At 38.9% G+C, this 132,330-nt stretch overlaps 7 protein-coding genes and 6 non-coding genes across 14 annotated transcripts; 10 read left to right on the top strand and 3 right to left on the bottom strand.

Moving 5' to 3' along the window:
• Positions 1 to 10,940: 10,940 nt before the first annotated feature.
• On the top strand, positions 10,941 to 18,954 carry LOC137187339 (complement factor H-related protein 3-like). The gene is made up of 8 exons (XM_067596165.1): positions 10,941 to 11,122; positions 12,118 to 12,312; positions 12,459 to 12,638; positions 13,057 to 13,239; positions 13,387 to 13,581; positions 13,719 to 13,898; positions 16,479 to 16,658; positions 18,646 to 18,954. Exons 1-8 carry the CDS (start codon positions 11,053 to 11,055, stop codon positions 18,828 to 18,830), a joined length of 1,368 nt encoding a protein of 455 aa, XP_067452266.1. The 5' UTR covers positions 10,941 to 11,052; the 3' UTR covers positions 18,831 to 18,954.
• A 1,772-nt stretch (positions 18,955 to 20,726) lies between these two features.
• Positions 20,727 to 23,618, top strand: LOC137187340 (complement factor H-related protein 2-like). Its single transcript, XM_067596166.1, has 3 exons — positions 20,727 to 20,942; positions 22,383 to 22,562; positions 23,397 to 23,618. Exons 1-3 carry the CDS (start codon positions 20,918 to 20,920, stop codon positions 23,585 to 23,587), a joined length of 396 nt encoding a protein of 131 aa, XP_067452267.1. The 5' UTR covers positions 20,727 to 20,917; the 3' UTR covers positions 23,588 to 23,618.
• Positions 23,619 to 24,527: 909 nt separating this feature from the next.
• aspm (assembly factor for spindle microtubules) lies at positions 24,528 to 49,457 on the bottom strand. The gene is made up of 26 exons (XM_067596164.1): positions 48,973 to 49,457; positions 48,519 to 48,662; positions 46,687 to 48,232; positions 45,876 to 45,971; positions 45,570 to 45,671; positions 45,323 to 45,469; positions 44,880 to 45,116; positions 44,708 to 44,775; positions 44,484 to 44,625; positions 44,079 to 44,209; positions 43,201 to 43,376; positions 41,598 to 41,743; positions 41,271 to 41,356; positions 40,959 to 41,171; positions 39,272 to 39,476; positions 38,470 to 38,618; positions 37,350 to 37,478; positions 36,437 to 36,631; positions 31,463 to 36,085; positions 31,054 to 31,203; positions 30,759 to 30,950; positions 30,048 to 30,240; positions 29,033 to 29,187; positions 25,214 to 25,390; positions 24,876 to 25,048; positions 24,528 to 24,767 (listed from the first exon to the last, which is right to left on the bottom strand). Exons 1-26 carry the CDS (start codon positions 49,246 to 49,248, stop codon positions 24,665 to 24,667), a joined length of 9,954 nt encoding a protein of 3,317 aa, XP_067452265.1. The 5' UTR covers positions 49,249 to 49,457; the 3' UTR covers positions 24,528 to 24,664.
• A 597-nt stretch (positions 49,458 to 50,054) lies between these two features.
• Positions 50,055 to 50,126, top strand: trnah-gug (transfer RNA histidin (anticodon GUG)). The gene has a single exon. It is a non-coding gene; the product is annotated as a tRNA-His (tRNA).
• A 3,311-nt stretch (positions 50,127 to 53,437) lies between these two features.
• trnah-gug (transfer RNA histidin (anticodon GUG)) lies at positions 53,438 to 53,509 on the top strand. Its single transcript has one exon. It is a non-coding gene; the product is annotated as a tRNA-His (tRNA).
• A 431-nt stretch (positions 53,510 to 53,940) lies between these two features.
• trnah-gug (transfer RNA histidin (anticodon GUG)) lies at positions 53,941 to 54,012 on the top strand. The gene has a single exon. It is a non-coding gene; the product is annotated as a tRNA-His (tRNA).
• Positions 54,013 to 55,321: 1,309 nt separating this feature from the next.
• trnah-gug (transfer RNA histidin (anticodon GUG)) lies at positions 55,322 to 55,393 on the top strand. The gene has a single exon. It is a non-coding gene; the product is annotated as a tRNA-His (tRNA).
• A 370-nt stretch (positions 55,394 to 55,763) lies between these two features.
• Positions 55,764 to 55,835, top strand: trnah-gug (transfer RNA histidin (anticodon GUG)). The gene has a single exon. It is a non-coding gene; the product is annotated as a tRNA-His (tRNA).
• Positions 55,836 to 56,811: 976 nt separating this feature from the next.
• On the top strand, positions 56,812 to 56,883 carry trnah-gug (transfer RNA histidin (anticodon GUG)). The gene has a single exon. It is a non-coding gene; the product is annotated as a tRNA-His (tRNA).
• Positions 56,884 to 58,685: 1,802 nt separating this feature from the next.
• depdc1a (DEP domain containing 1a) lies at positions 58,686 to 69,120 on the top strand. 2 transcript variants are annotated; one of them, XM_067596162.1, is made up of 12 exons: positions 58,686 to 58,907; positions 60,993 to 61,258; positions 61,366 to 61,510; positions 61,668 to 61,792; positions 62,342 to 62,472; positions 63,002 to 63,049; positions 63,350 to 63,487; positions 63,934 to 64,911; positions 66,108 to 66,280; positions 66,521 to 66,697; positions 66,852 to 67,058; positions 68,659 to 69,120. In XM_067596162.1, the coding sequence occupies exons 1-12, from the start codon at positions 58,860 to 58,862 to the stop codon at positions 68,797 to 68,799; spliced, it is 2,577 nt and encodes an 858-aa protein (XP_067452263.1). In that variant the 5' UTR covers positions 58,686 to 58,859; the 3' UTR covers positions 68,800 to 69,120. The 2 variants fall into 2 exon arrangements, with proteins under 2 accessions (XP_067452263.1, XP_067452264.1); XM_067596163.1 differs by lacking the exon at positions 63,934 to 64,911 and having other exon boundaries at positions 58,687 to 58,907.
• Positions 69,121 to 73,685: 4,565 nt separating this feature from the next.
• On the top strand, positions 73,686 to 86,546 carry LOC137187336 (retinal Mueller cells isomerohydrolase-like). The gene is made up of 14 exons (XM_067596160.1): positions 73,686 to 73,827; positions 75,402 to 75,484; positions 76,784 to 76,934; positions 77,387 to 77,494; positions 80,645 to 80,786; positions 80,914 to 81,061; positions 81,427 to 81,508; positions 82,297 to 82,429; positions 82,513 to 82,655; positions 82,724 to 82,853; positions 83,650 to 83,764; positions 84,497 to 84,591; positions 84,716 to 84,827; positions 85,623 to 86,546. The coding sequence occupies exons 1-14, from the start codon at positions 73,817 to 73,819 to the stop codon at positions 85,766 to 85,768; spliced, it is 1,599 nt and encodes a 532-aa protein (XP_067452261.1). The 5' UTR covers positions 73,686 to 73,816; the 3' UTR covers positions 85,769 to 86,546.
• A 4,004-nt stretch (positions 86,547 to 90,550) lies between these two features.
• On the bottom strand, positions 90,551 to 91,648 carry LOC137188502 (uncharacterized). Its single transcript, XM_067598156.1, has one exon. It carries the CDS (start codon positions 91,646 to 91,648, stop codon positions 90,770 to 90,772), a length of 879 nt encoding a protein of 292 aa, XP_067454257.1. The 3' UTR covers positions 90,551 to 90,769.
• Positions 91,649 to 102,574: 10,926 nt separating this feature from the next.
• Positions 102,575 to 112,574, bottom strand: LOC137187327 (phospholipase A2 inhibitor and Ly6/PLAUR domain-containing protein-like). Its single transcript, XM_067596144.1, has 6 exons — positions 112,477 to 112,574; positions 106,147 to 106,243; positions 105,071 to 105,172; positions 104,306 to 104,470; positions 104,044 to 104,163; positions 102,575 to 103,921 (listed from the first exon to the last, which is right to left on the bottom strand). Exons 2-6 carry the CDS (start codon positions 106,196 to 106,198, stop codon positions 103,674 to 103,676), a joined length of 687 nt encoding a protein of 228 aa, XP_067452245.1. The 5' UTR covers positions 106,199 to 106,243; positions 112,477 to 112,574; the 3' UTR covers positions 102,575 to 103,673.
• Positions 112,575 to 132,330: the final 19,756 nt, after the last annotated feature.

Genomic DNA, 132,330 nt, shown 5'->3' with positions numbered 1-132,330 from the left:
ATTACTTTAACATACAGATGAAGCAAGCAATCCATGTCTAAAAAGGGCTTTAGTGCTCAAGAATTAGTTTTAACTCAGAATCTCATCTCAGTGCTGTGTTGCAACCCTACTTTGTGATGTTGGCTGATGAGATGGGTGTATTAATACATCAAAATGTTGCCTTGTTCAGCTTTTTTATCCTTCAGTGGCCTGACTGACTGTTTGTGTTTAGTTTCAGCTCTGAGCTGTTACTCCCCATCTGCAGATCAAGGGATTACAGTACAAGGTTTGCCAGAAAATGATGATCCAATCCTTCCTGACTACGATCTTACATTCAGCTGTGATGGTCCTGGGGCAATTCTTGTTGGCAGTTCAGAGATGAAACGTGGCAAAGATGGCTGGTGGGATAATTCATTCCCTTCTTGCAGAGGTAAAAATCAATGTGACAGTAAAATTGTATTGTAATTATTGGGACCATGTACAGTGTTAAACATAAATGTTACCATTTGATGTACTGCACCAGAGTTATCTGATAGCTAATTTTCATCTGCAGTCCCTCAAGGAGGTTACAATTAAAACATATAACAGCACAATAACAAACAGTACAAAGCAAAAAACACACAGGACACATAATACACATCACATACACTCACAATATCAACTAGAAATTAAGAATGTAAGCTTGTCAAATTAAAAGCAAGATTATTTGCGTTCATGAGAAGCCCATGAGATGAACTTTAGAGTCAGTGGTTACAGAGCTGAGTAGTTTTTAACAGATTTTTTCATTTTGTTTTGAACGTACTGATGGAACTTCAGCTCTTCATGTCACCAGGTAGAGCATTCCACTGAGTTGTGGCTTTTACAGAAAATGCTCACTGCCCAAATGCAGTGCAATGATATGGTATGGTACAATCTCGTATAGACGACATTCTGAAGGATTTTATAGAGCTAACGGAATGAAAATGCACAAAGTCATGTTATGGAGGAACGGCCAAACTATTAAAAATTTTATAAACAAGTCACAAATTAGAATATCATCTAAAATTCTCAAAGCTCAATAAATTGTATTTCTTTAATATCCTGCAGTGATGGTAATGCATCAGCTTTTTGTCCAGAGTTTGCTTATATAATGACCCAAGAGGTCGTATGGCTATCTCACCAGCTTGCCCCCAACATGTAGTACAATAAGACATATGGGAAAGGATCATAGCATGTATTAATATTTTGGCTGTGTCCAGAGATAGACCGTTTCTGATGTGTCTAAAGTGTGCTAAGTTGTACTTTATGGTTTTTACCATTTTTTAAACATGTTTCTTAAGGTTAAAATTTGGATCCAGAGCGGCTATTACAATCCTTTCACCTTTGATGATAATGTCCAGGTTCAGATATAATACCATGTTTTTAGTGAAAAACCTACCTTTTGTCTTATTAATATTCAGACAGAGACATGATTGATCAAGCCACTGTGTGATCCTTTCCATAACAATTGTTAGCTTAGCAGCTGCTAACTCAGTTGTATTTGGTTGTATGTATACAACAGTGTCATCAGCATACATTCGCAGGTCTGTGTCATGACACTGTTGAGGGAGCTCATTAATATATATAGGCTAAATAATAGGGGGCTTAACATTGACCCTTGTGGAACACCCATTGTGCATTTCATGTTACTTGACAGTGCTTCACAAACTTTAACACTTTATATCCTATTACATAAATATGAAGACATCCATGCCAGTGCTCTAGATGAAAAGTTAAATTTAGAGAGTTTCAAAATTAAAACGTCATGATTGACTGTGTCAAATAATTTACACAGCTCTAAAAACACAGCACCAACTACGTCCATCAAGCCTAAATTTGATTTGCTCTATTAAATGCAAGGTAGCTTGCGCTGTGTGTGGAGCAGATGACCATATAAAGAAATTTGTCACGAGCCAATGTCAGCTCAGGCTGAAAGTAGAGAAAAACATTGGAAACTTAGCATTCAGATAAGTCTGAAGCTGTTGCTTCATGCTCACAGGGGTTACTTCTACATACGTTTACCTCATTATTTGACACGTCTGCCACTTTTAACATGAACGTCTCACATTGTGACATTATATATATGTCTGAAAATAAGGAAAAGCATAAGAAGGCCCCTTTAAGGAGCTGATGATGTTATTTACTTGTGTCTCAGTGGTCACTGCTAGCTCGAAAACCTGGCCTTTAGCCCTGCGCCTCATTGTTTTATTAATCCCGCTCCCACCCACTCCTGCTGGATTTCTGACTAAATCCTGGTACCCACAGTATATTTTTTGACCGCCCATTCCCACCCGCAGCAAAGTGAAAACTGCCCACTCACACAAGATTTGCGTTGGGTCCTGCAGGATCCCAATGCAGTCATCTAATCTATAGGCCAACCCAGTCTCATGGCAATTTATGAAATAGTCACAAAATTTAATCCATCTATTTGTCTACATGGACACCATTTTTCCATTTTTTTCATGACAGTCAGCACGACTTTAAAAGAAATGTATTTCAAATGAAGTAGGTTTTTTCTCTGTCAGTCAGGACTCAGCAAGCACAGAAGCTGCATTGTTTTTTCTCATTTGTTATTCAGTTTTAACTATAACTGCTACATCACTCAACATTTAATTGCAACATTTTATCCTTGTTTTGATTCCTTTAGTCTTATTTTACCAGTCCGGTGGGCGGACCAGAGAGGACACCCTGCATATGAGTAGTTTCCTCACTGTCAATTTTGATATCTTTAACATTTCTCAACACAAAACACAAAGGTGTCCTTATAGGAACAATGTGTCAAGTTGGAAATGTCCTAAAAACTTTGGCTCCCTCCTTGTGAGATTACCAATATTTTTCCTGATTAGTTTACTCTTTCCTTTTGCCTCATTAATTATGTTAAGATAAAAACAAGATTTAGCTGATCTCAACACTTGAATAACTTTGTTCCTCAAATCTCTATGAATCTGCATATCAGTGTCTCTTCCAGGTTTCATTGCTTTCCTCAGTGCTGCATCTCTTGACAAGTTTTCATTAAACCATGATTTGTTATTTTTATTTCTAAATTTTTTTATGGACCCTCACGGTAAATCTTTCCCTTACAGGAATAATTTTACGAGTAAATGTGTTACAGCCGTAATCCAGATCATCAAAAGAGAGTATATCATCCCATTTCAAACCAATAATTTCATTGTCAAATTCATCTTGCTTAGCTTTAGGTTTGCCGTGAAAGATGTTTGTCTTAGTGGTTGACAGTATTCCTAAATCTATTTTTGTCAGTTTCCTTGCAAATAGAGTTAGATTGTGATCGGATAAACCAGTAATCAACTTTTGATTATTCTTTCTGGCTTGCTAGTAAATATCAGATCTAATTGTGTACTAGAGAGTTTTGCAATCCCTGTTGAGCCTTTGACTAATTCTTTGCTGTGGTTGCACTCTTTAGACTGTAAAGATTATTTTTAACCCAACATATTCCAGAGTGTCAACCACTTTGAACAGAACATGTTCACATTTTATGCTATTTTTCACATATATAAGCATCATGTAGGGCTGTGTGCCTTACAGAACCTGCTTCTATGGTGAATGGGTTGAGATATAAAATGCCTCAGTAAGTTACATTTCCCTTCATATTTATTATTGATATGGCATAAAATTTTAGTAATGATTTAGGGCATCATTACATGAAGATGGTTGACAAAGCACACATGTCATAAAATTTTGCATACAGTAAAAGTTCATTAAATGGGCTGTTGTAACGTTAGCTACAGGTCTGGACTGGTATTGTCTTTGCCCCCAACTTTCAGCCAATATTAGTTTACATTTTGGCTAATTTACACTATTAAATGTATGCTGAATTATCTGTTAGCAGTTCCTGTTTGCATTGCACCCATGTTGTGTGTATGTATATATGTAGATGCTTCCTATGAGGACTTAATGTTACTGTGTTTCTTCCCAGCATGAATAATAGAAGTCATTTGACAGCTAGCTTATACTTTTGTGAATGCAGTTTAAGTTTTACTGTAGCTACTAATTCATTTTTAAAACAATTTGAGTCTGAGTGATTGTGGTATCTTTTTGCGATTTGTAATCACCATTATTGAACTTTTTCCACAGTTTCATATTTGCTTCCAGTAATTTATTTGGTGAGTGTGTTTAACTCAGAGTTCTGCATCTACATGCATAGTGATGGCAGAAAAAAGTCACACTGAATAATAACAATCAAGTGTTTAAGTCTGAAACATATATTGATATTCATGCTTTGGCTTTGTCCAGCTGAATATTCATGTCTATTACAGACTATCTCATTTCTTCATGGTTAAAATGGCGTCAGGAACCATGAGTTCACTTACAGAGAAGCACAGAGAATAATATATATTCCCCACCTCCTCCTGTGATCCTCTCTGAATGGAACATTAATCTTTTTTAAATCATAACATGATATTTGACATGAGCTTCTACTTTCTAACATTCACAGTATAAAGTCATTCAGTTGTACTTTATTTTTTTAATTTTTTTTATTTGTGTTTTCATCAGGTATTTGTGATCAATTGAGGTGTAATTTAGTAGTTTCCAATCAGCCTAACTTGCATGTCTTTGTGTTGTGGGAGAAAACCCACGCAGACACGAGGAGAACATGCAAACTCCACACAGAAACAAGCAGAAACAAGCAGGTGGAGGTGTTTCTGTGAGGCTGCAGTGCTGATCACTGAGCCCGCGTGCCGCCCTGAAAAGAAGGAAGGAAGGAGGTTAGGAAAGGTGGAGGGGGGAGTGGAGAGAGGGTGGAGGTGAGGAGAGAGGTCGGCGGAGAGGGAAGAAAGGTAGCGCGTGGAGAGGAGAGAGGTTGGGGGTAAAGGAAGACGAGGAAAGGAGGAAGGATGGGGGTGAGAAAGATGGAGGAGAGGAGGAAGGATGGAGAGAGGGAGGGAGGGTGGAGAGAAGGGGTTCTGCTTGTTGTTCGGCCTGCACTGAACAAGCAGCTTCCTCCACCTCTCTGTCGCTGGCGCTCTTCTTCTTGCGCATCCAGCTCCAAAATCCTGTTTTCTTCTCCTTGTTTTCTTTTTGTTTCTGTGCCATCTTCTCTTCTTTTTCTTTCTTCTTCTTTTCCATTTTCTCCTCTTTTTCTTTCTTCTTTTCCATCTTCTCTTCTTTAGTTCTCTGTTTCTTTAGCTCCTTCTCTTGTTTTTGTCTTTCTTTCTTTTGTTTCTTGTCCTCATTTTGTTGTTGTTTCTCTTCTTACTTCTCCTCGTTTTCTTGTGTCTTCTCTGGCTTCCCCTCATTTTCTTGTTGTTTCTCCTCTTGCATCCCCTCGTTCTCGTGTTCTGTCTTTTCCATCTTCTGGCTGTGCAGTGTGTCCTCTCTCAGCTGGGCAGAAGCTAACAGTATGACTTTTTCTGCCTCATATCTGGCTGTGACCTTGATACACTCCTCTTTCCAGAAGTGCTCAAAGATGTCGGCCTGTATGCTCTTGATTTGGACATTTTCTCTGAGGGAGGAGATGAGTGCATCTCTCTCAGAGATGTCATCTCTACTCTTCTGGAGCACCTCAGTGAGTTCCCTCTCCTTGGACTCCAAACGTTCCTCCAGCTCTCTTATGGTGGCGTTACTGGCGCTTAACCTCTGGTCATAAAGCAACCAGTTGCCCAGCATAGGCTCCACAGTTTGGGACCAGTCGTTCCATTCAGCAATCCGCCTGTGAGCACTGTTGAGGCGACTTTGTAGATATCCGCAGTCGCGGCAGGGAGGCCTTCCTGCCGGTGGTCTCTGCCGGTTCAGCTCATTATCAGCTGTTACAAGTACTGCAGTTTACTCCCACAGTGATAAGACACAGAAGGGAAGTGATAAAAGTAAATTATAAGAACCAAAAATGAGATTCAAAAGACCAATTCATGCAGATGAGATTAAGGAACTGTTGGAACAATAACATGGAAAAATGCTAACATTAACATATAGTATTGGCCTATTTGGGAACCAGTGTGGACAGAAAAAAATTAAACCATCAGGAGAGAAAGATCCCATAAAACAGTGATTCTCAACTGGTGGGTCACGACCCAAAAGTAAGTCAAGGACAGCTGATCAAAAATAAATAAACAATATTTAATGCACATCTGATATTGGTCTTGTCTTTTATTTTGAAAATAAAGTATTTTGACAGGCATGCATCAGAGACGTGCAGCAGTCTCGCGCCGTAACCATGGTAACCATCATTTGATTGACGTTCACTTTAAGTTTGTGTTGATGTTCGGAGGCAAGATGGCGAAGCGAAGATATGACTCGGAGTATTTAAAATGTTGATTTTAGTACATTGAGGATAAAAGGGGACAGTGTGTGATTTGTAGTGAAGTGCTTGCAACTGAGAGTATGAAACAGGGCTGTGCAATTAATAAAATTTTATTTTCGATTACAATTTTGGCCTCCAACGATTATGAAAACAAGATAATCAAGATAAAACGATTATTGTTTACTATTGTCATTTCGTAATGATGCTCTCGTTTTGTAAATCTAGCACACCCCTTTCCTTTACAGCGGTGTGCTTTCCTTCCTCCTTAAATGCCTCCGACAGGCAGCTGGCTAACCTGCCTTCAACGGGATAATTGACAGCTGAAATTTACTGAACTAAAATAGTGTGCATGTCAGCTCCACGGGAAGAAATCAACAGTGTTTGTACTTATTGATTCAATGGTTTTATTTCCTCGCCCACTGTAGCCAGTGAATCTGCCTGTAGTGAAACTGGGGCTAACCGGTGTTTCCTCCGCAGACTTTAACCGGAATAACAAACTGGGGCTCGGTGCTCCGGTTGGATCCACATGGAGAGCCGGGGCTAGCTGGGAGGCTAGCAGAGCATTAGCCGCAGCATGACTGGAAAGAAGTACAGCCAGTTAGCCTCCCAGCTCACGTTAGCTCCGGCTCTCCATTTGGATCCAACCGGAGCACTGAGCCCCGGTTTGTTATTCAGGTGAAAGTGGGAAGAAGCAGCGGGTCTGTCGGGCAACTGAGTGAAGTGAAGCCTGCGGAGGAAACACCGGGGCCGTCGGGGTGTGATGGTCCGTGGCATTATCTTTTACAGAACCCGTAATTGTGGGTGAAGATGTCCTGAACAAACATAGTATTGCATTCAAATTTACATATGTTGATAAGCTGAATATAGCTCATCATGATGAAATCGAGTTCAGGTGTACCAGAGGAAGAAGACACATCGACACATTGAGCATTCATCAGAGGTGTATTGATGGTGTGGTTCTCCTGCCTGCTCGCCATTAAAGGGCTCAGTTAACTAGAACTGACAGCCATGAGATGGCTGGATAAACATGTAAATGATTAACAAGAGTAAATAGTTAGACCAGTATGTACATCATCTTTCTGTTGTCACAGTGAGTAAAACAGATTTCAGACACATTTTGATTGCATAATAAAAAAATGCACTGCAAAAAAATATTAACAGCACCAAAACGAAAATTGACTAGCAACTCTTGGCTATTATGACAGTATTTTTGGTGAAACTATGACCTAAATCTGTGTATAAAAGAAGCTGAAAATCATTTCCAAAGCAGGTTCATTTGTATAATAATTTGATTTGAATTACAATTAGAAGCACTTAAATCAGAGGAACAATAATATGGGAACAAACAATCATTTAGAGGATCATTAGATAGAGAAGACGTACAAGCCCAAACAAATAAAAGGAAGGTGGAAAATTGAGCATATTCAGTATTGCAGGTACTTAATATATATAATCTGCCCATACTGGTAATATGTCTATGGTAACATTATCTCTTGTAGAACCCAGCACTGGCCACAGCCCATATTTAGCCCATAGGGGTCAGATTTACAAAAGGAGGTTCCATTGATCGATGGTGTGATGACCCTGCTCTGTTGCCAGTAAAGTTTACTGGAAGTGATGGACATGAGCTGGCTGGACAAACGTGAGTGATTAACCAAACTGAAGAGTTAAGACAAGTACATTTTAATGAAACATATATTGCATCACTCTATTGTCTATTGTCTTACGACTTTCAGACAGTGGACACCATATGACACATGTTCGACCCATTCATGAGACAGCTGCTTTCCAGGTCTATATTTATATTCTGGGGCTCTGCTGGTAATTCTTTGCATGTCGTACAGTTCAAAAAAAAAAAGAACTCTTAATTAACTCTTAATGCAGCCGCTCAGTTCAGCCTCTGTGTTACATCCCCTTGATGAAACTAGAGGAAACAGCTACTTACAATATTTACAAATACACAGGACAAAATGGTTGCCCCAAAGTAAGAGAAAAATCAATAAAACAAAACTAGGCCTTACTCTGAAAACAAAACACAAACAAAAAGACCTACAAAAATGACTTCACCAAAGCCATTACAGTGAGGTCATCAACCAGTATCCCTCGTGTGTCTAACAACGTGTAGTTAGTAGTAATGATAGTGAAAATGTAAAGGGGTACCCCAACTTACCTGTCGTCCTTAACCACCCACCACATACCTTTTTTTTTAATTTTCTTTAGTAAGTTTATCTGACAGCGTACCAACAGAGACATGAAATGCCCTCACTCTCGAGTTCTGCTCTATTGTAGAGGGCTCTGGATGATGATTGGCTGATTCAAAATCTGAAGGAACCAATGAGTTGTATGATTGAAAGGCGCAGCTGGGAAGCAATTAGCTGATGGCACCTGAAGAGAAAACACGGGAGGGGAGAGAGAGAGAGAAAAACAGGAGGGAAGAAAAAACATATAGGGTGCTTTCCATTCTTCTAATGTATGCTTCCTCCCGTCCTCACCCCCTCTGTCCTCTGGCTGTGACCCAGAAATTGTTTTCCCTCCACCATCATTGAGGATGTTCCAATGGAATGGATGGCTATTAATGAGCATGTGCGACGAGCTGATGTCAAGGTAGAAAAAAACATCCCAGACGAAGCGTTCAGAGCACGTTGAAGCCCTGGCTTTTGACTTGTAGGGAGCATTTCCACATGTTAACCTCAAATTTTGGAACTTAGACCATGTTTAACATAGATATCCAACAACATAACAGTGTATAAATAATAGAAAACCAGAAAAAGCATAATGTCTCCTTAAAGGTTAGGGAAAGATCATGGTATTGAAGCACATAACATGACATAAACATGTTAACATTTAACAGGAACCTCAATCTTTCACTAAACCTTAAACAAAGTGCTTTTGTTTCCTAAACCTAACCACACACGGGAATCAGGATGCAAACCTCGGTCTCAGGTATACGTCTGCTATCCACCCCGACCACCTCCCTACAACTTCACTGCAGTAGCACATAAATGTAGCGCTCCATTCATTTGAAAAAAAGTTGCCTGTGAACTTTATCCAGGCAACAATTACTTTTGCAATCTTAATCTCAATCGGTGCAATTTTAATTGGGAAAACAATTTGGTTGTATGTAGACGTCATTGATAGGGGACAGGGTTGCAATGGCACTCGGTGTGGACCAGCTGAACTTTTGTGTGGCTTGTAACTGTAAAAACAGTTGCAATGCTAGCAACACTGACACTATGTGGCATGGGAAGACAATCCAAGTGAAAAGTGGGGACTTTGTTGCTGTTGTTCCTCCAGTTGTTCACATTATCCACTTGCAAATTTCGGATTGGATTCTGGCTCAAAAATGTACAGATGTATTTGAGAAGTTTCCATTTCAATTGAAAAACGAGGAGAGAATGAAGTGAAATCCTGATACTGCTGTTTGTTTACGTTGCCTTCAGAACCGCTGGATGTCTGCTGAGAGGCAGCTGGCCAATCAGAACAGCCTGTTTCTGGTCATAAAGGACCAGTTTATGATAAATTTTTCTTTTAAAACTGTAAATCATGCAGATATAGCTCCAGATATATAGATAGAGCTCCAGAATATAAATAAAGACCCGTAAAAACAATTTGGTAGTATGTAGACGTCATTGATAGGGGACAGGGTTGCAATGGCACTTGGTGTGGACCAGCTGAACTTTTGTGTGGCTTGTAACTGTAAAAACAGTTGCAATGCTAGCAACACTGACACTATGTGGCATGGGAAGACAATCTAAGTGAAAAGTGGGGACTTTGTTGCTGTTGTTCCTCCGGTTGTTCACATTATCCCCTTGCAAATTTCTGGCTCAAAAATGTACAGATGTATTTGAGAAGTTTCCATTTCAATTGAAAAACGAGGAGAGAAAGAAGTGAGATCCTGATACTGCTGTTTGTTTACGTTGCCTTCAGAACCGCTGGATGTCTGCTGAGAGGCAGCTGGCCAATCAGAACAGCCTGTTTCAGAGGCTGAACCGAGGGGCTGGATAAAGAACCAGTTTATGATAAATTTGTTTTTTAAAACTGTAAATCATGCAGATATTCCAGTAGAGCTCCAGAATATAAATATAGACCCGTAAATGTGCATGACGTGTCCTGTTTAAATTCCATTTTTAATGGCGGTGTTATTCTCTTGCCTATAGCCATCACGTCTTTGAATCAGAGCAAAGACTTAGACGAGTTATGTAGTGCAGTTATGTTCTTACTCTTCTCCTGTTTTCTGTGGCAATTTTAATGAAACATACATGTTCTTTCTCGTCTGTTTGGTGCCTCTTCCTATGTACCGTATTATAAGAGTAAATGTCAACATATTTCCTTGTAAAGAATAAAGCTATATAGATCAGACTGTGTTATGTTGGTTTTCTGTTGTAGTTGTTTTTGTCCCTCATGACCTGCAGGAAAATCCATATTGCTGAAATGAATTAAATAGTTCAACCAATATTGCAAAATACTATGTTTATTTGGCTTTATCTCACTCACTTTGTTAAACTGTGACCTAAATACTGTATAGTTTTATATGAGTAGTCTGTCTTATGAAATGTGAGTTGTACCATTCCATTATTTCATAATGCAATTCAAACAACACACACTTGTGTGTGTATGTGGTGAGGGAGGGTTTTGGGAGAAGTGCCCATGTTACAGAGACTGTTTTCAATGTGTATTTGTGCATTTCACTGTCCGGAAAGACTTTGATCTGTATAAGTCTGAGGGGACAAACATTAACTCAGCCACAGATACTCTAGTCAGAGAATAATTCCTAAATACAGCAATTCCTGACCCTCACAATGAGATTCTTTCACCTTCTTTGGCTCTTTATCCTGTGGCTGAACATGGATAAATCTTTACAACAGAATGGTAAGAACGTAAGATTTCTGGTCCATTTTGTAGTTGTACTGCAGTTAAAAAAACAACATCCATGTGGCTGATCTTGTAACATATTCAACTTAATTTGTCATTTTATCAAATATTAGGACCTTAACTCCTTTTCTTAAAACCTCAAAGTGACAAAATCTGACAAAGATGAGAAAAAAATCAGATGTAAACTTTTTCAAGCCTTTTCTGTAATCAAATGTCATGTATCCACATTAACACTGGGGGAGTGATAGGTCTTATTCAGACACCTGCTTGTAGAAAATCCCAGCAACAATTTAAACTGCTGTGGAGCAAAAAGTTTAATTTTCTCTTGAATTTTGAAGGAATCTTCCAATGACCAGTATGAACAGGAAGACTGATTACAGCAAAACCTGTTTCAATGTTCATTTGGGCTCCTGAATATTGTTTTAAGACCGACTTGAAAACTTGTGAACCCTTCCTTTAAGAGTCATATGTTGGAGTGAAGTACTGGATTTCTAACCCGCAGGACACTTCAGCAGTCTCTGCTTCCCAAGACAACAGACAACCAATGGACCACCAGACCAATATGCCAAAGTTTAAAACTAGGTTAACTTTAGTTTCAGAGACAGATGAGTTTTAAAATAGGCCCATATTTTTACTCTCAAATCAGATTAATCAGTAGTTATAGCTCATCTGCCTTCTCATAAACGAATGTTGTTATATTTGTGTGTGTGTGTTTGTGTCTTCAATCTTCAACAGAGATCACATGTGATAAACCTGAGATTGAAAATGGTTATGTGCTTGGAGAAATCCAAAAGTACAAAGAACATGAAATCTTGGATTTTGCATGCAATCCTACATATAAACCCAGTGAAGAAATACTTTCAAAATGCACAAAACTAGGAAACACAGCAAACTGGAGCCCCACACCTGTGATGGATGGATGTCATGGTGTTGTAGTCTGTCTTGTTACAACAAACTAACAGGTAATACGCTTCATTTCTCAACAAATGCAGCAGTAAGATGTGAACTGACGCTGCCGGCACTCAAAGGAACCACGTATGACCCTGCTTCCAGAAGTTTTTTTCTACCTGGTACCACAGTAAGGGTCATATGTGGAGAGAAGTATGGGATTACTACCCGTCAGGACCTCTCAGCAGTGTCTACTTGCCAAGACAATGGACAGTGGGACATCAGACCGATATGCCACGGTAAAAAACTACATAAACTTTAGTGCCAGAGACAGATAATGATTCCTCTCTGTATTTATAAACCCATGATGATGATGATGATGATGATGATTATGGTTAATCTGACCCTGATCAATTGATACACACATTTTTTTCTCTTATTCTAGAGGTTACATGCCCCAATCAAAAACACCGATATGTGCATTACTGGAATGTCGTTTGGTGGCAGAGAATGACATTGGGTGACACTACAAGCTATATCTGTAGGTCAGGGTACAAGAAAACAGATGGCGCTGATAAGCTCACATGCACCAGAGATGGGTGGAATCCAGATCCACCTTGTCAAGGTATTGTGAATATTTATGCAAGTGGGGAAGGAGCTTTGAAACATCAGGAGGAGAAAATGGAGTAAATAGGAGTAATTTTCTAGTTTATCAACTAATTTTATACAATGTTTTTACCCCTAAGTCTAAAATTAGGACAAAATCTGCATCACTCTGAGAATTTTGGTCCAGTAAAGATTGATCTTTTTTACTCTAATGACCCTTTTCCACTAATTTGTCCTAGAAACCAAGAGCCGCTAAACTCAGGAACTAAATCAGGGATTAAAACTCCCTTTTTTTTACAACTTCACTGCAGTAGCATATGTGTGTGTGTGTGTGTGTGTGTGTGTGTGTGTGCGTGTGCGTGTGTGCGTGTGTGTGTGTGTGTGTGTGTGTGTGTGTGTGTGTGTGTGCGTGTATTTGTGTCTGCATTCTTCAACAGAGATTACATGTGATAAACCTGAGATTGAAAATGGTTATGTGCTTGGAGAAATCCAAATGTACAAAGAAGATGACATCTTGGATTTTGCATGCAATCCTAAATATAAACCCAGTGAAGAAATACTTTCAAAATGCATAAAAATAGGAAACACAACAAACTGGAGCCCCACACCTGTGTGTGAATGTAAGTATAAATCAAGTAATTCAGTTTATTGGTTTTATCACACTGACTAGTAAAAATTGGTGCTGGATGGATGGATGTCATGGTGTTGTAGTCTGTCTTGTTACAACAAACTAACAGGTAATATGCTTCATTTCTCAACAAATGCAGCAGTAAGATGTGAACTGACGCTGCCGGCACTCAAAGGAACCATGTATGACCCTGCTCACAGAAGTTTTTTTCCACCTGGTACCACAGTAAGGGTCATATGTGGAGAGAAGTATGGGATTACTACCCGTCGGGACCCCTCAGCGGTGTCTACTTGCCAAGACAACGGACAGTGGGACATCAGACCTATATGCCACGGTAAAAAACTACATAAACTTTAGTGCCAGAGACAGATAATGATTCCTCTCTGTATTTATAAACCCATGATGATGATGATGATGATGGTTAATCTGACCCTGATCAATTGATACACACATTTTTTTCTCTTATTCTAGAGGTTACATGCCCCAATCAAAAACACCGAGATGTGCATTACTGGAATGTCTATTGGATGCAGAGAATAACATTGGGTGACACTACAAGCTATATCTGTAGGTCAGGGTACAAGAAAACAGATGGCGCTGATAAGCTCACATGCACCAGAGATGGGTGGAGTCCAGATCCACCTTGTCAAGGTATTGTGAATATTTATGCAAGTGGGGAAGGAGCTTTGAAACATCAGGAGGAGAAAATGGAGTAAATAGGAGTAATTTTCTAGTATATCAACTAATTTTATACAATGTTTTTACCCCTAAGTCTAAAATTAGGACAAAATCTGCATCACTCTGAGAATTTTGGTCCAGTAAGGATTGATCTTTTTTACTCTAATGACCCTTTTCCACTAATTTGTCCTAGAAACCACTAATTTGTCGTTTAAATTCATTCTTACCCTTGTCAATCTACACTCATAATGACAAAGTGAAGACAGAATTTTAGAATTTTTTGCAAATTTATTAAAGGAAAAAAAGAAATATCACATTGACAGTATTCAGACAGTATTCAGACACTTTACTCAGCACTTAGCTGAAGCACCTTTGGCAGCGGTTACAGCCTTGAATCTTCTTGGGTATGACAAGACAAGCTTTGCACACCTGGATTTGGGGATTTTCTGCCATTCTACCCCGCAGATCCTCTCAAGCTCTGTCTGGTCGGATGGGGACTGTCAGTGGACAGCCATTTTCAGGTCTCTCCAGAGATGTTTGATTGGGTTCAAGTTAGGGCTCTGGCTGGGCCGCTCAAGGACATTCACAGAGTTGTCCCTAAGCCGGTCCTGCATTGTCTTGGCTGTGTGCTTAGGGTCGGTGTTCTGGACCAGGTTTTCATTAAGGATATCTCTGTACTTTGCTCTCAATCCTGTCTCTGAGCTCTGCAGGCAATTCCTTTGACCTCATGGCCTAAATCAGCTCTGTTTACAGAGGTTCACTAGCTTGTTGTGCCACATATCACAACCTCTTGACTTTGTACTGAAGTTCTCTGAGAAATTTACAAAAAACAGCTAGTCTCTTGAGCTGTATCGTGACCATAACCTTCATTGTGAAGGAACGTGTCACCCAGTGCAACATTCTGGATCAATGACATGTTTTAAATAGTTTTTGGACAAGAAAGGAGCACTATGGCACATAGGAATACAATATATCAGGCTTTGGATACCAACACAATACTTGGAAGTAGAATGAATTCAGTATTGGTTTGACTCTGCATATGAGATTTGTTCACAATAAGAAAAATATAGAAAATTGCCCGCCTATTAAAAGCATTAACTAATATAGTAATCAAACACAGGGAGCCAACAGTATGAATATCACAACTACAAGGAGGAATTTCTTGTTGTTGTTTTTTTTTGACAGTGAAACATAGTAGTGTAGCAGACCTTTCAACTACAACAAAAAAATCTGAAAAAACAGGAGAGCAAAGGAGTGAGTGAGCAAAAATAAACGATTTTTTTAGCAGTTTGTTTCAGTTGTTAAAAAGTTTATAAAATTCAAGTTTGCCAGTTTTGCATTCAATGGCTCAGCCCTTTCAAACCAGATGTGGATGGGTTCAACAGGCTAAATTTATAACTCTCATCCCAACCATGTTATATGCTGTGTAACAATAAGAATAGTAACTAGTAACAATAAGTAAGTAACTTACTGGTATTAAGAAATTTGTTATATTTCAGAATATGTTACAAAAAAGAGCAGTATTCATTCCCAGCTGAGCTTTCAAGACAGGATTAAGAGCATTTAGCCTGAATTAGATGTGTTTTCCTAATCATATTAAGTCACATACTAAGAATATTTTTGCTGTGAGATAAATAATACCATGATAAAAACTATTTAGCATCTAGATTGTGATTTAAGAACAAGTGGAAAGTTGTTTTTAAAGAATACATTTAAAAACTTTAATTCAACAAATGACATTTCCAACACTAAACTATCTAAGGATGACTGCATGATATTGTGTCTGTCTTGGCCCTAAAACTCTTGACAAGCTGGCTGAGTTTATTCAAACCTCTGGAAAAAGTTATGGAGTCATTTCTGATTCTGATATCAGCTTTGAAAAGCGAAGCAATTCACTAGTTTGGTCCAGTTTCCTCCAACTGCAGATTGTATCCAAAATCCATTGCTCCACAATCTGGAGAAAGTCATCCATGCCTTAATTTCTTGTCGATTAGACTACTGTAATTCCCTAAATGTTGGCATTAGTCAGTCTTCCTTGTCCCAGCTGCAATATGCTTAAAATGCTGCGTCTTGACTTCTCACTGGCACCAAAAAAGAGAGACCACATCAGTCTCATACTGGCCTCTGTCACTGTGTATAATTGAATTTGAAACCTCATCCGTCATACCCGCCTAAAAAGCCATTTCTTATTATTTGACATTTGAACTCGAATAACTCTTTATGTCCCTAATGTGCATTCATTATCTGTGCTCCTTGTCCTTGCACAGCTTATTCTTTAATTATTCAGCATTTTGGTTGTTGTTTCTGTGCTTTATAAATAAAGTTACTTGCCTAAACTTGTACCATCATTGCCCTACATTCTTTCAGAGCCTGTCACACTAAACTATCTAAGGATACATGTCACAGATTGTGACAACCTGGCCAGAATATTGTGTGATTAAAGTATTTTGCCCAATCATTATCCAGAAGATGTGCCAATTATGTGAATCATTCAGAACTGGGCCAGAGTCTAATACCTAAACATGTACGTTGTCTGTATCCATACATTTTTAGAGCTTTTGGGTTGTGGGACACCACCATTCCTTGCCAATGGAGACATCAAGTATACCATAAAAAGTCAGTACAGCCATAATGAAAGGGTTGAATACATGTGTCAGAGTCACTACACCATGGAGGGTGAACCTCACAAAACCTGCATCAATGGTGAATGGACCGGACAGATGAGATGCCTCAGTAAGTTACAATCATTTGATTATATATATTTTAAAATGGTTTCCAGTGGCACTAATGTGCTTTACCAAACGTGTTTTGGAGGAAATAATTGCTTCCTGGATTATGTTCATTGGTAATGTGTTTTTTTTTTCTAATCTAGAGGTGCAACAGCTATATACGATACAGACCTCAGGGGAGGGGAGGGTCATGGTGGATAATTGGTCGACAAACCACAGGACTAACTGTGTATCAGGGCTCATGCCTCTATGTCCCGCAAATTGAGAGATTTAAAGCTCAGTCACGCCAGCATATAGAATTTTGTGAAGAAATCAGTTCATTTAAATGAAATTGCCACAATTTATGTTTTTGCTCATAGGGGTGAAGTAAATCTACACAATTTTTTTACATCTGGTTTAACTTTGACCAGCAAATCATGCCATTTAGTATCAAGCCATCTTGACCGTGCTGATATTTGGGGGATCAGACTCAGAGTCTAAAATGGCAAAAGCAATCGCAGTTTATTAGATGTGTTGCACCATCCACTTTTATTTTAACTCCTCTGTTGGAGTCTAAAACAAGAATGGTTTGCAAACAGTTATGAGTTATGAGTCAATGGTACACACACGTCTTCTGAATAAACTGTGTGAACTTATTGTATTAGCAACCAAGCTAAGCTAACAAGGAAATGTAGAGTTTCATTTGACCGCTGTAACTCTTTATTGAATTTGATGTATAATACTGTAAACAAAATTCCAGGGGGGAAGTAAACAGCGGGGTACAGAGGAAATAGAAAGAGGTATGGAGAGCTATTGTAACTGAGTAGTGCCAGCCCAGCCAGCTAGCCCTGTCTGGGACTGTCTCATCCACTGTATGGAAGACAGTCCCTGGCTATCCCATAGAAAAGCTCCGGAAAGCAGCTGTGCGCTGCTCCTTAACAGAGATGGGGCAGTTAACCAGACACACATTTGCCTAACCAACAAATTAGTCCTCCACCAAGTGTATTTGCCCCAGTGACAACCTTTTTTTTGAGTGTGAAATTGGTTAGTTTTTTCCCCTTGTGGCAAAAAAGACCCTATGGACTGTTTTCGTGCTTGGTGGGTGGGTGGGGGGACACTGATACAGTGATGAGCCCACTCACGCTTGCCGCACCAGAATGAGGTGAAGAAGATGCCACACTCGAAAACTGGACAGGCGACACAAACGTGAAATTTATGCTTTATCCCAAGTGTTTTCAGACAGTACTTTTCAGTTTTACAAGAGAAAAGACTTTAAAGACGAGGACTAACTGGTTGGTCTGGCCAATGTACATTTGGTTAACTGCCCCATCTCTGTTAAAGAGCAGTGCATAGCCACTTTTCTATGGGGGAGCCCAGGACTGTCTCCCACTCAGTGGATGAGACATTCCCGCTACCAGCTGACTGGCGTATTAGCAGTTAGCTCACCAGTTACAGTAGTTCACCAACTAGTCCTGTGAGTAGTCAGTACGTCACCAAGCTTCTTGATCCAAATTTTTCACAAACGCGCAGATTGATGTCACCGTGACCAGGTCTTTAGGCTACAAAAACACTTGGGGTTAAGGGTCCAGTGTGTAAGATTTAGTGGCATCTAGTGGTGAGGTTGCAGATTGCAACCAAATGAATACACCTCCCCTCACCCTCCCCTTCCAAGCATGTAGGAGCACTACGGTGATTGCGAAAAACATGAAAAGCCCTCTCTAGAGCCACTGTTTGGTTTGTCTGTTCTGGGCTACTGTTAAGATATGGTGGTGCAACATAGCGGGGAATCCACTTCCTATGTAGATATAAAGGGCTCATTCTAAGGTAACAAAAACACAATTCTTATTTTCAGGTGATTATACACTAATTAAAATATACTTATTAATATTATATTCCATTTCTGCCACTAAATTCTTCACACTGCACCTTTAATGGTTGTTTTTTGCAGTGTGCTGTGCATTACAGTAATTCTTGCCATTAACAAAATGCTATTTGTCCATTGTCTCTTGCAGAACCCTGTATTTTGAATGAAGACGACACTAGACAACATAACATTACTCTCAAATCTAGTGACAATAAATATTTTCATCATGATGAAATAATTGAGTTCAGGTGTGCCAGAGGAGTACCTGTCGGTGAGGTGGCATTAAGTCAGAGGTGTAATGGTGGTGTGGTTCTGCTGCCTACTTGCCAGTAAGAGTTTTAGTTAAGTAGAAATAATGGACAAAGCAAAAAGTGACAGTTATGCACTGATCGTCTGTCTCATCTGTATCAGTGTTGTCAACTGTGAGAAATTTTAATAAAACATTTGTGTGTACTCAGATTGTTTTCTGCCTTTATGTACAACATTATGAGATTTAAAGTCTACAGATTTGAGGCACAAGCTAAATAGATCAGACTTTCTATTATTTTATTATTCTGCATGAGAGATAAATACATGTCTGAATGCTGGAATCATTTAAATTCCCAATTTAACCAAAATTGCAATATATTGTTTATTTGGTATTTATTTACATTTATAACCTCTCAATAGACATGTGTTGGTCTGTATGGCGGTTGGTCCACTACTTTGGTCCAGACTGAAATATCTCAGCATGTATTAGATGGATTGCAATGAAACTTTGGTCAGATATTCATGTCCATTTGTTTGTACAGAGTATAGAGCTGCTAGCCTGGTTGTAGACCATTCATTACAAGTACTGTACTTTGTCAGTAAGCAAGAAATCATCTCCCTTCTTTAAGATTAGTGCTTTCACAGATAGTACAGCAGGTTCCAGCTACATTATCTCATTACATATTACATAATAACACTGCACTAGGTAGGCAGAAGACCAGAATGAAAGTTGACACAATTATAGCTGTTATCTACATTGTTTTGTGAAACTATACCTAAATATATTTAGCTACACATACACATTCTTTACACATAAAGTATACACATACAGCTTCTATAAACATAGTAGCTGCTCTGGAGCTTTCGATCATATCACATGATCTTTAGCAGGTGGAGTTATGCAAATGTAGATGTTCAAATTTCCATGTTTTGTGAATTTTATCTTGTTTTCCTAAATAAAAAAAACAATATAACAGAACAAGGTAAATATACCAATCTAAAATTTAAAAAATGAATGAAATAATGAATATGTTTTTAAAATGAGAGGAACAGACAAAGAAACTCAAATTAACAAAAATTTGCAAGCATCAGACAGTTCCTAAATTTTAAAGTTAAAAGTTCCACATTTTGAGAATACACTTATTCACTTTCTTGCTGAGAAAAAGATGAGAAGATTGACACTATTCACATGTCTGTTTGTAGGAAGCTACCTGACAGCAGCCGGCTAAATTAGCTTAGCACAAACACTGTAAAAAATGGAAACAGTTAACCTGGCTCTGTCCAAAGCTAAATCCGCCTTTGTAAAGCTCACACTTTCATCTTGTTTGTTTAATCCACCTTAATGCCCCCCGTTTCCAGTCTTTGTGTTAAGCTGAGTTAGCCGGCTGCTGGTAATAGTTTCATATTTACTGTATGCAAGCAAATACACAGATTTCCCAAAATACTGAAATATTCCTTTAAGATTCTCAGTTATTAAGTGAAGGAGGATATCCATTGAGAACCATTTGCATTCATAAAGGTATACTACACACAACTGTATACATTAATAATTAATAATCTACTGACCAGCTGTGTAGATACTTATAAAAGATGCATATACTACACTTACAGTACATCCAGTATATCTGGAGTGAATTACTAGTCAAACAAAAGATCTAAACAAGGAAATAAATGCTGAATAGTCTGGATTTTACCAGCCTATAATATCTATTTCTCATCCATGTTTGCTTACCAGGTGAGTTTCAAAGTTCATCCTTGATTTGCAAACATCAGATGAGAGAACAATCTTACCACAAGCTTCGTTTAGTAGCAGTTTATTGTAAAGTGAAAATATAAAGATTGCTTGTAAAGACTGCCTTTGTGCATGAGACCACATTAAATGTTGGAATTTGTGAATGCATTTTAGAAAAATGCATTTGAGAGAGGACTTCTGCAAGTTTGGTGGAGGAGGTCTTTGGCAAATTTGCCCATGCTCCTTGGCAGTGCCAGTTTACTTATCAATTTGTGAATTTCCACCATGTAGAAACACTTACCTGTACAACTACAAGGGGACAAACATCGACTCAACCACTGATACTCTGTTAAGAGAGTTGTTCCTGACTACAGCACCTATATTTCCTGGACCGTCACTATGAGATTCTCTCTACTTCCTTTTTGCCCTGTGGCTGAACATGGACGTTTCGGCATCACAGAATGGTAAGAGTTTTGAATAATGTGTCAGTTTTAGTTGTACCAAAGTTGCACTAATGTTAATGTAGCTGAAAACGTACGTGGAAAAACATCCTTTTTATTGAGCGATTTAATCAAATATTAAAACCTGAACTTATTATTATTATCCTAACACCACAGGAGTGATCTGTCCACAGGAGTGGACCCTGTCCACCAAGATTGGAAAGCGTCATTGTGAAATAAACAAAAAATTAAACAAAAGAGCCCTTTTGACATATGGGGGCTAAAAAAAAACACAGTGAATAAATAACAGAATAGAACTTTATTGTCCACAAAGGTGGAAATATACACAAAAGCCAACCTGCAAAATGCTATTAAAATTCAGAAATTATACAGAAATAATATAAAACACATATATGAAATCAGTGCATAAAAGAGCTCTTGTGAATTAATAAAATTGTAAAAATGTAATATATAATGGCTACAACAATTAACCTAATGAAGATGGAACAGAGTTTACAGATGGTGTAAAGATATAGATTTATTATCTATTGAAAAATATAGCATTTGCAATATATAATTAATTGCTTATTTATTTAATTGTTGATATCTTCATTTCATTTATGGAAAGATATTTATTTTTCATTTGATATTCTTTTCTTACTAATATATTTATTCACCTGGAAAGAATCAAATCAGGGGAGTTGCAGTTTCAGTCTTCAATACAAATACATGACTGCATGATATTGTGTCTGTCTTGGCCCTAAAACTCTTGACAAGCTGGCTGAGTTTATTCAAACCTCTGGAAAAAGTTATGGAGTCATTTCTGATTCTGATATCAGCTTTGAAAAGCGAAGCAATTCACTAGTTTGGTCCAGTTTCCTCCAACTGCAGATTGTATCCAAAATCCATTGCTCCACAATCTGGAGAAAGTCATCCATGCCTTAATTTCTTGTCAATTAGACTACTGTAATTCCCTAAATGTTGACTTCTCACTGGCACCAAAAAAGAGAGACCACATCAGTCTCATACTGGCCTCTGTCACTGTGTATAATTGAATTTGAAACCTCATCCGTCATACCCGCCTAAAAAGCCATTTCTTATTATTTGACATTTGAACTCGAATAACTCTTTATGTCCCTAATGTGCATTCATTATCTGTGCTCCTTGTCCTTGCACAGCTTGTTCTTTAATTATTCAGCATTTTGGTTGTTGTTTCTGTGCTTTATAAATAAAGTTACTTGCCTAAACTTGTACCATCATTGCCCTACATTCTTTGAGAGCCTGTCATACTAAACTATCTAAGGATACATGTCACAGGTGGTGACAAATTGGCCACAATATTGTGTGATTAAAGTATTTTGCCCAATCATTATCCAGAAGATGTGCCAATTATCTGAATCATTCAGAACTGGGCCAGAGTCTAATACCTAAACATGTACATTGTCTGTATCCATACATTTTTAGAGCTTTTGGGTTGCGAGACACCACCATTTCTTGGCAACGGAGACATCAAGGACACTATGAAAACTCATTACAGCCATACTGAAAGGGTTGAATACGTGTGTCAGAAATACTACATCATGGAGGGTGAACCTAGCAGAACCTGCATCAACGGTGAATGGACCGGACAGATGAGATGCCTCAGTAAGTTATAATTGTCCTCATATTTATTATTCATATTGCAATGTGTGTTGTTTTGTATGGTCAAAATGTATATTGGCCATTATTTTTATAATAACAATGTATGAAATGAGTAGTATAAGAGGCGGTGATCACTAAACTCTGCAGCTCCCCTCAGCTTTTCAGTGATTTATAGCAAGTTTTAGCTCATTGTTAAGCTGTCTGGCTGCAACCTTACCATTTTGGTTCACTCTCAGCGCTCTCAATGCATCATTTTAAGCAGCTGTTTGCAGACAAAAAAGCTCTAAAATCCCACTGTACACTTCCTGCTCATCACCAAACTGCAAACAGACACAGTTTGCAACCAGCTGGTGAACACAGTGGAGCATTTAGCAGCTGAAGAACCAGATATTTCTCTCAGGAGTTGGTTACCCTGTCAAGTGACCAGAAACACAACTCTAAATGTGATGTGTAAATAGGCTTGTTGACACATTCACCATGACAACTTTATAAGGTGATAATATATCAGTGTCATGTTTATAGTTTGTTCTGCTGCCCCCCCCAATATATAAGTAATTGCAGGTTTAATTATAATTTCAATATGGTTTCCAGTGGTTGGAGGTGACAGTTTGAGTTAAATAAATTCAATAATAGATTGTGATCAGTGTGATTATTCCTTTGACATATCTTTATATCTCACTCTTGTGCTTATAATGTCAAACACCAGGCCTAAAATCATCAATGTTATCAGGTAAGTGTGGCAGAAAGTAGTCTGCCCAACACACTGCCCCGCTATACATGATACTTTAGTCACTTCTGACATCAACAAAATGTTTTTTTGTCCATTATCTCTTGCAGAACCCTGCACCGTGACAGCTGATGACATAAGGCATCAAAATATTGCATTCAAATATAGAGATGCCAACAAAATGTATTCAACTCATGACGATGTAATTGAGTTCAAGTGCACCAAAGGACAACCTGTCAACAACGTGGGACTGCGTCAGAAGTGTAATGATGGTGTGTTGCTCCTGCCCTCATGCCAATAAGAGTGTTTGTTGACTGGAAGCGGCGTGATGAGAACCATGAATAAAGAAAGATCATATGATGTGCTGCACTGTGGTGCCCCCCTACAGTTATTTCATGTACTGCTTGCTTTTTAGTCACAACCAATAAAGATTTTTTTTCTATGCTTGTTTCTAGTGGCAATCTTTTTTTTTTAAAGGCCTCAAGAAACTGTTTAAGGTGATGTCATGTTATTTCAATGCACCAAACAGAGTTAAGCAATGTTTTTGCTGACATTGCCACACCAGTGTCAATCTATTCTGATCAAAGCACAACCACATCATCCTGATGAGGCAGCTGACCTGAGTTTGACTGATTTTGTTCCTGAATTTTGTAATAACTAGTAATGCAAACAAAAAAAAGTTGAAGACACAGCACAACCTCCAGTTGAATGGACTAAAGGAAAATACATTTTTATTCTGAATCCTTTTTTTTTTTTTTTCCTTGCAGGGTCACAAGACAGCATCCCATCAGTCTATCAATGAGCTAACATGTAGACAAATAATTATTTACACACATACACACCTGCAGGCTATTTAGCCAGCGGACAGTTTGAAACATCAGCCACAAATATAAAAGACAAGGACAAATATAATAAAAGAAAAAAGGATTAGACCAACAAAGATTAACAACATTGACTCATTATATCATTTTATGGTCCAAGAGGACTGATATTATTGGATCTTGTACACTTATTACTACTTATCAGTGTTTCTTCAGTTACGTTTTATTCCGTAGACTCTTTTAAAGAGCTCATTTGACCTACATTTGACCTTTAATTTTTGACTCCTGTATATAATATTGGTTAAACTCACTTCTTTCTGCTTGTGTAATGATAATAGTGATAAACACGTGTTCGGCCTCATTTTGAGCCAAGGCAAAGTATGAAAACACTTGGAAAAGATACATGAAAACTGGCCCGCGTTTATGAAACAAATTTGTTTTAATATGTACATGTAAAACTTGGAAATGTTTTGATAGAAGAACAGTACATAAAACAATATTTTCAAATGTAAAAAAAAAAAAGATGAGATGGATCAAGATTTAAAAAGTTTGACTATTTACAAAGCAATGGACAGTGTCTCTGCCACCATTTGAATGGCCCTGAGAGGGTCCACGATGTCTTTGAGTTTGTCCTTCCTGAGAACCCAATCCGGTGCAAATCTGAAACACACACAAAAAAAAACGGGATGTTAATCACCACTGCGAACACACGCTGTATGTAAATCTCTCTCAGACACGGTATCTAACACATATTATACAAATACATACTTCGGCACGGGACGGGATTTACGAGGTGTCGCTTGAACGTAGAAACTCCCGTTGATCGACGCGTTCATCTTCTGTTTGATAACGGTTCTTTCCGCGTCCATCTTGTGTTTGCGAGCAGTGAGGCGGTAAATGCTGCGTATCCTATCCAAGACCTTGGGTAGCTTCATAACCTCCTAAAAAAATAAAAGGAAGGAAAAAAAAAAGTTTGCTTTACATTTTTAAAAACTAAAACTTTCCTGTAAAATATGGATTTGATATTGGCATTTTAATTATCTAAAATTATTGGAGAGATATATTTCTGTATAAGTAGAAGTCTGTATGTTGTGGTAGCTACGGACCACAGCTCGGTGTTTGTCTTGCAAGAGGAGAGCCAGGAGGAAGCAAGCCTTGGTGAAGATGCTGCCGCCCTTTTCTGCCACTTTATCCCCTGCCTTCTCCCGGTATCTCTGCAGCAGGTCCAGCAGTGTCTCCACGGAGTTTTCCACTGAATACACGGCCTCAATGGTCTTGTGGTACTAAGGGAGAGAAAACGAGTGAGTGGAGGAGAGAGAAAAGCAAAAACATGGGATTAAAAAAAAAAATTAGACAAAGCACAGGGAAAAACATTTGAGACATAATTAAAGTATGCAAAGGAGAAAGAAAGCTTGTGGAGATGCGGGAAGCATGACTTGTGATTTTCAGTCATGCTAGTGACATGGCTCTAGGGGTGGCGATGTCTGTCACTTGGTTGGTCCGCCACTTTGGTCCAGATTGAATTATCTCAACCACCATCTGATGTTTTTCCATGAAAAAGTCCTCAGAAGATGAATCCTAGAGACTATGGTGGTTCTTTCTCAAAATTTCAATGTTTTCAATACTATTGATTATGACCAAATATCTGCTGAACTAATTACATTTCCATCAGCCTCAGCTGTTATTTCTGTTTTGTGCTTTTATTTGCCATTTTTCCCATTCTTGACAAAACAATTTCTATCGTTTTTCATGAGAACAACCGACTGCAACGCTACAATTGTCTGAACAACTATAAACACATTAGATTTTCAACGTGGTCAGACAACACGTCATATGAACCAGTTCTGATTGACCATTAACTGACCCTTAGTCTTAGTCTCTGACACAGAATGTCGAGGTCATAAATCCTTTGATTGCTGGTTATTTTATTTTACTTTCAACAGCAAACAAAAGAAAAAAAACCCCTGGATGTAAAAGCTGAAGCTACAGCCAACATGCTCTTTCCACAGTGAACCTGATTATTTGATTATTTTGCAAGTCAAGTCGAGCAAAGTCCACAAAGCAATGTGAAAAATCAATAAAAAAACAAACAGTGATGAAATGACGGAATGCCCAAATCCATGCAACGGGACTAGGGAATTCCGACATTGGAGAAAACGAGAACAAAAAAGCAAAAAAAAACTACATCTCCCATCACTTCAGTTGTTATTAGAGAACCAGACTCATCTTACAGTCTGATCTCCTCTCATTCTGCTTCACTGCTCTCCAGTTTCACCTCTCATTGCGTGATTTCATTACAATACGCTTTGACAACTGCAAGGCTCTGTTTAAACCAATGTAATCTGCTGGGATTATGCTATTTATATAACATGCTAGTATTCCTTTTCTTATTTTCTCCTTTTTTCACCTCCAATTCCTATAAAATCTTTCCAATGAATTAAATTTCACAAAAAAGTCTGCAACAAAAAACTGTTTGAACTTTTATCAGGAAAAGCACCTGATGGTGGTGATGCAGTATCAGGTCCCTGAAGTTTTGTTTTAAATCAGCAAAGTGTGCTACAACTTTGCAATTTTAACCATAATGCTGGGCAAATGGATGGGAATCTTTTATATACTGAAACCAAGCAGAAATTATCAAGTTTAACACTCATTTACGCAAATAAGAATATAAACTAAACTTTCAACTTTTATAGACTTGGTATTGTCTAGAACACACAAGCCTGTAACACCCAAAAGTGTCTGATGATAAAGAACATTTACCTTCACATTTATTATATCCAAGGTACTGATTCGTTGTGAAATTAACTTTGCAGAAGATGCATGATAGATACTTTATAAATCCAGTTATCTTCCACTTTGTAATTTGATAATATAAATGATGTGCTACTAAGCATGCACAAACCTTAAACAATATACAGTGGGATGCCACTGTATTTGCAAATGAAGACATTTCAAAACGATTGAATAACTTTCAGAAATATTCAGTTTTTCCTCATTTAATTCTTAAAGTTTGCTTTCCTCATTTTTGTCTTCCTATGAATGAAAATGCAGACTCTGCAGAATGTTCCTGCATTGTCCACAGTGACGGACGCTAAACCGTGGGAAGAGGAACCACTAAACTAAAAACACAGACACAAGAGGATGTTGGCCTTAAGTCTGAAATTCGTTTTGCAGAAGAGAAACTGAGTCTGAATGTCAATAAGATGATATAAAAAGGAAATGAAAGTTTGAAGGGAAGTGAGATGAGCTGTTGATGAAACACTCTGAACTTCTGTGTTTCCTCGGCTAAATTAACTGTTGGTAACTTCTTACTCAGCAGAATTATCACTACTATTTCTGCAGTATGAGCTAACAAGCAGTAAACTTTGGTAATAGCACTTATATTTTGTTGGTTAATAATTTTCAAATATGTTTTTACATCAAACATAACGATTAATAGAACATCGATGCCATTCACAGTGCATTGAATATGAACCTACTGCCAGGAGGCGATTAGCTTAGCTTAGCTCAACTTAGCATGAAGACTGGAGGCAGGAGGAAACAGCTGGTCTGGCTCTGTCCAAAATACACCTACCAGCATCTCTAAAGCTCACTATTTAACATTATTTATATATATATATATATATATATATATATATATATCTCTTTTGTTTCCTACAACAACTCCAGTTAAAAACCACACATTAAAAAGGAAGTCATTGTGTCCAGCCAAGAAATAGCTTATCATTTTTACACTTAGTTTTCTGTACTGATGAAAGAAACACTAGCAGAGATGAAGTTTATTAATTGGTGAGCTTTATAGGTGCTGTTAGGTATATTTTGTTACCTTTGGACAAAGTCAGGCCAGCCAATCCTAGTTTCCGGTCTTTATGCTAAGCTAAGCTAAGCAGCTGCTGAGTGATATCAATCTGTTTAATCCACTCTCAGCCGGAAAGCCCTAAAAAGTCTTACAATTACATTAATGAATAAACCAAAAATATATGATAGTAAATAAATGATTGTACTGCCTGCATTCACTGTGTGCTCATTCACACTTTCTTTATTAAAGCTAGATGCCACATGAAGGAAGACTGTTAAAACAACTTAACCTGTAAGAAAAGGACAGATAACTTCCTGCCTTCAATTGAGAAGTGTAATGTTTCTGTTAAAGGAAAACCCTTTTATAGAGTCAACTAATCACTATATTTTACATTAATACTATGTTTTACACTGTGAGAATTAGTGGTGCAACGGATCGTGGTTGATCCGTGATCCGTATGGATCGCCCCCCACGGTTCGGCACGCATGTGAACTGCGGATTAGTTGCAAAATTCAAAGTAAACAAACTGCTGTAAGTACAAATCATGGACAGATAGCGTGTCACTAACAGGGATTTTGAAGCGTAACGACCAAACCAGCAGCTAACGGGTCGGTAGTGACATCTGCAGGTATGTTTACCTGCTGTTCAATGTGCTGTAGCTGAGCAGCTAATTAGCTACATAGCTGCTAACTGACGTTATCGGTGCACTTTTCCCTGCTGAATGTTCGTTTGGTGGCTCGTTCAACAAAGTAAGCTGCAGGACAAGACGTGTGTTCATGTTTATAAGTCATCATTAAGTTTTGATGATGTTGATGACACAGGCTGTTTCATTCACTACCATGTTTAAAAGGAGGGAGGTATCATGCTTCATATTGCAATTTCATTTAACAATTGAGCACTGAATATTTTATAAATTTTAAGATTTTATTTAACCATTGGACATCTTGAATGATGTTTTCATTCAAGACCATGGGCAAAAGTTCCATGCTTTTTTTGTTGATCCGAAAAATGATCCGATCTGTGACTTAAATCCGTGATACGATCCGACCCCTGGTGAGAATGAGTACCTGATTGCTTTGTATGGCAACGACACATAAAACAGACCAGTTGTAGGGTGTCCAGGTACCTTGGAGAGGTTGAGGAGGATCTGAATGGAGTAGGTGATGACATCCATGCAGGGGACGCTCCTGTTGCAGCAGCGGATGAGTGTGAAGATGACTTCGGTGGCTCCGCTCTCTACCAGCCGCTCACAGCACTCTGGGGACAACCTGGTGGCGGTCTCTGTTCATGTAGACACATAATAGCACACACACATATACAAACACAAAAAGAGGGTCTTTTGTTAGAATCGGGGACACGCTGCAGTACTAAAAAAAAAGCTGAGGATGTCACATCACAAACATAATTAGAATCAAGTATATTAAACCAAAAATACATTTTTGTCTATGAAGCACATACACTTAATTGGATTTGACATTGAACATTTGATTTTGGGAACACATGTTCATCATCTTGTTGTGGAAGGAAATCAGCAGACTTATTTTGTCGAGGTCAAACTATTACCACATAACCAAAAACAGAAGAGAAACTTCTTCTTCCCTCACTTCCTATATTTTATACTGAACTTTAAGGATGATGTCAGAATAACAGTGTGTAGAGTTGATGGTCTGCACAGACACTAATATGTAAAGCTACATTTCAGTCTGGTGTACCCAGACTGAAATTATAAAAATCAATGAAATGTTTTAAATAATTCCAACAGCATAACAGACCAAATCCCTAAACATCATACAGTACAAAATTATGCTAATTGTCCTAAATTAGCACAAACCAAGTTTCATTCTAATCTTTGATGTCCATATTCTGGCTTTAGTTAGCCTAGCAGATGTGCAGAAATGTAGTTAACATCTGTAAAACTCAACTGGTTGGACGGTTAATGAGCAATGCAAGTGAAAATACTGCTTAGTAGTCATATCACAACACTTGCTTACTGATGGCAAAACTGTGCGTGGGGGGAAGAGAACAAACACTCTTCTGTCCTTCATCAATAAGGTTGTGAATACAATCAAGGCCAAAGTTACACAGAGGCTAAAAGAAAACTGGTTGTAGTGGGAATTCATCACTGAACGGTGAGGCCTTACCCAGGTTTTTTAGGGCCTCTAGAATGTAGGAGAAGTGTTTGTATCGGAGGAGGTAGTCCAGGGCAGACGAAGTCTTGTTGCACAGTTTGTCCTCCTCTCGGGCGCCGGCGGAGACTTTACGCAAGTTGTGTCTCAACTTTACCATCTTGGGATTGTCAGTCAGCTGGCGGGAGCGGTGACCTCTCCACAAAGCCTGGAGGGAGAGAGAGAAAATGAGAGATAATTAATTAGTTCTAATTAGCTGATAATCAAAAGAGAATAGGATGTTGAAAATCTTTGCCAAGGGGGAGAACTGGTCTATCAATCTTGACCTTGGACTTTTAACTGACATCCATTCAAACCAAATATTTTGCTGCTATAAATTATGACAATAACAGTAATCAACATTAACAGCAGAATTAAAGTAGTTATACGCCAATATCATCATATGTTATGTGCTCTGGCTTCCCTAAAACAACTCGGCAAAGAGTCTTACTGCCCTCATGTGCTCATATGTCCTAGTTTGAAGGTTATAAAAACAGTTTATTGAATATTGAACTACAACTTTTGTTAAAACAATATACAACAGCAAACTACTGGATAAAATATTTTTGTGAGGCCAAATGAAGATCAAGAAGTCTCCTTCGATCAGCGCTCTACCTAATCAATATCAGAGATTAAGAAGTTCATCTGTGATGCTAAAAACCAAGTTCACACCACTGACTGTAATACCTGAGCTTTGACAATGCCCCGCTGAACCCTCTTTTGGCGCCTGAGGAGGAGGAATCTCCGGGCAGCCTGCTGGATGACGGACGCAGCCTTGTGGCGACGAGCTAACCAGCGCTTGACCGCTCTCTGGGCTATAAGCACCTTCTTCCTGTCCTCCAGGTAGCGTCTCCTCTGCAGCCTCACTCGCACCCAACGCTATCCGAAGGAGAAAAACACCATACTTTATACTTTATTCAAATTCATCAGACTACTTAACTTCACTGACAATTTTTGCATTCAGGGCTCTTTGCTACCGTACCTGTATGGTGATGACAGAATGGATCTGTCTTTTAGCAGACTCCAAGGCCCAGTGGGCTCTCAGAGCTCTTTGGATCTTTACGGCACTGAGATGGTGGAAGACTGCAGCAGTGAAACGAAGTCTCCTCGCTGTTTTGGCTGCCTCAAGCACCTGAAACATAATACAATAATCACTTTTTTTTGCATATTTCATCCCACTTAGTACAAGGTAGATTCAAATGAATGAACACTCCTAAACACAAATTTGACAAGAACAAATGTAATGATCATTGTAATGGATTACCTACATCTAGTAATATTCAACTTTCTGATATATTGAATGAAGTTTTTAAAATAAAGAATGCTTTTATTATCTTAATAAATGTACTGCATGCTCTAGTGAACTATGAACTTAACATAAAGCTCATTACCTGTCGTCTAGCAATCCAGTCTCTGCAGTGAGACTGAAGCGTGATGGCGGCCTGTTTTATTCGGGTGTAGTTGTTCCTCTCCGCCCTGCCAAGCTGTACAGCTCGGACCCTGCGCTGTAGCTTCACAGCTGCCTCTCTCTTCCTCTGGTAGATACGTCTTTGGACTGAGCATCTCCAGTATGACTGGATCGAAACAGCAGCTTGACATTGTCGACTAATGTCTCTCCTGACACACCAGCCTCTAAAAGCAGCCTGAAGGACAACTGTGGATCGTTTCATTTTCAGGAACCTGTTTCTTTCGTGTCTCTGAAGCATACAGGCCCGATAGTATCTTTGGATGATGATGGCAGACAGACGCATAGCCTGGAATTTAACTACCTCTCTGTGCTTTCTGAATACACACTGGATCACGGTGGCAGCCTGACACCGACGAGCCGTCTCCTTTCTGACCTGCCGGCCTCTGTATGCTGCCTGAAGGATGATGGCTGCACTGCGCATTTCCAAGTATTGTGTCTTTTGTGCTTTGGCTGCTACAGTTGCCCGGTACCTCCTCTGAATGGTGAGTACGGAGGATTTCAAGGTCAGATACTGCTTGCGCTCACAGTGGGCTCTGAAAGCTCTCTGGATAACACCGGCAGCCTGATGCTTTTGTTTGACTGACTGTCTGAATTTCATTCCACGGAAGGCAGCTTGTAGGTTAATGACAGCCTTTCGGACCTCTTGATAGTTTTTAATCTCAAGGTTTCTCTGTCTTTGAGCTCTGAACCTCTGCTGTAAGACACAGGCTGCCCAGCGTTGTCTCCTGAAGGCTAACTGCTGCTTATGCCTCTTGAAGTTTGCTTGAATGACAGTAGCTGCTCTTTGCATTTTGGCGATATTGCTTCGTACACTGTGACCTCTGAAAGCTGCCTGAAGAATGATGGCAGAATGTTTCACTTTAAGGAAGTGTTCTCTTTCCCGTCTCTGAAGCATACAGACCCGATAGTATCTCTGGATGATGATGGCAGACAAGCGCATGGCGTGGAGTTTGACTTCCTCTCTGTGCTTTCTGAATACAAACTGGATCACAGTGGCGGCCTGATGCCAACGAGCAATCTCCTTTCTGACCTGCCGGCCTCTGTATGCTGCCTGAAGGATGATGGCTGCGCTGCGCATTTTTTGGTATTGTTGCATTTGTTCATTTGCTGCCACAGTGGCCCGATACCGCCGCTGAATGGTGAGGACGGAGGATTTTATGGTAAGATACTGCTTGCGTTCGCAGAGCGTCCTGAAAGCTCTCTGGATAACACTGGCAGCATGGTGATATTGTTTGATTATTTGTCTGGATTTCATTCCACGATATGCAGCCTGTAACACCATGGCAGCTTTTCTGTGCTGTTGATAATGTTTTATTTCAAGGTTTCTCAGTCTCTGAGCTCTGAACCTCTGCTGTAAGACACAGGCTGCCCAGCGTTGTCTCCTGAAGGCTAACTGCTGCTTATGCCTCTTGAAGTTTGCTTGAATGACAGTAGCTGCTCTTTGCATCGTGACAATGTTGTTTCGCACGCAATGACCTCTGAAAGCTGCCTGAAGAACAATAACAGAGTGTCTGACTTTTAGGAAATGTTGCCTTTCCTGTCTCTGAAGCATACAGGCCCGATAGTATCTCTGGATGATGATGGCAGACAAGCGCATGGCGTGGAATTTGACTTCCTCTCTGTGCTTTCTGAATACAGACTGGATCACAGTGGCAGCCTGATGCCAACGAGCAATCTCCTTTCTGACCTGCCGGCCTCTGTATGCTGCCTGAAGGATGATGGCTGCGCTGCGCATTTTTTGGTATTGTTGCATTTGTTCCTTTGCTGCCACAGTGGCCCGATACCACCGCTGAATGGTGAGGATGGAGGATTTTATGTTAAGATACTGCTTGCGTTTACAGAGTGTCCTGAAAGCTCTCTGGATAACACTGGCGGCACGGTGACTTTGTTTGATGTTCTGCCTTGATTTCATTCCACGATATGCAGCCTGTAACACGATGGCAGCTTTTCTGCGCCGTTGATAATCTTTTATTTCAAGGTTTCTCTGTCTCTGAGCCCTGAACCTCTGCTGTAAGACACAGGCTGCCCAGCGTTGTCTCCTGAAGGCCGACTGCTGCTTATGCCTCTTGAAGTTTGCTTGAATGACAGTAGCTGCTCTTTGCATCTTAGCAAGGTTCCTTCGCACACGGTGACCTTTTAAAGCTGCCTGAAGAACAATAACAGAATGTCTGACTTTTAGGAAGTATTGCCTTTCCTGTCTCTGAAGTATACAGGCCCGATAGTATCTCTGGATGATGATGGCAGACAAGCGCATGGCCTGGAATTTGACTTCCTCTCTGTGCTTTCTGAATACAGACTGGATAACTGTTGCAGCCTGATGGTGACGAGCAACATCTTTCCTGACCTGCTGCCCTCTATATACAGCCTGCAGGATAACGGCTGCACGCCGCGTACGCAAGTATCGTTTTCTTTGCTCCTTTGCTGCTACAGTGGCCCGATACCACCGCTGAATGGTGAGGACGGAGGATTTTAAGGAAAGATAAAGCTTGCGCTCACGGTGGGCTCTGTAAGCTCTCTGTATAACACTGGCAGCCTGATGCCTTTGTTTGATGATATATCTGGATTTCATTCCACGGAAAGCAGCTTGTAAGACAACAGCAGCGTCTCTCTTGGCTGTCAGAGCTAGCATCTCCTCTCTCATTTTCTTGTTGGCTCTGTAACGTGCTTGCAATACATTGGCAGCCCAGTGGAGCTTCTTGTAGGAAGTTCTCTGCCGGTACTTCCGGAAGTGAGACTGAATTGTTACGGCGGCTTTGTGTTTGATGCGCATCTGCTTTCTGACTTCATATCCTCTGTAGGCTGCCTGCAGACAAACGACTGCCCTGCGCTTTGACAGATAGTCCAGACGGTCTTTTCTCAGCAGGGTCACTGTTCTGTACCGCTGCTGACAAACCAAAGCGGCCGCCTTGACGGCTAGGAATCGATTTCTATCTCGGATGGTGAGAAACCTTCTCTGAATCACCGTCGCAGCTCGGTGCATCTCTGCGACCTCCATCCTGGCCCTGTGGCCACGATACGCTGCCTGGATGACTACAGCCGCAGATTTCATAGCTCTGTACCTCTGCATCTGTTGATCCCTGAGCATCTTGGCCCTGTAGCGTTCTTGAATAATGATAGCAGCACACTTGGTGGCAAGGTAAGCCATACGCATTCTGTGCATCCTGAACTGAGCTTGGATCGTTCTGGCAGCGTTGTGCCTCTTTTTTAGGTCTTCCCTTACTCTAAATCCTCGGTAAATTGCTTGTATTTTTATAGCAGTCTCCTTTAGCTCTCTGTACTCATGTTGCTGTGCCCTGCAGAGCTGAAGAGCTCTGTACCGACTCTGGATGATAATCGCTGCACTTTGAAGTAAGAAATATCGTTTCCTGCTTAAAAACATCCTAACTGAAGACTGGATGACAGTCGCTGCTCGGTGCTTTTTCTTCAGCTCTGTTCTAACTCTCATGCCTCTAAATCCAGCTTGGAGAGTGACACAGGCTGCCCTCTTCTGCAGATATGATTTCCTCATCTCTTTTCCAGCCACATAAGCTCTGTAGTGACGCTGTACGAGTACAGCCGCTGCCTTCTTTGACGTGTACTCTGCTCGCGCCTTGTGTCGACGGTAGCAGGCCTGTATCAGCGTCGCACACCGGTGGTGTTTTTCTATCCTCTTCCTGTCAGCTCGCCCTCTCCAGTTAGCTTGTATAGTGAGTGCAGCATTCCTGAGAGCATCATACTCCTTCTTTGCCTTATGAGCCAAAAGTGTGGCTCTATACTTTTGCTGTATCGCAGTGGCAGCTTTTCTTAAGACGAGGTAGCGCCTATGGGCAGCGTACTTCCTAAAAGTAGCCTGGATCACTGTCGCTGCCTTGTGCTGTTTTTTCAGCAACTCTCGAGCCACTTTCCCACGATACGCTGCCTGTACGGTTACGGCGGCACATCTCATCCTCACAAACATTTGCCTTTCGATGTCTCTTTTAACAGAGGCCCTGAACCAGCGCTGGATTACGACTGAGGCACATTTCATCTTTGCCACCTGTTTCCTGACAGTATGTCCTCTGAAGGCACTCTGAATGACGATAGCGGAGTGGTGCTGTAGCTTCGACATCTGAAAGTAGCGCCTCTGGGCATAACCTCTGTATTGGGCTTGAATGAGCATGGTGCTTCTCTTGACCTTTCTGTATTGATGGAGACACCTCTGCATTCTGTACCAAGACTGAATCCTTACAGCAGCACCGGTTTTTTCTGCCTTTTTTTCTTCATACCATTTCCTAAACACCGTTTGTATCACTTTTGCGGCGCGGTTTTCTCTTTCGGTTCTCTGAGTTTTCCATCTTCTGAATCCTCTCTGTATTTTCACCGCCGCACTTCTGAGGGAGTGATAACGCTCCCGCTCTCTTCTCGCAAGAGCCCGTGCTCGTGAGTATTTCTGAATGACTGTCGCCGCCCGGTGGATTCTTCCGTAATCGGAGGCCGCTCTCCTCATTCGCCATTGTGCTTGGACAACAATAGCGTAGTATCTGAGGCGCTGGTAAGCCCTAATGGTTGAAAACATTCTCCACTGAGCCTGCATGGACAAGATAAGAACCAGCTATTGAAAAAAAAACAATTTCACAAGCCAGCTTTATTAAGCAGCAAGTATCCTTGCTGTAAAAACAAACAAAAAAAAAGGTAACACTGAGAAATGTTGTCAATGTGTTGTTGGCTCCTTTCTAACTGGGATCACTACAGTAAGACAAACTAATGAGATCAACAAGTAAAAACCATCAACACATGAGAATACTGAGAAGTGATCTTACCTTTTTACACCTACTATGACATCTGTTTTTATATTCAATCAATTCTAGATACCTAGTCAATAAATCACTTTCTTAACAGCCTTTTTGCATCCACACATAAGTAACACACATACACCTACCTGGATGACAGTTGCCGCTTCATCCTGCAGAGCCCGGATCTGAGCCTCTTTTACTAGCCTCAGTCTTTTGCGAGAGGCGTGACCCCTCCAGAGCGACTGGATGATAACGGCGGCTCGGTTCTGCTTCTTAGCTCTGCGCCTCTGGAGGAAACTCCGCACAACTAGCTGGATTTTCAAAGCAGCCGCGTTTCTCTCCTGTGTCCAAACAAAAAAAAAAAATATCAAGAAAAGTTATAAATGCAATAGGTACGTTAATTCCCTTCTATGCCAGGCTTTCAACAAATTATTAAGGTTACTAAGTTTTTTAGTAACCTTTTCTAAAATTCCATCATATTAAACCAATGTGAAAATTTGTGCAAAAACAATAATCAAATGAGAAGATTCCGCTTCTATTTTAATAAAAATGAGACAGATTCATTTTCAGGTTTATGCTCCTAATTGACCTTTTTAATGACTTAAATAAATTACAATGACTAACGACTGTATCACACAAATAAAACACAGCTCAGCTTACTAAAGTTCAGTTGTAATGAGGTCATTAAATACAAGAAAATGACAACACAAACCATGTAAAGCATTAATTTATGGGTTTAGGGTCTTTTTATTCAAATATTTTATTTAGTTCAATATAACAGCGCAGAGTGACAGAACTTATTTAAAATTACATGTCCACATGGAAACAAGAGTGCAACTATGACCTTTACTTTTTATTGTAACAGGAACATGGTCTGCAAACAACAAAACAAAAAAAAAACACAATTAAAAATAGAAAATAAAGCATGGATTTTAGAGTCGCTGTACACTGTAACACTGAATCTGCTGCTCAATGTCCACCGCACACAAAATAAATAAAATAGATCTATTAAATTAAACTAAAAATCACTTTGCAGTTGTACCGAAACATGGAACCAACCTTGTAGAGCTGCAGGTCTTTCTTCAGTCTGTATTTCCTCCAGGCTCCTTGTATGACCCGAGCTGCTCTGGTTTCGTTACGCAGGTCCAGAAGACGAGTGCACAGGAAGGACAGGTAAGACATCACAACCTGAGGAGGAAAAAAAAAAACATGGTTGAAGTATTTGATTCCATCTTGAAACCCTTTTTTTTTTTTTTTTTTTTTTTAGACATCTTTGGGGGAGGTTTGTACATATTTTTTGAGTCACTGTGGATGTTAATTTTTTTTTCTCCATTTATTAAGTGGAATTATTACATTGGGAGAGAAAGATTTTACATAAATTTGACTACACCTGGTCTAAAAATTGAATTTTTAATTAATACCAGTTGATGCTGCGCTGTGAAGACATGATTTGCTTTAAGATAAAATCTTAGAATTTGCCTGTATGTAAAGCCCGGTTCAGACCAAAGATTCACAGCCGGCTGATGGTGTCGCTTGCGACTCAGCTCGTCAAGTCACCGGCGGCTGGTTTTAGAACGTAAGGCACGTCACCTGTTTCAGCAGCCAATCAGCTTGTAGCGAAGTCAGCTGGTCAAGTCAGCAAACTGTCAGCCGATTGAAATGGCACTCTCTCATTTTTCGCCATGTTTTCACCGTTTCATCAATACTAGAAATATAGCAAGTTACTCACCTGCTACAGTATCACTACCCTCATTCATATATTAAAAAGGCGCTACAAATTATATCCAACTACAAAAGCCTGAAAAGCCGTCAGTTAGAACAGAAGTAAAGAGCGTTGCTGCTATGGAGACGATACACCGTCTCATCTAGTCGCATAGGTTTAAACTGGCAAGTAGTTGCAAGTTTCAACTTGGCTCATTGTGAATCTTTGAAAGAATTGCTGATCATACATTAGATAGGAAATTGCATTAGAAGACCATCTCTCAAAAAAATGATCCAGAGTGAGGAGACATGGGTCATTTAACTTCAAGGTTGCACCAATCTGTAACTTTAGACAGTTCGATCCATACTCGTTGCTCCACTGATAAATTATAGAACAACGATTTTGACTCAGAATATTCAGCATCTTTCTACAGATGCATGTTGCTGCAGAGGGTCAAGAACACCTGTCCGGTCTCACCTTCTCATTGGGGATGGTGTTGGACATGTCCTCGGGGTTGATCATGGCAGGAACCCCGCCCAGGAAAGCCACGGCAGTGTTCACCAGTCTGAAGTTGTTTTTCTCATTTTCCAGGAGCTCTTTAAATTCCACCGAGGGAGAAACCGGGCCTGTTCATAAAAAGAGCAAATATTAGAAGTCAGTCTCTCCGGTGTCTTTATAACTGGTGTCTTGTTAAAAAAACAGTCAATTCAAGATGTTTCTTGGCAAACATAAAAGTTTAACTGCATACATTTAACTTCTGAGCCATGACACACAGCCATTCACTTTTTTTCTTAACTTAAGTCACTATAATTAAGAATAATAATGGACTTTTTGCCTGGGAAAAGGGCAAAGTTATGCTGTGGTGCGATACATTTTGCATTTGAGTTGAACCTTTGGCTCTGAGGTGAAATTCTTTGACTTTTCTGTGACTTTCCAAAGCTATGGCAGTGTACTTCCATGACTCTCTTCCTTCCTCATTAATGTTTGTCTCCAATAAACAGTCTAAGTTGGTCAACAGGTGGGTTTTCTGTGTATAAAACCGTCAAAAAAACACACTAACTAATATAATGACTGTATAAAACATGGACAATGATGTTTATTTCTGTAGAGTGTCAGAATTTGTAGCTTTTTCCCTGAATACCTCAGAGGTCTTATCAAATTCCCAGTCTTCCCCACTCTAATACACCATAAAACCCATGAACTGTGTCAGCTCCGATGTATAAAAACCCACTTGTGCATCCAAACAGTCAAACGCACTGAAGACGCAGCTGAAACGTACCGTTCAGGCCCGTCGGCGAGGAATCGAAGGAGTTGTCGGAGTCGCTGGCCGAGCAGTCGAGCTCCAGGCGACCCCTTGACGAGCACTCGACGGTCTGAGTGGTGCTGTGACTGACGGCCTCCTCTGGCAGGAGACTGGGATGGTAGTGGTGGATTAAGTAGCAGAGGACGCGGCCATCCGAGAACGTCACGGTGAAGTTCTCCACCTGCACAGACAGACAGTGATTTAGGGTTATGCAAATTTATTGTGCCATTTATAAATAGAGGTCAAATGTTACAATTCATCTTGTTAAGATTTTACAGTGAATAGATCAGAGAAGAAATATCTCATATCTGCTCTTAGTGGTAACTGACCAATCACAGACTTATGAAAAGGGTGGTGTTTAATATGAGGGAGGAGGTAGTAGGAATTTAACGACTAAAAAAGGTTTCCAACTCAGAGATAATTCCTTCCGACTGCTCCGTCTGATAAGACATGAACGTGGGCTACTTTTAAAAAAGACACTGTCTGCAAAGCGAATCGAGAGGGAACAGGCAGACAGGTAGACAGACGGCAAGAAAAATGTCTTAATCTGCACTGACATTCAAAGTTATTTCAACCTTATAACCCCATATACAGTAGATACTACACCAGCGTCCGTACAGAGGCCCTGCTAACCTGCACAGCATCCTCTATGTCACATCCAAAACTTTACTGTTATTCTAACTATCAATATGATGTTAGACCCATGTTGTTTTTAAAGGTTTGAAATCTCCCAAGCTGTGAACAACCACATCCAGCTGCTGTAATTGTAATGTCGCTGCTTCTAGCCTGCGTTGTTCACTCGCATATTTCGGATCAGATCCCGGCTCAAACATGTACGGACGTATTTGAGAAGTTGGCGTTTTGAGTACACACCGAAGTGAAGAAGTGAAATCCTACTACAATAGTTTGTTTCAAGGTTTATTCACGTAGCATGCTGAGCAGCCGGAAGTCAGCTGTGTGCATCATGTAAAGCTGCTCTAGTGGAGTCCCACAATAAAAACATAGAGCTAGAAATGAGCATAATAGGTCCTCTTTAATGTAGAGTTGAGTTTTTGGCCACCTTGCGACTTTAAGTTCAACATTCTCTCTCTGTGGAGCATCGTTGTTGGTATCTGCCAACTCCTGAGGGAAACATCTGTCTCTTTAGCTGCTAAAGACGCCATTATGTTCATCAGCTATACGCTAACTAGCACAACCAGCAGCTGCTTCCTGTTGCTGAAAACAACACCGATGAGAGCAGTGAACCAAGAGAATTAACTGAAAGACACTAAAATGCAGCAGAGTTGGGTTATAATTATCACTATTATTATTGTAGTGGGTTTGTCCCTTTAATGTGATCCAATATTAATACAAAATATTGATTATATCTGATTTAAAGATGTTAAGGCAAGTTAACTGGGCCTCATACAGACTCTGGTGCAGTTTCTTTACAGGCTATTTAAAACCAGCCGCTTTGGTAGAAACTCGTAGGAATGTTTTCAGGAGAAGCAGAGAGGACTGTGAGGACAGAGAGCAGCAGCTACAACACAATAACTGTTCAATAATGCATCACATGACAAACTGAGGTTCAAAGCAACACTGCTTCCAGCCTTAGAAGAAGAAAAAAATGCAACTTCAACTTCAAACATGACAGGATGTTTTTTTTTTTTTTTGGCCAGCTCACCTTGAGATTATAGAAGTCACACACAGCACGGACCCAGTTCATGAGCAGGGTGATCTTAGTGCTGCTGTTCTCGTACGGCGCCCTGGTCTTTACAGGACTGGGCTGAAGCCCCCGATCGGCCCTCAGGAACGCCAGCCTGCGTTTGGTCCGCAGGGTTCTCTTCAGGAAGCCGATTTCCTCCCTCAGCTGATCCTCGTCCAAAATCACCTCCACCTTAACGGAGAATTTGATAAATGTGTATAAAGTTTTTTAAATATTTCAAACGGTTGGACTGTTGTGAACGACAAATGAAAACAAAAGTCAGATACACACGTGAAAAGCGAAAATGATTTTCCACAGGAGGCTCAATGTCTTCTCTCTGTGTCCGTCCACAATGTCTCTGGAATCGATGACGGAGCCTGAAAACGAGGATACAATGCTTAAATATCTTAAGAGTGTTTAAGTTATTTATCAATTTGCTACTTTTCTGTTTTATATAATACTGAAAATTGACTGAAAATGATGATGAATGCTGCAGGGAGTTAAACAAGAAATTACAGGAACTGACAAAACAAAAAAAATCCAATCTCATTTTGTGGAGAGCGGAACGTTCTTCTCCCCGTTTTTGCTTTTTTTGCTCGGCAGAGAAATCGTAACTACCGTGTTCATCCTTGAGGTCGACCCCTTTGCTTTTGAGCACTTTCAAAGCGATGTCGACGTTGTGGACTTTCTGCAGGCGGCTGATGGCCGGCAGACGGAGCTTCTCTGACAAACTCCACTCCTGGACGAGGAGCTCCATCACACGCCTATAAGACAAAAAAAAAACAATTATTTTACACTGATGATCTGTAAGAATCTTTGGACACTTTGGTGTGCCGTGTTTACTGCTTTATCACTCCACTCTGCAGGGATTAGCTGTTAATCAACATGGCAGCTTCCATGTTGGATCAATGGACTCTGGCGGCTTAAGATAATCATTATCTAGACTCATTACAGACAACTAGACAGGTCTTGATCAGGAGCTTTTACTCTTTGAAATCCTGTGAAATGTTTTTGATTTTATATTTAAGGAAACAAGTTTGTAAAAAAGAAAAATATATATTTTACCTTTTGATACAGAATAGTAGCATCATGTCAATATATTTATCTGAAAATATCCTATAATATTGAATTCCTCCATGTTTCTGGGTGGACAAACTCTGTTGGTGTCTCAGCTTTGATTGTAATGAAGCCGTTCCGTATCGATCATTAAACTTATTAGTTTTCTCTGTGCATGCAGATACTTCCCTGCCTCCCTCTGAAGTAGAGCTGCAACAATTAGTCAATCGATCGGCAACTATTTTGATCATTGAATAATTTATTTTGTAATTTTTAAGCAAAAATGCCAAAAATTCAGCATTTGCAGCTATTTGAATGAGTGTCATGCATGACGGTGACCTGAATATCTTTAGATTTTAGACTGTTGTTCAGACAAAATAAGAACATTTGAAGATGTTGCCTTGAGCTTTAAGAAATTACATGACAAAACGATTCATCAAGAGAATAATCTGAGGATTAATCAACAATGAAAACAATCGTTAGTTGCAACCCTAGTTTGAAACTATGTTTATGTCACAATGTAAATATATATAATCGTGATACAATAGATTTTCTGGTAATTCAGTTGAATTCAACTGAATGCAGATGAAATATCCAGATTGCTAGTCCAGTGAAATACCTAAATAAATAATAAATAATGATGCAAATATCCTGTACAACTAAATCTGCCATGAAGCACCTGTGCATGCAGACGACCAATTTAGTATAAACACTGATTTACAGTATGTCTGACCCTTAACTCTGCCCTTTTCCTGACGAGTTCACCGTGTCATCCTCGCTTTAATCGCTGCTCATCCTCCTACAGAGCTGTGGAAAGACCCATGAAGAAGAAGACTAGTCTAAAATAAATTCTAATCACAGGAGAAGATGTACTTTAATACATTTTTCAACCTGTAGTCCTGTGCATTAAAAGAAATACACACAAAAATCTACTGCATGAGGATGAACTTTGATCAGAGTGCAATAACACACAACAGCAGGGCAGTTGGACAGACCGTCAGTCAGTGAGAAGGAGGCCAAGAGAGGAAATCCCCCATCTGAAAGTGCCCCGAATCCCTCCCAGCTGCATGGATACAGCCGTGCAGATGAGCCTGACCTCTACGGAAAGCGAATATCCCCGACTCGGATCAGAGCATCACATTAAAATCTGTTACATCTCACTCACACTAGACGAATCCCGCATTTCAAGTCAACCGCCAAATTCTTCACGGCGAAGTTGAACTCGTCCAGGGGCTTCTGAACGTGAGAGACGGGTAACCCGAGGTAACCGAGGTGCCGGGGGAGGATCCCCTCCCCGCTCAGGAAGTCCCTGGAGAAGGCCAGGAGCAGGTCTTTACTCGTCTGTCAAAAAAAAAAAAATAGACAGCATGTCAGAGATTGATGCAACCTAAAAAGATCTAATGGGAGAAAACATTGTGGTGTGATATAGATTAAAATTCAGAAAACATGAGGACAGTCCACTTTCCTCTCAGATACAACATACATACTTGTGTTTTTCTCCTAGTTTAGGCTGTGTTACCACCTTTATTGCCAAAAAAAGGCAAAATTATTACAATCAAACACAAAAAAGGATATTAACCTGAAACAAGAAAGCCATGTGTAGCAGGTCACGGCCATATTGTACTAACAGAGGTACCGCACAGTCATCTATACAAGTTAAAAGTGTGCGACTCTCCTGATGCATCATTACACTCCGCCAGACTGAATGATCAGATTCGCCTTCTGTTCTGTTCTGCTTTCAGCTTCAGTTGACGCGGAGCAGACGAGCCCTGATGGAAAGCGCGTCTCTTTTATATCTTAATTGTTAAATGACAACCAGACCTCAGGCAGTGAAAAAAAATAAATAAATAAATTAACAGTGCACAGACGTTTCTACAGCAGTGTAGGTAAAGTGTGTCGTCCTTTTTCCAAGTTTAAGCTTTATCTGACATGGTTTGTACCTTTAGTCTTTAATGAGATGGTGATTAAATGTTTGTTTTTTTTTAATGGATTTAATGTCTGTTGTTGACAACAATGACGACGGCGACAGAGGACTCGGCCTACCTTGAACTCTGCGTCCATGCAGAACAGACAGGGGTCGTGCTCAATCAGTCGAGACTCTTTGGCCTTGTCTAAGAAACACACCAGCAGCAGCAGCTTCTTCAGAGTAAAGCGGGACAGCGCCTCCTCGTGGCCTAACCGGGAGAGACATGTTAACACAGGTTCCAACCCCCCAAGCTCTGCACATAAAACATCCATCAGTGCAGCATTTTCCATGACTGAAAATGCACACAGTGGCATATAACAGCATAACTTAAGAATACCTAAGAAAAGCACATATGTCTCCTTCTTTGTGTATCATCGTATAATGTTTATAAGTATTTATACGCTTTTTGATACCTAACTTGTCTCTTAAGTCTGACTCTGACAGTACAGACGACCCAATGACACTTGAACTGATAAAATTACCGTCTTTGTAAAGGTGAGGCACTTTGGAGTGTCTGAACTCAGCGGCGATGTCTGGGTTCCACAGCAGCCGCTGGAGGACGAACATAGCCAGACCGAAGGCGTCGCCGTTGCTCTCCAGCGAGATCAACTCCCCGTAGATCGTCTGAGAACGGAGCGTCGTCGGTTAAGACACTAGCAACATTATTTAGACAGATAAGCAAGAGGTAAAGCGTGTATAGGGATACCTCAAGCCCGATCCGTAGCCACAGCGGATTGTATGAAAGAAGCCAGTTGAGGACTTTTTGGCGTTCACCTGAAAGACGATAAAAAACACAAGGAAATGTTACTTGTAGCTTATTTATGGGATTGATAGAGATTTCAGAACATACAAAAACACAGAAATTTTAAAACTTTTACCTATGTCCTTCCAAAGATGGCGGTCTTTTCGGATGAGCAGCCTCTTGGCTTCCACTTCGATTTCCAGCCTCTGAATGGCCTTGACCATGGCCTCGGAGGTGAACAGCTGGCAGGCGGAACGACGGAGGCGGTTTAGCTTCCGTCGGGCCGTGTAGGTGCTGAAAGACATCTCCTCTTTGGTCGGCGCTTTGGGCACGTTGAACTTGTCACCTCCCATGGCGAGGGACACGGCATTCACTAAACAAACAAACAAAAAAAAAAGAAGGCACAAGTTTAGTTTTACAGGTTTATGAAGTCCCCTGTAAACACGAGGGTTTAGATAAATAAAGATTCCACTGGAATAATTACTGGGTTTAAGTTGTGAACTGTGAGAGCGTGATCATTTTTTACATTTTATTAAAACAAAGACTACAAAACTCTCTGAATGTCTGACCAGATGTTACCTTTCGTGACTTCAGTGTTGACTTTAAAGTCATCTGGAGTGAGGACGTAGTTGATCCACCATGTGAATCCTCTCTCCTGCTTCTCAATCCATCTCTCGTCATAGAACATGTTCTTGGCGGCAAACGGCATCGGGTGTCTTGGTATGGCTGGAAGAGAGAAAGGCAGTTGCAGGAAACAAAATGGTAAACAAAAAAAGAAGGCTTACGACACACTACGACAGCACTCTCCGTCGTGTTGATGAAATACCTGTGTGCGCAGGCTTAATGAAGCTCAGCTTTGACTGCGCTACAGCGACGACTTTTGCCATCTTCACAGATGGTATGCCGACTGACTTCAGAGACTGGGCGCCTATAAAAACAACAGAAAAATGTTGGTAACATAATTACTTGTTAGTTCCACTGTAAAAACGCCTGATGACCTGCCGTCTGGCTTTTGGTAAGAGCTGAATCACTGACTGCTGGCTGACACGCCTACACTTCAAGACTAGCAGCAGATTCTTAATTGAGAGATATTCTATGTTTAGATTTTTGATGAATTTACATGATCTTTTACCTCGTGAGGTGAGTTTGGAGCTTGGCTGCTTTGCCTGAGCAGCGACTGCAGACCTCGCAGTCTTTAAAGATGATGATGTCACTGAGCGCACTGAGCCTGGGGAAAAAAAAACAAACAAACAAAAAAACAATTTAGTTTAATACAGGTGGTCCAGAAACAAGGAAAAAAAAACATACATACAATATTGAAACTAAAAGTCAAGAATGTTATTAATGAGGAAACTGTGCAACAATTTCCATTATCCAATATCCAACAGGCCAATCTGAAAACTATCAGTTAAGACATACATATTAAGAAAACAAGTATTTACAGGTATCTAAATATAGTAATATTGGCACTAATCTGAACTTGACACAAGCCTAAACGGGCTAAAGACTAATTAATCAAATTTAAATTTAAATTAAATATTAAAATGCCATGAATATTCCTGTTTTCCATGGACTGAACTTTTAAAATGCTCTATACTCAAAAACTTTGTGTTGTGAAGCTGCAAAGCAGCACAATAATAGAGTAATAGAGAAAACTTAATGCCAATACTTTTTTGAAATTTCATAACAAAGTGCTACAGTTTTTTACTCAAACGTTATATCAAATCAGGTCATCTGATATTATAGATAGATCAGATTTAAAGAGAATGATAAAATGACCATTAGCATAGCTTATAGAGAGGCAAATGATTTGATTAGTGTGCTGTTTTTATCATCATTTAACTTGAATTAAGTACATAAACAGTTTGTATGTCTGTCCACTGCAGGAAGGTTGATGCTTAAACGCTTATTGTCACAAAAAAATCAACTTCCCATCTGCCCACCTGCTGCTCTCGGCTGCTGCCTCTGTGATGTACTCCTCCTCTCTTGCGCTGATCTGGTTTGCTCACTTTTAACAGCTACCACTCTGGTTCTTTTAACTCGCTCGGTTTTCCCACCGTCCTCGATCTTCCCGTCACTTTTCAAATACTCTTCGCTCTTTCTCTTCTTGCTCTTCGCCGCCACGTGAATGGGGAACGAGTCCTGAACAGACGGAGGTGCCGATATGAGCTGGGGCGGGATAGCTGTTGGGGAAGATAGGCTCGAGGGCGACGGAGAGGTCACTGTAAACGTGATGGGAGCGAGGACTGCAGGAGGAGGGGAAGCCACTGAGAAACTGAAGCGAGAAGGAGCCATTGATGGAGGGGAGGTGACAGGGAAGGTGATGGGAGCAGGCGAACAATCGACCCTCGCCTTCGGGCTGGAGGAGATAAACTCCCGGGCTTGAACCTTGTCGTCACACTGTGAGCTGTCTTCCTCAGAGTTTTGCCATCTGTTGGTTCCTGTGTCCGGGTCTATAACAGGAAGGCATGGAGTGCCTGGTCCAGACTCGTACTGACTGCTGCCGTCAGACACATCAAGTGTTTTCTCTAAGAGCCTTCGCCTTGACTTCTTTATTTTCCTTCCACTTGAGCTGTTTTCCTCTACTGGTGCTTTGCTCTTGGTCACTGTGGCAGAAGTAAAAGATGTCTTTTTGACTCTTTCCATAGCCTTATCAGACTCTGCCTCTGAAACAACCACCTCACTCACAACAACCTTTTTGCTGACAAAGAAAGTAAGTCTTGGCTCATTGGACTCAGACACCTCTGGGGTGTCAGGTAACACTTTGAGGACATTTATGTCTGGTTCGCAGCCGTGACTCCCACTTTTAGATTCCAGTGAATCTGAAAAGTCACAACTGGAATTAATGTCTCGAGGACTGGTGTTAATATGGCTCAGATCAGAGTCAATGAGGGCCAGTGCATCTTTCAAAGATAAAACTGGACTACTAGGTAACAGACTGTCCGTATCAGCATCAGACTTTACAGGAACTGGGCTTTCAACTGACTGAATACGAGGCATGAGCTTCTTAAACCTCTCTGGTGTCCCGATAGGTGACAACGTCCTGTTAAGCATTTTGGCAAGATCTTTGTTTTCAGGTTTTCCTGCCAAAGCATCTGGGCTAGCAGACAACAGACCGGGATCCGTCACCTTTGTGGTGGGGACGAGTACAACGAGAGGAGAGTTCTTCTGAGCGTGGTGGATATTCTCCTGGTCGGACAACGTCAGAGACCGTTGCCTGTGAATGAGATTTAAAGCCTTTTGCTCCTCTGATTTCCGAGGGTGATTGTCGGTGGGACTTTGTTTGGAGAGGGACCTCTCTCTGACAGCTTTGCCCTCGTTCAGTGAGGTAAGCGGGCTGCGGGGTCTGTCGCTTTTGTACAGAGGCTTTCGGGACACTTGGAAGGTTTTATTGGCTGCCATCTTCAGGGCAGGCTCTGCTTTCTTTCTCCTGGGCACACCTACTTTTTCACCCTCCCTTTTGTTTTTGATTGAGTCCCATAAGCTCTTCTGAAACACAAGAAAATATTTCCATAAGCAGCAGTATAACTTTGACATCAGCGCAAGGCAAAACAGGTCGTTTAAGTTACCTGATATGTTTTTCTACAACTTAGATTGTTTTTCTGTATTTTTTCTACAGCCACAAAGCAATGACATAAAAAAAACAGTTATGTATAAAGCTAAATACCAATCAGTCGAAGCCTGACTCAAAAAAAATGACTTCTTCATCTACAGTATTTGAATACAACTGTAGCTGCTGATCGTCTCTGTGTACCAGCTGAATGAAGACATTTACCTTTTTCTTTTTGGGTGCTTCTGCTCTCCCGAGCAAAACAGCCTGGTGCTTGAGGACCCCATTAGCATTGAAGATGATGAGCTCTCTAATGCCACCCTCTTCTGTTGGAGTCCAGGTTACTGTCAGGTTGAATGACCCCTCAGGCTGCAAACACACAGCACGAGGCAAAATATAAACCAAATGCAAAGTCTTACAAGGGATGCAATGAGGACAAAACAAAATTCACCAAAGGTTTATGGGACCATAAATTTATCCAGTATGGAAATATTAGGATTATAGCACATCACTGATGCTTCTGAGGGTGGCAGCAGCATGCTTCATCCTGCTGCAGCTGCTGCACGGCTGTTTAGGTTCAGTCATTTATAACGAACACTGTAAATTTGGTTCACTCTTTTCTATGAATTACATGAATAGTGTCCCGTGGTTGGAGAGGTGTTATCTACAAACAACCTACCTGAATTGTGAACGTGTTGTAGTCCACAGAAAAGCCTTTACCAGATGGGATCTTTTCAACAGTAACCTCCGCTTCTGCGTCCTCTGTGGGGTTTTCAATCCGCAGAACAGCCGCCTTTGAGGTGCCCAACTTCACTGTTCCAAATGTTAGAAAAGGAGCCTTTGAAAACTGGATCAAACTCAAAACAGGAATATCATTTTCCTTGTTTGCGACGTCCTTTCTTGTCGGACTGAAGTCCAGAAATCCTCTCTGTGTTGAAGTTGCCGTTTCGGACATTTTAAATTAACTATTTAATGAAGCTAAATAGATAGCTACATGTTCCGTAGTTTGTTTTTTAAAACGCGATAGTAACTAACCGACCATAAGCACTACTGCTAACGTCAATGTTGACTGCTCGATAATAGTTAATACGCAACTAGCAAACGTTAAAACACGCTTCCTCCAACAACACACTGAAAGGAGATCTATCTAGTTTGAAATCCGGCTGTGTTGTTTAGCCAGCCAATAAAATGCGAGGGATGGCTACGTCTGGTCCAATGGTTGAAGAGAATACGTCGAATCCGTATGAATACACAGCTCTCGGCCAATCAGATAACGAATACGTTTTTAAAACGCCACAAGCCACGCCCTATAGTCTCAGAGATAGAAAAAACGAAGCTGTATCACTCTAACCGTATTTTTCGACACCTCCAAAGCAAAATATCTAATTTGCCCTGTCATTGATTACAATCTAATTCCACCGAAGCAGAAAGTAATAGCTAGGATTGACGTGTACAAATTTGCCAAAAAATAGAGTACATTAGTGTTTTACATGAAATTCTGCGGACCAGAATGTGGCCCGTGATTTCACTGTGGGGTGGTGCATTACTTTATATATACAATCATCTCTTCAACGTGCATGTTATTGATCACTCGGGTTTAACTGGAAATGTTTGACGCAAATATTTAATCCTTACTTCATTTTGTGCCTGACTTTGTTGTGAGTTTTAACTTCAGGATCTTCACCCAACTAAGTGTCATGACTAATCTAAGTGTGAAGTATCTCTGTGGAATGAGGCCCGTTCCCATCCGAAGCACAGCTCGCCGTGATCGTATAGTGGTTAGTACTCTGCGTTGTGGCCGCAGCAACCCCGGTTCGAATCCGGGTCACGGCAGTTTTTTGAGAAGGCCAAATAACCCACGGAAGAGTCCCCACATAAAGTTGATATGAATTAAGTCATACACACTGCTGGAAGACGTAATCAGATCATTTACTTAAGTAAAAGTACAAATACAGCAAAGTAAAAAAAAGTCCTGCATGAAAAATTAAGTAAAAGTACATAAGAATTAGTTAAAGTATTGCAGTAAAAGTAGTGGTTTGGTCCCTCTGACTGATATATTATTATATATGACATTGTTAGATTATTAATACTGAAGCATCAGTGTTGTAGCTGCTGGAGGTGGAGCTAGTTTCAACTACTTTATATACAGTTAGCTAGTTTAGTCCAGTGGTTCCCAACCTAGGGGTAAGGTCCCTCCAAACTGTCACCAGATAAATCTGAGGGGTTGTGAGATGATTCATGGGAGAAGAAAGAAGAAAAAATAAAGTTGTGATACAAAAATCTGTTTTCAGCTTTTGGACTTTTTCTCTAATCTGATTTTTGTGAAATATTGGATGATTTAAACATTTATTGAAATTAAACCATGTGAGAAGTTTAGAGGGAGAAATTACTATTTGGTGGAGCTGTTAACAACTCATAGACATGTGAAATGTGACTACGACTACACACTGCTTTTTGTAAGATGTCACAAGCCAAAAAGGTTGGAAACCACTGGTTTCATCTTTAACAATGTGTTGTATTTTATTTTATTTTAGCTTGTTATATTATCCATTGTGTCAAATCTTCATCAGAAAAGTAACTAAAGCTGTCAAATAATTGTAGTGGAGTGAAATTACAAAGTAGCATCAAATGGAAACAAATTACAAGTTCCTCAAAATTGTACTAACCGTAAGTACAGTACTTGAGTAAATGTACTTAGTTACTTTCCATTACTGATCATACAATAACATTACTGTTCAAAATGTAGCTGACAGATAATTCTAGTGAAGTAGAAAGTATTTTTGTTCCTCTGCAATATGGTGGAGTAGAAGTATAAAGCAGCATTAAAGGAAAATACTCAATTAAAGTAACCTGCTTTAATACCTCAAAATTGTGCTTATGTAGTCTACAGTATTAGAGTACTCTCCATCATTGGGATGGATGCATTACTTAACAGGCCTACTGGCCACAGCAAGGCCCAGTTTGAAGGGTTTTTTTGTTGGAAAATCACAGAGCTCAGTTAAAGAGATTTTTATATTGAATATCTGCCAAGCAAATCAAATCCAATATAAGTTTGTGTATTATTGTTACGTGGCAACTAAGCAGGTGAACCTGAGTGCGAACACAGACAGGCAAGAGACAGGATTGGAGTGAAACAGTATTTATTTTCAGGACTGCAGGGTTAAGTTAGCCAGGTGAGGATCGGGGAATGGTTTAGAGCAGAGCCAGGCAGAGATCCCAGAGGTGAGGTATGGAGCTCAGTGGGTCCAGGTTAAGATATCGGAGCAGACAAGTAGGAGACAAGGTCCAGGAGACAAGGTCCAGGAGACAGGTGCTGGAGGGCAGAGTAGATGGAAGAGGGAAACAGGTTCAAACCATGCACAAAGCAACAGGTAACTGAAGTATGAACAAACAGCTGGAACTGACTGAACAGAGGCTACAATCTGGCAGAGTGGATGTGCCAGAGCTGAGAATATAGGTAGGGTTGATTGCAGGATTAGGTGCAGCTGGTGGGGCTCTGCTCTGACTCCAGCACACCTGTCTCCACTCAGACAATCACACACATGCACACACACACACACACTCAACACACAGAGAGAAGAGGGGGAGAGAGCCACTAGGGAAGTGACAACAATTAGAAAGACAGAGAATTAGATTTGGAGGGAGTGTCAGGAGAGACAGCAGGAGCAGATGTAACAGTTATATCAGCACAGCATCATGAGGTTAGAGTAACATTTCATTCAAAAACACAAACATTAGTAAAGCAGTTTAAATCAGAACAGTCTAGGGAAATAGAACCTGCATCTCAGACTTCCTCTGATGATTTCCTATAATATTTTGTAGCATGTTTTAGTATTTATTATATTATCTGTACAGAGGAGTGTCAGTGTGGATTCAAAAGACTCTTCATCTTTAGTGTGATTTAAATACTGCTTCATGTGCAGTTTTTGAACCAACAGCAGCATCTGTGAGCTCTGCTTCACCTGCAAGATGTTGCATCATTTTTTTTTTTTCATTTCTTTCCGTCTGAGAGCTTATTTAGGAGGGTCTCTGTGCCCAGAGGCCCATTGCATCATACTCCATCCATGCTTATAACCTTACAGTGTGAGAAATCCCAAACATAGTTTAAAATATAATAAAAACTATGATTTGTGTAACACTTTCAAACACAATGTCAGTGTTTTATGAATTATACAGGACTCAGTTTTGCCCTTAAAAAGTTAGAGATTTTCAAACAGAGGATATCCATAATTACCAACTGGGGGCAGCATCTCCCAAGAGTTCAGTATAATCATGCACACGACAGGTCAAATATTCAAGAATGAAATATTGTATTTTGTAATAGATAGTGAGTTGATTACACCTTAACTGAGAGGGAACAATAACAAGTTTCTAAGAAAACAGCCTAAGCGTTTGGGTTGTTTTTTTACTTCAAGAGTTTATGAGTTTATTTCCAGTGAAGACTTCCAAATTAATGATTTTATTTTGTTTTGTGTTTTTTTTACATCGTGTTAATATAAGTTGTAATTGTAAGAGGCACCGTTAGAACGAAAACTTCACATATAAATGCACTTCTCCTGCATGTGGACCAGTATTTTACTATTTCCATCCGCTGACTCTCTAAACGCAGTAATTAATTTGATCTAAAAACCATAAAACTCTATTATAATATCAATATTTCAAATATTTCACATGTTGAACAAACAAATGGGATTAAATTTATACAAGGAATAGTTGATGATGTTGTTAAAGCTACAGGAAGCTTCTGTTATCATCAGTCAAACCACCAAGGTGTTGCATGGATCTGCCTCAAATCAATGTCATACTACTACATTACTCCCTGTCAAATAACCATATTTTTCTATCCACTTGTTCTTCTCTGAAGCAAGGGCTTTTTTTGCATTATGTCTTGCATTAGACTTTTTAGATTTCCTGCAGCTTGCATGCAATTCATATGTCATAAGTGAATAGCACCCTCAATAGTTTGGCCACCCCAGATTTACAAATCAGGTTTAACTGAAAGTGTCTGACACAAATATTTAATCCTTACCTCATTTTGTTTCTGACTTTGTTGTGATTTCTAATTTCAGGATATACACTCAACTGAATTACAGGTGTGAAGTATCTCTGTGGAAACAAGTAGGCTGCCATCCGAAGCACAGCTCGCCGTGATCGTATAGTGGTTAGTACTCTGCGTTGTGGCCGCAGCAACCCCGGTTCGAATCCGGGTCACGGCAGTGTTTTCAGGAAGCCAAATAATACACAGAGGAGACCCTCAAGTCCCAATATAAAGTTGGGACTTGAGGGTGGAGGAAGTATTAGAGCTTATGTCGGTCGATACCGATGATATGCCGATAATATCGTGCATCCCTAATATATATATATATATATAATAGATATGTATTATCGCTGTCTGGATCTCAGACCTGAACTGACACAACAGTGTATCAATTCTGTCATACTACTATGTTACTCTTTCAAATAACCATATTTTTCTATCCACTATTCTTCTATTCTTCTGAAGCACGGGCTTTATTTTTTTGCATTATGTCTTACATTAGACTTTTTAGTGTTCCCACAACTTGTACTTCAGGATTTTCACCTCACTGAATTATAGGTGTGATGAATCCCTGTGGAAACATGCAAGTTTCCACCCGAAGCATGGCTCGCCGTGATCGTATAGTGGTTAGTACTCTGCGTTGTGGCCGCAGCAACCCCGGTTCGAATCCGGGTCACGGCAGTGTTTTCAGGAAACCAAATAATCCACAGAGGGGACCCCCAAGTCCCCACATAAAGTTGAAACAAGTGAAGTCATACACAGTGGTGGAAGAAATACCCAGATGCTTTACTTAATCAAAAGTACCAATACAACCATGTAAAAATACTCCATTACAACTAAAAGTCCTGCATGAAAAAACCTAAGTAAGCTTCTGGTAGAGGACCCGAGCTTGAGGTGTCTTCCTCAAGCTCGGGTCCTCTACCAGAGGACTGGGAGTTTGAGGGTTCTGCTCAGTATCTTAGCTGTTCCAAGGACTCCGCTCTTCTGGACAGAGACGCCAGATGTTGTACCTGGAAACTACGGGAGCCACTCTCCCAATTTGTGGGTAACAGCCCCCCGTGCTCCGATCACCACTGGCACCACTGTTGCCTTTACTCCCTACATCTTTTCTAGCTCCTCTTTCAGTCCTTGGTGTTTTTCAAGCTTCCCGTGTTCCTTCTTCCTGATGTTGCTGTCACTTGGGATTGCTACATCTATCACCACTGCCTTCTTCTGTTGTTTGTCGATCAACACGAGGTCCAGTTGGTTATAGCCATCACCAGTTTGTTAGTCTGGATCTGGAACTCCCACAGGATCTTGGCTTGGTCATTCTCTACCACCTTAGGAGGTGTCTTCCATTGTGACCTTGGGACCTCCAGCCCATACTCGGTGCAGATGTTCCTGTACACTATGCTAGCCACTTGGTTATGGCGTTACATGTACGCCGTTCCTGCCTGCATCTTACACCCTGCTATTATGTGCTGAACTGTCTCAGGAGCATCTTTGCGCAGCCTGCACCTGGGGTCCTGTCTGGTGTGGTAGATCCCCATCTCCATTGATCTTGTACTAAGTGCCTGTTCTTGTCCTGCCATGATTAGTGCTTCTGTGCTGTCTTTTTGTCTTTTTGTCTGTATTTTTCTATCCATTTGTTCTCTTCTGAAGCATGGGCCTTATTTTTTTGCATTATGTCTTACATTAGACTTTTTAGAGTTCCCACAATTTATATGCAATTCATATGTCTCTCCATAACTATAAATTATACTTATACTTGTCTCTGTGTAATACTTTGTGGATACTCTGCTTGTCATTGAGCCTGAATGAGTAGCCACAGTTAATTCTCATGAATAGCAACGCAGGTTTAACTGAAAGTGTCTGACACAAATATTTAATCCGCACTTCATTTTGTTCCTGACTTTGTTGTGATTTCTAACTTCAGGATTTTCACCTCACTGAATTATAGGTGTGATGAATCCCTGTGGAAACATGCAAGTTTCCACCCGAAGCACGGCCCGCCGTGATCGTATAGTGGTTAGTACTCTGCGTTGTGGCCGCAGCAACCCCGGTTCGAATCCGGGTCACGGCAGTGTTTTCAGGAAACCAAATAATCCACCGAGGAGACCCCCAAGTCCCAATATAAAGTTGAAACAAGTGAAGTCATACACAGTGGTGGAAGAAATACCCAAATGCTTTACTTAATCAAAAGTACCAATACAACCATGTAAAAATACTCCATTACAACTAAAAGTCCTGCATGAAAAAACCTAAGTAAAAGTACATAAGTATTAGTTAAACTAAAAGTGCTGGTTTAGTCCCTCTGACTGATATGTTACTATATATGACTGACTTTGTTGTGATTTCTAACTTCAGAATTTTCACCCAATTGAACGTCTTGACTAATATAGATGTGAAGTATCTCTGTGGAAACAAGTAGGCTGCCATCTGAAGTACAGCTCGCCGTGATCGTATAGTGGTTAGTACTCTGCGTTGTGGCCGCAGCAACCCCGGTTCGAATCCGGGTCACGGCAGTGTTTTCAAGGAGCCATGTAATCCACAGAGGAGACCCTAAGTCCCCATATAAAGTTGAAATGAGTGAAGTCATACACAGTGGTGGAAGAAGTACTCTGATCCTTTACTTAATCAAAAGCACCAATACAACAATGTAAAAACAACTCCTTAGTAAAAGTACTGGTTTAGTCTCTCTGACTGATATATTATTATATATGACATCATTGGGTTATTAATACTGAAGCATCATGTTACTCTTGTAGCTGCTTGAGGTGGAGCAACGGTTCCCAACCTAGAGGTTGGGCCCCTCCAAAGGTTCACCACATAAATCTGAGGCGTCATGAGATGATTAATGTGAGAAGAAAGAAGAAAGAAAAAAGTTCTGATACGCAAATATGTTGTCAGTTTTCAGAATTTTTCTATGATATATAAATAATATAAATAAATAAACATATACATAACAGATATGTATTATCACTGTCTGGACCTCACACCTGAACTGACACAACAGTGTATTAATTCTGTCATATTACTATGTTACCCCCTTTCAAATAACCATATTTTTCTATCCATTTGTTCTCTTCTGAGGCACGGGCTTTATTTTTTTGCATTATGTCTTACATTAGACTTTTTAGAGTTCTCACAACTTGTATGCAATTCATATGTCTCTCCATAACTATAAATTATACTTATGATTATGTTTATGTAATACCTTGTGGATACTCTTCCTGTCATTGAGCCTGGATGAGTAATCACAGCTACTCAAGTGAGTGTGAATTCTCGTGAATAGCGCCCTCAAACAGTTTGGCCAACCCAGATTTACAACTCAGGTTTAACTGAAAGTGTCTGACACAAATATTTAATCCTTACCTCATTTTGTTCCTGACTTTGTTGTGATTTCTAACTTCAGGATTTTCACCCAATTGAATGTCCTAACTAATATAAGTGTGAAGTATCTCTGTGGAAACATGCATGTCTCTATCTGAAGCACAGCTCGCCGTGATCGTATAGTGGTTAGTACTCTGCGTTGTGGCCGCAGCAACCCCGGTTCGAATCCGGGTCACGGCAGTGTTTTCAGGAAACCATATAATCCACAGAGGGGACCCCGAAGTCCCCATATAAAGTTGAAACAAGTGAAGTCATACACAGTGGTGGAGGAAGTATTCAGATCCTTTACCTGAGCAAAAGTACAAAAATAGCAATGTAAAAAAACTCCATTACAAGTAAAAGTACATAAGTATTGTCAGCAAAATGTAGTTAAAGTGTTGAAGGAAAAATTACTGGTTTAGTCTGTCTGACTGATATATTATTATATATGACATCATTAGATTATTAATACTGAAGCATCATGTTACTGTTGTAACTGTTTGAGGTGGAGCAATGGTTCCCAACCTAGGGTTCAGGCCCCTCTAAAGAGTCACCAGATAAATCTGAGGGGTCATGAGATGATTAAAGGGAGAGGAAAGAAGAAAAAACAAAGTTCTAATACACAAGTCTGTTTTCAGTTTTTGGATTTTTTCTCTAATCTTTGATTTTTGGAGAAATAAATATACAAAATAGATATATATATTTATCTATATATTTATGTCTGTGTAATACCTTGTGGATACTCTGCTTGTCATTGAGCCTGGATGAGTAATCACAGCTACTCAAGTGAGTGTGAATTCTAGTGAATAGCACCCTCGAATAGTTTTGCCACCTCAGATTTACAACATAAAACTGGATTTATAGCTGTTAGTGTACTGTTTGCAGACATTAGCATGTCTATAGCAGTGGCCAGAGTCAACCCCACCCCCTCAGTATCTATCCCTTTGGAAATGTCCCTATCCCCCACCACACTTCTTTCTGTCTTTCTGCCTTTTAACTGATTTTCTCCACTGAAGGCCTGTTAAGATATGCTAATGTAAATTCCATGTGTGTGTCCTCATCTTCAAGTCAGTGAATACAATGCTGCTGACACTGCATCTCCTTGAATTGTTCTTTTTGGGTGAAGAAAGTTTTTATGTGTTCACTGGAACAGAAGATAAGGGTTCTTTCAACAGTAAAACACTGGTATCTGCTCTAAACTGTAAATCAGACAGTTTAGAGCAAAACAAAAAACAAAAGTCAATGCACTCACAATGTAAGTCATTGGGCCCAAAATACACAAGCCTCCTTTTGCATTAAAAATGTATTTAATTTATTTTATCTGAAGCTAATATGAAGCTTCAGCCATCCAAATAAGTCAAATCAAGTAGATATCTTTCAACGTTACAGTCTCTTTAGTGCCAAAGTCCCTCTTTTTGTCACTATACTTTCACCGCAGTGAAACACTGTCTGAGGAATTTGATGCTAAAAAGAAACATGTCAGATAACCACTTGATATTACTAACTCAGACTACTGAAAACCTCATATAAGGTCCAAATAAACTTTTTAATCCATTTTTATACAAAATGAATATGAACACACTGTGGATCACTTACAAACACATTTTAAGGGGATCTTTTAATAGCCAGTATGAACAGGAGGAATAATTAAGCGAGGAAAACCTCTTTCAGTGTTAATACGGGCACCTGACTGTTGTTTTAAGACAGACTTAAAAAGAATTGTGAACCTATCCTTTAACTAGAGAGTTGTAATAGAGCTCAATATCTACTAGAAACAGAGTAAATTTCCTGTTGGTTTATTTTATTTTATGCATACGGGATTTGCAAAAAAAAATATATATATATATACAAATAGTTGAATTAAGAAGCTAACATTATTGTCCATTGAAATGTTTTCGAAAAAGTTTTTTTAAAAGTCGAACTTTTTGTTTTGATCCCCCTCCCTCTTCGTTTCGACGTTCGTCACGTGACTCGCTCACTGGCCAATCCCGTGCCAGAAGAGCACGGCTCGTAATTTTGAACATACGGAGAGCAGACGGGCAGAGTATTAGTAATGCTGCCACACAGGAGCTAATAGCGATACATCTTTTTTTCTCCCCCTCGATGTAATGGATATATTTATCTCTCGTCACATCGGATGAATTGAAAACATTGGCGCTGTCTTTTTTGTGATAAATATGACTTCCCGTGTTATCACCCCTGGACCGTACCGTGCCACGAAACTGGTAAGTTAACGTTAGCCAATGAGGTCACAGCAACGCCATAACGTTAGCTGTTAGCCGTTTTTAAATGAATGTCTTTCATACGGGGTTGTTGACAGTTGGTCGGAAATACTTTGAGTGTGTTTATCGTTGATTAATATCACCTTTTTATGAATTCTTGCTACTCATTTTCTTTACCGAGCTACTTTACACGTTGTTCAGTTGCCCAATACGTGGCTTTTTTCAAGATTTATCGGTTATAATATCGTTCATATTCCACGTCACTGCCCTGTCAGTGCATTTAAATCGCTTTTTTGTAAAGGTCATTTGAAAATATACTCACCCATACCTTACCACTGTTGCCCATTTAAAGGATAGGTTCACAATTGTTCAAATCTGTCTAAAAACAGCAGACAGGTGCCCATATTAACACTGAAAGAGGTTTGGCTCGCTGTGATCATTCATCCTGTTCATACTGACTATTAAAAGATCCCCTTCAAATGTGCTTTCATTGTAAGTGATGGAGGCCAAAATCCACAGAGTGTTCACACAGTCATTTTATGCAAAAATGCACAAAAGCTTAATGAGTCTTCAAAAGTCTGAGTTAGTCATATCAAGTGGATATCTGCCACATTTACAGTCTTTTTTAGCATCAAATTCCCTCTTTGTGTCTTCTTGGACAGTTTTTCCCTGTTGAGCTGCAGTGAAAGTAGGCTATAGTAACAAAAAATGGACTTTGGCACTAAAAAGACTGTAATCTTGAAATATATCTACTTGATTGGACTCATTCGGACGGCTGAGGCTTCATATTAGCTTCAGATGAACTTTTAAATGCATTTTTGCACAGATGGAGGACTGTGGATTTTGTCCCCTATCACTTACATTATAAGTGCATTATGAAGGGATCTTCTAATGGCAAAAAACTGAACCTTTCCTTTAAAGTCATGCAGCAATATACTGAACAATAAATGCAAGTATGATAAGGGTGACGCAATGACAGATATGGATTAGATACAGTATGTCTTACTTCTAGGGCTGCAACCAAAAAAACATTGTTGATTAATTTGCTGATTTTTTTTTTTTTTTTTTACCCATAAGTCTGTAAACTGTCAGAAAATAGTGGGAAACTCCCCTCCCAATTTACAGTTTGAGGGCAAGAAATTTGATGTCTTCAATTTGCTTATATTCAATTAACAATGACATTAGGGCTGCAAATAACAATTATTTTCATTATCGATTAATTAAAGGACCAGTGTGTTGGATTTAGTGGCATCTAGCTGTGAGGTTGCAGATTGCAACTAACTGATTACCGTCAAACCAAACATATTCAGTTTACTACCATAGAAGACTAAAGAAACCAAAAAATATTCACATTTAAGAAGCTGGAACCAGAGATTTTTGATTGAAAACATTTAATTGATCATCAAAATAGTTGTCAATTAACTAATTGACTGATCTTTGCAGCTCTAAATGATATAACTATAGAAATACAGCAAATCCCGATATTTAAGATGATAGAACTGGCAAATGTTTGGCATTTTGTAGTAGAAAAATGACTTAAATGATCAGTTGCTTACCAAAAGTTCTTGCACAACTTCACTACTACTTCCAAATGATTAGGCAACTCAACTTTATTGTGAAACAAACGTGTTTGGGCTTGTGGCCTTTAGATGACCCCGATGAAGGCCAGAAACCAAAATGTGTTAAATGTGTTGGCCTGGCAGTAAGTTTGTCTACTACAAGTGTTGCTGAAGTTTTGACCCTTTACAACCACTGATCTGTAAACTGACTAATAATATTTGTAGAAATGGTTCTCTGTATTGTTTGTCATGATTATGAACAATTTTTTCTGCTTTTTTTTTTTTTTAGAACAGTGCTTTCCAGATGAAGTCCTTATTGTTCTTACACCAAAAATGTTTCCAAACCTTAAACTAAACTCTCTCATGGAATAAGGCAATCAGGCTGTTTCTGTCAGGAATTTCCCTTTTGACACTGAAATGTTATCAAGTGAATCCAAACAAAACAACATAAATTATATAATAACACCAGTCCAGCTCTACATGGACCTGTTAGTCTTTACTAAACCCTCTCCTCCCTGTCCTCCTGTAGTGGAATGAGGTGACTCGTCTGTTTCGGGCTGGCATGCCCCTCAGGAAACACCGCCAGAACTTTCGGCATTATTCCTCCTGCTTCACCGCCACGGCTGCCGTGGAGTGGATGCACCAGCTGCTCCGTAGCAACAGCAATTTTGGTCCTGATGTCACCAGGCAACAGACGGTGCAGCTCCTGAAGAAGTTTCTGAAGAATCATGTGATCGAAGACGTGAAGGGCCGCTGGGGCACGGAGGACCTGGAGGACAACAACACGCTGTACAGGTACGCAGACTTTTGGAGAAACGTGCTGCGAAATTATTTGAGGAGCAGATAAAATCAATTTGTTTGGACACTGATTGCTCCAATCCATGTCCTCTCTCCTTCTCCAGATTCCCCTCCACCTCTCCTCTGAAGCCCATTCCCTGTCCCGCTCCAGCCTCAGCTCCCAGCTCCATTAAGAAAAGACCTTCACTCAGAGACAAAGAAGGTTTCTTCAGGTTTAAGAGTATCAAGAAGCATGAGAAAGAGTCACAGGTGAGCTGAACAGGATGTGGATTATTATCAGTCTTATCTTACATGTGTTTAATCGTGTACATTAAATGCATACAAATACTTGCATATCATTAATCGCTCAGCCTGACATTCAGACAAGTTAATGATGAGTTGTTCATGCTCTGTTTGTCCCTTACAGGAGAATGTAGACCCTGTCCTCCAAACAGAGGAAGAGAATCAGCCAACAGAAGAGCAGCAGTTGCCGAGACGAGAGCTGACCGTGGAGGATGAACAGGACATCTGGAGAGACATCACCATCACCCAGTATAGACAGAAAAAAAACATTGCTCTGTTGTAGTGCTGGGCGTTATACTGGTTTTAATTCCCCGTACAATATGAATTTTTCATGTAGTGCCATACTGGTGCACAGCTGAAATGATTCGTGTAACTTTCCAGTAGGCAGCAAAATATATAATATTGTTCACCGCAAAGAGCGCTACGGTCAGGGCCTCGTGTATACTGACAGTAATCGAGGCAACCTCCGTCAGCCTCATACTGCTTTAGAAATGAATCACTTCAAAAGTTTGTGAGTCTGAAAGAAAGTAAATTTCAACTAATTTTTGGTCATTCCGCCCAGCACTACTCTGTTGTGTTATATGCGTCCAACGCATGGCTTAATTTATCACTATATTGAAGTTACAAGTATGTAATTTCAATATATTGAAGTTACAAGTATGTAATTTCATTGAAGTTACAAGTATGTAATTTCAATATGGTGCATATTTCCTAAAGCATAAGATGTGATAATTCCCAGAAAGCAGAGGGTGAGCAGGAGTTTCCTTGTTAAACTAAACCTTGCGTGTTGTGTTTCAGCCTGCAGAGGATTCTGGGTGTTACATCTCTTAATGAAGTTTTAGACCAACGTCACGTAAACCCACAAAACATCATCTATAATATGACCAAAGTCAACAAGCATGGAGTGGTCACGCTGGACGACAAGATCAGTAGGTTCTGACGGCGGGCAGAATGACTGACTGCACGTCCGTCTCTGTCTCTACCCTGTGTGCCTTTCTGTCTACTTCAGTATTTCCAACCATCTGTTGAAACGATTTTAAAATGTGAAAAGTTGCATCGAGTAGTGTGAAAAATTTCCATTAGGTGAGTTGAGGCTCACAGAATGTCAGAACACACATCATTTTAAAGAACTGACCTTAATGTTCATTAGTATCTGCTAATACTGGACATATTTAATGCTGTCTGTAGACCATAAGAAGAAAAAAACGTGCTTGGTGATATTTTAGGACAATGCATGTGACATTTGGGAGGTCAGGATGCAAAAAAAAAAAAGCATTAAACACATTTTGCATTGGATAATTTGAATTTATAATGTATATTAATGATATGAACATCGAATAAATTACTTCAATTATAAGACTAAACTAGGTTTTTAGGTTGTGCAAAAACACAAGTCTTAAATAGTGGATTATTACAATATAACTGGTAACCAGTCCAACCTGTCAATCATCTCTCTAGATGACCTTCCCCACTGGGTTTTGTCTGCCATGAAGAGCCTGGCCAACTGTGAGTAGCAACAAGCTACATATACATTACTTTACCTTACATTCACACACTTTTGTCCTGCACAAATAGTGCTAAATGTTAGAAATCGGCAATTGAAGAAAATGTTTTTCTATTTAGTGAATAAAATACAGGAAGTAAAATGAGCCCTGGATGTTTAGAATTATATTTAAAGTAAGAAAATAAATTCATAGATAGATATTTGTTTGGTCTAAGAATGAATGCTCATTCGAAGCTTTCAGATATTTGTTTGTCATCCTTTCTGGCTTATGACGGCTGCGGTAACTTCCTGTTTGTTTCCAGGGCCAAAGTATGACAGCGCACAGCCGTCCTATCCCGGCTTTGAAAGAGATGTCTTCAAAACGGTGTCTGATTACTTCTACAGCCTTCCGCAGCCGTTACTCACATACGAACTGTACGAACTGTTTATCAATGTGCTGGGTAGGTATCGCGGACTCTGCTGTGATTTTCATTTGGCCACGGCTTGTCTATTAAACAGCAGCTAAATGGATGTGCTTTTGAAAAATGGAAATAATGCTCAAACATTGTGATAGGATTTTTTTTTTTTTCAGGATCTTTCCACTACAGTTTCCACTATGTGGTTGAGTGCTTTGACCTCTAACAGTGACTTTTGACTGCTAACAGAGGTTTTGGTTGTTGTCGCTACTGTTTGTGGAGTCCTAACAGTGATAATGAGCATCTGTACTCTGTGTGTACTGGTGTTTGCCTGTTATGTGTTGTCTCTGACCAGCTGATGGTTCTGTATGTACGGTAAAGATTTGAACTAACGAAACCCTCTCCCTCCCCTTCACTGTCTGCTTGCACTGACCCTCTGCCTGCAATGCTTGGCTCTCTCTGTCTTCCTCTGTGTCTGCATCCACTCCCAGTGTTTTGTGGTTATGTCACAGCGCCCGCAACACACCAGCGTGGGAAACGCAAGAAGCCTGACCTTCCCTCAGTGCCCCCTCCAGCCAAGACATCATTTCACTCCACAGAGTGTCTCCTCCTGTCGCTGCTCAGACAGGGAACATGCGATGAGACAGAATCGCCCATGAGAGAGGTGCTTGGAGGGAAACTTCAGTCACGACGGCTGGCGGCGCTGAAAGGTGACGGTCAGTTAGGAGGCAGCTGCTTGAGCCTGGGTACAGTCGGCTCTCTGAGGCCCCGAACTAGGAGCTGCTCACTGGAAACAATCCTAGATGACTCTGTCAGTCTCACCCAAAAACAGCTGTTCCTGTCCAATGAGAGCCTGGCGTCCTGTGTCAATAGCAACAATAGCCAGGGCGACGGCAGTGCCATCACGAGACCCCGCAGTCGTTCAGACGTAACATCTGTATCCAAAGAAACTTTAAATCCTTTTGAAAACGCTCCAGCAGCTTCCACCAGAAACAGACTGTCTTTAGTTTCTGCGGCAAGACTGTCGGCAGCACAGAGGTTGCGGCCACAGAGTGTCGGCAGCTGTCTGGACATCGTCATGGAGACCAGTGAAGAAGATGTTAAAGAGACCAGGTGGCGCGGCCGAGCAGCCAGCTGCCTTAACGTAAACACCTCCGTAGACCAGCATCACTCCTCCTCAGCTTCACGTCCTCCCTCGTTGTCTTCTTCTTCTTCCTATCATCCTCACTCCTCCTTCTCTTCATCTGCTGTAACCAAAGTACAAGGGTCTCATGCTACTACAGGACCTGGTGGGCCCAGACCCGCCTCCAGTACCTCTAATCTTTGGTCCCTCCCTGCCCCTGCTGTTGTCCGGCGCTGCGTCAGCTCTCTGGATGTGTCCAAGCCGCCTCGACCTGTTTCACTGTTCAAACCGCCTGTCTTTGTGCCCACCAGCAACTCCCAGCCCCCCCAACCCAAACCTGAGCACAGTAAGACCCTCTGCCCTCTACCTGTCTGTGTGTCTGCTTGTCTGTCGACGTCTAATCAAACTAACATCTAACCACTACTCGTATGAGAGTTTATTAAAAGTGTCTCGGAAACACAACTCTAATTCATCTCAAAGAGTGAAGAGATGTGAGTTGAAGAGTTCCAGAAAATGATTTCATCTTCATTGAAAGGGCACAGAGTTCACCAGCACCTCACAAAATGTGTTCAATTTTAGATAAGATGGTCTATTGATGCTGCACACTATAGTTTGCTTGCTTTTTATATATTTTTTTTTTATTTTCCTTCCCTGCTGCTTTTGATTTTTGCAGCTTGCTGCATTAAGCAAACCACATTTAAAAACTGGACCTGCTAAAATAATGTCAATCTTTTTCTGTCAACATATGAAGTGCCAGAGTAGAGAATCTATCCTGTAAACAGTATATTCAAGTAAAAACAGCTTGAAATAGGAAACAAATGTATGTGTGCAATGCAGCTTTTTTTGAAGATCTGGAAACTAGAAATATCAGTGATTTTAAAAAGAAAAATCTACAGTCATAATCACTGTGATGAAAGAACAACAGACATTTGAAATAATATAAGAATTTAGAAATGATTTTATAAAGGTATTATTTAACAAGCTCAGATGGACAGGCATCTGACTGCAAGATATTAGCATAGTGCTGTAAATAAACAACGTACAGCCATTAACCAGGTAGCCCTGAATCCCAGACCATCGACCCTGCATGGATATCTCCTGACTCTTGGACATTTCAGTCACAGATCCGTTTATTATTGTTGTAAAAAAAAAAAAAAAAAAAAAAAGCTTTTTGGAAGAAAATTGAAAATGCAAACTCATCAAACCATAGCAAATTATCTTGATGACCTACAAATGATGTGCGGTAATGTGGCATTATTTCTTCTCTGACCTGGATCAGGGCTATGTACTGGGATGGCCATGCTTTTCAATAGTTATAAATCCTACCTGACTCATCTTGCACCATACAGTAGCTGTAGTTGATTAACCTCGTCATCCATCATTCATCCATTCATGTGTCTGATCTAGTGAATGTGATGTAGCTGTGATGGATGAATGTGGACTTAAAGAGTGATTCTACTGCTGTTTCTTTGCAAGATTACAGATTTCACCTGCCTCTGTCATCATTACTGTATGATTACACGTGTGTGTGTGTGTGTATAGGTCTTCTCCAGCCTCAGTGCGAGCGTGTGGCCATTGAGGCCCTGCAGCTGTGCACCCTCCTCCTCCCACCTGCCTCTCGCAGGAAGTTGCAGCTCCTCATGAGGATGATGTCTCGCATCAGCCAGAACGTGGACATGCCGCGCCTCCACCCCGTCATCGGCACCCGAACACTGGTGAGGGGGGAAAAAAATCACTGTACTCATCTTTACTCTACAATTTGTGCCCCTGTAATCCTAATTTCCTTCCTGGGGCTCGATGAAGATTATCTCATTGAAATTAAGTGGATTACAGTTACAGTTGGATCTTTTTTCATCACATAAGGCTTTTTCACAGAAGACATTTTGACATTACTACCAATAATATGAATGTTTTTTATTGATTTACTTGTCTGTTTTTTGTGATTCTCGTTCCAGATGGTTCACACGTTTTCAGGCTGCGTTCTGGGCAGCGCTGAGGAGTGTGATTTGGATGAGCTGTTAGCTACCAGACTGGTGTCATTTCTAATGGACCATCAGCAAAGCATCCTCTCAGTCCCGGAGTTCCTGCTGAGTGCTATCAATGACCACGTGCAGTATCTGCGCACGGTACAGGTACACTTTTAAAATGTTACAGTATATATCATTCCGCTGAACCAGCTGAATGAAAACAGAAAAAAAAAGCAGTTTGAGTTTCATCTGCATTGAATGTACAGTGAATATCTGTCAGCACAGACACACAGACGTGTTTTTACTCTTCTGACTACAGGTTCCAGTCAGCAATGTTCCTAATATCGATGCCAGCGACCCAGTTTGCGTTCCAATGCCCATCTACGCGTTCTGCCGTCAGATTAGCGGCGCTGAGTTTGAACAGCAAAAGCAAGCGTCTTCCCAGAAGGCCATGGAGGAGTTACTGGAGATCCTACTGACAGACCAAAACATGAGTGAGAAGGACAGACGCAAGAAACTGAAGCAGGTAACGAAAACAGTCAGAAATCTGTATTTTCAAACAAAACATGGTTTTACAATGATTTAACTGGCACTGCTCCAGATTGACCACTTACTTCCTGGTTCCAAGATGTTAAAAGACAAAGAATATTTAACATTCATTGTAAAAACTAAAACATGAATCATGAACATAAATCATGAAATCTAATCACCTCAATTTAAGAAAAAATATAAGATAAAATACAAGGACAATTTGATAGATAAAGTAACAGTGTCATTGCAGATTTCATCATAAATCTTTGACCCTGTTCCTTAAATAAGTCCTGACCTAACTTCTATAAGCCGCTCTTATTTTTAAAAACTGGATGTGAAGCAGGAGGCTGTTCACAACATGGCACCAGTGTTAAAAATGCAACTTCTGGCTACATTATTCACTGGAGACACTTCACATTAACGCACACTGGCCCTGGTATTATAGTTATAGCTGAGTATGGACCATCGTTACCTGAGAACACACATACTGAGTAGCATACCTGTTTATAATATTGTACATATAATGCAGCTTCTGCTCTACTCTGAGCTGTACTGGCAGCAGTCCTACTCTTCTGAATTCATCACTACCAAGATGAGTTTAAGAGGATGCATTTAATATAATAAGAGAAGACACTTTAGAACAGCTGTGTTGACCTGACTAAAATAGTTTGCTTCAGGCACCAGTACCTCTACCTATTCCAGTTTGTCCAGTTTTTTTAAGATGCATTATTGTGTATATATTGTATTATTTAATAGAAAGCTGATAGTAGAAAAGCAGACAGGAAACAAGGGGAGAGAGGGGAGGTTATGACATGACAAGGGTCCCTAGCCAGAGTGGAACCAGGGATGTTACGGTTATGTGGTGTTGAAGAAAATTCACTCAAGTCCTTGTTCAAAGTTTGCTGTGGTGGAAGTGTTTTAATAGCATTCCGGAAATGCGGTGAGCATACTGACACAGAGCTGGTCTGATACAGTAGACTGACCCAGAGCAGAAGAAGTGGAGAGACTTTATACAGTAAAGATCAAAGCACCAAATGGTGAACAAAAGCTATAGTATGGATCAAAGTAGTGAGGGCATTTACATACAAGATCATGGTTTGCCAGGGGCACGTCGGGGGGGGTCAGATCAGTAGAGGTCAGGAGGGTGACTAACAAATGGTAGACAAAGGGGTAGAAAGGGAGGGCATTTACATACAAGATCAAGGCAAATCCAGGGGCAATACAGGAGAGGTCACATCAGCAGGGGTCAGGAGGTGGAAAGGACACAAACTTGGCATATGTTTGATCAGAGAGTTGTCTCAGACGTTATTTGATTATCAGGTCTCCAAACTAAATGTGTTCTCCTTTGATGATTGAGTCTGCTCCCAAAGGGTATTCTTCTTCAATGGCTACTACCAGGGTGCTCCCCTTTTTTTCCTTTAACTAGATGTATAGATAACATTTATACACCATCTGGAAGTGACCATTTAATTCAATTTTCAGCTGGGAAAACGCACAACGTACTGTGATTGTCATTACCAGTAGTGTTAGTATTCAGTTAACATGTGTTCCAGCATTAAGTTGTTAAATCCTGCGTTTTATTGTCCTTTCTACAGTTTCAGAAGCAGTACCCAGACATCTACAGTCGGCGAGTCCCCTCCTCAGACAGAACAGAGAACAAGACTGACAACAAGCCAAAGATTAAACCTCCCCTCCTCAACATCAGGAAGACCAAAGCTTTCAGTATCAGGAACTAAACTAAACCAACAGGTGTCGCCACAGTAGAAGCCACAGTCTGTTATGTCATGTGTTTTTTTTCTGCACTATAACTGCACTGATACTGATACTAACATGTTCTGTTACATTGGAAACTGTTCAATTCCTGTTTTGTCTCATTTGTGTGCTAACATGAGAGTTAATGCAGGCTGGGAGACTTCTACAATGGTAAATATGTATATTCATGTTGTGTGTATGTGTGTGGTGTGTTTACAGCTGAGTGATATGAAGGCAGGTGGACAGACAGCAGTTCACTTTATTTACTGTGTTTGGATATAATGTGTTTTTGAAGCAGGGTTTTTTATAAAATGTGTTCATCTGGATCAGTCAAAATTTCTCTTTTTGTCTGTTTTCTTCTCAATTCACCTGTCTTCTCTATTGCCAGCTGATACTGGTGTGTGTGTGTGTGTGTGTGTGTGTGCGTGTCTGTTTTTTGAGAAAAAAGTATGCAATTCTGAGATCACTGGTCCATATGGGAGTTATTAGATTATAGATTTATTAATTTATATGGATGACGATATTGGGAGCAGTGCTAGATATGTCTTTGCTTGAAGTGTTTTTTTTTTGTCTGAGCTGTTTTTATTTACTTTACTAAACATTTTATATCATAGATTCTCAAGTTTTATTTTAAATTCTTTGTAGTTTGAAACGTTGATTTTATGTTTTATTATTCTTGTCTTTTGGCTCTTAGACTTTCTTTTTGCTTCATTTTTTCAGTCTTTTTTATATTTTCACATTTTTGCCCCTTTTCTCTTATTTCTTCTGATTCATCTTCAACACTTGCCTGCTTAGTTTATTGGATAGAGAAATGTTTTGCACTGGGTTTAGGCGTTATGACTGGCCAGCAAGCTCATGTCAATCATCAGAGTGGTTAATTTATACATAGTGAATGCATATTAAACTCCCTAAAGATGGCTTGACCAGACACATGTCATATTTTGGTTAAAAAGTTGCTACAGCTGATACTCAAACTTCATAAAACGTTTTTTTTTTCAGCATCTGCAGCATTTATCATTTGAAAGCAGTGATGTGTGGCTGTTGCTTAAAATGAAAATAGCTTGTGATGGTGTCCATCAATTTCAGTGATATAATGTCAAGTGAGGGAATATAACAAAGCTAAAAGTTGACTTAAAATGTCAAGACACCCTGTATTTATTTATCTTATGCTATATGAAGTAATAGTTCTACCCTGATAGATGTGTGTTTATACCTCAGATCAGATGGTGTGTGTGTGTGTGTGTGCGTGTGTGTACCATACACTCTTCAGCTATGTTTTTGACAAAGACTCTTACAGAGGATTGTTTACTATACACCCACACAGTGGTACTCTTTCCTCCACATTGTTTACTATGCAAAGTCCTGGGAAATAAACCTTTTCAGATGTTCTATTTATTTCACTTTGTCCTGTTTCTCTATGTTAAAGTGTGTGTGTGTGAACAGATCAGTATTCACTTTCCTGTAGATACAGTATAGACCTACTAAACTGGAAGTGAAAGAGGACAACAGAACCAAACTTTTGTACATTTTATACACACATATATTTCATATCAGACCTGCAAAGAAAACAAAGAGTCCTGCACACTGTCCATCACTTGAATCCACTTCAATAACACAACATTTAGCTCCTCTGACCTTCATCAGGTAAAATTCATGTGAACAAACAGCACCATCCATATAAAGGCTATCTGTTTTTACCCTTGTACATGAGAATAATTTTACTACTAACTGTTTGGCCCATTTTTAGATGAACAATAGTGCCTTTTTCTGCCTCAGATTATAGGCTACATTGGGTCATATGGGATTTGGGGATCTAGGGCCCTATTGTATAATGCTAATTCATCTTTTGTAATATATGTATATTAATTATTTATGTAATTGCAAGAGCTGAGTGTCCTGCTTGTTTTTCTATTGGATGAGCTTATTGACCTTAATTTATATACATACTGGCTTCCTCTTGACTGGCAGGATTTTCCTGGGTAAAAACTGAAACTGATGACTGTCTTTATATTGATGATGAAGGTCCGAGGACTAAAACATTGTGTTATTAAAGTGACTTCAAGTGATCTTTTCAAGTTAAGAGGTTTTAATCCTACACACCTGTCACTGAGACTAAATGGTGTGCAGGAACTTTTTTGAAACTACAAGTGACCAAAAAGAGGTTGAGACTCACAGCTACACCTGACCTGAGAAATAGATGTAAATAGTATGTAATTCTAATGGTTTGGCAGAGTTTAACCAAGTTTTGAAAACCATGAATCTCTTAGTTACTCGCTAAATGATCAATGAGTTATTGTTATAAATCAGCAACACTGTCATCTGGTGATTTTCATGGTCATTGTGTGTTATGTAATCACTAAAAACTACCTCATTTCTAAGCAGAGAAGTGCTTCAGGATGAGTTCTGGAGAATTCATTGGATATTGAAAACACAATAGTCCATTTTTATTTATATTTTTATTTATATAGCCTAATGTCACAAATCACTCAGGGGGCTTTACAATCTGTACTGCAATACAACATCTTTTATCCTTAAACCCTCGATTCAAGTAAGGAAAAACTCCCTAAAACCTTTAACAGGGAAAAATTGGAAGAATTCTCAGGAAGAGCAACAGAGGAGAGATCCCTCTTCCAGAATGGACAAACATGCAATAGATGTACAGAATAGACTAAGATAGCAAAGTGATTGTATTCAGCAGATGTGTGCTATTACTTTTCTGTTTTTTGACATATTCTAGTACGTTCATATTACATTTTAAACATCAGAATTTACAATAGCAGTCTATGGGAGGAATTATACAACTCAGTTGGAACCTTTGTCACTTCGAATCTCAACTTCTTAGACATCCCTTATCCTACAGACCCCTTTCAAACTTTAAAACATTCACAAAACTTTAAATTGTCAAAGGTGTATTCAGTGTTGTGATACCTTTTGTACTTTTGGAGCAATATAAACCCAAAGTTAGGGCTTTCACAGCAGTTTTCAGACCTCATCAGTGTGTCATGGATCAGACACAGTGTAGAGCAGAAATATTTTAAGACCAGAAAAAAAAAAATGTCTCAGCACATATCATACCTCAAAATGTTGCCACAAGCCTCCTCTCTGTCAAAATAGAAATATATTTCCCATATGTTCTAGTTTTTGTTTTTGAGATTTAAACCTTAATTGATAGGGAGAGCGCTGTCAAGCTCAATCTGCAGGCTGTGCGCCTCCTCAGTCTCCCATTTCTCAAACTTACAGATTCTCTCCTCCTTCGAACACTTTGTAAACATATTGTATGTCATCATGCTCAGCAAGTCCAGCTCCCCTTATTATTATAAGAATGTCGGAGCTGCAACCCTTACTTTTATGCAATTGAAAGTCTTAATATGAAAATCTGATCTTGCTTACTGTCTGCTGTGTCACATTAGCTCAGTGCATTGCTGCACTGTAAAAAAGAAAAGTTATTTCACAGAAATTCACTGTATTATTTTACAGGTTTTTTTTGTTTTTTCTACATTAAGTGTAAATGCGATAAAAATACAGTAAATTATTTTTATTAAAAATATTCACCATAAAATAAAGGCTGTAATCTGTTAATTAATATAATGGAATATTATAGTTTTTAACAGGATTATTCAATTACTTAATGGTCTTGAATGTTAAATTACATTGAATTCTATGTAAAAATACAAATAATACACATCCTATTACTGAATGTAAAATTAAGGCAACTTTCTGTTTTTTTACAGAAAAACTTAAACTAAATTTAATTTAAAGAAAGTTAAAAAAAAAAAAAAAAAAAAAAAAGTTAAAAAATGGTAAAACATCTGGCAGCAAAAGTTGCCAAACACTTACCATCAAATAACTGTAAAAAAAACTTTTGTTATTCTACAAAGATTTTTTTTAAAATACACATATTTACTGTAGACATTATCTGCATTTATACATTCTAGCAATATTTATATAAAATATTGCTAGAATGTTAAATAAATATATAAATGTGCACAAAAAAATGAAAAACATTGCAGAAATACCTTGTAAGTTTTTTATCTCATTTGCAGGCTAAGTTACTCTATAGAATTTCAGTACTATTCAGCTTCCAGCAATGCAATGCAATCAATTTCAGCTTTCAGCAATCACATGCAATTTCTTCTGAAATTGCATTTTCAGCAGTTTAAACTGTGACATCAACAGGAAAACAATTCACAAAGCATCAGTTTCTTAACCTGCCCTCAGCAGCAATGAGACAACAGATGACAGATTACTGCCCTTTCTTATTAATGCAACCATTTGTTTTAATTCATCCTTTCATCTTTTATTCTGCTTTCTTTTGTCAAGCTGACAGAGACAGACAGACAGACAATAAGACAGACATGGTCGATTATTCACTCCCTCCCTCTTTTTTTTCTGTTGCTCTCTCTCCCACCGCAGCTCGCCAGTTAAAATAGTTTCTCTAAGCTGTCTGGAACCAATTAGAAACGATCCTTTAACACGCATATCCACGTACAAACAACAACACTCTACTTTTAAAAGCTGACTTTATTACTTTGACCCCACATCACTGGTAGGTGTTTGTGTGTTAGTGTTCTCAGGTTGGCAAAGAACTTGTTTTCTTGTTTTGGGGGCCCAGAGAACATTTCTGCATGAAGTCGAGGGCCAGACGGCTGAAAGGAGAGAAGACAAAGCTGGCTTGTTCGGATCTGGTTAAGACCAGAGAAGGAGGAGGAGGGCTGCAGGAGGAAGAGTAGAGGGAGTTGGGAAAGGGAAAAGTGGGAGTTCCGGAGCAAAAGGCATGAAAGGAAAAAAAGAGGAGGAGAGAGAGATGGCGAAGTGAGGAGGGGAGGAGAAAATGAAAGAAGGGGGTGGAGGAGAGGAAAAGGAGAAGGGAGGAGGGGGCCCAGTTTCAATCTGTCGCCACAAGAAATCTGTGTGTGGTTTAAATGCAGCCTGGAGTCTCTTCAGCAAGCTTGTGTGTGTGTATGTTTGTGTACAGAAAGTGAGTGAAGAACATACAGCAGCATGGTCAGCCGGTGAGTAAAGCTTTCCCATTCTTTTCTTTAATGGTTTTGCATGTACAAGGTTAGAAACTTAAACACAAAACACATTTTTTTGGAAATTACCTTTCAAGGCTGAAATGTGTTGATATAACAGAAAGCAGCTTACAGACGCCACTCTGTGACGTTTCTTGTTTTTCTGTAGAAAAAGACTTGATGATGAGTCAACTGTGTGGGTTTTGGATGATGATGTAAAGTTTTCCACTAGACTTCCTCCACTTCTTTTTTTAACTGTAAACAGGACAAAAATCAAATGCAGCAGGAAAAAAATGCAGCAGTGAGACACACAATAAAACTTAAAAACGATATCTGCACCGTTGAAAAAGACCTCGGTTAAATACCTGAGTTTCTGCTGCAGCCTCTGGACTTCTTAAATCTTTTGCTGGTTTTCTGGTATCAAAGGAGATGCAGACAAACAGCATTTGTGCAGTCTTTTAGGGCTAATGGCAAAGTGAGGGTCTGGTTTTCTGGATGCAAAACTCCCACCATTTCTTATTATCATTTAGTATTTTACAGCAATAGTCAATCCTCCAAGCTGTCTTTCTTTGTTCCTGTCTTCAGTTATTACCTCCTAACAAAAACTACCCTGTCGTGAAAATTTTATCAACCATTCAGCTTTTTTAAAGAATAATCTCACTGCAAGATCCATTCAGTAGCTGTTCTGCAGATTTCCATATCACATAATCTTCCTCAGCAGATGGAGTTTGGATGTTCAAGTTTCCATATTCTGGGCATTGCTTTGATTATTTCAATATACTACTTTTTCTTTCTAACATATTTTTTTTATGATTATTTTCCATTTCATTGAACAGCAGATACTACAAACAATGTAGTCCACACATTTCATCATTCCCTCAACCCCAGGCCACAAACAAAGAACAAAAACAGTGCTTCAATTGTATACAATAAGCCAAGATTGAGTCTTTACAAAATGTCCATTAAACAATATTTCTTATAAAAACTCTTTTTTGCATTTTGCATTTTCCAAATATAAGATACAAGGTGACCAAAAATCTTAGAAAGTATGATTGTTTTCCATCGACAGCTTCTCAAGGTAAAGAAAATAAAATATATCTTAACAGGACATAAATTAAAAGGTAGAGCAGTCTTCATTTTATACAACATTTTAATTTTAAAAAACTTTAATCCCACAACAACTGCGCACTTCCACCTCCTGTGGAAGATTGTGTGATGCAATCAAAAGCTCCAGAACAGCAACTAAATGGACCTTGTGGTGAGATATTATTTTGCCAACTGTTGTTTCCAAGTTCAAGAGGGAACTTTAAATCTGAGCTCCTTTGTAGTTTAGAGAGTCAAGTTACTGTAATGTAAAAGGCCTTTCACAGTAGAAAAGAAGCAGCTGCCTCAGTTTCAGGGTCCTGGTATTGTGCTTGCTGGCTCGCTGTCACACTGTCATCACATACTGGGACACTTGAATAGAACAGAGCCATTGTTATTGTTATCAGTAACACATTTGCTTCAAGTGACAAGTCAAGTTTTGTTATGTTGTGGAATTATTTTTATTAAATTCAGTTATTGATTGTTGTCAGAGTGGAGCATCCAGCAGCAGGCTACAAGAAGATCTTTGAGACTGTGGAGGAGCTGAATGAACCGACACCTGCTAAGATCACTGGTAGGAAACACAACAGGATGTTCAACTTTATTTTATAGTTGACAATAGAGAGTCTCTGTTAATGTCACTAATGTTGAAATAATTTGACATTTCAGGAAATACAAGGTAACGCTCTATTTGACAGGTCTTTAATTTTATACTTAGAAATTTAGAATTTAGAATTTATTTTTTCAGTTTGCATATACAAAGTAATTTTTCATACATATATAAACACAGAAAAAGAGACAGATACTTAAACAGAGCAGCTCAAAACAGCACAACAAAACAAAACAATTGAAACAAGGCATAAACAAAACAATCAAAACAAACAAAAACAAAACAATACAGAACAAAACAACACAGATCCATAACAGCTCACAGATCCTGTAGCCTGTCCTTCTATGCCAGTCGCTCTCTCTGATTGTCCATTTCATATTTGTTTAATATGTTATTTTTAAACATTTGTTTAAATTTACTAAATGTTTCACATGTTTTCAGTTCCTCACTACAGCTGTTCCATAAATTAACTCCTTTGACTGTAATACATTGATATTTTTACATTGGTCCTCACTAATTACTTCTTGAACATACAAAACAGCTTTTGGATACTTTCAGGTACTAATTGATTATACCTTTGTACATGATTTGAACCATTTTAAGTTTAAATTTAAGTTTAAATGAAGTTATCAATTTGCAAAAGTTCTTAATAAATTATATTCTTAACAATTCTTTAACAGAGAGATCTGTTACTTTTCTACTAATTTCCAGTTATTGGGACATTATTTTGAAAGGGTCATGTAATGTTGATAGTAAACAATATAATGTGCTCATTATAGTTTTAGATAAGAAAGAATCAAATATGCTAATATGTAGTTTGACACACAAAACTACACACTGAAAACTTCATCAGTTAAGAATCAAATTTATTAAGTTTTATTTTTGCAAATATACAACTATATATGAACCCAAATATATTGAGTACTTACCAACTCAACCAACTTCACACTTCCATTTTTTTTTTGTATAATTCGTACTAAATTGCACCACCCTTTTTGCAATATAAAAATTACAGTAAATACTTGCAAATTACTCAGAAAAATCTAGGAAATTAGTATAACATTAAAGGACTTGTAGCTTTCTGGTTGAGACTTAAAGAAGATTGATTCCACTCAAGAGTGATATCAAACTTCTCATCTATCTATCTATCTATAAGCTAGTTATTGAGGTTGTCATTATTACAAAATGTAGATATTTATAAATCATGTGTATATAAACACAATCACTAAACTACAGCATACGTCATTCTGTGTGTGCTTGCAGGTGTTTTACCATCATGGCTGGGCGGCAGTCTTCTCAGGATGGGACCGGGTCTTTTCGAAGTAGGGGACGAACCTTTCTACCATCTGTTTGACGGACAGGCTCTCATGCACAAGTTTGACCTGAAGAACGGTCAGGTGACCTACTACAGGAAGTAAGCACAGTGCTCATTATCTTACAAAGCGCTTCCCTTTTTCTGCTTTTGTTTCTTTCTCTCATTTCTTTCTTTTGTGTTTTTATATGACTTTAACGTCTGTTATACACCGTGAATTAAATTTACTCACACGAACTACTGATTACTTTTTGGTAACCAGATTTCTTTTAATCTGACATTTAATTTTTGTTAGTGCAGATGTTTGCTGCTGAGGAAAAGAGTAGACAGTATCCACATCCAAACTGGAATGTTGCAAAGGAAGGAAAAAAAATTTTAAAAATCAAAACTGGAGCCACAGACCACAAAAATTCTTCTGTTAAGCAGAATCAGTGGTGTGTTTCATGGATTTCATAATAAGACAGTTTACTCAAGGTGAATAGAAAATAAATATCTTGTGTCTTCATGGTTCTCTGGCACATTATGGTATATATGTTTGTTATCTTTCTGCACAGGTTTATTAAGACAGATGCATATGTTCGTGCCATGGCAGAGAACAGAGTTGTCATCACTGAGTTTGGCACGGCAGCTTACCCAGACCCCTGCAAAAACATCTTCTCCAGGTGAGCCTGAACCCTGACTATTGATCAGACATAATCGAATCAATTACATAGTGCAGAAAACAGCTGCTGCACTGCTCTCTGTGGATTGAAACATTCAAACAACGGGAATGGATGAGATGGTCCCAAACAGAGTTACAATTTGCTGCTTGTTACATAGCAGCCATTAGTGGAGCGACTGCAGGGGCTGAGGGGGTGGCCGCCCCAGGGCACATGCTCAGTAGGGGCCCCGCTGGGGACGTAGTGTGCGACCCCTCTAGGCCACAATGTGGGTTGCAATGGCAGAGTGACACTGTCCATATTGCTGCTTGTTGACTCCGTGTGACGTGAAGTCTGCAGAAACAGTGATTCAAAGTTTATGACTGACCTCGTGGAAAACTTGAGCCAAAATATGAAATATTCATGTCTTTTTATGTTTGTGGTGAATGAAACTCGCCAGACGAAGTTTCAGCTGTCTGAGTCTTAAGAGCTATTATGCATTCGTGTGTGGATGAGGCCAAACTATCCAACCTCACTTTGCTGTGCGTTGAGCGGGACATAAACACTTGTTTAGTGGTTGGCAGGTTTGCCACCATGAAGGAGAGGAGGATGAAGTTTTAAAAAGGGAGCGTGATATGTGCAAAGTTTGTTAAACTGTTCGGATTATTTTGCTCTATGGAGGATGGTGGACTGACGTTGCACTAAACTAGAGCAGGCTGAGCAGGGACAACAATTAGTGAGTGAAACATCCATAATTAGTCTTTATTAACTTAAAGTGTGTAGTGTTGTAGACCGCCATGTCTGTTTAATGTTTATGTTATTCCTGTGTAAGAAAGACATGGTATTGAGACAGTGCCATAGGGTCATCAAACCATCATCAAAACAACAAATGAGGGAATATCTTTTTGAAGTATATATATAAAAAAAAAAGTGGCGATTTTTAAAATGTTTATTTTAATGTATGTATTGTATGTTTTTTCTAATGGACTCTGAGTTTGACAATAAAGTTGACATAACATGACATTAACGTGTTCAAATCATCAATAACTAATAAGCAGATAAGAATAGGTGCCACCGTAATGCAGAAATGACAGAGCTTGTCACTCCAGCACAGACCATCAGAGACCTGGATAATATGAGACTCATACAGGAAAATCCTGATCATGACTAAAACCAGGACAAGTGGTAACAGGCAAACAGTGTTCATATAAAAGTGCTTAATAACAGGCTGTGTGTTGTTGTTGACACATTACAGACCAGTGATGTGAACCCAGTGATGTGGCAAAAATCTCAATCAAGTTTGTCCTGCACAGTGTGTCAAAAGTACATAAATGTACATAAATGTACATAAATCTATCTATCTGGTGACCCTTGGGATGGGCCAAACCCCTAGGTTGGGAATCACTGGACTAAACTAGCTAACTGTATATAAAGTAGTTGAAACTAGCTCCACCTCCAGCAGCTACAACAGTAACATGCTGCTCTAACACTGATGCTTCACTATTAATAATCTAATGATGTCATATATAATAATATATCAGTCAGAGGGAACAAACCACTACTTTTACTGCAATACTTTAACTACAGTTTGCTGCTAATACTTATGTACTTTTACTTGAGTAGGATTTTTCATGCAGGACATTTACTTGTAATGGAGCATTTTTACATTTCTGTATTAGTACTTTTACTTAAGCAAAGGATCCGAATACTTCCTCCACCACTGGAAAACTTGTGTTATAGTTTATAACAAAATAGTTATAACACAATATAGTTATAGTGTTATAGTGATATGTATCTGTGGTGCTGCACTGATAGTAGTTGCTCGTCTTCTCCAGGTGGAGGCAGTATGGGACAAACTAAACAGCATTGCTTTCTGAGGTTTCTGATGGAACATGAAGCTGTTTTAACTATAAACACATGATGTTTGAGCGCGTGCGTTGTCACAGCTGTTTGTTGTAAAGTGTGCAGAGTGTAAAAAGACTGGGTCCCGTTGTATTACTCAGGCTGGACTACAGCGTCTATTCACAGGCGCGATCCCACTACTGAGCGGCACGGGGGCTTTGACCTGCTCCGTCTCCGACCTGGGCCGGTGCACCCCTCCTTAGACGACCTGGTGTTCCCGGGCTCCCCCGGGAGCACCATATCGATACCGAACTTAGCGCGGACACCCGATCTGCACAGTCCGCTGCAGCTCAGAGCTCCTGAGCTCAAACGATCCTCCAGCCTCAGCCTCCCGGTAGCTTGGATTACAGGCGCGCGCCACCGCACCCGGCGAGATGCACTTGCATCCGTCGGAGTTTTGGGATTTAATAAAGGTGATGTCACCAAGAAGCACGCTCCATCTAGCGGCGAAAAACACGAACTACAGTGTTGAAGGTTCATCAAGCAATCAACAGTTTGCAAAGATAATGATAATGCCTCATGTTTTTTTTAAAAAGATACATGGTTTTATAACATGTCTTGATGGCCAATTGCTGTCTTAATTTATGCCCATTATGAATTTATTGATATCATCCTACAATAACCGATATATACGGATGGCTGAGAAATTAAAGGAAAAACTGGTACAGGTCTGAGTGCTTGACCCCTACAGTGAGGGGATCTGGTGGCTCTGTTATGCTGTGGGGGGCATTTTGCTGGCATTGTTTGGGTCCACTTGTCCCCTTAGAGGGAAGGGTCACTGCAAATCAATACAAAGTTGTTCTGAGTGATCACCTTTATCCTCTGATGAAACATTTCTATCCTGATGGGAGTGGTCTCTTCCAGGATGACTGTCCCAAGTCATGGGTTCGCTAGGAGTCACTGAACGGTTTGATTAGTATGAAAATGATGTGAATCATATGCTGTGGCCTTCGCAGTCACCAGCTCTCAAGCCAATTGAACACCTATAGGCATAAATGGAGCGACCGCAGGGGCAAAGGGGACGGCCGCCCCAGGGCCCATACTCAGTAGGGGCCCTGCTGGGGACGTAGTGCGTGACCCTTCTGGGCAGTGCAGCAGGTTAAAAGGGGCTCAAGTGTATAGGTATATTCACAAGTCATGTCAGCTTTATGTGTGTAACTTTTCACTAATGAATGAAGTTTAAATACTGAATACTGTCAACAGTGCGGTCCATAAAGAATAAGACTGGATATCGACTAACTACCACTTCTCCATGTTGATGTATCTGTGCAGATTCTTTACTTACTTCAGAGGCATTGAGGTGACCGATAACTGCTTAGTGAATGTCTATCCAATCGGTGAAGACTTCTACGCTGTCACAGAGACCAATTACATCACCAAGATTGATCCAGATTCGCTGGAGACTTTAAAGAAGGTGAGAGCTGATTGGTTTACATCATACAAATGAAGCAGCAGGAGATTTTATCACACCTTTATCATGACTCTGACTCTTCACCAGTTCTATTCATTCTCTGCCTTGTGTACATGTATTTATATTATAGGTGGACCTGTGTAAGTACCTCTCAGTGAATGGGGTGACTGCCCATCCCCACATGGATGCAGATGGCACAGTCTACAACATTGGCAACTGCTTTGGCAAGAACATGAGTCTGGCCTATAACATCGTCAAGATCCCACCTGCTCAGAAAGGTCAGTTTGGTTCATACAGTAATTCACGATGGATAGATAGATAAGATAGAAAGAAACATAGATAAGAATGAGAGGAAGAAAGAAAGAAAGGAAGGAACATACATAGCTGTAAAATAAAAAGAGACAGAGATAGAGAAACAGAGGTAAAAGTAACATAGATAGATGGAAAGAACAGATAATAATAGAGCCAGAATGGATAAGGAAGGAAAAAAGAAAGGAAGAAACCTTGATAGATAAATAGATGAAAAGAGAGAGGACAAAGAGAGACAAAGAAGGAAAGACAACATTAATATCATACTTGACTGTCAGTATCAATATTGTTGCCTGCAGCGTCACACTGACTCTGTGTATCTTTGTGTTTCCAGACAAGTCAGACCCCTTAGAGAAATCCCAGGTCCTGGTTCAACTCCCCAGCAGTGAGAGGTTAAAACCCTCCTACATACACAGGTACTGAGGTAGCTCCCCCATTTCTCATAAATACACTGTGATATTTGACAAAGTCTATACTTTAAAGTGAGACTATGTGACTTTTGAAAAAAGAAATAGAACATACTTTCTTTTACAAATAAAAAATTGAATTCAGAGGCAATAAAATGCTGCACCCTTGTTGACTTCAGTACACTCAAGGGTTTTGCTGCTACAACCTTAAAGGGGAAATATCTTGCTTTTTGTGATTTCCTGTTATGATGTCGGATATCTGTGTTAAACATGTTCAAACTTCCAAAACTTGAGGTTAACGTATGTAGAAATGCTCCTTATAAGTCAAAAACCAGAACGTTGGTGCTCTGAACGTTTAGTTTGCAATTTAAAAGGTTTTTGGACAACAATGGCGGTATTCAGCACAGAGAAATAAGGTGTATCAGGCTTTGGATACACACACAATACTTGTTGACCATAAGAAAAATAAAGAGTATTGCCTTTAATTGGTCTGGTATGACCAGTAGCATATGGTGGCTAATGTTAGCTAGCAAACTTTACGTAAATATTGCTGTATAATGGACATTACTGAGTTAGTTTACTGACTTTATGACTCTTCTCCACTCACGTTACTGTTAAAGTTTGTTTTGTTATTCAAGATTATCCCATAATTTTGGCTGCTGCTTTAAATTTGTACTTGTTTGACAGAGCTTCACCAAAAAACTCTCCAACTCACTGTTTGTGTCTGTGATTGCTCAAAAAGTTGCTACTGCTGGTTATTTATGTGTCTGTCTGTCTCTCTGTTCGTCTGTCCGTAGTTTCGGTATGACAGACAACCATTTTGTGTTTGTGGAGCAGCCGGTGAAGATCAACCTGCTCAAGTTCCTGTCCGCTTGGAGCGTCAGAGGAGCCACATACATGGACTGCTTCGAATCCAACGAGAGCTTGGGGGTAAGTCGGAGAGCGTAGGATTTGTTTGATTACATGTGACTGCCTGCACACTTTTGTTCACTTGTGTGTGTGTCTCATTGTAGACCTGGTTCCATCTGGCCACTAAGGACCCAGCAACTTATCTGAGCAGCCACAAGTTCAGAACATCAGCTTTCAACCTCTTTCACCATATTAACGCCTACGAAGACGAGGGATTCATTGTTGTTGACCTCTGCACATGGAAAGGGTGAGCGTGCCGTTGTGTGCGTGAGTCTGTGTGAATTATCTGGTTTTAATCTTTTTCTCTATCTACAGTCATGAATTTGTGTACAACTACCTGTACCTTGCCAACCTGAAGGAGGAGTGGGAGGAGGTGAAGAAAGCAGCGATGAGAGCTCCTCAGCCTGAGGTCAGAAGATACGTACTGCCGCTGGATATACACAGTGTGAGTGCACATACACACACACACACACACACACACACACACTGCAATTTAGTGACATCATTTCTCATGTGTTTACTTTTTGTATGTCATTGTTCTGTGAGCTGTCATTATGAAATGTGGTGGAGAAACTGAGGTTTTAGTTAATTTTGTCTCTGTCTCTCTTTTATTTATGTAGCAGTTTTCTCAACAAGGTTACAAAGTGCTTAACAGTGAAGAAGAAAGAATTAACAAATAGCAATTAAAAACAAATAAAAACAAACATGATACATAAATGTCACATAAACTAAATTAAAGAAATTAAGGAAACTTTTTAAAGACGTTTGCACAAACCAGTTTATATTGTACATTTAAATACTTATTTGCAAATTATCTCTGAGAGTTGATTTGTCATGTTGCTTCTAACAGATCCAAGCTGGTTTAAGCACAAATGATCCAGAGTAAGATCCACATATCAATAAAGGAAACTCTGACTGTTTGGAAGTTTTGTTTTAATTGTATTTAATCATGTTATATGATTTAATATATGCTGGAGGTCAAGCTGGAGGCCAGGGGGGTTAACATCACACCTGTCTATTTCAGTTTCTTCTTTGTGAAGAATCAATGTGCATCATTACTATTTAAACCAGGCTTGAATTAGTCTGATCATTTAGCTCTAAATTAGGTTTGTGGAGCAGCTTAATCCTGGATCAGTTTGTTCAGGCCCTTTTTCTTAACATTCTTTGCAAACTATACCTCAGACTGGAGTGTACTAACAGTTTGTGTGAAAATCCATGTCTGCGTGTGTGTGTGTGTTTAGGAAGAGCAGGGAAAGAACCTGGTCTCTCTGCCCTACACTACAGCTACTGCTGTTCTTCATAGCGACGGAACCATCTGGTTAGAACCTGAAGTCCTCTTTTCTGGACCAAGACAAGGTGACACACACAGCACACAATCACACACACAAAGTACAATCATACACGTGCAAAGCAACACACACATATGCAATGACATCATGCAATCTCATAATTACAAATATTTATATGCTGTAAAATGTGCAACTTGTATTTTGTTCTGTGTATCTTACGTGATTATGGCCACTTTCACACATGTCGTACAACATTACATACAACTTTTTTAAAAGTACTTTTTGGGCATTTTTATGCTTTTACTGGCGTCAACAGTACAGAGATGACAGGAAATGAGGGGAGAAAGAGATGGTAATGACATATTACAAAATCTCACCTTTATTAAATAAAGTTTGAGGCTTTTGATTCATATCTTGCATTGCACTGTAACTTTTATTCTCCTGTTTTATCTCTTATTTTAGCTTATTTTTATTTTGCATTTAACTCTTTTAAATTCTATTTAAATGTGTCTTTCTATAATGTCTTATGTTTCTTTTATATTTTGTCTTAATGCCATTTATGCTTTATTGCCTTTCTTTGCCTCAAGCCACTAGGGCACCATTGATATTATAGACCCCAAATTAATTAAAAGTTTAACTTAAAGGTTCTTTCTTTACTTTAGAAACAGCCACTTGACAAAAACAACAATGCAATTTATTTCTTGTCTCTGAAGTAAACCCTCTTTTTTTGTAATTATGCTTACAGATTTTTTTATTTGGTCTCTTGTCTCCGCATTATGTCTCTCTCGCTGTCTCTCAGCCTTTGAGTTTCCACAGATCAACTACTCTCTGTGTGGTGGGAAGAAGTATTCCTTCGCTTACGGTCTCGGACTCAACCACTTCATCCCTGACAGGGTAGGACTACTTTAATTGTTCACAAAAGGAGACAAAAACAGTTTTAAGGCCTGACGTGTGACATAATTGATGCTGCTGTTGATTAATTAACAGCTGTTGGTTGTTCACTAATGACTTGCTGTAGATAGTCAAGCTGAACGTGCAGACCAAAGAGACCTGGGTGTGGCAGGAGGACGAGTGTTATCCATCAGAGCCGCTGTTTGTACCATCGCCAGGAGCTACAGAGGAGGACGATGGTAGGACACATGCTCACACATAATTATACTTTCACACATACACACACACATAAAGCTTCAAGAGTAACACGTAGGTCATTGTAGCTGGAGTGGAGCTGGAGCAGTTGGCTCAGACTCTGGTTGTGACTGTGAGTGTGATCAAGAAAAGGAGAGTCTGGCTCTCAGTGAAGCTCCCATGAATAAATAAAGGTTAAAAAACAATGAGCTTTGTTGCATGCCATATCCCTCTCTCAACATATCAAGCCAAAGATGCTTCCACGGTCACGCTAGATGAAAAGAGATCACCAAAGTCATTACAATTCATGATCTGGGCATTAAAAATGTCTGTAACAAATTTCATGGCAATGAATTCGATGGTTGTTGAGACATTTCACTTAAAACCACAAATGGGAATCTCATTCTGGCGCTGCAGAAAAAGATAGCAGATCACCAAAGTCACAAGAATACATTATCTGGGAATGGATATCTGTAGCAAATGTCATGGCAATCCATCCAATAGTTGTTGAGATATTTAACTGGCATTGTAAACCCTTGAGCCTTGCTGCTAGTATAGTAAAAAAGAGAACAAACATCAGAGGTTTAATCTAACTCTTATCCTAATCCGTGCCTGCATATTATAAAGGTATCCCTAAATCAAACTGGTAAATTTAAGCCTGATAATGAGGCTGAATTGCAATTTTGTTTTACTTAAGTGTCGGTTCTATAGGAGTTTGCATGACTAGCAGTGCCTCAGGGATTTGAAACTAGGCTATCTGAACACACACATATTCCCCTTCCTCTGTCTCTGTGCTGCAGGTGTGCTGCTGAGTATCGTGGTGAAGCCGGGGGCAGAGAGACCAGGCTTCCTGCTGGTGCTGGACGCCATGAAACTGACAGAGCTCGCCAGGGCGGAGGTCAACACCATCATCCCCGTGACCTTCCACGGCATGTACAGACCATGATCCTGACTGTCATTCTACAATAACTCGTCCAAGATACATCCTAAAATACACCAGTCATGTTTACTTTCCTGCCAGCCGGCTAGATTTTTCAAATAGAAATGGACTTAAACTCACCAAAGTCTGTTGACGCTGAGAAATTTACCGTAAAACACTTAATCATGAGCAGTAAATAAGTAAACTGAGGTACGTTAAATGAATAAATGAGTGAACTGAACCCATAAATTATGTACAGCACAACATTTCTGTTTATAAAGAGGATGTTTTCTTGTAATATCTGATTCATATACTGTATATTTTTTATTTAGCCAGATATCTGTGGTTAATGGGATTCTTTGTTGAAACTGAAGCATTATTTTTCTTCAGGAAGCATTTTGGGGCAAACTGTATTACAAAAACATTCTACATTTTTTCTGCTTAATGAATATTATTTCCATTTCTCCTTCACGTTAATGGACCTGTAAAACACAACCAATTACAACAGTATATATTTCATCCAGACAATTCAACTATGTGTCTTGTTAACATGGAGAAAAACAGTGCATGTGAAAAGAGAAATCACTTATCAGCCTGTTTTTGTAACCACTAAGCAAAAACATCCACATTTTCTACAAAGAAACTGTTTTAATTCATAATTAAAATGGGATCTGCATGTTTGTGAAATCCTACTTGTAATGCAGGAGCAACAATTAAGTACAAACGCTAGTTTTACAATAGATATTTTAAAATGTATTTACTTTTTTTTTCTTTTACACAAATAAAAGTGATTACATTTCATTGATTATTTCACATTTGTAATTACATGACTTGTTACAGTGCAATTGTTTTGACAACAGTTACTATAAAATAAATTGTCACTGGGAAATGTATGATTTAGTTAAAGCTCCAATGAGCTGCAAATGGAAAATTACATGTACTGTAGCAAGGTGTAGTGAACCTTCATGTTTTTACAAGTACCTTAAGTACCTTTGAAGTTCCCAAGAACTGGAAGAGAGGCCTCTTTTATGGAGATAAATTTCTATAAAAACACATTTCCATCCTCTATTTGGCAGATAATTGTTCTATGGCATTTAAGATGCAAAATATGCAAATATGAGGCGATCGATAAAAGATCATATATGCATATAAAGCGACCACAGGGTCATCATGTTCATCATGTCGAAATGTGGAAAAGATTGAAATATGTTGTGTTTACAGCTCGGTTCGCTGCCCCCAAGTGGCCATTTTGTTGCAGTGTCCATGCTAACACCTTTGCATTCAGCATGTGCAATAATTTGAGTCAATATGGAATATTAAATGTGAAATATAATTTTATATAACCAGAAAGATACTTTACTGAAATTGAAAGCGTCTTTTACAGCAGTTAAAGCCAAGGCAGCAGCAGCACATAGTCATAGAACACATGACACAAACCTAAAAAGATTAAATATGAAGAGAGTAATCAATAATCAACAATACACCTGAGATCAGTAACATAATGAAAAAGTATAAAGCAGCTAACAGGTGGGAAGTGAGTGAGTTTAAACATCATGAAATAAACATTAAAAAGAAAGTAGAAAATTTGCTGAATTTAATGATGATTATTAATTTTGTGTTGATTGATTCTTCAATCAATCAATCAATTTTTATTTATATAGCGCCATATCACAACAGAAGTCATCTCAAGGCACTTTTCACATAGAGCAGGTCAAGACCGTACTCTTTAATTTACAGAGACCCAACAGTTCCCCCATGAGCAAGCACTTGGCGACAGCGGTAAGGAAAAACTCCCCTTTAACGGGTAGAAACCTCAAGCAGAACCCGGCTCTTGGTGGGCGGCCATCTGCTTTGACCGGTTGGGTTGAGAGAGAGAGAAAGAGAGAGGGAAAGGGGGAGGGGGGACAGGAGAGCAACAATCACAACAAGCATAAGCATCAATAGACAGGGAAGGATGCCATCAGGACTGTGAAGGACCGCGAAGGCTCGGCCCGGGACTCAGGTTTTCCTGTGAGATGAGAAAGCACAAAAAACTCCAATGGTTCCATAGAAGAGGAGCCTGATAGCTGAAGGCCCTGCCTCCCATTCTACTTTTAAAGACTGTAGGGACCACCAGTAAGCCTGCATACTGGGAGCGCAGTGTTCTAGTGGGATAATACAGTATTATGAGCTCTTCAAGATATGATGGTGCCTGACCATAAAGGGCTTTGTAAGTTAGGAGAAGGATTTTAAATTCTATTCTAGATTTTACAGGAAGCCAACGTAGTGAAGCTAAAATGGGAGAAATGTGGTCTCTTTTTCTAGTTTTAGTCAATACACGTGCAGCTGCATTCTGGACCAGCTGGAGAGTCTTTAGAGACTTGTTAGGGCAGCCTGATAATAAGGAATTGCAATAATCCAGCCTAGAAGTGACAAATGCGTGAACTAGTTTTTCTGCATCTTTTAGGGACAGGATGTGCCTGATTTTTGTGATATTACGTAAGTGAAAAAAGGCAGTCCTTGAAATTTGATTTATGTGGGAGTTAAAGGACATATCCTGATCAAAGATAACTCCCAGATTCCTTACGGTGGTGCTGGAGGCCAGGGTAATGCCATCCAGAGTAGCTATATCATTAGATAATGTGTTTCTAAGGTGTTTAGGGCCAAGCACAATAACTTCAGTTTTATCTGAATTTAGTAGTAGAAAATTGCAGGTCATCCAGGTCTTTATGTCGTTAAGGCATGTTTGGAGTTTGTTTAACTGATTGGGCTCATCTGGCTTCATTGATAAATATAATTGGGTGTCATCTGCGTGACAATGAAAATTTATGGAGTGTTTCCTAATAATATTACCTAAAGGAAGCATATATAAGGTGAATAGAATTGGTCCAAGTACAGAACCTTGTGGAACTCCGTGTCTAACTTTTGCCTTCACGGAGGATTCATCATTAACATGTACAAACTGAAATCGGTCTGATAAATAGGACTTAAACCAGCTTAATGCAGTTCCTTTAATGCCAATTAAATGTTCCAGTCTCTGCAAAAGGATTTGATGGTCAATTGTGTCGAATGCAGCACTAAGATCTAACAGGACAACTATAGAGACAAATCCTTTGTCCGATGCAGTTAGGAGGTCGTTTGTGACTTTCACCAGTGCTGTCTCTGTGCTATGATGCGCTCTAAATCCTGACTGAAAATTCTCAAATAAACTATTGTTATGTAGAAAGTCACATAACTGATTAGAGACTGCTTTCTCAAGGATCTTAGATAGAAATGGAAGGTTAGATATAGGTCTATAATTGGCTAAAACACCTGAATCAAGAGTAGGCTTCTTAAGAAGAGGTTTACTTACAGCTACTTTAAAGGGCTGTGGTACATAGCCTGTTACTAAAGACAGATTGATCATATCTAGTAAAGAAGTGCTCACTAAGGGTAAGGCTTCCTTAAGCAGCCTAGTTGGGATGGGATCTAAGAGACAGGTTGATGGTTTAGCTGAACAAATCATTGAAGTTAGTTCAGACAAGTCTACTGGAGAAAAACAGTCCAAATATATGTCATTTACTGCTGTTACTAAGGTGCCTGTGTTTGGGGAAAGAACGGTGCCTGTTGAGGGCAGGAGGTGGTTAATTTTGTCTCTAATAGTTAGAATTTTATCATTAAAGAAGCTCATAAAGTCGTTACTACTGAGAGCTATAGGAATACATGGATCAGTAGAGTTATGACTCTTTGTCAGCCTGGCCAAAGTGCTGAAAAGGAACCTAGAGCAGTTTTTATTCTCTTCTATTAATGCTGAGTAATAGGCGGCTCTGGCATTACAGAGGGCCTTCCTATATGTTTTAAGACTATCTTGCCAGACTAAGCGAGATTCCTCTACTTTGGTGGAACGCCAAATCCTTTCCAATTTTCGCAATGTTTGCTTTAATTTGCGGGTTTGGGAGTTATACCATGGAGCTAACCTCTTATGTTTTATTATCTTCTTTTTTAAGGGGGCGATGGAGTCGAGTGTTTGTCTTAGTGAGCCTGCAGCACTATCAACAAGATTATCAATTTGGGAGGGACTAAAGTTAACATAAGAGTCCACTGTAGTATTGAGACATGGCAGTGAATTCAGTACTGATGGAATTGCTTCCTTAAATGTATCTACAACACTATCAGAGAGACATCTAGTGAGGACATTTTTGTCTAATGGTGTATAATCCAGTAATAGGAATTCAAAAGTTATTAAAAAATGATCTGATAAAATAGGATTTTGTGGAAAAATTATTAAATGTTCAATTTAATAACAAGGTCTAGGGTGTGGTTAAGACGGTGAGTGGGATTATTTACACACTGAGAGAAGCCAATTGATTCTAATAATGAGATAAATGCAGTGCTGAGACTGTCACTATCAACGTCCACATGAATATTAAAATCACCTACTATAATTACTTTATCTGTACTAAGGACTAAATACAACAAAAACTCTGAGAATTCAGATAGGAACGGGCCAGGAGGACGATACACTATAACAAATAGAACTGGCTGTAAAGTTTTCCAGGTTGGCTGGGAGAGACTAAGAACAAGGCTTTCGAATGAGTTATAATTAAATTTAGGTCTAGGGTTAATGATTAGGCTTGAGTTGAAAATGGCTGCAACTCCTCCTCCTCGGCCAGTGTCTCGAGGAATATGAGTATTAATATGACTGGGGGGAGTGGATTCATTTAGGCTGACATATTCTTCATGACACAGCCAGGTTTCAGTGAGACAAAATAAATCAATATGATGATCTGAAATTAAATCGTTTACTAAAACAGCTTTAGATGATAGACATCTAATGTTCAAGCGTCCACATTTAATTATCTTATTTTGTTGTACTATTGCAGTAGTGGTTTTAATTTTTACTAGATTTTCATGAATGACTCTTCTTTTGTTTACTTTGGATTTAATTGATTTAAGCGGTCAGGGGACAGACACAGTCTCTATGTGGTTTTGGGTGGGTAACTGCTCTAATGGAAGCGTAGAGAAGCGTGTAGGACTGCAGCTCTGCCTCCTGGTCTCAACTCTGGGTTGTCATGGTTTTGGTCTACTAATAAACATATTTCTGGATATGAGAGCAGCTCCATCCAAAGTGGGATGTATGCCGTTTCTCCTAATCAGACCAGGTCTTCCCCAGAAAGTCTGCCAATTATCTATGAAGCCCACATCGTTTGCTGGACACCACCTCGACAACCAGCGGTTGAATTGTGACATGCGACTATACATGTCATCACTGGTCAGATTAGGCAGCGGTCCAGAGAAAATTACGGAGTCCGACATTGTTTTTGCAAATGTACACACCGACTCAACATTAATTTTGGTGATCTCCGATTGGCGTAATCGGGAGTCGTTGCCGCCGACATGGATGACAATTGTACCATATTTACGTGTATTTTTAGCCAGCAGTTTTAAATTTGACTCAATGTCGCCCGCTCTGGCCCCAGGAATACATTTAACTATAGCTGCTGGTATCGCTAACTTCACGTTTCTGACTATGGAGCTGCCAATAATCAGAGTTTGTTTCTCAGCGGGTGTGTCGCTGAGTGGGGAGAACCTGTTAGAAACATGAACTGGTTGGTGGTGAATCGTGGGCTTCTGCTTAGGGCTATGCTTCCTTCGGACAGTCACCCAGCCGCCCTGGCTTCCCGGCTGCTCGGGAGCTACCGGGGGAGTGGGAGCTACGCTAGTTCGGCCCGCACCGGATACTAGGGGCTGGCTAACTACATTAGCTGCTGATTGTTTTTCCATGGTGAGGAGCCGCGCTTCCAATTCACTAAGCCTTGCCTCCAGTGCTGCAAATAAACTACACTTATTACACGTACCACTATCACTAAAGGAGGCAGAGGAATAACTAAACATTTGACACACCGAGCAAGATAGAGCAGGAGAACGAGAGGGAGAGAGAGAAGCCATCGCTAACTGCTTAGTTTAAGTTAGCTACTAATGCTAGCTGCAGAGCTAAAGTGACTAACAACTTGTGCGATTAGCGAGAAAAGTCGCTAAGAGAAAAGCGCTGAGAGTGCTTGTGTAAAACTAGCGAAAGTTTAAATATACAGCAGATATTAATCCACAGTAATGTGATATATACAGGAAAATCAACTGAGATGAGAGCAGCAACAACGCTATCAGTAGACACAGTCGGCAACCGGAAATGATACAATACGCTTACCGTATCACGTCAGCACGTCAGCCGTTCTCCACAACCTTCAATTGAATTTCTTAGCCAAGGGCATGGCACAGGAATCAACTCTAAACTGCCCATTGCAAACACCTGCATCAACTGTTGGCTGGACCTGCCACGGACCAGCCCTATAACTGTAGTTGTCCGTGAGTGAATGAGTGAGTGGTAGAGTGCCTGAGTGAGTGCTTCTCCTCTACTGTCCAGTGTGGTCGACTCCTCCGCTGACAGGACTGTCAGCAGCTGGCAGGACCACTACAGAAAATTGCAGATGAACATTTAATATCCAGGAATTCACATTATAGACACTATGTTGACTAAACCTGTAACAAATTGGCCACAATTTCACACATTGACCATACACGGTTCAGCCATATACTAGATTTTGACCTAGTCTTGTTTTAAGTTATCACTGCACAAGACTTTCAGGAAAACACGGACTTTGCTTTGGGCAATACTCATGGTTTCAGCATAACTTAGTGGGTAAGCCTCCTTCTCAGTATTCTGTTCAAAGGTCAAATTTGCATTCAAATAAATAAATGTGAGACAGCACTCAAATAATCCCAAAACAGCTCTTGACACATGTTTTTGGTGTGGAAATCATTCCACAGTGTTTTGTTGAACAAATACACATTCGTTGGATCTTTGTTAAGACAATAAGGTGCTAACATCTTCTTATTAAGTACAGTTCAGGTCTTCAGAGAGTTCAATGAAGGCAAAAAATAATCAAAGAAAACTTCTCTTCAGAAACCTATTGTGGAGTAAATTTAAAATTAGTTTGGAACTTGGCTCTGTATTTTTAGCCAAGATTAGGGTGCCAGTAATCTTGAAACCAAACTGAATTTACTAAATTGTTTTAATTTCCACAGTGTTCCACTGTAATCACCACTCCCCGTCTGCTTTTGATCATCAGTGTTTATGTAACTGATTTAATAATTTTCATTTCCTCTGTATTCACCTAACTTAACATGTATTATTTGTTCTGACATGGACCATTGAACAAACACACTTTGAGTTGCTCCAAGTATTTTTGTTTTTGACAGAGTTATGAGAGTTCACCAAATCTTCTGTGGGTTCATGCCTCTTTCTGTCTGGCTAATTGTTACTGTACAAGCATGCTGATGGTGACAAACTGAATGACATGACATAAACCCTGATGACATTAACTATTGATAAGATGTACTTGATATGGCATTGCTTTCTAAAACTATGTACACGCTGACGTGATGTTGACAGATCACAATGTGGCCTCTTCATATTTTTTGACAAAGCAGAGCCTTTATCAGTCTGATAAACCTCAAATTTCCCCAATAAATTATTTTTAAATGTCGTTTAATATGATTTTATCTTCATCTATGTCATAAGTGTTATTCTTAAAAAACAAGCAACTCATCAATTAGATTTAATTTAATCTGCAAACCTTTTTTTTTAACTCTGTGATGTGACACTGTAAACATCCATAGAAATTTTAATTTGTAGAAATCTTGGATATGAGGACAACTCCTCATATGGAAGTGGAGGAGGTCACATTTAGCATACTTATACAGAAACAAAGGCAAGTTCAACTGTTAAATATTGTATATTTGTAGTACTTAGTGAATGATTTGTAATGATTGTCCTCTAGCACCACATCAGGCCCTGATTTACACATGTAATCAAGATATATAAAAATCCAATTCACCATGAAATTTCCTTCATTATTTTATTTCCCTCTTGAGGACACATCCTTTTATTTTGAAGTGTCTATGAAAGCCATGAAAGGCAAGTGAGAAAAAAAAAATATTTATGGACATTCATTTTTCTTAGTCTGATCTAAATTCTTTTCTCTCCTGTGTTAATGACTTAAGAACAGGTGAAAAAAAGGTTTTGCCAGGATAATCTTTCTAAGTTCCATATTTTTTTTATCTGTAAAACAAGTGAAAAAAAAGTTTTGCCTGGCAAAAAAAAAAAGTTTTGCCAGGATCATTTTTCTAAGTATTTTTTGTTTTGTTTTAAGTGTTTGTTGTTGTAATATTCATTTTTGGCCACAAGAGGGCACAAGTGCACCACTACCCCATGCTCTAAATAGGACTGAAAGTGTTCATGTTTTCTTCCAGGTGAGTTTTAATTTCTCCATACACTCTAAACACAAGGTACATATATTGTGTGTTACCAAGTTATGTAACATAACATGACAGTAATGTTACATAACTTGCTAAAACTCACCTGGAAGAAAACATGAATGCTTTCAGTCCTAGAACATGGGGTAGTGGTGTTTTTTTTTTAACCTGTTTCACAGGTGGAAAAAAAATATGGAACTCGAAAAGATTATCCTGGCAAAACCTTTTTTTTTCACCTGTTCTTAACTCATTAACACAGGAGACAAAAGAATTTAGATCAGACTTTGAAATTGTATCTCCATAAATGTTTTTTTTTCTCACTTGCCTTTCAGGGCTTCCATATTTTACTCTTATGTCAGGCCAAGATGTCATTATTGCATAACTTTATTGCCACTGAATCTGCTGAGCACAGTGATGATCCACACTTTCATTTTCCTAGTAATGGAAAAGTTTTAAGATTAATAAAATGTGTGGGTGGGAATTGTCAGATAAAGTAAACAATTGAGCGTTAAGTTTTTTTTTAGTTTTTTTTTTTTTTATCAAGATATAAAATTGTTGTTTTAATATACACTACTTTAAAAAGTGTTTTTTCATGTACATTCAATCTGAATTTATTTTTTTCTGCTTTGTCCTCTTCTGTCTCTTCTGCTCTCTGGTGTGCTGCTTTGTGTTTCTTCTCATGCTTCTCCTGACTTCTATTCTCAAAAATTCCACCGATGCTGTATTAATGTTGGTGATGTTAGTTTTAGTCATTCTATTTGACAAAGGATATTGCATTTTAAAGTAAATAATAGTTCCGTCATTTTATTTAGTTCTCCAGAGCCAAAAGCTTCAGTGAAATGTGGTTTTACACGTGTTTCACTAGTTTTTGGTAACAATTTGTTTGAACATTTTTAACAAGTAAGAAACACGGCTGTAACACATAAACGCGGAGGTTTGAGCTTACAGAATCACATTGATAAAGGTTCTTAACATCCCATACACAGCAAAGATCCATGAAATGGAAGAAAACTGCAACTATGAACTTAAAACTATATGTTAAGTGTAATGCTGTACTATCACAAAGATAGGCAGTGTGATCTTTGCATTACACAACTATGGTAAATAAGTAAATATCCTGTGTGGACATTTTGTATTGATGTGAATGTGCTCTTAGTCTATTTTTCAGATGATAAATATCAGTTGAGGGGGGTTGTTTCTTTTTTGTACTCAGTGACTATGATTTTAGAAATGCCTTTCAAGAAAATGCACAAAGTTGCGAAACAGATCCATACCATGATTTCCATCATGTTCAAATAGATCAAAAGTCTGCTGAAGTGTATCCATTGTTGTGTCACTAATAGTAATGTTAAGTGATTGAACAACAACATTGTTAGTCTGTAACTCTGAGAGTGGTCTGTTGTCATCAATATGTCGCCAATGTCTATGTCACAAATACCATTCATACCTGGGTTATGCATTCCTGCATTGTTGACTATGCCCCTTTACCACAGCTGAAGAGGAGTTTGCCCTCCTTGTGTTCAATGGTTATTACACTGGTTATGAAATTAAGTGGCAGCCCTTTGAATTTGTGGCAAATATGTATAATGAAGACAAAATGGAGCTCATTAAGTGAATCTAATACACCGTGCTCCTCCATAAAGTTGAAAAGATTAACAAAATGAAATGACACTACTCGATTTAGCTCTTCCCACTTCTTTGAAGTGAGAGATTATGACCTGCCAGCAATAACACTATGTCTGTTTAATCCAGTGTTTTCCAGTCCATGATCACATCTCACTCTGGACAGTATTTCAAAGTTCTGAACACCAGTAATGAATAAATAATCAGAAGGTACAGCAGGTACACATGCATTTTCTCAAAGCTTGGGGCATCTCTCTGTCAGGGGCTTGACCCAGTGAAGATGTTTCAGCTGCTGTGGTTGTGGACGGCAGGTGAGAAGTCATTAATTCTCTGACATGTGGCCTCCATTATCCCTTGGTAGGTTTTTAAACCTCAGTGAGAGCTGCTCTCACCTTCGATTACTTCTCTTCCTCATATGTGAGTGGTGTAGGACTCTCTCTTCGGGACCCCATCCCAAGTGGCTGCGCCTTAACCCATTTGTAGTGGCTGGCGTGCACCCATGGAGCTCTCTCGGCAACTGTTACTGCTGAGGCAGTGGTGAGGAGAACGTGGTATGACCCTTGCCACCTGACCTGGTTCCAGCGTTTTCTCCTGAATTCCTTTATCACCACCCAGTCTCCGGGCTCGAGGTTGTGGAGGTTGCCTGGCCTCTCCTGAAGAAGGGCTGCTTTCACCTGTGTGTGGATTGCACTAAAAACAGAGGACAGGTTTGCACATTCCTCTGTGCCAGGGAGCTGTCTTTTAGCTGGTCTAATACATATGTTCATTGGTCTGCTAAAAAGGATTTCAAAAGGACCGAGATTAATTCTGGATCTGATGTGTGCTCTCATTTGTGTTAGCACCAGGGCGAGAGCCTTTGTCCAGCTTAGTCCTGTCTCAGCACAACATTTGGTCAGTTTGCTTTTGAGAGTCTCATTATCTCTCTCTACTGCCTCCCCACTCTGTAGGTGGTAGACACAGTGTTGTTTTTATTAAACAATAAATAGATATTATTAAAGATGACATTCTCTGCTGTTAACTGTGCTGCAGTCTACAGATTACAAATTCTACAAATGATTGCTATACAGCTACATACTAAATATATACATATACAGTACTGTGCAAAAGTGGATTTTGTCCCCATCACTTCCATTATGAAGGGATCTTCTAATGGTCAGTATGAACATTACATTACATATTACTTTAGGGATCAAATGATTATTTGTTCATATTTTGGCCTGTTAAAAACTAATTGCATGTACCTGTCATTATTGGAGAGCACTTTGTGAGACAGAAACAAAATTTTAGCACAATCAACCGTTTCACTTTGGTATATTTTATCATTATTCTCCTACCCAAACACACCATATTTATTTTTGAAGGTTTTTTTTTTTTGATATTTCATATTGCACACAATGTGTACATGATTAGAATCATCATCTGCAGAGTTTGACAGGCAAAATTGGTTTTAATCAAATTTTTTAAAAAAAGAGGCCATCTTGGATTCAGTGTTAATGCTCAAGTTAAGACACAAGGGATGCCAGTTGTCATTTATTGACAGTTTATTTCATTTGTCACTGTTTTTTTTTTTAAATTTCCTTAATAAAGTTTTGTTTTAGATGTTGTAACTCCAATGTGGTGTTAACTTACTTATGGTGAGCTGTAAGATAATGATGTACAGTATAGTTTCAGCTCAAAAGAACAGACAATGAGAAGCTCCAACCTGAAATCCCAAACCTGCCTTCAAAAATGCTGCGTTCAAGAGCAGTCTGCAGTATTATGGAGCCACTATCTGTAATCAGCTGGCCAACTTTACATGCTTTCAAAGGTAAATTGAAGTCAGGACAGCAAAACACTTGATTGGCAGACTGTAACAAGTGTTTTATGCATTCTAATTGTCTTATTTTATTATTGGTTTGAATATATGAAAATTGAGATACTGATACTGTTATTATCAGTACCAGTACTGGTACTAAGTGTCTTGGACAACTTCTTGGACTGCTTTTTGTTAGCTTGCCATCGTGTCTGACACAGTGGTGTCATATCCATCCCGGACTTTCTGTTGTGTTTGGACTGTGTGTTTTTGTTCTTTTTGGTTTTCTGTGTTACAGTTATGTGCCCGATCATTTGGTTGAGCTTGTTTAGGTTATTTGACTTTGGGGGACTTTCTTGCATTTTTGGTTGGATTGTATTGAATGTTCTGAGATTTGGTTTTCCCTGTTTCCTTTGTGTGTTCTTTCACTCCCCCTGTGTTCATGTGCTCCTCCTCTCAGCTGCCCTGCATTACCCTTGTTAGCCCTGCCCTGATCCTAGTGTCTTCCCCAGTCTATCAGCTCCCAGACTGCCCGTGTGTTGCTCTTGGGTCCACCTGCTCCACTCACTTTGTGACAAGTGGGTTGCATTTTATTTGTTGAAATCAGATTGCGGCTGGCGAATAAGGACATATGCACACCACGTAAATGTGTAAATAAAAGGAAGTGCCACTTCTCCTCATGATCGCTGAGATCTTTTGTTCTTTGGTCTCTTCACCCTCTCCTCTCTACTAACCCGCTTGCATGTACACACACAAGTCTAAACTTTCACACATGCTACTCTGTAGTCAGAGAGAGGAATAGTTGCACGGAAATTCCAGGGTGGAACCCTTCTTTAAATCAGGTTATCAAGAACTTAACAAAAGCTGGATCAGGGTGGTTACAAAGTGCCGCTGCTAAAGGATGGAGGATGTTAATAGTTGACAGGTTCTTATCTAGTTTCTGTGAAGTGGGGTTGTGACCACGCCTGCCTTGCATGCCCACTGCCACAAAGGGAGCAGACATGGAGAAAGCAGCACTGAGACATGTTGCATCCAGCATCGTTGAAGTTATTGCATATGGTTTGACCTTCCTGGTGCATGATGTGCCAGCCTTTTTTATCTATACCATTGGTTATGGGGTAGATGACAGAAGGGGCTGGCTTTGGAGGTATGGGTGCTGGTGGGGCCGCTAATGCCAAGCAGGAGAAAGCTGAAGCTTCTGTACAGATTCTATCAGTAGAAGGTTTGTGAAGGGAAGGCATGCAACATCCATGTAATTGCCATCTATGATTTGTTTTCATATATTGGCAGGAACTGGAGAGGGACGGGAGATGAAAGTCTTAGGATGGCACATAGGAGGATTGGCTATAGACGAGGTGAAGTTAGTGGTTGCGTGCTGGGCCAGAATGTGTTGTGAGGGAAGACCGGAGTTAAAAGCAGAAGGAACTTGCTGCTGCATGGGCTGTAGAGGAAAGCTTGGTGCTGGCATCCCAGTGCCTGCTGACGTGAGCTGCAGGGAACGGATGGTGTGAGGAGCCCCAGCTAAAGCGAGCTGCTGCAGTTAGAGGACGGAGGCAGCAGGGGGCACTGGCATCCTGTTGCCAGGTTCCCATGCCAGTGTTGGCTGTTGTAAGTGCTGGAACTGAGTGGCAGGGGCCACTCTGTCATTTGCCCTGGATGGTGTAGATTGCTGATGTTGGTGATGAAAATCCAGTTGGGAGGTGGACGGTCCTGGAATTCCAGTGCTGTGTGCTTCATCTGATGTAGGTGATTGTGTATATTGTAATATTGATGGGAGGTAGTTGTTGAAGCCCTGGTGTTATTTGGTCTGGCTGATGATCCATGTTTTTTCTTTTGTGGCTGCCCTTTCTGCTGTCTTTGAGACGGAGGTTGTACTATCTCTTTTAACAGAAGCTCTGACATCATGGCAGTGATGTCACCCAGAGCTGGTGTTGATGGAGCAGTGGTCACAGCAGGCTGACATGGGGTTGTTGAAAAGTTTTGCCTTGTTGTCCGTACGATGGAATTGAATTCCTTTTTTCTTTTAATGTTTTTGGAATAAAGGCTACAGTCCAGTCTGAGATTTTTGAAGAGGGCTGACCGTCAGGGAACCTCACTGGAGTGTGATGATGAGTTATCCTTGTACGCGAAGGAGTTGAAGAACTGCGGTGATGGACTGTCCTCAGATTGCCTCATTCTCTCTTTGCTGAGGGAGGGGGTGGACTGGGAGATGCAGAGGATTCATCAGATGAACTATGCTAGTGTTGAATGTTGAGGTGAGATGAACTGGGCAGGATATGAACCATGGAGGAGAATGAGCTTGCCAGAGTTGCCCACTTACCAGATGGCTTTTGGACAACAGAAAGTAGGGTCTCAGTCATGGAGGTGGAGAAAGAAGTTTTCGGCTGGATCTGTTGCCGTTGGATGGTGGAAACTTGGGACATGGTCATCCTGATTTTGTCCAAAAAGATGGTCTGATGGGGATAATGAGACAAAATCCATACTCAAGATGAGGTGAGTAGAGGGCTGATGTAGCTCGTATGATAAGTAACTTAGCTCCGTTGTTGGAGTGTACTTGAGGTGATGTTGAGTGTTTTCGGTTCTGCTGCAGAATATAAGAACGAAAGAGGAGGAGAGGGTTAGGTTGGTATTTATAGGAATGCCCGAAGAGGTGCGGTTGAGGTGTGGTCCTGCTTCTGAAAATTCTCTAGATAAACTTCAATTAAACTGAAAAGGTTTGGGTAGCTTTGTTCTAAAATTTGCTATTGTATTGTTGGGGTAAAATGATGTGGAAGAATTGCTAGGTAATGTAACTAAAAAACCCCTCCCCATCCATGTCAGAATAACATCTCAGTATGCAATACACTTTTTCTAAAAGGGGGGGGGGGATGAAAAAGCATAATTTATGACACTTCCATGCTAGAAGAACACGATTGACACCTCTATTCATGTTTGTCATATTCCATGTAAGGACAATACAGGTCTAGGAAAAACAATAATTAAAAAATGAAATAAAAATAAAAATAATGAAAAAACACAAAATTATAATAACTGTCATGGATAGTCTATATCAAACAATCATGTTTCACTGCAGGAAAAAGGACTCTCTCTCTCATATATTCAAATAAGCTTTATTGCTTTTTATATAATTATACAATAATATGCAAATATAAACAATAATATTAAATACAGTATAATAAAAGGCATTTTTACAGATGCCTTGATAACTCAACAGTATGATAGGTTAATGTTAATGTCATCAGTCTTACTTATTTCTCCTTCGATTCTGAGAAAGGAGATAACGGTAGGATAAGGAAGTGTATTGTGTTGTGGGCAGATGTGGCACACTCTGTTCCTGTTTTGGGTGGTCCGTGGATGTATTAAGGAAACTGGATAAATCATTGGAGTCCTGTTCATTCCTATGAAAGTTGCTCAGTGTCGCATGAAGCCAAAAAGGCCACTTCCCACTGTAAAGAAATTACCCATGAAAACACACTGCGCACACTCTATGGGCCTCATGCATCCATGGAGCATGCTCAAGTTGCTCATTTAATTTTACATTTCCATGAATATGTGGCTGAGGATATTTAATATTTAATCTTAAAATATAAAGTCTTCCTCAATTAATATTGAGCCACGTCACCCAATAAAAACATTCTAACATTGTGTGTGTGTCAAACGGGACTTTACATTGACATCCCTCATTTAATCCCTAAAAAATAAAAATAATGAAAAAACACAAAATTATAATAACTGTCATGGACAGTCTACATCAAGCAATCATGTTTCACTGCAGGAAAAAGGACTCTCTCTCTCATATATTCAAATAAGCTTTATTGGCATGACAGATCAGAAACCTATATTGTCAAAGCAGTACAGAAAATTATAAATATTGACAGATGATCAATAATTATACAATAATATGCAAATATAAACAATAATATTAAATACAGTATAATAAAAAGGCATTTTTACAGATGTAATCACACAGAAACATTTACTACAAAGCTTGTTTCTCTCAGATTATCACAAGATTTAATATATTTTGAGGCCATTACTGCACATTGCCTTTTCTCCCCACATAAATAGGACAGTTTCTGAAGATCAGGGAGGTGGATAAATTCAGGATATATATGATTTATTTTTTCAAAGAAAACCTCTCTCAAATTTTATATTTGTCACAGTATAATAGGAAGTGAGATTCTGTCTCAACTTCTCCTTTATGACAAAGTGAACACAGCCTGGCCTCCCTGGGGAGCCTGTTCTGCCTGTGACGGCCTGTTTCTATGGCCAGACTGTGTCCACTCAGTCTGTACATTGTCAGCGTTTTCCTAAGTTTTCTATCAGTCACGATGGTCAGGTACTCTGCCACCATGTACTCTCTGTTTAGGGTCAAATACAATTCTAATTTACATTGTGATTTTGTGATAATTTTCTTTTTGTTTTGAGATGATTTGGTCGGGCCTCATTGTTTTTGGTGTGTGTGGGCAGAGCTTCAGCAGCAGCTGGCAGAGGGGACTCTGATCTTTGTTCCTCTCTCTCTATTGCTAATCACAAAACTATATTAGCTGTGGGAAAAGGGGGATGATAAATGACATTTTTCTCATTTCCCTGCTAGATAAAACAAACAAATTAAAAATGAAAATAAAAAATGAAAGAAATTTAAATAAATAAATTTTGTATTTATCAAAGGCCAAAGTGGCCTTGCCCTAAAAATGACTCAATTCCAGGCCTGTTATTCTGACAATGCATGAAGTGTGCATGCACATGAAGTGTGCAGGCATGTGACCTACTCAGCAAACATCCTGTTTCCTGAGAATCTATGCAGCTGCGCCCTCATTGAGCAACAGCTCTAACTGATAAAGGTAAGAACAGTACATCACACAGCGACACCTAAAAAACTTTTCTCAACAACAATAACCACAATACATCACATGTGCTTACATCAAACTCTCAGGTCTCAAGTGAATTAGAGCCAGCATTTTTTCGGTTTTTCTCTCCCTTTCTCTCCTTAGCTGGGCAGAATGAACTCTTGACCTCTGCTCTCCCCCAACAACAGCCTTAGCCTTACTTTGAAAATTTGGAAACTGTGGAGGAGTTGAAGGACTGTATGTTTGGTAAGAAGGCAGGGTCACACCAGCTAGTCAGTAAAAACACACAAAGCAGGATTCAGAGTTTTAACTTTAATCAAGAAAATCAGCTTTACATGGCCAGAGTCACAGCAGGCATTACAGACAATTCAATAGCTCCACTCTTCTCAGTAAGTGCTTACTTCCGTTCATTATGTAGCTGGGTATGTGTTTATACGTGGCATTTGTTTTACTCTGTCAGAACTGCTTGTCAGACGGTTGAATACTGCTTATCATATGGGGTTGTGATATGTAGCACAACAAGCTAGTGAAGCTCTGTAAACAGAACCGTGTTGTCATGTCACCCAGTGCAGCGGTGTGGCTCACTGATGTGTTTTTAATAGTTTTTGGACAACGGAGGTCTACGGCACAGAGGCATAAGATGTATCCGCTTTTGGATACACACACATAATACTTGTAAGTAGGATGAATCCATTGTTGGTTTGAAACTGCTCATGAAATTTGTTGATGATAAGAAAAATATAGAACATTACCAGCCTTATCCTTTAAAGCTGAAGTAAAGGTTTGATCTTTGTAATGTTCATTTGTTGGAAAAAGCAGGACTGAGATTTAACATGGATATCACACTGGATTTAAAATTCTGGGCAAACATGCCAACTAAATATAAATAATTTTGCATAACAGTATCTGGACCAAGAAAAATAATTTTGTTTATCATAGTTAAGTTGTAGAAATATTTGAGACATTGACTCTTTTATTGCACTAAGGCAGTTTTGGATTGTGTCTAACTTCATAGAGTTATTGTGATTAAAAGAGAGATGCAGCTGTCTCATTAGCATAACACTGATAAATGATATCAAAGCAAGAAATGATGCAGCAGAGAACAGGATTGAACCAAGAACTGAACCAATATACTCATGATTTAGGAGTTTTCATCAAGTTACTCACTACTCAGGTAGTCTTCACTAATTACTCTTTTCCTCTGCACTGCAAGTACTTATTTTGATGGGTACTTATGAATATGAATCTACTTGTTACTTACATATAAAGTAACACTACTGTTTTGGGTTATTTTAATTAACTCTTATCATTAGCTAGCTTTTTTTTACTAGGATGCTGCGGTTATGGTTAAAATAATTATTTATCAAGCTAAAACATTCAAAATGTAAAAGACATCTCACTGTGTAAATGAGTGAGATGATGACAGATGTATTTGGCTCACGACAAGAGTAATGAGTCCAAACAGCAAAGGGATCACATTCAGTTTGACAGATGAGGCTGAGTTACAGAAGCTTCTTCCACAACATTTTGGTTCACTAAGGAATTTAAAAGGCCAATCAGGTATGACCTTAAAGAGAGGAGCAACGTCACAGAGGTTTGCAGAGGCACATCCATAGGTATGCATTGTTTCACCCTCATGTGCCACTGTGGATGACAAAATCATTGTTAGACCACAAGATTTTTTTTTTTCAAATTCAAACAGCAGGAAATGGCCACTTTAAAGACAGCAATGTGTTTTGAGGCACAAAATGTTCATGAGGGCTCACCAGTCCCATTAAAGCAGCGGTCCTCTGTTCCCACACACTGTACTGTCTTGTCATATGCGGCAGAAAATGGATAATTAAAGGCGAAACACTGCAGGTTGTTTTTCTTCTGAACACCAGGGTCTGAAACAGAACAGGAGACATGGCAGAAACTGTACAAGACACAAAGTGACTTATTGTTCTTCACTGTGACCAACATTAGACTGATATTACATGTGAATGTGATTTTGTGTCTTACAAAAGGGAAACTTTTCTCTTTACTTACAAGGAATGTCTTCACTGTTGCAGCGATCTGTGCTGCACACATGAACAGATGCAGACATGGTTGCAAAAGCAATATTAAAAGAAAATGTGTGCTGTCCTTCACGGACAAAGAAGGTTGACAAACACAACCTGGAGGTGTTCTGTGAGAGTTTCCCAAGCATACTTCCTGTAAAGTGAAACACAGATCAAACTCTGTAACACAGAAATCCCATTTAAAACTGAATAAGTGAATGACATTAATGAAAAATCAGTTTTTATTTTTATACTTTTTACAGATACTGTAGTATCAAAACCTGTTTGTAGTATCAAACAGGTTTTGAGCTGTTTGAGGATATGTACTGGCATATTCAATTCTACCTGATTATATCCAATTGTTATATAAGTATTGGGAATCATTTTACACCATTATTGCCAAGTTGTCTTCTGGCCTTTTATTTTTTTTATAAGTTATTCTAGTCATTTTACACCGTTATTTCTTGATCTCCTCCAGAGAGTATTTTTTTTAAAAGGTGAAGACTTCAGCAGACCCAAGCAAAGTGACATGTAATACAAACACACTCAAATTTCTCCAGTGTATGATTATGATTCTTCTACCGTGCCTCTATACGTACATTGTGATTAACTATGGTTCATGAGATTATAACTACACCAATACAAATTGTATCACACTAGCCCTTATTGCTTATAAACTTATAAAATCAATCTGCATAGCTTAATATTGTCTTTAAGCACACCAATGACTTTTAATGAAAATACACCACAATACCTTGAAGGGCAACAGTTGCACACAGCTCAGTCGAGCCACATAGACGTAAGGTCTGTTGCTTTATGTCAGTCCCATCACCAACCCAACACTCAAGAGCTTCAGCTGCAATTTATGACAGAAATCAAGGTGAGTTGAACAATCAGCATGAATCCTGTTTGTCATATAAACACAGGTACAGTATGCAAAGTTAATCTGATGAGAGACAATCCCAAATTACAACACACAATGACAGAATGATATTTAAACCAAAATAAATCCAATAAATTCTTCTTAACAAATATATAAAATATCAGAAATCAGTCATCAAATTAAATGGCTGCAGCCTTTAGATGTACAGTTTTCTGTCATGGTGACGTCTGCATTATCTCTCTTTCTAAAAATGTTTAAAGAATGAAATGGCACTATGTAAAGTTATGTTAACTGGGACATTTCTGTGGCCAATAAAGAAAAACTTATGTTTGGGGAAAGATTGTGGTTTTATTTCAATACTGAAAAAGTAAACATGTCCTGTTCTTCAAGTCTGTGTTGATGTTTTTATTATTTAACCAAGACCATCATCTTTCCTTTATCTTAACAAAGTGCTTTGAGTCCCCAAACATAACTGTAACTATTAATACTTTGTTATTGAATCACCATTTATAGACCTTATTTATTTATTTTACTTTCTTTTTATTTATTATTTTGTTATGTCTTCATTTATCCTAAAAGTGTTTGGTTGTTTCTTTGAGCTGCAGTAAACAGAGGTCACTGTTTGGGACAAGAACTTACTATTATGAGACTGATTCATTTATTAAATTGAACAAGGGTCAGTGGTGCCCACAATAATGAGGTAATTCAATAATCAAGTATTTTAATACTCCTACGTTACAATAAAAATATTAATCATGCTTAGTTGACATGAGTGAATATTGTAGGAAAAACAAATTAAATATGTTGACAATGAACTTTTTGTAACTTGATAGCTCCATAAAAGATGTTTCTTCATTATGCTGATAAAAAATGAAATCTTTGCAGCATGAACTACCTGACATGACAGTTACCTGCAGAAATGCTGTTTTAAGAGTGAGTGAGGTTACCTGTGCTGGAGAGTGTCCAGATGAGAGTGAGAGACAGGATCAGCTTCAACATGATGAGTAAATCTCCAGATTACAGGAAATATTTTATATAGTGAACCTGTGTTTAAAAGAGGAAGTTATGGGAAATGATTAAATACCAAAGGAACTTTATTCCTTCACTTTAAAAGCAACAAAATTATAGAAATGAGTAGAAATGATTCACATCAGAAGTTTAGTTGAATAGAATAAAATGCAAGTTCAATATTATTAAAGAACTATCATAAATTATTATAATGAATAATATAATAATAAAATATCAAGGCATCAAAATGAACATCAGTCTTGATCGTCATTTCAACAAATTTCAGAATTATTTTTAATAAAACTTACCCAATCAAAATTCAACACACCCAGTTCATCAACAGAAAAGAGGAACACTTACTAATTTTTTTAAATAAAAATGTGTTGAATTTGTTGTGAAATGTCTTCAAGATAACCATTACTCTAAACTGAAAATTGTCCCAGAAGAAATATCTGTTGTTCTTCTCTGATCAGAATGAAACTAAGAGTTCTAAAACTGTTCCATCTATACTATCTATACTAATTATGTCTCAACCTCTTCACTGTTTTTTCACAGCCTAAGGGCACAGTTTCACTTCTCTACATGATACTGATAAGATAATATCAGATGATTTACTGCTGTGTTACCACGGTGCTGCTGTGTTGGTAAAATAGGTGGCTGCACTAAATAACTGCTGGATCGCAGCAGAGTGCTTGAATCCTGCTGACAGTATTTTAGGATAATACCCCCTCAGACCACAATGCAGTTGCAAAGGCAGAGTGGTGCTGTCTGAAAGTGAAGCAGTAGAAACTGACAGCAGTGAGCGATCTTTCTTGTAGCTTAGCACTGCACATACTGTAGTTGTGTGTGGCACTTTGTGTTCATCATGTCTTAATTCTAGGCTCCCTTATCATGTTGTTTGTTTGGAAATGCTCCTGTTACATCTTATATCTCTTATTAGGGTTCATAAAGACCGTTTTGTGCACACCTCTAGTAATTGTTTTAAGTTAAATAGTGTAACACTAACTCAGCTAGCTTTGCTGTTTTTCAGTGGGTCTTCCCATTGTATTAATATGTTGTTAGCATCATGCTAAGTGTCCTGTCAGCCAATTCAGTTTGTGACAAGTGTCATGTTGTGAAACAATTTTATTGTATAAGTAGAAGTCCTTTATTCAAAACGTATGTAATAGTAAACATTTTTATTGGTTAAATGTAGTTTAAATATCATCATATAAAGTCTTCAACTGTTGGAGGAAAACCTCTGTTAACATACTGTTAACTTTAAGTGAGCTGAGCTAACTGGTAAACATCTACTCCTTATCTACTTTACTTAAAGAGAATTTGATTTTTTATGACTCATAAACAGACACTAACTTATTTACAATAACAATAACAATTAAAGCTGCAAGCAGTATTGGTTGGGACTTCGCACTCTGGCCCGTTGGGATCAGATCATTTTGCTTTTTAAAAATGAGGGATATTTCTTACAAGTGTGGTGTGCTTTTATTTTGAAAGTTTGATTGAAAAGTGTACTGTCAGGTGTGTAGAGACAATAAGTAACTGCAGCTGGACACAGAAAAATACTCATATATTTGAATGGAGAGTGTGAGCGAACCCACACCTTTTTGATCATTTACTGCTCCCACATAGTTTTAGATACGAACTTCATTTGAGCTTTAAATGAGTCACAAGACTTTGACCTACAAATCTTGAATTTACATGTGTTTTCTATCTTGTATTGTTTTTGAGATATTAGAGTGTCAGTTTTAAAGTCTTTTCTTACTCCTCTTGTGATTTTATTATGAGTGTGTATTGTGTGTGAGTGTTTCACAGCACTGAGGGAGTGACATCACCAGGAGCAGTTGGAGAGGAGGGTTTTAGAGTACACTTCTTGTGAAATCTCCTCATAAATCCCGTTACTTTGGCCAAATCTAACATTAAAAATCATATTTTAGTAGGACATTTCGTTGCAAATCCATTGATACAGGTTTGAAAGTGGTCAGACTTATACTTTAGACGTCAGAAGCATCTGTTTGACACAAAGTTCATGCCCATACATTGCCTCCCCATTGTTTTACATTGTAAGGGTGATGTGGCACTACAACTTTCAGGGCTTATAAAATCCAAACTTTTCGAGTTATTACAAAGTTTTTAACAACTTTTTTCAGCACTGTGTCATAAGTCATGTATTAAAATTTGAAGCCGATACCATTAACGCCCTCAGAGGAGATAGCATTTGTTCGGGGGCCAAAACTGGGGCAAAGTCTTATTTTGAAATTGAGATTGTGAACTTCTTTTTGGATTAAGGTCAGGGCTGTCAGCGTATGATTTGTAGGTCTTGATGAGATGAATAATTGAGTTTTGGTTTGATCTCTCTACGACATTTCTACGGGCCGTGGCAGCCATTTTAGTTAGTTAGTTAGGTGGAGCTAGAGAGCACATTTTGGCACTTTAGGGGTTAATTTTTTCATTTTATCAAATTTTTCACCAGACCTGATGTGCGTGCCAAATTTGGTGAGTTTTTGAGCATGTTTTGGGGGTCAAATTTAGGGTTTAAGTGGCGTAATAATAAAGAAAGAAAGAAACAAACAAATGCACGAAAAACAGTAGGGTCCTCGCCTAAGGGCGAGGACCCTACTGTTTTACAGTAGAGGACTACTGTTTTTCAGTAGTCCTCTGCCTTTTGGGCTCGGTCCCTAATTAATAACAATTTGTTATTAAGTTTAGCTCCATGTAAAATGAATAATGCTCATCTGCCTTAACGACGCAGTTTATACACTTTTATAACTGCTGCTTTAGCAGAAGACTAAGTGCTACTAAGTCAACGTTTGGAGACCTTTCACTACACAAGCTGGACGCTGCCATCTTTGTCCTGTATTCTTCCTCACCTGAGTCCGAGGGGCTGGTATAAACTGCAGATTGGAGTCAGACGTCTTGACCAAGGTACCACATTTTATTTTTTGCTCTTCTGAATGAGGTGGCCAAAATAGTTTTGGGCCTCTCTGTTTCCGAGTGTCAAATCAGGCCTGCAACGGGTTTTTTTTATTTCAATATCTGCCGGCCTGTGTGTGGTGTATGTGCTTGGTGAATATGAGCCCACTAATTTTGGTGTAAATTTAAACCAGGTGGAATCTAAATTTCACGTGGAGTATGTTGTTTTCCAGCTGAAGAGAAGTATTGTTGTAACCTTCAAGTTATTGAAAGGAAAGAGAGCGTGAGATTTAAAGGAGACTAGGTATCCTTTCATTGTTTATTAGGGAAATTTTACAAAAATAAAAAAGAGAAAATTATCTCTAAAAAATGATTTTAGTGTGATGTTTGATTATTACATTTACTAGAGGTATTTAAACATAGCAGACATTAGTGATAGTTTGTTGAAGGAGTGATACTTAATTGCAGTAGTCTAATGTAATCTAATCTATAAACTGTAATCTAAAGGTAGATTACAGTGTATAGATTTGATACAAGGGTTAAGTAAACAGTTTAATAAGTGTGTTACAGTTCATTAGCAGTGAATAAAGGGGCTCAAGACAATTAAAAGTGTATATACGCAAAAGAGAAATAGGATAAAATTATCTAAGTTAGTTGACTTAAAGAACTTAGGGCCCCTCCCTGATTAGACTAGGGATAGGTGGGCTACATGGTAAACAAATGTCCATTCTCATTTCAAGTAAAATAAGTGCTGCACTTAAAAATAAAATATTGTGCACCCTAAAATAAAGTGGATTTTCTGTGCCTTCAGTTCAAAAAATTGAGTGGATTTGTTTGCTCCAAAGATTTGTGCTTTGTCTGTAGTGGCACTAGCTCTTGAAGAATATTAGACAAACTAGTTTTGAAGTGCCCATGCAAGCATTTGCACCATTTTACACACATAACCACAGTCATTGTGTATTGGGCTCTGAACACTTCCAAAATGCAGGTGACCTATGCTCAGCAATGTACCTGAATGCCTCCTGTGTAGTGACTCACTGCTGATCTGCTAAATGTGCTAGTGCTAAGCTTTCTGTCTAGACACAGGGTACGCGTGTCCATTCTTGATTAAAAGCTCTTTTTTCATTGTTTACTTTTCTCTTTTTAGAGCACTTTTCTCAAACTCATGCCATGCCTTGTCTCTGGTCTCTCCCTGACATGCTTGTCAGTGGGCAAACACCTGAAGCTCTGCCCTGCCCCTGCACAGAGTGGAGCGACTTACTGATTGCTGGTTTATTAACATTAAACATATCACGTATCCACACGCTCACACAGATTCCTTCCTTTAGCAGAGAAATAATAGTTCTTAAAAATGTAGCTTGAAATTGCTGAGAGATCCATATTTACATGATCCAGGGGGTCTAAAAACTGGAGAGAAGGCTGAGAAATTTCATTTTGCGTCATGATTTTTTGAGAATTTTTATGAAAACTGTTCAGAGGAGAAAATCGTCTTGTGAGCCAAAAGCAACCTGCTGCTGGTGGCCAGTCTGACTGCCGGCCTGCTGCTGCTTAGTGTAACAACAGCTCACATCCAGTTTTCATCCTTTGTCTCATTTTCTCTTTTTTCTTCTCTGTTGATTTTACTGCAACTAAAAGGCTGTTTTAATGTTTTTGTTGTTTTGTGCATCAAATTTATGCAGAATATTTTTTTGTTTTACATGATCTGCCTGGCTGCCACTCAGATCTCCCATTAAAAAAATCCAACAAAAAAAGAAAGAAAATGTGTCTAGAACCATGTTGGAAAGGAAAGACAGTTACTGGTATCCTGCTTTTGCTGAGTTTGTAAACTGTGTCTGTGAAAAAGAGCTGAATGTTTATAAAATGCAGCAAGACACGCTCTGTTTAAACTGTGAACTTTTTTTGAACTTTGCAAACTATGTAGAGACTAGCACAGACATGCAGCCTATGCCACTGTCAAAGAGAGACACAGATTTTCTTTTTAGATTGCATATTTATAAACTAAGGCTGTGGCAATTTGGATTAAATCTTAATTGTTAGATTTGTCCAACACATCTAGTCTGATCTAATTAATGTCCTCTAGTGAAGCTGGAAGTTGTGCAGCTGTTTGTTGTGTTTAATACTTTGGATTTTGTCGAGCAAGTTGTTGAATAGCTCTTTTAAATTAATATACTTACTGTGTGGGATTTTCCAAAAAAACACAGTTTTCCTTCAATCATCATTTGTGTTAATTTATCATTTAAGTATCTTGGTGCTTAATTGATCTTTTCTTTTAACTCCTAATGTAGCCTACTCCTATTCTGGGTTGAACATAGATAACGTCAGTGGTTAACATGGTGTTATTATGGGAAAACATCCAATGTATTTAATAAATTATTAATTATTAACCGATGATCAATTGTTAACACGACTGACTATTGATTAAAGAAACTGCTTACTTACATCACAGCTAAGCTTTCCTGTCTCAGATAGAGAATTGACAGAGTTGTTCTTAATCTATTAAGATGAAAATTGTTTATATGTCTGGTGTTATATGTGCTGATTACATAATCTATGAAAAAAATCTATGAAATGTTATTGGTACCAAATCCAACTCATAAACAGACTTGTAGATAAAAACACATGTGAAATACTTATTTATATCGGAAATAGAAAGGACATTTAAATCACAGAGAAGCGGGTCTAAGTGTTAAATCTGACTTCTTAATGTACAGGAAAGACCAGAATGTGCATTTGATCGAAGAAAAATGTATGATTGCTGCAAGCTGCTGCAGCAATGTTATTTTTATTGTAGCGCCACCTATGGGTGAAACTGCATCAGATTATTAATCCTTGTTCAGTGTCCCTGTCTGTGCAGCTTTCCCAAATTAGGTTGCAATTGGATGATGCATTCAAGTTATTTCAGTTATGCAATCATATATATCAAGCATCTTTGACTATCTTTAAAAGCAATAAAATGCAAATAAAAAAGTATTGTTATTGTTATTGTTATTGTTATTATCATCATCAAATGTCAAACAATCCCTCCTTCTTCAGTTTTACACCGCCATCGTTGAAAGCATATTCACCTATTCTACAACAGTCTGGTACGACAGCCTTGACAGTCAGTCAAGCAAAAAACTGCAGCATATAGTCAAAATTATGTAATTATAATAATAATATGCCATGCCTACAAAACTGTGGTAACCAGTGGAAGGAGGTATTCAAAAACACTTGCAGCAATCACACGAATATACAAAAACTACAATTATTCTAAAATTAAATCATGCAATTATGTTTATGCAATTAATATCTTCAACATCACAAACAGTGAAATAACAAATACAGAGTGGACTAAAAGTTCAATGTGTTCAACAACTTACCGCTCAGTTTGTCTCTGATCAGGAAGGAAGGAAGTTATGCTTCAGTTCCCTCGGCTGCTCCTTTTTTATGGTGTGTATAGATTGTACACACACACACACACACCTACATGGGCGTGGCTTCACTTTGTGCAGAGATTTGCTTCTGCTCCTCCTCTTTGGCTCAAATACAAAAGAGGAAGTTTTGTGACCTGAAACAGACCCTGCAAACCTGAAAGTGAAAGTAAAGAAAACTTCCTTCATGCACAATTTATAATGCCCCCCTCCAAAATAATTTTGAGTGTACAAAATCTATTTTTATCTCAACATGTTCTTTCCAAGCAGGTTTTTGATAAGTTCCAATTTCATTTCAGGGTTTTGCGTAGTATCATATCAGATTTATGAGGTTGTGAAAGTCTGAACTGTGACCAACTCATGACCATTAGCAATTGGTTAGGAATAAATGTATAAAATGTGTATTTTCTTACCAATTTTCTAGACTAGTAATCTTTTTCATTTAAAATGTATATTTTCAATCCAGCCTCCTGTTAATTAAGCAGAGGAAGTTATTCTGGATAATCCACAGAAAACACTGTGAACTTCCTTCTACCAAAGAAATGTATGTTTTTTATTGTATCCACTGTCATTCATCATTATCACAGCAGCCCAGTCATCAGAATAAAATGTTGGCGTTGTACGTTTCTGCGAACCACAGATACATGAATCTCTATGTTTTATTACATATCATGTCAACATTTCTACAATACATATCATATCGAAAGTGACGTAGTTCAGATGATCTATAAGAGCTGACTTTCATATGTTGAGGAGGCACGTTGGGCAGTGGTTAGATAATTAATTAGATAGCAGAAAGATGCAAAAGCAGCAGAGAGCATTGTTTGAGACCACTTCCAGACCACTGTTACACAGAACATTTTTACTGTGGCGTCAAGTTGGGACACTTTTACTGGACATTTTGCACCCGTTTTTCTAGCGACTATAGTTGGTATTTTATAACACAACGCATGATCTTTTCCTAAACCTAACCAAGTCAAACACTGGAATAAAGATTACCAGTTAGAGTGGGTTTCTAAATAAACCATTCCATTTCCATTTCCCCCTACTGACAGATTATCTCAGTGTTCACATAATGTATTGTATCTCATCATTTCTCACTCCAAAAAGATCTGGACCAAAATACCATGCACTGTCTACCAAAATGTATAAGTTATCATATTAGATAATTTCCTGATGATTTCTTGATATCCTGTTCTTCCAGCTTGTGTTGAGGTTTTTATTATTTAACCACGACCATCGTCTTTCCCTCTGAGTCCCTCAACATAACTTTAAATATGTTACTATAAAAATATTAATCATGCTTTAATTGGCATGAGATGATATAACAAACAAAAATAAATGATGATGATGAACCTGAACTTGAACAAAAGTCAGCACCTGGTAGACACACAGCAGAGATAAAAAAAATAGGAGAATTATGAACTACCTGACATGACAGCTACCTGCAGAAATGCTGTTTTAAGAGTGAGTGAGGGTACTTGTGCTGGGAAGTGTCCAGATGAGAGTGAGAATGTGATGGAAATGTGAAAATAAAAAGCTGACAAAGATCAAGTTGTCTTCTAAATAAAAACCGTAGAAGGGATCAGCATACAGTCACAACATAGTGTAACTGCAGACTGATGTCAGTTACAAAGTGTACATACCCTTTATAGACGAGGAGTGTGGGAAACATATCAGAATGTGAGCGGGGTGCAGTGCTGGATGTCATCAAAGCTAAAAAAAAAAAAAAAAAGAACTGTAGCATTTCCAAGGTGAGGCTGCTCCCTACTCTGATCCAGTGTCAAAGATAATGAGCACATTATCAGTTAATAAAAATTGCAATAGCTGTTTGTGTGATGCAGAGGATACAAAGTGTGCTTTTTCCATTACAGTAGACAAACATCAGAGGTAAAAACAATATATATAATAAACAAAAAATAAATTATGATGATAAGCATAAACAAAAGTCTGAACCTTGCAAACAGCAGAGGTAAAACATTTGGAGATTTATGAACTACCTGACATGACAGGTACCTGCAGAAATGCTGTTTTAAGAGTGAGTGAGGTTACCTGTGTTGGAGAGTGTCCAGATGAGAGTGAGAGACAAGATCAGCTTCATCATGATGAGTAAATCTGCAGATTACATGACATACTTACAGGAAATACTTACAGGTAATAGTGAACCTGTGTTTAAAAAGAGGAAGTTACTGGACACACTTGAATACCAAGAGTATGTTTTCACTTTCAAAGCAGCAAAATTAATGAACTTTCTTGCTGTAAACAGCTGCAATACACAGTTCAACAAGCCGTCAACTACTCGTCTTTTTCACCTGCAGTAATGTCTGGATGAATACATGTATAATTAATAATACAATTGTTAATCATAGCACTATAATCTCTTTAAAAAGAACAATATTTTGAACAATTGGAAAATGAAAAATACAAAAACTATACAAAGAAACACAACAAAACAGCAGGTTAGATTTTATAATCCAGAGCTATTCAGTAGTAAAATATGTCCAAACTGTTGAATAGAATCAAATGCAATTATAATATTATTTCAGAACTCGTAAATTATTATAATGAAAACATCAAGGCCTTCAAGGCATCAAAATGAACATCAGCATTGAGCATTATATCAATAAAATTTCAGAATTATTTTAATAAAACTCACCTAGTTTAAATTCAACACACCAAGTTTGTCAACAGAAAAAGGAACACTTACATATAATGCGTTGAATTTGTTGTGAAATGTCTCAAATATAATTGTTACTCTAAACTGAAGAAATGTCTGTTCTTCTTCTCTGGTCAGAATGAAACTTCTAAAACCGTTCCATTTATACCTCCACCAATGACGTCTCAACCTCTTCACTATTTTAAACAGCCTAAGTTTCACAGTTTCACTTCTATACATGTTACTGACAACATAATCAATCTTTCTGGTTTCTTGGTCTCTACTTAGAAGAGGAATAATAAGTGATGTTCATATGAGCAGTTGTTGCACAATGTGGCAGCTGGGAGTTGGTGAAATCAATCATCTTCAACAAGCTACACAACCTTTCACTGATCTTTACTTCCTGCTTCACTACTTCCTGAACTGTCATTGAGGTAAATCATCTCAAAGCATTCACTGATGGGAGTTTTGTTTCTTGTGAGCACACGATAATAATGGAAGGTAATCGATATAGATACATATTAACATTTTAAACAGCTTAGATCTTCTTTCATCTGGATTTTGCTGTCTGGACTGTGGGACGACGATGTTATTATAAAACTATAAAAGTGAGATTGTGAAAAGAAGAAATTACTTTTGACCTATCAGTGTTGCCATAGAAGCTGATGTCTGTTAACCTACCAGAGTGATCTTACACACTGCTCCTAAGATGAGACACTGCATCAGCATGAAGTGATCAGTTAATAACTGCTTGTAATTATTAACTATACACATTAGATACATACAGCACTGGCAACAAGATGTGCTTTGTTTGTTTTTGTGTGTTTGCCTGAACAGTCCCAGTGATTTCAGAATGCTGAGTAACCCGATCATCAGACTGAAATGTGTGGTACCTTTTTACTTCATTATTCAAATGTTGACATACACAGTGTTTAAGTTTGTTTATTTGCACAATTATTAAATAGAAGGTAGAATATAAAATGTGATATTCATACTATCACAAGAGATGTGCAGGCAGAGCCAATAAAGCTCCCTTATAAGAGAATCAAATCTTGTACGGACCAAAATATATAAATAAAATCAACATTCATGTCCTCATCTGTGCAAACCAGAACCTACAATATTGTTAAAATTGTAAAACTGTCTGTAATAGCTGACCTGTGTAGATGTGTAGTAGAAACCAGAATATTAATTACCGCCAGATCTTGACTGATTTGGTGTTAATCAATTTGCCACTGCTTTGCGTAAATCACTCTCGATTTAAAGATGCACATATCATTATAAACACCGGAGACAGCTGCAGAAACCTTTCCACTCACTGTAAGAATAACTTTACTGATCTTATAATACATCCACAGCCTGTGCGCATCTTGTTATGTGCAGCACCATATTTCTCCTCCTCACTCTGACGCTCCACATTAAGTTCTGTTTCATTAAATACCAGTTTTGAGGAGCAGAAATATGCGGGGCTATGCTCAAAACATCCGGGACTGAAGTAGTGGCAACCCACAGGACCCACAGGACTTGGCACTGCACTCACAGCAGCTTTTCATTGTTGTTGAACATGAACACAAACAAGACACAGCAGGTTTTCTGTGAATGACACACATCCAGTTCATTTTGGAGTCAGGGGGATTTCCATGAATCGTGTATTGAGGTCTAAACTGTTTTGATGGATGGTTGGTAAATATCATAACATAAATGTCCATTATGGAATTAAGACTATGTAATGTGTAAATATATTTTGCAGGTCTGGCAGAAAATTTAACAGTGCTGTGACTAATTCACAAACAGTTTTACAGCATTTCTCTGTTCCCCTCTCGCGTCTGCTGGCTGAGCATGGTTGCCATTTTGCATTGACTACCCTAAAGAGAGACAAACACTGCATTTGGACCGCTCACATCTGCTACCTGGTGGTTGTTGGTGCGCACTGCAGCTACTCCTGGATAAATTATTTAACCCCCCTTCACTGCCACCACGGCATTAATCATGTCAATTGAAATGAGTGACATCTGTATTCCCTTGAAGTATATAATTACAGTATCTCCATTTAATTATACTTTATCAAAATAGAAAAAAAACTGAATTCTGTAAACTGTCTGCAGCATTGTACTTAGACAATATAAATAAGTATGTAAGTAACTTTATTTTTATAGCACCTTTCATGAGCAGAGACATCACAAAGTGCTTCACAGAGGAAATAAAGCATAAACATACAGACAAAACACAATAATAAAAAAAGAATAAAATAGAAAATACAAAAATTACTCAAAGCAAGTGGGTACAAATGGGTTTTAAGCTGCTTTTTAAACGTGTCCACAGATCTTAAATCCAATGGGAGAGAGTTCCAAAGTTTAGGAGCCAAAACCTCAAAAGCACATTCTCCTTTAGTTTTAAGCCAATTTCTAGGAACTACCAGTAAACCCTGATCAGAAGACCTTAAAGACCTACTGGTGACATAGGGCTGCAGTAGATCTATAATGTAGGCAGGTGCCTGACCATGCAGAGCTCTATAGGTGATCACAAGAACTTTGAATTGAATTCTGAATTTGATGGGGAGCCTGTGAAGTGTAATCAGAATCGATGTCACATGAGACCTTTTGGAGGACCTGGTCAAGAGTTTAGCAGCAGCATTTTGGACCACTTGTAAACGATCCAGGGATGTTTTACTGAGGCAAATGAAAACAGAGTTACAATAGTTAAGACAAGATGATATAAAAGCAAGCAAGCCACACTGATAAACGTTACCAATCATCATTTAATACTACATTAACTTAAATTACTACAATAACAGCCATTTCCAATAACAATACCAAAAGGAACACTTCTCTGATCTCATATACTCACATCACTTGGTGTTCTGGACAAAATACAAGCTCACATTGCTATACTGGTCTCCTACAACCAGGTCACAGATGACCTGCTTGACAGTCTCTTCACCATCTGCCTCTCTCCAATTGGCAGCAATAGAAGGTGTACTGAAGAAGTTGTTGTTCCTTTCTAGAGAAACTACCTAACCGATGCAGAGGGTTAATGTTGAAGTGTTTTAAGTGTCTCCTGTATGAACTGAAATATCTTCTCACTTGAAATTAATCATGCACTGAATCTTGTCATTGTCATTTCTGAAGTATTACTTTTTCTCTAGATTAAGAGGGAACACAGAAGCTGGAGACAATTCTCACCTTTGCTACTGGAGCCAATACTGATCCACCAATTGGCTTCTCTCCACAACCTTCAATTGAATTTCTTAGCCAAGGGCATGGCACAGGAATCAACTCTAAACTGCCCATTGCAAACACCTGCATCAATTGTTGGCTGGACCTGCCACGGACCAGCCCTATAACTGTAGTTGTCCGTGAGTGAATGAGTGAGTGGTAGAGTGCCTGAGTGAGTGCTTCTCCTCCTCTACTGTCCAGTGTGGTCGACTCCTCCGCTGAAAGGACTGTCAGCAGCTGGCAGGACCACTACAGAAAATTGCAGATGAACATTTAATATCCAGGAATTCACATTATAGACACTATGTTGACTAAACCTGTAACAAATTGGCCACAATTTCACACATTGACCATACACGGTTCAGCCATATACTAGATTTTGACCTAGTCTTGTTTGAAGTTATCACTGCACAAGACTGTCAGGAAAACACAGACTTTGCTTTGGGCAATACTCATGGTTTCAGCATAACTTAGTGGGCAGGCCTCCTTCTCAGTATTCTGTTTAAGGGTCAAATTTGCATTCAAATAAATAAATGTGAGACAGCACTCAAATAATCCCAAAACAGCTCTTGACACATGTTTTTGGTGTGGAAATCATTCCACGGTGTTTTGTTGAACAAATACACATTCATTGCATCTTTGTTAAGACAATAAGGTGCTAACATCTTCTTATTAAGTACAGTTCAGGTCTTCAGAGAGTTCAATGAAGGCAAAAAATCAACAAAGAAAACTTCTCTTCAGAAACCTATTGTGGAGTAAATTTAAAATTAGTTTGGAACTTGGCTCTGTATTTTTAGCTAAGATTAGGTTGCCAGTAATCTTGAAACCAAACTGAATCTACTAAATTGTTTAAATTTCCACAGTGTTCCACTGTAATCACCACTCCCCGCCTGCTTTTGATCATCAGTGTTTATGTAACTGATTTCATAATTTTAATTTCCTCTGTATTCACCTAACTTAACATATATTATTTGTTCTGACATGGACCATTGAACAAACACACTTTGAGTTGCTCCAAGTATTTTTGTTTTTGACAGAGTTATGAGAGTTCACCAAATCTTCTGTGGGTGCATGCCTCTTTCTGTCTGGCTAATTGTTACTGTGCAAGCATGCTGATGGTGACAAACTGAATGACCTGACATAAACCCTGATGACATTAACTATTGGTAAGATGTACTTGATATGGCATTGCTTTCTAAAACTATGTACACACTGACATGATGTTGACAGATCACAATGTGGCCTCTTACTTCATATTTTTTGACAAAGCAGAGCCTTTATCAGTCTGATAAACCTCAAATTTCCCCAATAAATTATTCTTAAATGTCGTTTAATATAATTTTATCCTTATCTATGTCATACGCGTTATTCTTGAAAAACAAGCAACTCATCAATTAGATTTAATTTAATCTGCAAACCTTTTTTTTTAACTCTGTGATGTGACACTGTAAACATCCATAGAAATTTTAATTTGTAGAAATCTGGGATATGAGGACAACTCCTCATATGGAAGTGGAGGAGGTCACATTTAGCATACTTGTACAGAAACAAAGGCAAGTTCAACTGTTAAATATTGTATATTTGTAGTACTTAGTGAATGATTTGTAATGATTGTCCTCCAGCACCACAATCAGGCCCTGATTTACACATGTAAGCAAGATATATAAAAATCCAATTTGCCATGAAATTTCCTTCATCATTTTATTTCCCTCTTGAGGACACATCCTTTTATTTTGAAGTGTCTATACGCTTTACTATGGAAGCCATGAAAGGCAAGTGAGAAAAAAAAAATTTATGGACATCCATTTTTCTTAGTCTGATCTAAATTCTTTTCTCTCCTGTGTTAATGACTTAAGAACAGGTGAAAAAAAGGTTTTGCCAGGATAATCTTTCTAAGTTCCATATTCTTTTTAATCTGTAAAACAGGTGAAAAAAAAGTTTTGCCCAGCAAAAAAAGTAAGTTTTGCCAGGATCATTTTTCTAAGTATTTTTTGTTTTGTTTTAAGTGTTTGTTGTTGTAATACTCATTTTGGCCACAAGAGGGCACAAGTGTACCACTACCCCATGCTCTAAATAGGACTGAAAGTATTCATGTTTTCTTCCAGGTGAGTTTTAATTTCTCCATACACTCTAAACACAAGGTACACATATTGTGTGTTACCAAGTTATGTAACATAACATGACAGTAATGATACATAACTTGCTAAAACTCACCTGGAAGAAAACATGAATGCTTTCAGTCTTAGAACATGGGGTAGTGGTGTTTTTTTTTCACCTGTTTCACAGGTGGAAAAAAAATATGGAACTCGAAAATATTATCCTGGCAAAACCTTTTTTTTCACCTGTTCTTAACTCATTAACACAGGAGACAAAAGAATTTAGATCAGACTTTGAAATTGTATCTCCATAAATGTTTTTTTTCTCACTTGCCTTTCAGGGCTTCCATATTTTACTCTTATGTCAGGCCAAGATGTCATTATTGCATAACTTTATTGCCACTGAATCTGCTGAGCACAGTGATGATCCACACTTTCATTGTCCTAGTAATGGAAAAGTTATAAGATTAATAAAACGTGTGGGTGGGAATTGTCAGATAAAGTAAACAATTGAGTGTTAAGTTTTTTTTACGTTTTTTTTTATCAAGATATAAAATTGTTGTTTTAATATACACTACTTTAAAAAGTGTTTTTTTCATGTACATGCAATCTGAAATTATTTTTTTCCGCTTTGTCCTCTTCTGTCTCTTCTGCTCTCTGGTGTGCTGCTTTGTGTTTCTTCTCATGCTTCTCCTGACTTCTATTCTCAAAGATTCCACTGATGCTAAATTAATGTTGATATTGTTAGTTTTAGTCATTCTATTCAACAAAGGATATTGTATGTTAAAGTAAGTAATAGTTCAGTCATTTCATTTAGTTATTCAGAGCCAAAAGCCTTAATAAAATGTGGTTTCACACGTGTTTCACTAGTTTTGGTAACAATTTGTTTGAACATTTTTAACAAGTAAGAAACACGGCTGTAAAACGTAAACGTGGAGGTTTGAGCTCACAGAATCACATTGATAAAGACATCCCATACACATCAAAGATCCATGAAACAGAATAAAACTGCAACTATGAACTTAAAACTATATGTTAAGTGTAATGCTGTACTATCACAAAGATTGGCAGTGTGATCTTTGCATTACACAACTATAGTAAATAAGTAAATATCCTGTGTGGACTTTTTGTATTGATGTGAATGTGCTTTTAGTCTATTTGTCACATCATAAATATCAGTTGAGGAGGGTTGTTTCTTTTTTGTACTCAGTGACTATGATTTTAGAAATGCCTTTCAAGAAAATGCACAAAGTTGCAAAACAGATCTATACCATGATTTCCATCATTTTCAAATAGATCAAAAGTCTGCTGAAGTGTATCCATTGTTGTGTCACTAATAGTAATGTTAATTGATTGAACAACAACATTGTTTGTCTGTAACTCTGAGAGTGGTTTGTTGTCATCAGTACCAAAGCCAATCTCTATGTCACAAATACCATTCATACTTGGGTTATGCATTCCTGCATCGTTGACTATGACTATGGCCCTTTACCACAGCTGAGGAGGAGGCGGTGGTGAGGAGAACATGGTACGGCCCTTGCCATCTGACCTGGTTCTCCTGAAGTCCTTTATCACCACCCAGTCTCTGGGCTCGAGGTTGTGGAGGTTGCCTGGCCTCTCCTGAAGAAGGGCTGCTTTCACCTGTGTGTGGATAGCACTAAAAACAGAGGACAGGTTTGCACATTCCTCTGTGCCAGGGAGCTGTCTTTTAGCTGGTCTAATACCTATGTTCATTGGTCTGCTAAACAGGATTTCAAAAGGACTGAGATTATTTCTGGTTCTGATGTGTGCTCTCATTTGTGTTAGCACCAGGGCGAGAGCCTTTGTCCAGCTTAGTCCTGTCTCAGCACAACATTTGGTCAGTTTGCTTTTGAGAGTGTCATTATCTCTCTCTACTGCCTCCCCACTCTGTAGGTGGTGTTTTAGGTCAATTCCCAAATATTCAGATAGTAAAATGATTGCTTTGCTCACAAAATGTGTGTCATTATCACTACTCATTTTTCTTGGAATCCCAAATCTGGAAATTATTGTCTTATCACCTTTGCTACAGCACTATTGTTTTTGCATAATTTTCATTGAAACATTTTGAGTAATTTGAGGAGCCTTTCATGTCTGTCAGCGTTCCTCCCTTTTTGACATGTGTGTGTCAACATAGAAGGGAAAGAGATCATTTGGGCCTATCAAATACCATCCTGGTGTTTGCTTCTGATGCACTGATGTTTTCATCTGATGTTATTCTGCTCTGTAAACCTTTGAAATCAGCTGTTGGTGTTCCAGGTGTAGTTGTATTTGTGCTCAGCACCTGTAAAGAGGAAATAATCAGGGAAGCTGTGCGCTTTGCTGCTGCATCTGCTCTTGCATTTCCTGTTGAGACAGAGTCTGTGTTATTTGTGTAAGCCTTGCATTTGCATATTGCCAGCTGTTTGGGTAACAGTACAGCATCCAGCAAATCTGCTACCAGTTTGGGATGTGTGACAGGTTTCCCTGTGGCAGTCAGAAACTGTCTGTTTTCCACAATGTCCCAAAATCATGGACCACCCAAAGGCATACCTACTATCTGTATAGATAATGACTGTTTTCCCTTTTGCAAATTTGAATGCTTCTATTAATGCTTTCAATTCTGCTGCCTGTGTAGCAATTCCTAGAAATAACATCACCAACTTCTTTGTTTTTTTTGTAATATTTTGGATACGTAGCAGCTATACATTCCAGGTATAAGGATTTACTTCATTATGTGATCATGCCCCAAAAAGGTCACCTTTGGCTGCACCAATTGTAATTTGCTCAGACTAGTTTGGTGACCATTATCATTTTATTTTATATTATATGTTGCAACAATTTTCTTGTATTACAGGCTCACAGATTTCTTCTGTTGGTGAGCAGATCATTAAATCATCAATCATACTGTAAGAGAGTGCTCCCCCTTGGTAAGGTTAAACCCTCCAGGTTGTCTTTTAATGCTGCAGAACATATTGCTGGACTTTCACCATACCCCTGTGCTAATCTAGTCCAGGTGTATGTCTTTCCTTTGAAAGAGAAGGCAAAACCAGTACTGGAAATTTGTGTGCACAAGAATACTGAAAAATGGATTAGTCAAATCAACAACAGAAAACCACTTACTATCTGGTGGAACTTGTGATAAAATAAGGTACACAAGCATATACTGCTGCATTCACTGCCTGCAGGTCTTTGTACAAATCTGTTAACTCATCTCAGAAGATATTGGTGTTGTGACTGGTGACATTTCACATGTAACAATAATTCCTGCTTTCAAGACTGAGTTAAAAACTGGTGTTGTACCCTATATAGCATTTGGTTTCAATGGATATTGATCTTTACATGGTCTGTATTCTGATTTGGATACAGTTTCAATTGGTTGCACATTCTTAATCAGACCAACATCATATTTACTTTTAGCCCAGATAGTTGTAGGAATATCTGTCAGCTCTGGGGAGTCAGCTGTTAATTGAACCATGGTTGTTGTGATTCTGAGCAGACTTTCTGGTTGTAAGTCTACACCTCTTTTCCCAACAATTATCATACCGCATGGTTTTCTGCATGATTTCAATCTGCTGTTGTGTTGAATTAAAGGCTCACCTGTCTTTTACCAAAATTATGATTCAACACAGTCTTTCCCACGAATCAAATTCCGTCCAGTTTCTGATTGATCCTTTTGCTAAAGAGATACGTGGAGCTGAGTCATGCATCATAAAAACGCGGTGTTTGAGGTTTTCTGGTACTTCCACTTCTGCACGTCCATCTTTCCAATACAACCACCTTGTACACAATCTTTCACTTTCTGTATTTGTTTTAAGCCATACTTGTTCATGTCACGTCCTGTTCATGCTAGATGTGTGTGGTGCAGTGTAAATTATCTTCCTTCATGTACTGCACCTCCTGTTTCTGTGTGTGTGTGTTTGTGTTTTTCTCTAAAGCAGTTCTGAGGTTATCTGACCTGGGCCCTGAGGGTTGCATGTCCCATCGGTACATGTACAGTGGCATGCCACGTCCTAATGCACATATTGACCAGGGAAGCCTGATACTCTGGTGACTTTTGGCGAGTCAGGTTTAGTTATATAGCACATTTCAACAACAAGACAATTAAAAGTGCTTTACATAGAGCATAAAAGGCATCAAGGCAATATAAAAAGACATCTAAATACAATTTATAAAGTGTTAAATTGCAAATAAAAAGAAGCAAAAATAGAATAAGTAAGTAAATATATATAGCGCTTTTCACAGACAATTGTCACAAAGTGCTTTACATGAGCATGATGCCACAAAGAAATACAGAGAAATACACAATCTGTAATAAAAGTACACAGTAAAAAAAACATAGAAAAAGTGAACAGAAAAATACACAATAAAACATGGAAATATAAAATGTCAACTTCTTACAGGAATTACTCAAACACCTGTCTAAAAAGGTGTTTTTTCAGCTGCTTTTTAAATGAATAAGCAGAATCAGCAGACGTTAAGGGTGCACACAGAGCATTCCAAAACTTAGGTGCCTCGAAAAAGCTCGATCATCATGGGTATTAAAGCGGCTGTGTGGAACAGAGAGCAAATTTTGCATGTTTGAAGCCAATGAAGAGTTTTAAGTATAGGTGTAATGTGAGACCGTCTATTTGACCTGGTCAGTAGTCTTGCGGCAGTATTTTGGATTGTCTGCAGACGATCGACAGCAGAGATACTAAGATAGGTAAATAGTGCATTGCAGTAGTCAATGCGAGAAGAAATGAAGGCATGTATAAGCATTTCTAGTTCAACTGTTGAATCTACAGATCTCAGTTTACCAATATTTCTCAAGTGGAAAAAGCAAGACCTGGTAAGCTGCTTTACATGGGTGTCAAACGATGAGGACTGATCAAATATTACCCCTAAAATGCACAGGCTGGATTGGGCAGTGGAGGAAAGAGGCCCAATATTTTTTATGATCACAGAGGCAACCATTTCTTGGGTGAAAACCAGAACCTCTGTCTTATCAGCATTGAGCTGAAGGTAGTTTTCTGCCGTCCAGTCTTTAATAGTATTAAGACAGTCCAGGAGCCTGGATAACCTAAAAGACTCACTAGGTTTGAATGAGAAGTGCAGTTGGATATCGTCAGCATATAAATGACAAGCAACATCAAAACTGCTGATTATCCGTCCCAAGGGTTGCAAATATAGAGAGAATAATAGGGGCCCCATAACTGAAACTTGCAGGACACCACAAGAGCGTGGAGAGGATTCACCAATAAGACAGATTAAACAGGAGAATAAAAGTTACAGTGCAGTGTAACTAGGGCTGGGCAATATGACCAAAATCTCATATCCAGATATAGGTCATTTCATATCCCAATAACGATACCTATCCCGATATAGCACATTTTATAGTAACATGCATTAATGGTACATGAATGCATACAGATGGAGAAGAGGAGGAGAAGAGAGGAGGTCAGTGCGTCACTGGAAGTTTTAAGCAAAGATAAATGCATGGACAAATACGCTGACAAGTTTTTCCAAATCCTACTGAGACATAAGACCTTCAATTCTTGATATACTTTTTAGGTGACAGTAGGCTGACTTTGTCTTATGGATGGTTGGAGATCTTTTCTTACCAGAGACTACCTTCACTTTAGTAGGTGCAATGGCATCAATAACATTTGTAATTTTAGAGCTGAAATTATCTACAAGCTCATTGACTGATCCAAGAGAGGGTGGGTGTGGAAGAGAAAGCCTGAATAAATATTTGACTAGTGTTTTCAGTGATATACCGTTTTGTGATTACCTCTGTTTGAACATTTGTGTGCATGGAGATAGCACTCTCAAAGAAAACACAGGAATGATCAGAGAGACCAACATCAGTCACCACAACCTTAGAAATGTTTAGACCCTTGGAGATGAATAAGTCCAGAGTGTGGCCCTTATTGTGTGTGGGCTCCGTCAAATGAGTCAGTCCATTGTAATCAAGAACACAAAACAGTTCTTTAGTCCCGCTGTCCTGGGGGTTGTCAATATGGATGTTAAAATCACCAACAATAACCAAACAGTTAAAATCAATACAGATTATAGACAACAGTTCAGCAAAGTCATCAAAAAGGTAGTACAGTATTAAGTTGGCCTGTAGATATTTAGAAATATAGTTCAAGAGAAGAAATTCAACTGAAGAGCCACATATTCCAAAGAATCTGAAGAAGATGGAGAAGAGGACGAGAAATCAAAATTTCCATTAAGATATCTGTTTGCATTGGAGGGAATCATTAAACAAAATGGCAACTCCACCTCCTTTCTTATGCATGCTAGCTTCACTCAAGAAGGGTTGACTCAATAAGAACAGCTGTACTGCTATCTTGCTCTAAACAAGTTTCAGTTAAAAACATAAAATCAAGGTTGTAATTGACATTAAAATCATTGATTAAAAATGTTTTTCCTGACAAATACCTGACATTTAATAAAGCTAAATTTAATATGTTAAAAGCATTATCTGACCAATCTTTTGTGACAAACTGTGGCTGACAAGGAATGGATGCTAAATCTGATAAATTTGCAGAACCAGTCGAGTGATTCCTGTTTTTTGAACCTTAACCCTTTTTAACCCTTTTCTTTCCTATATCTTCTGTGATTATAGACAGTCGCGGGGTGTACAATTCTTTTACTGTGCTGCTCGTTGCTCTCACAGCATGACTGTACCCACCATTCAATTTTGGAGTATTTGGAAATTCAGCCTCCTTTATAGCAGTAATAATTGTCCCAAAAGTCAACCAGAAATTTAAAACTTTTGCCTGCTACCTTGCAGGGTCATTTCAGGTGTCAACCTTACAATCGCTTACCTTGTCACATTGAGCATTTCTTTAAATCTACTGTGTGTGTTTGCTTGCTTCATTTGGCTATCTCTGTGCTCAGTGTTCTAGGATCATATTTGGGTCCTGCCCTTTCCCCGACTTCGCACACCTTCAATGTCCACCTTTTTCTTTGTCTTCTGGGTTTGACTGCTTGCCGTGTCTTCCCTGTCCTCCTTGCCTGTAGCCTTGTCCCTTGCCACAGTCATGAGTGTGACTATGTGCTTGGTACATTATCATCACTCCCTGTGACTGACTTTGGAACATGGCCAGCTGCACTATCTTGAGCTTTGCTGCTGTGCCTTCTCTTTCCTTGACCTTTTTCTTTTCATTGTCTCTGAATCTTACTCCAGAATGTACAGCATACTGTATCTCTCCACAGCTGCCAGTCTTCCTGTATAATAACCAATACAAGAGAGAAACAGAGAAGCAGAACAACATATGCAGTAAATAGAGTGAACTTCTTTCTTGCTTTATTTGACATCCCTTCTGCTTTCTTTTTATCCTCCAATTCCTTTTTTCCCATATGTTTTTTAAATGTTCCAGCTTCTGGAGGAAGCCAAATTCTCTTACCCAGACCTCAAAATCACCACAGCTTTGTTCACCATGTCTTCAGCATATAACTATGGGTGAGACTGTTTTTTTATTTTGCATCACTTCATTCAATTTCCCGTTTGCCATTTTTGGTACCAATCTCTCAGTGTAATTATCCTTCTACTTCTATGCAGACCCTATCTTTTTTCTTGGTTTCCGATTTTGCTGTTCAATTTATGGCAGTCAGCTGCCTGTTTTTTTCTTTTTGTTTAAGAATCAAAGGATTTTGCTCTTTTTGGTCTTTTGCAACACCTACGCCATGCATGTAATTGAGCTTCAGTTCACAGACGGATACTTTGACACTTTCCTACAGAATGTACTGGTAAAACTCAGAACTCATAGCTCCATCAATGATTGCAAGCTGCCCTGGTTCAGAGGCAGCAAAGCAGGCCCAAACCAAGATACTACCACCACCATGTTTCACAGATGGGTTAAGGTTCTTATGCTGGAATACAGTGCTCGCTCATCGCCAAACATAATGCGTCTCATTCAAGCCAAAAATTTCGATTTTGGTCTCATCCATCCACAGAACATTTTTCCAATCACCTTCTGGCTTATCCACGTGGTCTTGAGTGGCAGCAATGTTCTTTTTGGAGAGAAGTGGCTTTTGATGATGGTGGACTCATTAACATCGACTGTAGCCACTGCAAGACAGGCCTTTAGTGTCCTAGACATTACTCTGGGGTCCCTTGTGGCCTCCCAGAGTATTCCACCCCTGCTCTCGGTGGTAACCCTTTCCAGCTTGGTGAGCATCAACAGCTCTTCTTCTAAGGTCCTCAAAAATATCCTTTATTTGAGCCATGACAGTTTCACAAACCTGTGTTGTAAAGTTCAGACTTTGATAGTGAAGACCCAGATTTCTCTTCTTTAAACAAGGCAGGGCCTATTTGAAGGGGAAATTAGAGTCGGATGTTTCAATCAATGGGATGACAGAGGTTCACATACTTTTGCCACACACAGATATGTAACATTGGATCATTTTCCTCAATTAATAAACGAATAAGTGTAATCTCATTTGTTCAACTGATGTCTCTTTATCTAGTTTTAGGACTTGAATGGAAATCTGATCACGTTTTAGGTCATACTTATGCAAAAATAGAGCAAATTCTAAAGGGTTCACAAACTTTCAAGCAGCACTGTATGTGGGTAGAAATATATACATGTGAAAGGAGATACATATGTGTGTATGTATATTAGATGACCAGAATGAACTCTAGTTTGTACAGCCCCTCATACAGACTGGGAACCTGCACACCTGTGATTGGGATGTGGTTTACAATCGCAGAACAGCAAGAGAAGATCAACCACTCTTCTTTCTCGTGCAGTAGAGTAGTTTATGTTTTGTAGACTTTTGACTCACGTACTTCACCTACACCTCTATTGTTCTGATTCATGGCTTTCAGGCATGTAATTACCATTAAGGGCACCGAGTTCATGACCTCAGTATTTCTAAAATCCTGCCTATGGCCCTTATTGCTTTCTGTTGTTTTCTAAAGCTGCGAATGCACTGATCAGAACTTCAAAATGATCAAAAAGCATTCACTTAACTTTGAAAGATTTCTGGTTCTCTTCACATATAGTTCTCTTTATTTTTCACACAACTGTCACAGTATAACCACAGTTTGCATGTTTCTGTGTCAGCTCATTCAGTCTGTGAGAAAGTGTAACTTTCCATAGCTGTGCTGAGAAAAATATTTGACTTTCATTAAGCAATGCTATGTATACATGAAAGTTGGATGTAACCTAATGAGCAATCCAACCTGCTTTTACTACAATAAATTCATAATGTGAATACCTCTCTGTTGTTTGAGGGGTCTTCAAATTTATTTTATCTGAGTTTTAACTAAACAATACTTTACTGTTGTAACTAACCTGAAGTATAATACATGTGGATATTTTAGTAGGGTTTAAATTCCTATATTTATAATTATTATATTTTTACTTTGATTCATTCATCTGCTACATGTAAAGATGTAAAAACAAACTTTTTTTGTTAAAACTTAAGACATCAATCAAAACACAAAAGTTTTGTGTTTGTGTTTTGTGTGCGATTTTTAGTCAGATTTCAGGATGGACTGAGAACACTTGGTGTTCTGGACAAAATCCAAGCTCACCCGGAGAGTTTTCGCCCCTTTTATGCTGGTCTTCTACATCCCTCACAGCTGACCTGGTTGACAGCCTCTTCACCATCCACCTATCTCCAGTTGGCAGCAATAGAAGGTGTGCTGAAGAAGTTGTTCCTTTCTGGAGAGACTACTGAACAGATGCAAAAGGTAAATGTAGTGTTTTAAGCATTTCTTGTATGAACTAAAATATCCTCTCACTTTAGAATAATAATGCAGTGCATCTTGTCAGTGTCATTTCTGAAGTATTGCTTTTTCTCTAGATCAAGAGGGAACACAGAAGACAATTCTCACCTTTGTCACTGGAGCCAATATTCAGATTCAGATTCAGATTCAGACAACTTTATTTATCCCGAAAGGGCAATTCAGTTTGGCAGTGTACCCAGACCATGCACAAAAAAACAAAAAAACAAATAACAGACAGATCTATGCCAGAGACAGTCAGTACACAGGTACTCAGAGACATGTACATAAATGAACAACAAATAGATACGTAATAAATAAGTAAAATCCTAGTCCCAGCAATAACAAGCCCCAAAATGATTAGTTAAGACAATAAAACTCCACGAGTTTGGAAATATTTTTGAAAGAGAGTGAAGATTTTGAAAGAGTGTCTTCACAAGTGGCGCTGTAAAACGAGGGCCTGAGGGCATTAAAATTAAGTCGGAAGACAGGATGTGGTTGGGTTGGGAAACTATTCCCCATGCTTTTTTGACCACCTGTCTCTCCCACAGAGAACGCATGTCTCTTTGCCGGATACCAATTATCTTAGAACAGACCTTCACAATATTGTAGAGGCAGTTCTTGTCCTTGACAGAGCGACCCCCAAACCAACAAATAAAAGAAAATATTAAGATACTTTCAATAAAAGATTGATAGAAAATACATAAGATGTCCTTATAGACATTAAAAGAATTTAACTTCCTTAGCAGGTGAATCCTCTCTTGGCCTCGCTTCACAATACTCTCAGTGTTAACATCAAACTTCAGTTTGGAGTCGAACACAGTTCCTAAATACTTGTATGTGTCAACAATCTCAATATTATCACCATGGATAATACTTAATTTTGGTTTTCTACAGTTCCTCCTAAAATCAACATCAAGTTCTTTTGTTTTTGACACATTAAGGTCTAGAAAGTTTTCATCACACCAACTGACAAAGTCAGGGAGGGCATTACCATGGTCAGACTCTGAGCCTTGAAGAAGAGACAGAAGTACCGAATCATCGGAAAAATTCACCAGATAGCTGACTTCTCTATGAGACCTACAGCTATCTGTGTACAGGATAAAGAGAAGGGGTGACAAAACACAACCCTGGGGTGAATCTATGTTTGAAGCCAATGGATCCGACATAATGCCATTAACTAGAACACTCTGTTTCCTGTCAGTTAAGAAGTTTAAAAGCAATAATAAGAACTGATCACGTAATTTAAAATAAGATGAGAGCTGATCTATTATAATATGTGGCTGCATTTTATTAAAAGCAGAGGAAAAATCTGCAAATAAAAGCCTAACATGAGATTGTGGTTTCTCCAGATGATTATAGACTCTATCGAGAATGAAGACTTTTGCATCCTCTATCTCCTTGCCGGCCTGATAGGCAAACTGCAAGGGATCAAGTTTGTCAGACACCAAGGAGATAACCTTATCTTTTAGAATTCTCTCAAAAATTTTCATTACCAAAGATGTTAAAGCTACAGGTCTGAATTCATTTAACTCTCTGGAATTTTTCGATTTGCAAGTTGGAAGTTGGAAGTTTGCAATGATCAGCACACAATTGGAAGAGACTAGAAAAGATTTCACTGAGCTGGTCGGCACAGTATTTCAAAGTGCGCCCACAAATTGCATCACAGCCAGCCGCCTTCCTGATAGTTGTTTTCTTTAGCAAGGCAGTGACCCAATCTTGTGATATTACAAGATCTCTTTGAGGTACGAGAGAATCCCTCAACATGTGAACTGTCCCACCAATTGGCTTCTCTCCACAACCTTCAATTGAATTTCTTCACCAAGAACATGACATAGGAGCCAACTCTAAACTGCCCATTGTAGACACCTGCAACTGTTTGAAGTTACCACTGTACACCTCTTACAGAGATTTTCAGAAAAACATGGACTGCATTGGATAATACTCATGATTTCGGCATAGCTTAATTCATGGGAAGGCTTCCTTCTCAGTATTCTGTTTAAAGGTGACGTTCGCACCCAAATAAATAAATTTTGCAGTAGACTTAAAATTGTGAATGCAGGACTTATACTTGAAATCAAGTGTTTTTACTTTTACTCTCATTCAAATAAAGGA

This window comes from Thunnus thynnus, chromosome 8 (assembly GCF_963924715.1).
Source record: "Thunnus thynnus chromosome 8, fThuThy2.1, whole genome shotgun sequence".
In the NCBI taxonomy this organism is placed as follows: Eukaryota; Metazoa; Chordata; class Actinopteri; order Scombriformes; family Scombridae; genus Thunnus; species Thunnus thynnus.
This window is presented reverse-complemented; position numbering and strand designations above follow the sequence as displayed.

Bases quoted from the DNA above. Each gene is read 5' to 3' on its own strand.
- LOC137187340 (XM_067596166.1), top strand. From the start codon at position 20,918: ATGGACGTTTCGGCATCACAGAATG. The intron at 20,943-22,382 runs GTAAGAGTTTTG...ATACATTTTTAG, and splicing joins CGTTTCGGCATCACAGAATG to AGCTTTTGGGTTGCGAGACA. The intron at 22,563-23,396 runs GTAAGTTATAAT...TATCTCTTGCAG, and splicing joins CGGACAGATGAGATGCCTCA to AACCCTGCACCGTGACAGCT.
- LOC137187339 (XM_067596165.1), top strand. From the start codon at position 11,053: ATGAGATTCTTTCACCTTCTTTGGCTCTTTATCCTGTGGCTGAACATG. The intron at 12,313-12,458 runs GTAAAAAACTAC...CTCTTATTCTAG, and splicing joins CATCAGACCGATATGCCACG to AGGTTACATGCCCCAATCAA. The intron at 13,582-13,718 runs GTAAAAAACTAC...CTCTTATTCTAG, and splicing joins CATCAGACCTATATGCCACG to AGGTTACATGCCCCAATCAA.
- LOC137188502 (XM_067598156.1), bottom strand. From the start codon at position 91,648: ATGGCTTCTCTCTCTCCCTCTCGTTCTCCTGCTCTATCTTGCTCGGTG.
- LOC137187327 (XM_067596144.1), bottom strand. From the start codon at position 106,198: ATGTTGAAGCTGATCCTGTCTCTCACTCTCATCTGGACACTCTCCAGC. The intron at 104,471-105,070 runs GTATTGTGGTGT...TTCACTTTACAG, and splicing joins TGCAACTGTTGCCCTTCAAG to GAAGTATGCTTGGGAAACTC. The intron at 103,922-104,043 runs GTGAGCCCTCAT...TGTCATCCACAG, and splicing joins CCGCTGCTTTAATGGGACTG to TGGCACATGAGGGTGAAACA.
- LOC137187336 (XM_067596160.1), top strand. The intron at 76,935-77,386 runs GTAAGCACAGTG...CTTTCTGCACAG, and splicing joins CAGGTGACCTACTACAGGAA to GTTTATTAAGACAGATGCAT. The intron at 81,509-82,296 runs GTACTGAGGTAG...GTCTGTCCGTAG, and splicing joins AAACCCTCCTACATACACAG to TTTCGGTATGACAGACAACC.
- depdc1a (XM_067596162.1), top strand. From the start codon at position 58,860: ATGACTTCCCGTGTTATCACCCCTGGACCGTACCGTGCCACGAAACTG. The intron at 58,908-60,992 runs GTAAGTTAACGT...GTCCTCCTGTAG, and splicing joins CGTACCGTGCCACGAAACTG to TGGAATGAGGTGACTCGTCT. The intron at 66,281-66,520 runs GTGAGGGGGGAA...TTCTCGTTCCAG, and splicing joins TCATCGGCACCCGAACACTG to ATGGTTCACACGTTTTCAGG.
- aspm (XM_067596164.1), bottom strand. From the start codon at position 49,248: ATGTCCGAAACGGCAACTTCAACACAGAGAGGATTTCTGGACTTCAGT. The intron at 45,672-45,875 runs GTAAAAGATCAT...TTGTTTTTATAG, and splicing joins CTCCAAACTCACCTCACGAG to GCGCCCAGTCTCTGAAGTCA. The intron at 44,626-44,707 runs GTATCCCTATAC...CTCCGTTCTCAG, and splicing joins GGCTACGGATCGGGCTTGAG to ACGATCTACGGGGAGTTGAT.